This window comes from Nelumbo lutea, chromosome 1, assembly GCF_056320005.1.
Source record: "Nelumbo lutea isolate HS-2025 chromosome 1, American lotus-T2T, whole genome shotgun sequence".
Taxonomy (NCBI): domain Eukaryota; kingdom Viridiplantae; phylum Streptophyta; class Magnoliopsida; order Proteales; family Nelumbonaceae; genus Nelumbo; species Nelumbo lutea.
The window spans coordinates 135558422-135702600 of record NC_142684.1 but is presented as its reverse complement, the minus strand read 5'-3'; the positions used below and the strand labels follow the sequence as shown (position 1 = coordinate 135702600).

General features: G+C 35.5%; 3 protein-coding genes, 1 long non-coding RNA gene, 6 other non-coding genes and 2 pseudogenes across 13 annotated transcripts; 5 read left to right on the top strand and 7 right to left on the bottom strand.

The window, feature by feature from the left end:
- Window positions 1-3832: 3832 nt before the first annotated feature.
- LOC148877768 (putative hexosyltransferase MUCI70) lies at window positions 3833-22005 on the bottom strand. 2 transcript variants are annotated; one of them, XM_088943630.1, is made up of 9 exons: window positions 20823-22005; window positions 19963-20283; window positions 19489-19702; window positions 19194-19303; window positions 18906-19105; window positions 9849-9952; window positions 6007-6194; window positions 5718-5917; window positions 3833-4278 (listed from the first exon to the last, which is right to left on the bottom strand). In XM_088943630.1, the coding sequence occupies exons 1-9, from the start codon at window positions 21082-21084 to the stop codon at window positions 4042-4044; spliced, it is 1836 nt and encodes a 611-aa protein (XP_088799756.1). In that variant the 5' UTR covers window positions 21085-22005; the 3' UTR covers window positions 3833-4041. The 2 variants fall into 2 exon arrangements, with proteins under 2 accessions (XP_088799756.1, XP_088799765.1); XM_088943639.1 differs by having other exon boundaries at window positions 20862-21983.
- Window positions 22006-55619: 33614 nt separating this feature from the next.
- On the top strand, window positions 55620-70850 carry LOC148877767 (putative serine/threonine-protein kinase At1g54610). Of its 2 annotated transcripts, XM_088943617.1 has the most exons (9): window positions 55620-56042; window positions 56266-56768; window positions 57726-58010; window positions 58299-58616; window positions 60356-60583; window positions 67099-67199; window positions 68388-68502; window positions 69036-69512; window positions 70323-70850. In XM_088943617.1, the coding sequence occupies exons 2-9, from the start codon at window positions 56361-56363 to the stop codon at window positions 70518-70520; spliced, it is 2130 nt and encodes a 709-aa protein (XP_088799743.1). In that variant the 5' UTR covers window positions 55620-56042; window positions 56266-56360; the 3' UTR covers window positions 70521-70850. The 2 variants fall into 2 exon arrangements, with proteins under 2 accessions (XP_088799743.1, XP_088799732.1); XM_088943606.1 differs by having other exon boundaries at window positions 55620-56768.
- A 625-nt stretch (window positions 70851-71475) lies between these two features.
- Window positions 71476-73668, top strand: LOC148877766 (L-type lectin-domain containing receptor kinase VII.1 pseudogene; annotated as a pseudogene). Its single transcript, XR_016105651.1, has one exon. The product of XR_016105651.1 is annotated as an L-type lectin-domain containing receptor kinase VII.1 pseudogene (transcript).
- A 4700-nt stretch (window positions 73669-78368) lies between these two features.
- On the top strand, window positions 78369-80725 carry LOC148877765 (L-type lectin-domain containing receptor kinase VII.1 pseudogene; annotated as a pseudogene).
- Window positions 80726-82344: 1619 nt separating this feature from the next.
- TRNAG-GCC (transfer RNA glycine (anticodon GCC)) lies at window positions 82345-82415 on the top strand. The gene has a single exon. It is a non-coding gene; the product is annotated as a tRNA-Gly (tRNA).
- An 18-nt stretch (window positions 82416-82433) lies between these two features.
- On the top strand, window positions 82434-82506 carry TRNAF-GAA (transfer RNA phenylalanine (anticodon GAA)). The gene has a single exon. It is a non-coding gene; the product is annotated as a tRNA-Phe (tRNA).
- Window positions 82507-87616: 5110 nt separating this feature from the next.
- On the bottom strand, window positions 87617-90030 carry LOC148877762 (serine/threonine-protein phosphatase PP1-like). Its single transcript, XM_088943585.1, has 3 exons — window positions 89588-90030; window positions 88279-88838; window positions 87617-88166 (listed from the first exon to the last, which is right to left on the bottom strand). Exons 1-3 carry the CDS (start codon window positions 89760-89762, stop codon window positions 87990-87992), a joined length of 912 nt encoding a protein of 303 aa, XP_088799711.1. The 5' UTR covers window positions 89763-90030; the 3' UTR covers window positions 87617-87989.
- Window positions 90031-114584: 24554 nt separating this feature from the next.
- Window positions 114585-114657, bottom strand: TRNAF-GAA (transfer RNA phenylalanine (anticodon GAA)). The gene has a single exon. It is a non-coding gene; the product is annotated as a tRNA-Phe (tRNA).
- Window positions 114658-119117: 4460 nt separating this feature from the next.
- Window positions 119118-119190, bottom strand: TRNAF-GAA (transfer RNA phenylalanine (anticodon GAA)). Its single transcript has one exon. It is a non-coding gene; the product is annotated as a tRNA-Phe (tRNA).
- A 1356-nt stretch (window positions 119191-120546) lies between these two features.
- TRNAF-GAA (transfer RNA phenylalanine (anticodon GAA)) lies at window positions 120547-120619 on the bottom strand. Its single transcript has one exon. It is a non-coding gene; the product is annotated as a tRNA-Phe (tRNA).
- Window positions 120620-120634: 15 nt separating this feature from the next.
- TRNAG-GCC (transfer RNA glycine (anticodon GCC)) lies at window positions 120635-120705 on the bottom strand. The gene has a single exon. It is a non-coding gene; the product is annotated as a tRNA-Gly (tRNA).
- A 2106-nt stretch (window positions 120706-122811) lies between these two features.
- LOC148877757 (uncharacterized) lies at window positions 122812-123924 on the bottom strand. The gene is made up of 2 exons (XR_016105630.1): window positions 123746-123924; window positions 122812-123329 (listed from the first exon to the last, which is right to left on the bottom strand). It is a non-coding gene; the product is annotated as an uncharacterized LOC148877757 (long non-coding RNA).
- Between the last annotated feature and the right edge of the window lie 20255 nt (window positions 123925-144179).

Genomic DNA, 144179 nt, shown 5'->3' with positions numbered 1-144179 from the left:
GTTTTTAATTGGCAGTTACAGTGAATACAAGTAGGCTAGAACTTAAAAGGACTGAAGCTCACGAGTACACCAGGAAGGGCCCATTTCTCTCCAATCAAAACAATGCCAAGCGTACTGTCTAGTGATATCATATCCCATGTTCATGTGATCTTTCTCTATCAACCAGAATTTTTTATCTATATTATAATAAACGTCCCATGGAATTTGCTGTAATTCTCCCTCCATTGTACAATCCTAAAATTCAATAACAACATTAACGGTTCAACCAGAATCTCTCTCTCTGGTGTTCCATCCCGTGAAATAAAACAAGAATTCATGGAGAACAGGAAAACCATTCTCCTGCCTTTGTTGTCCTCACTGGACTTATTCTCTTCTAGTAATTCCAACTTCAGAAATAGAAGCATCGAAGCGGAGGTGTAAAACAGGTCGTGTAGGGCCAGCACAGCCCGTGGGCCGTCTTGGTTTGTGTTGCCCTCCCAGGATAATTTGGGGGGTCGGCTCGGCACAGCCCACGGCCCAAGCCTGTACAGACCCATGTCATGCTGTGCTGTGCCGTGGGCCTGGGCCAGGCGGGTTGTAAGTCATGCCGTGGGCCTGGGCCATAGGTTGGGCCTTGGGCGTGGGACAAATCAAGCCAGATTGGTCTTTTTTTATTTTTTTATTTCTAAATTAAAATATTTAACTTTCTTTTGGGAATTATTTGAAAAAAAAAAAAAAAAAAAGAAATCTAACAAAGAAATGAAAAGAAAATACTAAACCAAATAAGAAGTTAAAGAGACAAAAACTCAAAGTGAATAACAAATTGGAAGAAAAATAGGAAATTTATTTTATTTAAATTTGAATGATATAAAGCTTATAATGGTTGGATGAATAAAACATGAAAATTGGAAAATAGAATAAATTAATAAAATATAAAAAATATATAATATAGTTACAAATTGAAAATAAAAAAATTATGTTATTAAAAATATCAAATAAATTAAATAAAATTAAAACAAAATTTACAATAATTTGAAAAATGCTATACAACTATTGAGTATATAAAAAATATCGATTTCATCATTTTCTTCGATTGTTCTTGACTTTGATTATTTGCTTCAAGTGAAACATTAGGTGTAGTGTCATGCCCTCCTTTGTCTTGTAATCTATCTTTAGCTTCTAGTTAATCTTTAAAGCAGATGCACATCTCTAGGTTTTCATCATTCATACAGGTTCTCTTGTCGTCCAACACCCTAGTACTTGCACTAAAACAAGACTTTGATGGAACTGTATACACTAGAGGGGTTAGTAGATCACATGTCATGGCGACGAAAATTGGATAAATTTTTGCATGTTCACTCCACCATGCTAAAATATCAAAATTATTTGTTCCCTCCAAGGTGATGGAAGAATCACCTAAAGTGGAAAAATTTGCTTGTAAATAAAAATTAATTTTAGTAAATGAACTTGTTGTCAAGGCAATGGATTTCAAGTTCAAAAGTGGAAGATACAGTTATACAAGTTGTAGAATTTTTATTATTCCCTGTTACATCAGATTCATATAAATTATACAGTTCAAATAATATATTATTAATTTCTTCTTTTTTATTTTCAATTTCAATATTCATATTTTCACAATATGTTTCAAGTAAAATATCTAAACCATCTTTCCTAATCCTAGAATCTAATATTGTACCTAAGCAATAAATAAGAGAGAAATGTTCTTCCAATACTTTTTAAATTTATTTTTCATTACTTCAATAATACTTTTAAATTGTAGATTCTTTCAATATTTTGCAAAACAATCACTAATCATCATTAATTGATAAGTTAAATTATAACTAATTGAATAATACCCGATAATTCATTAGTTGCATCATAAAAATGTTTTAAAAAAATCTTTATACAAATTGTCATTTCCCAATCTTCTTCAAATATAATATCAATAGGCATTTTTGCATTATAAAAATCACTAAGAATTTGTTTATGAGAATACAACTTTCTAACATAGCATAGGTAGAATTCCATCTATGTTTAACATCTAATACAAAATGTTTATATTTTAAATAATAATTTTGACATCAATGTTTAAATTATTGTTTTCTTGCTCCAAAACTTTTAATATATATAATACAATTTCTAGTTTTAGAAATATGAGTAGAAATAATATTTAAAGCATCTTGTATATATAAATTTAAGATGTGACATGCATATCTGATATGAAATAATTTACCATTTAAACAAAGTTTTAATTGAGATTTTAAAATATTTATTGTTGAATCATTATTACTAACATTATCAAAATTAATAGAAAATAATTTATTGTCAATTCCATAAGCATGTAAAGTATTTAAAATACTTACAACAATACCTATGCCAGTATGTGATCATTTAAGCCTAGTAAAACTTAAAATTCTTTTATTTAAAAGCCAATTTTCATCGATAAAATGACTAGTAATACAAATATAACTAACTTCTGTTAAACTTAAAAATCCAAATATTAGAAGTAATTGCAACTTTAGAATTAATATTTGATAACATATAAATTAAATTTTGTTTATATGAATAAAAAAATTAAAAGCATTTGATCTAATAGTATTCCTAAAAACCATTTTAGATTGTGGGTTTATAGAATTACATAACCATTTTTAAGTTCACTATCTTCAGCTAACAAAAATGGTTATTCAACTTGTACAATGTGTTTTGTTAATTTTTGGCACATTTTTTCTTGAGAATATTTAAAAGTACCAACCCCCCTTCCACCTAATTTGTGTTTGTGTTGTTTCTTCCCTTTCTTCTTTTTATTTTTTATGGGTGAAAAAATGTCTACCCAAATGGCTAATACCACATTTGCTATAGTAATTAAAGTCTTTCCAACATTTTTGGCAAATAACTCTTTTTCCCTTCCCCTGAATCCCCTCTATTTTAAATATTTTCCAAACCGGGCTAATCAACTTAATGGCCTTCTTTTTTCTTTCCCTTATTTTCAATACTCGGGGTGAAAGTTTCGTCAATATCAATAGCATTCATATCAGTGCTAACACTACCATGTTGCGACTGAATATCGTTGACATTGAACATGTTAGGGAATTGGTTTCTAAAAAAATAAAAACTAATTTAATTGCACTTACATAGATTGTTAGTTCAAAATCCCAACTTGATTTCAACAGTTGAAGCCTTGTTCTTATTGAAACTTCAATAAAATTGAGAATTAGAGAATCAAAGAATGTATGAGAGATTGAGACTTGAGAATATGATAACTAGAAAAGAGATTTAAGAGAATTGTTGAATTAGTATGATGAAAATAGTGAAGGATAAGACTATTTATAAGAATTGAAAATAATTCAATTACCCAAAATACCCTAAAAACTAGTCATTTTTGAGTTGTTAAAAGGGGTATTTTGGTCATTGTAAAGTTATTTATCACTTTACCCAAAATCCCCCCCTCCCAAATTAACTATTATATAACTATTGGGGGGCATTTGTGTTATTCTTTCTCCCCTCTCAAAACTAAAATACATAAATACCCCCCTATATAGTTGTTTATAACTATTGAGGGGTATATTTTTGTAAAAAAAATCCCCCCAAAAAAGCTAAAACTATCCGTTGGGAGTCCCCAACAGCTAGTTCATGGGGCAAGCCGAGCGCAGCCACTACGGGCCCATGGTCCATGCGTATCAGCCCGTGAACTGGAAACCCAATCCCAGCACGGTTCAGATCATCATACCAGGCCTAACACGGCCCATTTGCCCACGTGTCGTGCCATGCTGCCCGATTTACACTCTATCACTGAAGCCACCATCTCATCCTTTGCTAAAAACCAATATAATATCAAAAGATGGAATAGCAGATATGAGTAAACAGCAACAATTCATGATATTTATTGCAATTTAAGTATATGTACAACGACAAAAAAATATATTGACAATTCCGGACAAAAATGATCACTTTTGTTCTCTTTAAAACCTGGCCTTGCCTACTACAAACTCATTCCTCAAATCCTCCGACCCTGTAATAAATAATTTTGAAACAGGGAAAGGAAAAAATATATTGACTAAAAAATTAAATTGAATTGTTGTCCCTAACAACTGTGGCACCTTTGGAGCGGTGACGTCTTGAACTGGGTCTTCGTTCTTTCCCACGCTTTGTGGGGATCTTCCTCACTGGAGGACTAATAGACCCATCAATAACAATCTCATGTGATGATTTTTCCAAGGCTTCATTAGTGAATGCTGGTGGAGGATGAACAACAATGGCAGCTGGAGGTGCCATATGTTCTAATATATCTCTATGGTATCCCTGCAGGTTGCGTAAACAGAAATCAAACTACATAAATGGGTTATCATTTGTTCCATTCGTTTAATTAAGACCAAACAAACAAAAAGAAAAAAAGTAACCATCGAGAAACAAATTTTGAGGCAACCAATGATAACAGGTGGTAAAACACTGGCACTTTCACAATTGTTGCTGGTTTTCTTCCAATAACAGAGAATTAGTAGAAAGTAACAAAATAAAGAAGAAATTGCATTTTTCTCGGTTTCTCCAACACTGATTCCAAGAGAAGAAAGTAGCTACAGAGAGGAAGAAATTAACTCAATTATCATCCAGTTCTATTCTGGACAGATTTGCATGTATATATAGACTAATAAAGTTGTAGTTCACTCCTAATTAGAATCCTAGAGCTCTTCAAAATTAAAACTCAAGAAAATAGAAACTTCTAACACAAACGAAAAAAATGGTAATTGCCTAACAATTTCCTAAAATAGAAAGCAAAAAATAGAAACTCTTCAAAATAGTAGTTGCCTAACAATTTCTTAAACAAGAAAATAGATGCTATAAATTTAGAAACTCTTGTCAGACTTGCTTCCTCATATTTTTTAGTAACATTGGGATTGCTCAGATCTTTCAAAAAATCGTTTTGCTGTATCCTTTATTGCTGTAGAGGGCTGTACTGCATCAGTGTAATTGGCAACCCAAGTTCCAAGTAGAATAAGAAATTGTGTGTGGGGGTGGGTGGGAGAGAGAGGTACAATCTAATGATAATGATAATAATAATGAACTAGTTTTTGTTTGGCATAATGGATGAGCACTACTACAAGTGTAAAAGAACTTGAACAAGTTCTGCACAAGGTTAACCTAGTAGTCGTTTTCACTTATGTGCCATTGAAAGCCAAACCAATATTTTAAAATGCAGAGGTGTGATGTAAGGCATTCCACTATGTGAAAGTGTGAGGTGTAGTTCAGAATGTAAGAGGCATAAACCTCCTTAAGAGGAGGGGGATGAAGAAGAAGAAGGAAGAAGAGGGGGAGGAGGAAGGAGGATCTCATCTCTTTTTTATCATTAATTAAAGATGTCTTATATTAAGATGAATGAAGATACACAACACTAACTGAGAAGGAGGATCTCATCTCTTTTTTATCATGAGGTGTACAAGGTGGCCTCTAGCACACCTCAATACCTCATGCAAAAGGTATACGAGGCATATGCCTCAGGGCGTTTTGGGGGCAGCTCGCCTGGAAGTGTTCCTCTGGGCATATGCCTCCCACACCTTTTAAAAACTGAAGCAAACCAATCCTCACCTAGACAAACCTAAATTGGAAGGTAAGTTGTATAAAGTAGACCCAGGTTGCAAACCCAAGGTTACCTCCAGATTAGGTTAGGAGTTAAACTAAACACTTTTTCTTGGGTTACCTCCTGTGATGTAAATTTATGAATCAATAACACAGTTGTAATATACCTGAACAACAAAGTTTCGCCTTTCACAGTCCAAAAACATGTTGATGCTCCAATTCACTTTTGACATTATCTTGTCCCTTACAGTGGAAAAGCTTATCTGGTCCCTTGATGTAAAATGGTCCACCTCATTGAACCACAAACAGGTAAAGAGGTTGGTAATAGGAATATGTTCCCTTATGATAACACATCCTTCAGGAACATCTGCAGAAACTCATAAATAAAGATCAACTCAATATGAGATGAAGAAACAGAGAGCATCCAAGAGCACAAAAAAATAACATGCAACTCACCACTTGTAATCGGAAGCTTAGCCTCAGAATAGGGGGTCAAACCTTCCCTCTTATAAAACTCAACCTGGTAATCAATGGAAGCATTGTCATATTTTCCAGCAGCTTTATTAGCCTCAGCTTCTTGAAACACATCAAAGCGTCTGTAGTGTCTGGAGATTGCAAAACTAGCTTTCTTCCGCCACAAGAATCTGGAAAGTAGATAAAGAGAAGTTGAGGTACCAGAAATGGTTGACAGTTTTTATAGAAAATTGGAACAGCTCCTAGCCATGTTCAGAGTTGCATGCACATACAACTTGATAAAGCACACCAGAACAAAATCTGAAATGAGATTAGACTCCAATATTTGAATTTTCAAAGACCCAAGTTTCTATTTAATTGGTTATTTGATTCTTTTCTCTTTTGTATAAAAAACATGGTTATTTGGTTCAATCCAGAGATAGATACATTTTAGATTGTATTAAGTAGTAAACACTGACCAGCAGCAGCATATCAGATTGTTCATGAACCTTCCCAATCATACTTTGGGCCAAGAATATAATCCCAAATGGTGTTACTTAGCTATAATTAGGATACTAGGCCAACAGGCACATTGCAGTAAAGCCACATAGGCGTTTTAACAAAGATAAAGAGATTGCACTTAAATGAAACCCAGAAAGGCGGCATATTTGAGCTGAACTTTCATACTGCTTATTATAGCCCATTTTACAACTAAAAGGGCACAAAGATACCATCAAAGGATCCTAGTTTAGAAAACCATATAAAAAATAGAAGGTTCTTTTATACATCAGATAACCAACTAAGCAAAACCAAATGAAATAACCAATGAAGCAATCCAGGAGATTTCTTATTTAAAAGTAGTGACAATGTTTTTATGGTATAGGAGTGCAAATTATTGGAAAGAGTTGCAAAGGAACATCCAGAGAAAATAAAAGAGAAGGTGAACAATTTTTAAAGAGGAGTGCATAAAATAACAAGCCTTCTCGCAACCAACTATATGGGGTGGGTTACAAGAACCCTATTCCACCATTTAACACTATTCAGTACCATTTCCATTTTTAATTATGAGCACTCAAATTTCACACTACTTCAACCTATGTCATTTTTGGTCAGTCTATATCTCTTCTAGACCTTTCAACTTGCAACAGATTACTTCCTATCATTGGTGCTGTAGACAGTTTTCTCAGATAGCCTAAATTGTTGAACCCCCTCAATACTAACATAACTTAATCCAACCCAACCTTCAACCCAATGAAGTCAATCAAATCCAATCTATGATTCCTCAAACTTTACCCAGCCCAAATTGGAAAACGGATTTGGCTGGGTTGAGTCAAGTTGGTCCCAGTTTCTTCACCTCTTTTTTGCTTTTGAAAATAGAGCTTTCTGTCAATTCAATTCCATCAAATCATTGAAAACTATGCATATATAATGTAAGTACCATACATAACTAGTGTGGTTATGCACAAGTGAATATAAATGCCAGGTTCTGGTTGGGTCAGTGTTTTAAAAGTGCAAGGTGAAAAAAAAGTGCAAGGCCCATTTTGCGCTCAATGTGTGAGGCACAAAGTGAGGCGTGTGCCCTTTTGAAGCAAGGCACAATAATGCAAAAAGTGGTAAAAAATAAAAAATATGCAAAATATTAAAAATATTAAACACAATTACATTACTTAATCTCATTATTTAAGATGAAACATGTAAAACATATTTAAAATGAAAATTTAAAAATAAAACCAAGCATAACATATAAAACATATTCAAGCATGTAAATTCTTTATCTCATCATCTTTTTCCCAATTGCATTACTTCAAATAGCTAGTGTGATGTTAAACATTATGCATTCCGATTCTATGAGCCGCCTTTGCATCAATCCCTTCAAGGCAAGCTCAAACAAGTCCATCAAGGTCTTAAACTCTTAATCCTTATAAAAAAGGTTTTATAACTTTTAAGTGTCTTTTGAAAACATCTTTTACTAGGATGAATGAATGACCAACATTAGCAAATAGGGGGTTCTCTCTGCTTTGGTGACCCTGATATGGACTTGTTTGGGCTTGCCTCAAGGGGCTTGGTTGGGGGTCAGGGGGTGGAGCCCACGGGGGCCTAGCTGCTAAGCATAAAAAAACAAAAAAAACAAAATTCAAAAGGCGTGCACCTGGGCTGAAGTGCAAGGCACACCAGGTGAGTGCCTTTTAAAAGTGTTGAACCTAGGACCTAGGCGAGGCACATACCCTAAAATACACCTTGCCTATGCACCTAGCATGCCTTTTGAATCACTGGAATGGGTTGAGCTGCCTAAAGAGCCCTAATGCAACCCAACTTAATTTCATGTTGGCATTTTTAAACCCTAACCAAACCCAACGTTTTGGGTTGGTTTGGGTCCAGTTATAACCATACTAGAACAAGTAGCACTCCTACTTAACCAGCCTCATTGTAATTGAAAATTTATATGATCTGAAAAGATATTTTGATATACAAGAAATCTAGGGACAACATAATCTAGTAGCTAATACATGGACAAGGCCTAGAAGTCACTTAGCAGCAAGCATTCACATCATGCAATGATGGGTAGCAACAAGTGTTATTGGATCTGAAGAGGATGTTCATGGATCAGGATCATACTGGAAGGAATGTTGTCAATTGTGGCCATGGGTCAACTAGGACCAAATTCAGACAAAAAAGCCAAAGTCCAAACACTACCAGCTAATGATAGTTGTCAGCACAAGATGAACAAAGCTAGAGAACCAGGGCTGACGGCATCCTTCCAACCAGATAATCCATAACATGATCAAGTCCATAATTCATATCAAAACCAGGCATTAAAGGAAACATTACATGGTAGAAGCTCTGGAATGATTTTCTTAACAACACCCTAATGAACATTTAGGGTCCGTTTGGTTCGCGGCCAGGATCGGAAATGGAATCACCTATTCTCGGTGTCTGTTTGGTTCATATAGAAATTGGAACCGGATTCTAATTATTATTATTATTTGGTTCAACTAGAAGCTGAAATCGAAATTGGCCAAAATTCCTAATTATGCCCCTATTCACAGTGGCAACGGTGGAGATTTGGAAGAAGAGGGGAAGAAAGAAGAGAGGCAGTTCTACGCTCTATTTGGCTGTTGTCATAGTGGTAGCGGGAGATTTGGAAGAAGAGGGTGGATTCTAGTCTTTGCTCGGCCAGGTAAAGGTTTGGAAGAAGAGGGAAAGAAAGAAGAAAGGAGAGGGGAGGAAGAAGAGGATCTGCTAATACCAACTGCTAGTGGTAATAGCAGCAGCAGCAGCAGTGATAAAGGGAAGGAAGAAGAGGGATAGAAAGAAGAGGGGACAGAATAAGAGAGAAGAGGGGAGAAAGATGGTTTTGGTGGCAGCTAACTTTAATGGAGGAAGGCCTGTGAGACGATGAGGACTTGGGATCAAATGGCAAAAAAAAAAAAAACAGGGAGGCAGAATGGGCATCACATTCCCAAGGGGGCCAGAATGGCCATACCCCCCCCCCCCTATGGGGGAATGCTACTCCACCTAGAATGGGAACGGGAATCCCATTCTGATCAACCAAACTGTTGGAATCGAAATGGGCCATTCCGGTTCCAATTCCAGGCACCTATTCATGTGAACCAAACAGACCCTTAGATTCCAAGTTCATGGAGAAATCTACAGAACCAGAAAATACATGGATTGTTACCCTCTGCACTAGGTTGTGGATGGCTTCAGTGTGAAGGTTAACATTCTATGGCACATTTTGTCTTTTGAACTCTGCCAAGTGATGTTTAAGAAGAGGAACAATAGGAACTTTAATCAGAATAGGGCTGCAACTGGTTTAACTATCAGCTAAGTTATATAGAATGTACCTCTCAAGAATTTGATATGGATCCACTACAAGCTCAAGTTTCCCATCAATCCATATAGAATAGCGGGCATTGGGGAAAATCCTGTGCAGTAGAAGCTTTGGAACCTGTCATAGGCATAAATTGGATCAAAAGATATATCAAATATAATTTAGGAAGCTTCTTATAGAAAAACTACAAAAGCCCCAACTGTGTCCAAAAAATGGAACAAAAGCCAGTCAAAAGAATAATAGAACTGTTATCATGATTGTCTCAATTCAGAAAAGCTAAAAAAGAAGACAATGTAAATAATAAATACTTCACTTCTTCCTAAAATCATTAAACTAAAGGACCAATATGCTCTACTAACAATTAATCTTTTGGTAACATTCTGTTTTATCAATATAATGAGGGAAAATTATTATCTCCATTTTATGTTTGTCAAGACATCATCAAGGCACCTATCTAGATGATAAAGCACCCTTGGTGGGGCATCTAGCCTGAATGTCACAACTTATAAAAAAAAAGGTGCTCATCTAGGTTTTCACAAGGTGTGCATCTTACAGTGGAATTATTATAGATGTAAATCAGTCCTCTAATATTAAGTTTAAACTTAGTGATTAGCAGAATAAAACAGGTCTGAAGAGAAGAAGATGGTGAAGAGAAGAGGTAAGAGAAGGAGTCCAATCATTCTCCATTCTCCTCTAACCCTATTTTATTAAGATCTAAAATTTGATGATGACAAGAATGCCCTTAAGTGGGCGGCCAGCTTGGCAGTTACATAAAGAAAATAAACAAGAATAAATAACAGGCCCATTAAGTGTGGCCCATCAACATAAAATAAAAGATATTACAAGAGAGGCTGTTAGGGCCCATTCGGCCCAGTTTCTTTACACTCCCCCTCAAGCTGAGCATAGATGTCAATCATGCCCAGCTTGCTTATATAGTGTGTCAATTTCCCCCTTGGAACTCCCTTGGTCAAGAGATCAGCCAGTTGCTCTTCTGATGTGATGAATGGTAAACAAACTTCTCCTAAAGAGACTCTTTCTCTTATGAAATGCCTATCAACCTCAATGTGCTTAGCTCTGTCATGTTGAACAGGATTATGTACAATGTCGATAGCAGCTTGGTTGTCACAATAGAGCATCATTAGTTTCTCGTAGTCCACCCCCAATTCCTCTAGAAGGGATCGTAGCCATAGTAATTTTGACACACCATGAGCCATTGCCTTGTATTCTGCTTCAACTGAGGATCTAGCTACTACTGATTGTTTCTTACTCCTCCAAGACACAATATTCCCAGCAACCAGAGCACAATAACCAGAGGTGGACCTTCTGTCATTAATACATCCTGCCCAATCTGCATCAGTAAAGGCTTCTAGCTTCATGTGACCATGCTTAGCAAACAGAATACCTTTCCCTGGAGTACCTTTCAAGTAGCACAAAACCCTTTCTACAGCAGCTAGATGAGTATCTCTAGGAGAATGCATAAACTGACTAATAACACTTACTGCATAAGAAATATCTGGCCGAGTCATGCAAAGGTATAACAACCTCCCAAGCAGTCTCTGAAACACTCCCTTATCAGGCAAAGGTTCACCATCTATGGCAGAAAGCTTATGATTAGGATCAATGGGAGTGAAGATAGGTTTAGCTCCAAGTTTACCAGTTTCAGCAAGAAGATCAAAGACATATTTGCGCTGAGATATGAAGATACCATCCTTAGATCGAGCAACTTCAATGCCCAACAAATACCGAAAATCTCCCAAGTCTTTGATTTCAAATTCAGAGTTGAGAAATCCTTTAGTTTGCTAGCCTCTTCAATGTCATTACCCGTGAACAATCAAGAAGATCACCAGAGAGTCATTTCTCTTCAAGAATAGTGTATGATCAGATTGTGTTTGAATGTAGCCAAAGGAGACAAGAGCAGCCCGAAATCTCTCAAAACCAAGCCCGAGGAGATTGTTTGAGATCATAAATAGATTTGTGTAGTTTACACACTTTGCCTTTCATTTCTTTCCCATACACTCTTGGAGGTAGAGACATATAGAACTCTTCATGCAAGTCTCCATTCAGGAAGGCATTTTTCACATCAAACTGGTGTAGGGGCCAGCCAAAAGTAGCTGCTAGAGAAAATAAAACCCTGACTGAAGTCATATTAGCAACAGGAGCAAATGTCTCAAGATAGTCAATGCAATACATTTGGGTGTAACCCTTAGCAACCAACCGAGCCTTAAAACTCTCAACAGAGTCATCAGAGTGATACTTAATGGTAAACACCCATGTACAACCAACTGGTTCCTTCCCTTCCGACAAGTCCATAATATCCCAGGTATGGTTCTTATGCAATGCATCAAGTTCAGTCATCATAGCATCCCTCCATTCAGCTTGAGATAATGCTTCCGGTACAGACCTGGGTATCACATGGGAAGACACAGAGGCAAGAAAGGAGTAGTAGGAAGGGGAGAGAAGGTTGTAAGATAAGTGTTTGGAGATACAATGGGTTGTACACTTCCGCTTGCCCTTGCGAAGAGCAATAGGAAGGTCAAGGTCTGGGACAGTCAGAGATGGGTCAGTAGAGGGCTGACCTGTTTCCTCAGGAATGATGGGAGTAGCAATATGCTCTTCTGAAGGAGTGGAAACAACCTGCACATGTCTGAATCTCTGCCTTTGGTACCACCTTTGGAGAGCAGGAGCAGAAGGAGGAGGAGCAGGGATATCAGAGGTAGGTCCAGTGGAAGAGGTGGACACCCCATGATCAGACTCACAAGGGATGGGAAGAGGAACGGCTGGAGACACAGCAAATGGCTCATCAGATTTCTCCCCCTCAGGAGGAATACTAAAGAAGGGAGTCAACTCGGCAAAGGTGACATCCCAAGATACAAAGTGGGTGCCACGAACTAGATCAAAACAGCAATACCCCTTCTGTGTGGAAGCATATCCCAGAAACACACACTTATGAGCCTTAGGTTCAAACTTGATTAGAAAAGAGATCCTCATTCAGGAAGAGAAGACTAAAAGGAGTTTTAAAGCCAAGGACCCGGGAGGGCATATGGTTGATTAGAAAGGTAGTAGTAAGAACAGCATCTCCCCAAAACTTTACGGGAACATGGGATGCAAACAAGAGGGATCTGGCAACCTCAACCACATGCCTATTCTTTCTTTCCGCCACCCCGTTTTGTTGTGGAATGGAGGAACAAGAACTTTGATGAATAACCCCAAAAGTTTCAAGATAAGTGGAGAGGGTTCTCTCAAAATACTCCTTAGCATTGTCAGAGCGGAATATTTTGATACGAGTATTAAACTGGGTGAGGATGAGTTCATGAAAATTTTCCACAATAGCTGGTACTTCATAGGAGAAAGTGATCTTTTATTGCTAATTGAATAGGAATGTCTACAATGCTTTGCCAGCTCACATGATTCACAATGAAGACTCGATAAAGACACTCCTTTAAACATATCTGGGAATAGATGACTCAAAGCAGAAAAAGACAAGTGACCAAACCGAAAATGACATAACAAAATTTTGTTAACAGACTTTGGCACGACTGACTCTAAGGCAACTCCATGAGGTGGTCCCAAAGCTTGATCCAGTGTGTCCAGCAAGTATATTCCGTTCGCCTCATGGCCACTCCCAATCATCCTTTGAGACTGCAGGTCCTAAAAAACACAATGAGTGGGAAAGAAAGTTATGCTGCAATTCATGGACTTTGTTAAGCTACTAACAGATAAGAGGTTTGTGTTAAGCTTAGGGACATGAAGAACAGAAGATAAGAACAGGGTGTCAGAGGTCTTTATATCACCTTTACTAGAGATGGGGGCAAGGGACCCATCGGCAAGGGATATTTTCTCTTTCCCAGAGAGAAGGTGATATGAGCAAAAAAGGTTAGATAGACTGGTCATATGGTCTGATGCACTGGAATCAATAATCCAAGGGATTTTATGATTACCTGAAACTGAAGCATGATTTGCAGAAGCACGAGTACCTGAGTGAGCAAAAACCGATGAAGATGATGTATTGTTGGAAGGGTGAGCTGAAGAAACTGTAGCTTCCAAGTGATTTAGGAGCTTCCCATACTTCTCAAAATTCAGCTTCATTGCAGCCAACTGTTCAATGGTTGATTTCTCTTCACTCTCCTTACTTCCCCCTTCAATTACTGTAGCAGCATTAGCAGTCTTGGGTTTTCCCACCTGACTGCCCTTCTTAGGGTTATTATTGTTCTTAAACCTATCAGGGAAAAGTCCAGGATGAAGCTTCCAGCAGGTGTCCTTCGTATGTCGTGGTTTCTTGCAATATTCACACACCTGCTCTCTCTTCTCAGTAGGGCCCTTTGGTTTCATTCCTGCATGTGCAAAACGTTTTGTAGGTAGACTCTGCAACTGAACCTGCCGCTTACTCTCCTCACTACTTATCATAGCATATGCCTGTGAAAGAGTAACCTCATCCCTGGCCAAAATAATTTGTCTGATAATATCAAACTCAGGGTTCAGTCCAGTGAGAAACTCAAACACCTATTTCTCTCCACCAACTTTCTATACATTTCAGCATCCTTTTTACTCTCCCATACCATTGTCTTCATAACATCAATTTCTTGCCATAGGGATTTTAGTATAGAGTAGTAGATTGCTACACTCTTCTCCCCCTGTCTCAGGTTTTTCACATCACTTTTCAATTTGTGCTCGGGCTACATTCAATTTCTGTGAGCAGGTCTCAGTTACACTGTCCCATATCTCCTTAGCCGAAGACATCCAGAGATAGTGTTGGGTCATATGGGGTTTCATAGAGTTAACTAACCATTCTATAACAGTGTAGTTCTCTTTCATCTATTTTTCAAATTCAGGGTCTGTCTCTTCTGGTTTCACCTTACTGCCTGTGAGATACCCGAGTTTTCCTCTACTACAAACATAGATTTTTTAAAGATTGTGCCCAAGCAAGATAGTTCGTCCCATCTAGCTTAATTGTGGTAACACCAGTCAAAACAAGACCAATTGAGGCAGGTCCAGAAATCGGCACCTGCTTGAACTCACTTCCGTATGTTTCCATTAATCAAATGGAAAACAAAGAACAAAAATTTTGACTATGTAAACTTACTTGAAGCCAATCCAGAACTTGGATGCTTGAAAAACTAGGGTTTTACTCCGTCCATCAGATGGAAGGAAGAGAGAAAATGATGCCGCACCTAACAGACAAACCCGAACTCTTCCAAACCTGAACCGCCCTCCTTTAGCAGTCACAAGACACCTTCCAAGCATAGAGCGCCACACCTGAGCTTCACCTTTCCTGGTAACCTCGAAAATCTCTAGTCAACTAGGGTTTTGGGCAGTAGCAGAACAGCAATACTTCTTGGCAAAATCTAGCCAGAACTAAACTTTCCAAACCCTTCTACCAACTAGGCAAGTGATTCTCTATACTATAGAGAACCTATCTCTCCATACACTCTCTTGATTTTAGAGTGTACAGGAACGAAGAAAAAAGAGGAAGAGGAACTAAACCTGCTCTGATACCAAGATGTAGATCAGTCCTCTAATATTAAGTTTAAACTTAGTGAGCAGCAAAATAAAACAGGTCTGAATAACTGTATAAGAGAAGAAGATGGCGAAGAAAAGAGGTAAGAGAAGAAGGAGTCCAATCATTCTCCATTCTCCTCTAACCCTATTTTATTAAGATCTAAAATTTAATGATGACAAGAATGCCCTTAAGTGGGTGGCCAGCTTGGCAGTTACATAAAGAAAATAAACAAGAATAAATAACAGGCCCATTAAGTGTGGCCCATCAACATAAAATAAAAGATATTACGAGAGAGGCTGTTAGGGCCCATTCGGCCCAGTCTCTTTACAATTATTATTATGACTGCATCTTATTAATATGTGTTTTGATACATCCTATCATATACTATATATAATACTTATGCTTTGTTTTAGGGTTTTACTATTGGAGCATAAAAAATACAAGGGTTTTGAGAAGAGAAAAAGAAAGAAAGATAAAAGAAGTTACTTATTTTTTAAATTTACTCCTCTTACTTTTAATAGAACACTTTTTTATAACATTGCATCTTTACCGATAGATTAATAAAGAATTATGTGTACAAAATACATACAGCTGGCCCATGCCACCCTTACCTCTTAAATTCATACTTACATCTGAAACCCGAGGACTGATCAGTCATGTTGCCAACTTGTTACATTATATCTCCCCAAATTGACCCCCACAAAGATCAGGTCTATTTACCCCTTATCCAGCTCATGCATCTTCTATTGCATTAGCCATCCTTGGGAATTGAATTCCAGTTAACTCTACAATTCATTCCTGAACTCAGATATCTAATTCTAATCTCCCTCATAAATTTTGCCAACTCTACAAAATATGAAATTTTAGCTCCTCTCACTGGCTTATGTATTGCTAGAGACTTGGGTATTTTGCATCTAATCATTAGAGGAGATTCTGCAAATAACTATCAAGTAGCTAGCAGCTTAGCATAAAAGGAGGGTGGTCCTTGGAGACTAGCTCACTACCTGATTAAACCCAGACATTCTGAACTCTGTGGTTGCAAACCTGTATTGGATACCTTGGGAACAAAACACACTTGCAGATGGTCTAGCTAAATCTGGTGCTCATCTGGAGTGTTTATACTTTATACAGTGACAGCTCTCTGCCTGTGTATCTTTTAGTGGCTGTTTTGTTTTGGTTTCCCTTATGTACACCATCTCATGTACCTTTCCCTTTTTAATGGAGAAAAAAAACTCTAATGTCCCTCATAGAGGTCTGTTGTTTCCATTGGGTCAAGCTGTCATTCCTTAAACAACCTGTCACAACTTTGGAATCTCCCTCCACAATCAGGTTGGTGAGGCCTGGATTTCTTTCCAGTCTCATACCTTGGGAGAAGTGCCATCAACTCTGCTGTTATGGAGTTCCCAATACTAGTGAGGCCTGAGTAAAGGGCTAGGCCCCACTGGTTCTATGACACTTGCTCTTTTTCCCTTCTCAGCACCCTCTCTTACATTTTTTAGTACAAAACTATTGCCTTTTTTAGTTGATATAATTTTTTGATGAACAGTGAGGTATTGTATTGACCAAAAGGAGAAAATAAAAGAGCCCACGTACATCGAGAGACTGTACATTAGGAATTTACAACTTATAATGCATATAACGCCAGAATTGTGAACATAAACCCCACCCAAACAGAACTAAGAAGATAAAATAAACAGATTGCCATGCTCAAAAAAAGAGCTTTAATTTCTGTCACTGAAAAGCTAGTGATTGGCCAGCCAAGAGAGAAGCGTTCCTATAATCTAGTTGACCATCATCTCCTCTGAGCATGTCTTGTTTTCAAATACCCTTGCATTTTTTCCCAGTTCACCCCAAAACTCATAAGGCAGCAGCAAGTACTGCATTATGCTACTTCCCCCCTTTTACTCAAACCCTTCAAAAGCCTAATCCTCAAAAGTTCCATTACAGATGAAGGAAGCAGCCACTAACTCCAAGAAGGCCTAGTATCCTCATCCAAATCTGGAAAGTGAAAGCACAGTGCAATAGGTGGTTTACATCCTCCAAACAGTTGCCACACAGAACACAACTACTACTTCCCACCACCATGCCCCTCTTCAGTAAATTGTCCTTCAATTCCAAGCTTAAGTCCACACAGAGAAGGCCAACTTCAATGGAACCATAGCATACCAGATTTTGAAGCTAGATGTCATTGATCATTGACAGATTATTGTCGAGAGACCTTACAAGAAAATACCTTTAAGTTCTCCCAAAACCAGACCCTCCTGTTATCTCTAGTTCTGTTTTATCTCATCCTTGTACAGTTTTTGTAACAGTTACAGTGTTACACCAATAGCTCACCTCCCTCAGGCACTCAAAAATAGTAAGAGCAATAAGTTGAAAAGAGATGTAATCTTTATTCATGAGATGTGTAAGCCTCATGAAAATGGAATTTGAAGTGTACGCCTCATGCATCTAAAGTGTATGCCTCAAGGGCATCCATGCTTCTAGCAGACACCTCAGTGCATTTTGAGTGTGCCTCTCCTGGAGGTGTGCCTCCAGGCATATGTCTCAAATGCCTTTTATAACATTTTTTATTGGTAAACAATTTTAAAACATTGCTTCCTAAAACCCTAGATTCCAAGATTTTTGGGTTTCTTTTCATGAAAGTCAACATTCATCCTTTGTGCAGAGCATACCCAAAACCTTACCAAATCCAGTCACCCCTTATGATCCATGCTAAATATGCAAATAAAATTTCATAGAAAACTTCCATCTCTAAACCCATTTTCTTGAAATTGGCCATCATCCACTAGTCCAATTAGAAATTGGCAAATTGTTGATTATGTTGCACATCCCAAATAGCTCTAATAAACCTTCACAAAAGGAGTAATAAGAACCTGTTATGGGGGCACCAGGTCTGGTCTAGCTTTTTTCCTTTTTTTTCTTTCTTTTCTTAAGACGGTGAGGTGTTGATTTTTATATGATTGACAAAAGTATAGAAGGCATGGCAGAACCCACATACAAAAAAGTTCTGGATAAAAGGTTAGAATGATGCACTTGATATATTTTGGCTTTTGATGAGATGGGATGTCAGCATTTGGCTGTTGTATCTGTTCCTTCACTTTTGATTTCTCCAAAGTGAGGTCAGGGTTTTTCCTTATAAACAAATAAAATGATGATTGCTTTTGATTTGATGAATCAAAAAATATAATTAACAAACTATCCTACATCTGCAAGTCATCTTTCTTGAATCAATTGCCTAGGTTCTAAGACTGCATAACTCCTATAAGACCTAATCATCCTACATCATTGTATTATCACTTTTAAGGATTCTGAGTTATAAAAGGAGTGTAACAGATATGAGAGTGTTGAAATGGTTAATAGCATCAGAAGAAAAGGGTAAAGTTAGAAACAAGTGCATCCTACATGGCTACATGGGTATAGTGGAATATCCCAATAAATAGATATTACAATATCATTGCAAGCATGTCCATTACCCAATACCTATAGTAGAATGATTGCACCTTGATTGACCCTGAGACACAATCTAAGATAGATTGGTTCAACAAAACTGACTCAAATAAGCAAACTTACTTTCCCATTGCGTCTTGCATCAATGTAAGGAAGGTTATGGACAACAACAATCCTCCATAATCCAACCTTGTTGCTGCTATCTAACACACTTGAATTTCTCATGTATGCTTCTGTCCCTTCATCAACAAACATATAAAAACAAATGTTTTTCTTTGCAGCATCACTGATACTTTTCGGTTGCTGTAGGATATCATAGTTTCCTGCTCAAGAAACATCAGTTAGAAAAGGTAAACTACTAGCATGAACCCATGGATGAAATTAAATAAGGGAACTTAAGTTTGGAAGTACCAAAGATGGCTGATGCAACAACTATCCCCTGACACTGCTCCATCTCAAAAAAGTCAACATCATCAATGTCAAAGCCAGTCCCACGACCAGGTTTCTTTCCTCGAACAAATCTGATCAATAATTTGCATCAATGAGAATGAGCAAAACTAGTTGACTTTATTAAAACAGTTCCTTGTTCTTCATTACAATCCAGGTACATGTGGTACTCTGGAAGAATTTTTTTCAGTAAAGAGAAGATAAATGTGGAATAGATATCTATGCAAATGTTGAAGTCTTGAAGGAGAATGAAACATACCCACAGTGCACAACCATTGATTCTTTTATATTGAAAGAATCATTCCTCTGCTTCAGAGAAGGATATCCACCAAATTCAGAGCCTCCAAATGGCTCAGTTCTAATTGGATTTTCTTCATATACATAACTTAAATTTCTAAGTACAGGAGATGTGGATGGAGATTTCGGCATAAAGGCTATTGCTTGCTCAACCGGAAGGTAACATACTGGGCATGCTGAAGGAGCAACCAAGCAATAAAACTCAGCACTAGAATTGATGATGATGATGATAGATAAGTGAAGGACAACAATAAAATTAATAAACTGGTTAATTTTACAATATCACATATATGCATATATGTCATGTAAATACATTTCACATGTGATGATGTGAGTAGTAGCATTATCTGAACATCGCATTAAATATGTAATGATGTCAATAAAAATATTTATGATCTAAGCATCTAAAAAAATAATAATAGCAATTCAAACTTACGTCTTGGTCCAGTCCGTTTTTTATCAGCTGGCGGAGGTGGAAGAGTGAACTTTTCACATGGATGACCTGGGGGAAGAGCAGTCCCTCCAACTATCAAAGGAGGGGGAGGAGGAGGTGGTGGTGGTGGTGGTGGTGGTGGCTGCATTTTATTTTGGCCACTTATTGAAATGGCATTTTGTAAAATGGAGTTCTTGTCCTTCTTGCTCTCTTGTTCTCCATGAACCAAGGAAGGTCTGGGATATTTTATTGCCATGCTATCGTTTTGTTTAATGTTTTGCGACATTCGAGTATGGTGAGATACACCTTCTGTAGTGTCTTCATCTGAAGTCAAGCCACAAATGCACAGAGGTTAGTTTATCAAATAAATCAAATGAGAAAAAAGGATGAGTAAATGACAACAATCAGTATATGAGATGCCACAGCTGAAACTTTCTAGAAAGCACAACAATTGAGCATGATTTGTGCATGTCCAAATCAACTTGGTCTAAACAGATATCAAGGAGTCAGTACCACTGAGACCCAATATTCAGGGATCTCTCCTTAATATCTGGTATACCAGAAGTATCTTAATTGGGTTATCCTAACCATGTAGTCTGTGACAAGCTGGGACCAGAAAAGAAATACAGTAAACTGCCTAGATAAATGTCCATATAAGAATGGTGAAGATCATCATATCAGACCAATTCTTAGTCTATAAGATCCCACTGGTTGAACCGTAAAGTGGTGGGTCACAACCCTCTAACTGTACAATCTTCATGGATCAAAAGAGCAAAATCAGCTAAGATACAAAAATGCATCGTGAATGGCCAGATAAGGACAACAATGTAAATACAAGGAAAAAATGGTTACAAGAATCAAACCTTTGCTGACCACAGATAAAACAGACATAAAAAACACACCAGAAATGACCACCAGAAGCAGCATTCCAACCCTCCTTCTGCCAGCAAATTTGCAGATCCGATGAAGAAACTTTTCCTTCTCTCTTGACCCAGACAGGAGCATCTTCGGGGGCTTGCGAACAAGGTTGGGTGTAGTCTGAACCGACAGCACAACACTGTTCTGAAGTTGTTGTTGCAATGATCCATAACTCCCTGTACGTAGACCCAATGACCCTCCAGTCATTGTCCCTCCCAAGCCACAGGTTTATCTTTCATTTCCCTTCTCTTCCAGAATCCTCTCTCATTCAAAATTTCAATCCTTTTCTACACAGAACAGAATCAACTCCCGAATCACCACCAAATAAAGATCTGACTTAACAAACTTCCACCAAAGTCCCGATGCGGACCAATTTATTGATTCCAATAAATCTCAGAATCTATCTATACTTCAGAATACAATTACAAAGCACTCCTATAAATCCAAATCATCCTTGAAATCTCTTCTAACATTGTACATGCACCCACCTCCGCTAGAATTCCAAAGCTTCCTCGGACAAAATTCAAATATAGTATGAATGTTACTAAAAAATATAAAGTTCCTCACTTTCTTCTCCAAGCCTACCAAGACCAACTTTCCCGTAACAGCATTGTAGAAAATAAATCGATACAAGCATACCAAGAACAAAACTAATCCTCCACTCGAGAAAACTAATCCGAATTCCTATTAAATCAAGCTATAACAACCAATTAACACTCCATCTCACTAGAAGCAGGATGCTTCATCAAAATTAATTTTGCAAAGCACCACTACAAATTCAAATCTGCCCAGAACTCCCAAGCCGACCCAAAAGAATTAAGTCAACTCTTATGGATCGATCCTAGCCAACAAAACAATCTTCAGTCTCACTCTAAAAAACAAAGGAGAAAAAAATTAAAGATTATCTATCTCCGCCACCGATATGTAGCAACAGCAGAAATCGAGATGAACCGTTGTTACCTCTCGGTCTTCCGTTACAATCCCAGATCAAATCGTAGGGCCGCAAATCAAGGGCTCCCGAAGGAAAACGATTCGCGCTCGATTATCTCTGCCCTGCTTTCAGCTCTGTGTGGTGTCTCGCCAAATCTGAGATCATGGAGAATTCTTTGCTCACAGTGTGAGAAATTCATATATATTTATCGTTTTAACCTTAATTATAATTATTAAGAATTAAGTGATTTGAGCACTTGCCATTTTTTTAATTAATAGTCAACTGTCAATGAATCACAGCGGCACACGCACAGGAAAAACATGTCTGAAAAGACAAAAATACCTCCATGTTTTGTGTGTATTGACAATGGTTCTTTTGACTTTTCACATGGATTTTCCTTGTTTATCAAACTTTGGACGTGCCCAAATCAGTCTCCTAATAATGATTGTCGTTTTATTGCTATTTTTGTTTTTTTATTTATAACTTATAACAATAGAAATTGATAACAAAAAGAAAATATACAGATGGTTTCATAATGGAATGCCGCTAAAATGCGCCGGGTGCACGTTTAAGTTAGTAGGTGGGACAAGAGTCACAAGAGTCAAGAGAGTAATGCTAGGCTGTTTGAGTGTTTGTTATGTTTTTTCTACTAAAAAATAATAAAGGGCTGGTTGTTATGTTATTGTTAGCAAAAGCGTGTAATCAGATTGGGTGAATGAATGCCATCATAACGGTTTGATCGTGTTTGATATCCACAGCTAACGGCTAGTATCGCTTTGACCACTCGTTTTGATAAAAAAAAAACATTCTATCTTTGCATTAAGAAGTTATGCAGCTCTGGGATTCAACGCGCCACAGACAAGACAAGGTGGGATCAGAGCTGATTTTTGTCTTTGTAGTTTGCTTTCCATTGGCCCCACTGTGATGTAAGAGTTGCACAATCTCGTTGCTTGCCAGCGTTCCTCCCTAGCTATACCAAAAGGGGATATCTCTGTTCGCCACTTAATAGATTGCATCTGTTTCTTTGAAAATTTTTCTGGCCAGACGAACCAATCAGAACAAGACTAAAGGTAAAGGAGACCACAGCCCACAGGCACACAAGAGAACAATAACCAAGAAAATTAGAGACCGGATCTGCTCCTCACACCCGGTGCCTCACAGGCGCCTCACATGTACATCCTACGATCCATTGATTGGAAACATCTTCGGTACTTATTCACGAGACATGTTCCCCATGCACGGTGGATATGCATGGGAGACGCCCATTGTGAGAGCAGATCCCGTCTCAGAAAATCAAACCCATTTCTCAAATGCACTGTAAAACTTCTCCCGTACTTATTCCTAAAAGCTGCAATTGGCATGGTTGTTATCTGTGAATTTGGTTCTGTTTTGGCATCCAAAGGGTTCAGCTTGAGAAGAGAGGCTGAATGCTGGGCTGTTATAATGTAGATTGAGCTGAGTAGTTAGAATCCCCAGAACAAGAAACTGGAATACAAATGCACTGGGTAAATAGTGTGCGACTGAAACAGAACAGCCCATTTATTTGCCACTACATTAACTCTTTGAAGAGTGAATTAACTCCCATTTATGTGCACTACATTTTCAGTATTAATTTATCATTAACTCTTTGAATAGTGAATTAACTCCCTGGTCTCCCCGCTCCCAAAAAAAAAAAACTATCTGAGGACTTGAACAGAATCAAACAATCCCTAACCCAGATGGAGTTAGGACTAAGTTAGCTAGCCTCACCATCAATGCTATCTAAAAGAATATCTTGCAAGACAAAATATTTTCATTTAATTACATAATAACAAACAAAAATTAATATAAATTTGTGAAAACATTTGTGTTGGAACTTGTAGATTTTCCAATGTGGCCTTGGTGCCAATATGACATATACAATGTACCATTCATTAGAAATCAAATATTCCACACACATATATTATACATTTTAAATTTTATATACATTACAAAATGCCACTACCCAATCTCAGACCGGCAAGCATGAGAACATGGGTTCAAGTCTGAGGGTGATCACTTTGTGCGAAAAAATGCCAAAGGTTAGGACCATATACATGACTTGTTCAAAAATCTAGCCTACGTTTGGATAAGCATATGTGTTTGTAGTAAACAAAAATGTGACAAACACAATTCCTGACGTTTGGCAAAAACACTTTTAAGCCCGCAAAAGACATGGTCTAAAATTAGGGCTTTGTGCTTTAAGCTTATCCATATTATAATCTTCTATCAATCATTATCTCCCCTCCATATGGTCAAAAGAGGTGGTTCATGCATGAATACAGAAAGGTCATTCTTTCTACTCTCTTTTCCACTACCAATCATAACCACCATTCCACCCCTTGAAGAAGGATGAAGGTCATAGACCAATATTGTCAATAAATAGTGCAAAAACATTGCAATGTATTATTATATCATGAAAACATAGATGATTGAAACAGTCCTGGCATGGGATTTCATGAAGCTTCATTTCTTTCTTTGTAAGAGGACTGAAAACTTTTTCAATATTTGGAATTTTAGTTGTAGTTGATGGCCCTTTAAAAAATGGTCAAAACTTTATTTTGTACTTGTTTTACACGGAAGCAAAGACAAACTGAAGAGGAAAAAGATAGGAAGATGAGGTACTAACCACGTTAACACTCAAACGTGCATTAACACGGTCTACTCCGGTTCGTGGGGAAACGAACTGGTTGAGTGTTCAATCAAAACCCCTTTTTTTTCTTTCCAGTTCTTTCGTCCCTTTTTCTCCACCGAACCCTATGCCATATAATAGAGAAACCCCTGTCCATCGGCAGCGAACCAACGGCGACGTATCACTCTTTGCTTCTTCTTTGGCTCTTTCTTCTTCTTCTTCGGTGTAACTCGGAGATGAAGGACGAACAGGTAAAACCGGACCCAACAATCCTTATTATCTCATAAATCAAATCTTCTCCAGCAATACTAACATTATAAATGAATCTGCATTGACATGTACGTAATTCCGATTAAATTGCTGCAACACACTTCTTAGACAAGACATCATTAGTAACGACAACACCACTCCAACAGGTCAATGGAGATAGGAATATAAGATAGATAGATAAAGGTAAGAAAAAGAGTTGTAGTTACAGTTAAAGATTGAAGATGAAGGGGTGGCTGTTGTTCCCGCCAATGGTTGTCCAAGTAGGTGGTTGCTGTGGTCGCCGATGGCTGTCAGGTGGGTTATTCTTGTTGAAAACATAACATAATAACCACTTGTAAGAAGAAGAAGAGGAGTATTGGAGGAAGATTCAAATTTACAAGAATCTACTTTCTTGTTTTTTGTCATTTTCTCCCTTGAATGATTCATTGTCTCGTATTGTTTGGGAAATGAGTGGAAGTGGAGTATATTTGTAGTTTTTCTCACTCCACCCATAGGAGGAGATGACTATAGATATTCCATGATTTTCACTAAATCATTTTGTTTTATCCGAATTACACATTTTCGATTTTAAAATGGGTTTTTCAAATTCAAATTTAATTTTAAAATAAATTATTTTCTTTTTCTGTGTTTCTTCTTCTTCCTTGTGCCTCTTCAAACAGGTCCACTATTCTGAAGAGGCTCCTGAAGAAGAAGAAGAAGAGTGTTGGAGGGAGATCCAAATTTACAAGAATCTCTCTCCTCTCTTGTTTTTTGTCATTTACTCCCTTAAATGACTCATTGCCCCACATTGCTCGGGAAAGGAGTGGAAGTGGAGTATATTTGTAGTTTGCTCCCTCTATGGGTAGGGACCCATAGGAGGAGAGAACTATAGATATTCCATGCATGTGGGTGGGGGGGGCTCACAGTCACCGAGATAGTTTTGCTCTCTCTCTCTCTCTCTCTCTCTCTCTCTCTCTCTCTCTCTCTCTCTCTTTCTCTCTCTCTCTCTCTCTCTCTCTCTCTCTCATACGCGAACTGACACACTTTTCACTGTTAAAATCGCAGCTCATAGTCGCCGCAAACACAATCACCGTTGAGCTTCGGACTTCGGGCTTTTTATCAGGGTCAGGCTCGGGCCCAAGTTGTAGGCCCGTTGGTCGGGTCGAGCTCTAGCTCGGGCCTAACAAAATTCTATTTATGAAGAGTAAAAGCCCAGCCCAAGCCTGGTCCATGAACGGGTCTATATGAAAGGACACATCTGTGTCCGTTCGGGTTTGAGACCAATCTATAAAAGGGTGATGGTCGACCCAATCTACACACACACACACCCCATTTTTCGACATTCTTGTTTTCTCTAAGAAATCTAAGCATCAATCTTTTGTAGTTCACGAAGGTCTGGTAAGCAAGTGCGCGCCTACTAGTGGCCTGTGGGTTGCTTTATCTTGGTGACCGGTTTGCGATCACTCGGTTGCATCATAGAGGGCAAATACGGTTTCAAGGAGAGTGACCAAGTGGCATGACCCAGCCCTCCATCTTCTTGCAATTCCCAGTTTCGAGTTCCTGCAACAACTTTACATCACTACAACTTTGATTTAGAAAGCAATTACCGATAAGTTTCATCTGCTCTTTTTACTACTGTTTTTACAACATTCTTAAAACCGTATTTATGGAATGCTAACCCCGTCATGAGGAACCGGATATTGTCAACAGTTCTCGATTTCTCTAAAATTGAACCCTTCAATGGAACCGACTACAAGCATTGGAGACAATGCCTATTGTTTGCCTTAAAATAGTTAGGGGTAGCTTTCGCTTTGACTGAACCGAACCCATTAAACACGGAGGAACCAGCCAATTCTGTTGTTGCAAAACATTGGACTACAACCGACCACCTCTACACCAACCATATCCTAAACTACTTGTCCAATGAACTATACAATGTTTATTCTTCCTACAATTATGCCTATAAAATCTGGAATGCATTGGACACTAAGTATGTTCTAGAAAATGCTAGAAATAATATGTAATCACCAACTTCCTACACTTCACCATGAAAGAAGACATGGGCATGTCTGCACAAATAAATGAGTTACAGGTTCTTGTGGGGGAACTAGAAAAAGAAGGCATGGTATTGCCAGATGAATTCATTGTCGGTTCTCTCATAGAGAAACTGCCACATACATAGAATGATTTCAAGACCAGTATGAAGCACAAGAGGAATGACACAACTTTGGATCAAGTAGTGGTCTGAATTAAGACTAAAGAATAGAGCATAAAGAAAGATGATGGCCAGTTTTCCAAAACCAATCTGGTGGAGAAAAAAACTACAAAATTCAAAAAAAAAAACTTTAATGTGAACAATGATAAAAAATTCAAAAAACAACAAAAGAAATGAAGCTGCTATGTATGTGGCAAACCCGGGCATTACAAGAAGGACTACACGAACTGAAAGAAGAATGACTCTGGGAAACCGAAAGTCAATTTGACTGAGGATGTTATTGCAGCAGTGGTGACTGAGGTAAACTTAGATGATAAGCCGAAGGAGTGGGTACTGGACACTGGTGCTACCAAACACATATATGGGGACCGCAATTCCTTCTATAAGTATACAACTCTGTCCGAAAGAAAGCAAGTCTTCATGGGAAACTCACAAACTTCGAAGGTCATCGGCAAAGGAAATGTGCTACTGAAACTGACTTCAGGAAAAATCCTAATGTTGAATGATGTACTGTATGTGCTGGAGATCCGATGGAACTTGGTATTGGGAGCACTCCTCAACAAAGTAGGACTGAAACTCACATTTGAAGTAGACAAGGCCGTATTGACTAAAAATAATGTATTTATTGGAAAAGGATACAATGTAGGAGGATTATTTGTACTAAACCTTTCTGATATTATTATAAATAAAACTGCTTCTTCTTCTGCTTATATTTTGAGTCCTTTTATATTTGGCATGCTAGACTATGACATCGTAGTGCTCCTTATTTAAAGTGTTTATGTAAATTAAGAATTTCGAATGTTCCTATTAATTTTACAAATGAAAAATGACAAGTATGTGTATAAGCAAAATTGACTAAGAAACCTCATAAAAGTATACAAAGAGAAACTTGATTGTTACAACTTATACACAGTGATTTAGGAGACCTTAAATGTCATGAAACTAGAAGAGGAAAAAGATACTATATAACATTTATAAATGACTTCTCTAGATATGCAAAATTAGTTCTACTTAGATCAAAGGATGAGGTTGATCAAGTTTTCATAAACTACAAAGCTGAAGTAGAAAATCAATTAAGAAAAAAAAAGACTTAGAATAGATAGAGGAACTGAGTATAATGGACAAACCATTAGAAAATTCTTTAAAGAAAATAGAATCATACATGAAATCACAGCTCCCTATTAACCTGAATCTAATGGAGTTGCAAAAAGACTTGACAAAACACTAAAGGAAATAATGAATGCAATGCTAATTAGTCCAGGTGTACCTCTGAATTTGTGGGGGGAAGCAATCCTAACGGCTTATCACTTATATAATAGAACCTAAGAAGAAAAGATAAATTCCCTTTGAACTTTGGCATAATAGAAAACCTAGTTTGAACTATCTAAAAGTTTAGGGTTGTCTAGCAAATGTTGGAATACTTGAACCTAAAAGAAAGAAATTATGACTGAAAACTTGTGAATGTGTGTTCATTGGCTATGCACAAAACAGTGCGGCTTATCGGTTTCTTGTAATTAAAATAATTGAAAATATTGTCAAAAATAACACAATAATAGAATCCCGAGATGTAGAGTTCTTTGAACACATCTTCCCTTAAAGAAAAGAAACATTCCCAAAACCAAGTTAGAAACCAAGTGAGTACTCAAGGAATTAATACTTCACTTAGGCAAGACGCAGACTTAAGAAGAAGTAAAAGACAAAGAAGATAAACAAACTTGGGTGATGAAATGTTCACATTTTTTGTGGACAATGACCCAGTAACCTATCATAAAGCAGTAACTTCACCTGATGCAATATTTTGGAAAGAAACCATAAAAAGTGAAATAGAATCTTTAGTCACTAATCACACTTGGGAACTTGTAGATCTCCCACCTAGAACTAAGGCACTAGAATATAAATGGATTTTTAAGAAAAAACTAAAACTATATGGGACAATAGATAAATTCAAAGCCAGTTTAGTTGCTAAGGGTTCAGACAAAAAAAAGATGTAGACTTCTTTGAAACCTACTCCCCAGTTGCAAGATTAACAACAATTAGGGTTTAGTTTACTATAGCATCCATTTACAAACTAGTAGTTCATCAAATGGATGTGAAAACAATTTCTTAAATGGGGAATTAGAGGAAGAGATTTACATTAAGCAACATGAAGGCTTCATAATGCCAAGACAATAAAATAAATTATGTAAATTAATTAAGTCTTTATATGGCTTAAAACAAGATCCCAAACAATGGCATGAAAATTTTGATAATGTGTTAGTAACTAATGGATATAGCAGAAATGATTCTGATAGATGTGTCTATATCAAATTTGAAAATAATATAGGAGTCATGATCTGTCTATATGTTGATGATATATTAATAATGGGAACTAGTTTAGAGGTAGTAAAAGAAACAAAACAATTTCTAATATCCAAATTTGATACCAAGGACTTAGGTGTGGATGATGTAATATTGGGGATTAAAATCCATAAAGAACAAGGAAACCTCATTTTCTCCCAATCACATCATGTAAAGAGTATTCTTAGGAAATTTGGACACTATGATTGTAAACCGGTTAAAATGCCTCTTGACTGTAATATTCACTTAAAGAAACATGTAAGAGAACATATTTCACAAAGGAGTATATAAGTATAATTGGATTTGTATCTTATTTAAAGAATTGTATAAGACCAGACATAGCTATACCTGTGGGAAAATTAAGTTAGCATACTCATAATCCCAAAAATGAACATTGGGAAGCTTTAATAAGATTATTAAAATATTTAAAATGAACCATAAACTTTGGTTTATAGTATTTCCACCAGTGGATATATGTTTATTCTAGGTGGAGCAATATTGTGGAAATCGGTAAAGCAGTCATGCAATACAAGTTCAATAATAGAGGTCGAGTTCATTGCACTAGAATTGGCGGGGTCTAAAGCGGAGTGGCTAAGGAACTTGCTGACACATATACCACTTTGGTCGCGGCCGATTCCATCAATATATCTCCATTGTGATAGCCAAGCAGTAATAACCAGAGCTAAGAACTGAACATACAACGGTAAAAGAAGGCACATTCGATTAAAGCATAACCTGGTATGCACATCCGCTACACACGGTGTGCATAGAAGATCATTTATGACACCCATTAAAAAAAGGGAGGGTCTCTTTCCCAATTTTTCAAGTCTAACCATCTGGTTTGATCCAAATTTGAAAAACTGTCCCTATCAACCCAATATTCAATTTCATGATAGAAATGATCAAAAAGATATATCGAGTATCAACCACATGGTAAATTTCTAAAAGTACACTAAATTGTCTTTAATATTCAAAATGTAATTTTATGAAAATTTTAGAAAATTTATTCAAATTTATTTAAATTTTTATTAAATAATTTATTTTCATTTTAAATGGTTTACTTACAGAATTATACCAATTTATCTTATAAGTTCTCATATAAACTAACTACTAATTTCTTTTTTCCAATATTATATTAATTTATCTTAATAATTTGTAATTATTTGTTCAAATTATAGTATTCCATTTCCCATAGTCATTTATCTTTAATAATTTTCAATAATTTACAATGAAAATTACATAATTTTTCAATGGTTTTCCAAAATCTATCAAATGTAATAAGTTTTTCTAAAATTTCCAAAATATTCTAATAATTTTCAATAATTATTTAATGCATTTTATATAAACTTTCAAATACTTTATGTCCTTTAATTTCAAAAATGTTATTTTACGAAAATGTAGTTTTATGAAAATTTAAAAAAAAATATTACATTTGTGTAACTATGGGGATTTATTGAATTTTTTTAATTTGTTATTAAATATATATTTTTATTTGGTAGTTTACTAACAAAATTACACTAATTTATCTTTTATTTTTCAATATAAATTAATTAATAATTGTATACTTTTTAATAATTGTTAAATATAATTCTCAATTTTATAGAAATTAGTAAAAGAGTTTTCAATTTCTATAAATTATTGTTAATGAATTAATTAATAACAATATTTATTAATTTTTGAAAATTTACTAACTGTATTTCTTAACTTTTGGTAATAACACTATTTAATACTCATTGAATATGGTGAGATTAAATAGTAACCGTATTTAACTATTTATTAATTAATATAAATATTTTAAATGAGGGAGAATGGATATAGATTGGGAGGATGCATTTTAGGAATTCATTAGGGAGTGGGGCAACATGATACTTTCCTATTGATTTAAATGAGATACCTTAGGAGAGAGATTATTAGAATATTTTTAGGTAGTTGGGTGACATGGCTTAATGGGAGTGGTGGGAAGGGGAGAGGAGAGAAACTCAAAGAAAATGCAGGGTCGGGATAATGGAGCAAGGACAGGCATGGTGACGGCGGGACACGTGCGATGCAAGGGCTTTGTTAAGCGAAAGTTAAATAATAGAAATACATAAGAGTATATAATTGTTTTATATTTTAACGTTTTAATAAATAATCCGATCAAACTCAACTCGAGTTGGTCGGTTTTCTAGTATTTATGATCGATTTTGGTTTAATAAATATATATTAATATTTTATATTTAAATTTTAATTTTTAATACGGGAAAATAGGAAAATTCCCATATTTCTTAGTCTAAAATATTTTATATCATAGATTTAATTTTTGTAATTTATTTTTTTAATAATATCATTATAATTTATGAAATTTAAAGTTAATTAGTAAGTTTAAATATTTTGAACAAACAAACTAAACCGAAATGAACCCAAACCGGTACAACCCGAGTTGGTGGGTTTTCACTAATGGTCAATTGGTTTTGAGTGACAAACTGCGAACTTGACCAAATCAATTTGGTTGGTGAAACAGCCTGCAACTGAACTGAACCAGTCATTGAACACTCCTAATTTCAACAAAATTTATAGTCTAATATCTAATAAATAACAATAGTTTAATCTCCAAAAATTATTGAAAATTTATAGCAAACGTACACAATCATTGAAAATATAATAGATATAATAAATACAATAATTACATAAATATAATAAATACTGAAAATATACTAAATTAGTCAATAAATAGTGTAATCTCAAATAATAGTTTAATCTCTAATAAGTATTAATCTATAAATTATAAAAAATATATAATTACTAAAAGTAAATTTATAACAAAAATACACTAAATATGATAAATTAAATTTCAAAAGTTAAATAATAGTTGTTTAATCTCTAATAATCATTGTTAATTTTCTATTAAATAACAAAAACAAAAATACATTTATAAATAATTATTGATAGCATATTTATAAAAAACAATAAATAATTATTGAAAATAAAATAAATATTAATTATATATATAAATATATAATGAATATACACTATTATTGTAAAATTATTACTAATAAATATAAATTTTCTGATATTTATTTTCTATAATTATTAATTGATATAACTGAAATTAGTTATTTACAATGTTATTTAGTTATTGAAATAATATTGTTATTTAAGTTCTTAAAATATTAACTATTTATTGAATTCAATAATCCATAAAATTATAGTTGTACTATTATTACATAATTCATTATTAATTTTGTAAAATATTAAATTATTATTAATATGAATATTTTGAATTATATTGTAATTATTTTTCTACTTTTAATATTTTTTTAAATTTATTACATAATTTCGTTGTTTTAACAATTTAAAATTTTGTCATGTTAAATATTAAATAATATGTAAAATATTTAAAATTTTTCATTATTTGAACTTTATTTATTTTATTGTTATTACGTAATATTAAGTATTTTGTCATATTATTTAGCTACTTTTAATGTTTTTATTTAAGATTTTTAGTTATTGAAATATTTAACATTTAAATTGAATAATTCATAAAACTATAATTTATATTGTTACTACATAATTTCATAATGAATTTTGTAAAAATATTGAATTATTAATAATTTGAATATTATTAAATCTATTAATTTTTTGTGTTTTGAATAAATATTTTAAATTTAGTATATAATTTTATTATAACATTTAAATAGTTCTGAATTTTTTTAATTGAAACTTTCTTTAGATAGATATAGATAAAAAGTGGGGGAGAGAATAAATAGGAATTAGAGATAGTTTAGGAGAGAACCTCTCTACTAATTTAGAGATAATTTAAGAGATAAATAAGAGTTAGAGATAATTTAGGAAATAAATAGGAATTATAGACAATTTAGGAGGAAGTGGGGGAAAGTAGTGTCACTTGGCTAAACATTAGAAAAGCAAATCCCTCATTCTTTATGGTTGTTAGAAATAGTTAAGCATACGTGATTTCTTTATTGGTTTAATGGGTAATTATGTGGAATTAAAAAAATAATTCAAAAATATAGAAAAATTAGAATGAGGGGTTTACTGCAAGGAGAGGGCTGCTGACATGGCAATACCAATTTTAATATAGATAGATAGATAGATTGATATAGATATAGATAATATTTAAATAATTCTAAAACTTTTAATCGAACCTTTATTTAGATAAATATAGATAAAAAGTGGGGAAGAGGATAAATAGGAATTAGAGATAGGTTATGAGAGAATCTATCTCATAAATTAGAGATAATTTAAGAGAAAAATAGGAGTCAGAGATAATTTAGGAGATAAATAGGAATTAGAGACAATTTAGAAAAATCAAACCCCTCTTTCTTTATTTTTGTTAGAAATAGTTAGGGTAAAATATAAAAACATCCCTTATAGTTTCACTTTAACAAAAACTTCCCCTAGATTTTTAAGAAACTTGACAAAAACCTCTCTGTCAATTATCAAGACTGGAAACGCTAAATCAATGAATTGGAGTGAATTTTGATGAAGCCAACAATGAGTTATAGAGAAATAAAAACCAATGGAAGTTTAAAACAACGAAAATGGAAAAAAAACAAAGCAAAGAAAACCTATAAACTACGATAAACCCCACTTGAATCCAATAAAAATCCATTCAAAACTTCCTAATTTCTTGTTTTTTTTATTTTTTTATTTTTAGTTCCACATAATTACCTATTAAACCAATAAGAAAATATTATACACTTAACTATTTCTAACAACCATAAGGAAGGGATTTGTTTTTCTAATGTTTAGTTAAATGACACCATTTTCCCCCACTTTCTCCTAAATTGTTTCTAATTTAAGAGATTCTCTCATAAACTATCTCTAATTCCTATTTATCCTCTCCTCCACTTTTTATCTACATCTATCTAAAGACAGTTTCAATTAAAAAAAATTTATAATTATTTAAATATTATAACGAAATTATATACTAACTTTAAAATATTTATTCAAAACACAAAAATTAGTTATAATATATTTAATAATATTCATATAATATATATATATATTTAATATATTTAATAATATTCATATACATACATACACACACACACACACACATATATATATATATATATATATATATATATATATATAACTCTCAGCCCCTCTCATTTTACCCTTCCTTGCTCCCTCCTCTCCCTCTCTCATAATGACACCTCATCATGCATGGCACACCCCTCTTTCCTCTATGTTTATCCCTTTGGATATCTCTTCTTAAAACTATTCCTAAAATCTCTCTACCAAAATATAATATAATCTAGCCAAGTGTCATCACTATCCCCCACTTTCTCCTAAATTATCTATAATTTCTATATATATCTAAAATTAAATATAATTCCTAATTATCCCCTAAACTCTCTCTAAGTTAGTAGAGAGTTTCTCTCCTAATTTTTCTCTAATTCCTATTTATCATATCCTCCACTTTTCATCTATATCTAACAAAAGAAAGTTTGAATTACAAAATTTAAGAATTATTTAAATGTTATAATGAAATTATGTAATAAATTTAAAAAATATATTAAACATACATAAAATTATCATAGATTTAATAATATTCATATTATTAATAATTTTATACTTTTATGAAATTCATAACGAAATAATGTACTAGAAATATAAATTATAATTTTATGAATTGTTCAATTTAAATATTATTCAAATGATAAAAACTTAAAATTAAAAAAGTTAATAAATAATTATTATAAATAACAAAATATTAAAAATAGACAAATATTATATAACAAAATATTTAATATATGTAATAACTCTAAAATAAATAAAATTTAAATACTGACAGTTTTGAATATTTTACATTTTATTTAAATATTTAAATACCTAAATACTTTAAATAATGAAAATATTTAAACAACTAAATTTTAAATAGTTAAAATAACAAAAATATGTAAGAAATTTAGTAATTTTATTAAAAGAAGAAAATAATTATAATAGATTTCATAATATTTGAATTAATAATAATTTTATATTTTTTCAAAAATTAATAACAAAAATATGTAATAATAGTATAACTTATAATTTTATGGATTATGAAATTCAACAAATAAGTAATATTGAAATAAATAAATAACGATCTTACTTAAATAGATAAATAATATTGTAAATAACTAATTTTAAATATTAAATAATTAATAACTAAAACATATTTTAAATATTTTTTAAAAACAAAAAAATAGATTAAATAAATAAACTACGTAATAACCTTAAAATTTTTATCAAAAACACAAAATAATTATAATATATTTAATAATATATGATAATAAGAATATAAAATATAAATAATTTAATTTTTTTTGAATATGATTGAAATAATAAAAAAATATATTAAATACTTTTGAGGTATTGAAGCCTTCAACTAACAAAAATAGGTTATTACTTTCAAAAAAATGTTTTTAATAGATATTAAAAATATAATAATAATTGTAATTATTAATGTACTAATAACCAAAACATTATTTCACTTATATCAATTAATAATTCTAGAAAATAACTTTCAGAAAATTGTTATTTATTAATAATAATTTTAAAATCTTAATATATATTTGTATATATTAAAATTTATATTTTATTTTATTTTTAGTAATTATTTATTGTATTTTTGTGATAAATTTATTTTCAATAATTATGTATAAACCTATTTTTTTATGTAATAGAAAATTTTCCATAATTATTGGAGATTAAACTATTAGTTTAGCTAAAATTAGGAGTGTTCATGGTTTGGTTCGATTCAGTTGTATGTTGTTTGACCAATCAAATTGACTTGGCCGGGTTGGAGAGTTGGTCACCTGAAAGCAACCAACCATTAGTGAAAACCAACCAACTTGGGTTATATTGGTTTGTGTCAATGATTGGTTCAAAAGATTTAAACTTAATAAATTAAAATTAAAAATTATAGTGATATTATTGAAAAAAATTTAATTTACAATATAAAACATTTTAGACTAAGGAATATGGAAAACTTTCTAATTTTTCATATTTAAAATATATATATGGTTAGTTTGGCTTTTGTCGATTTACAAGTGGCCAAACTAAAATTGACTTGACATGGTTAGGTTGGGAAATTGCTGAATCGAATCCACGAGAAATACTAAAAAACCGACTAACTTGAGTCAAGTTGGGCCGTGTTGGTTGGTTTCACCAGTTTGATGAACAACCTAGCTGAAATTAATTATTGTTATTTTTTGTATTGTAAAAAAATATTGAAAGTAGTATATAAAATATAACTAATTATTAATTTTTTAAATGATTGAAATATAAAAATTGTTTACTTTTATGCATTTTTTATTATTTAGTTTAGTTTTCTCTTCCCAAAGCCCGTGCATCGCACGGGGGTCCCTATTAGGTGCAACTTGAGTGGGTTGGGTCGTGTTGAGGGTCAATCCAATCCTAAGCCTCAAACCTTAAGCTCAAGCTTGGCCCAAATCAAGGTTAAACCTAAGTTTACCAGCCTAGGCCCAACTAAACCTTAACAGTCGTGTTGAGGGTCAATCCAATCCTAAGCCTCAAACCTCAAGCTCAAGCTTGGCGCAATTCAAGGTTAAACCTGAGTTTACCAGCCTAGGCCCAACTAAACCTTAACAAAGCATCTTGGGTTTAGGGATAGAAATTTCTACCTTACCCAATGGGTATTCACCCATACCCACCTTGACGGGGTGGGTTTCTTTCTTTTTATTTGAAGGATGGGTTTTGGGGCAAGTCAGGTTTCGGGATTCTATAACCCGTATGCTATGGGTAGGGTATGGTATTAGGCTAAACCCGACCCCCTCAACATGCATTAGGATAATTGATAGCTTATGTGTTCTTTCACATCTTAATCAATTAATTGGAAATCTTGTGGTTTATTTTTGTTATTTTACTTATTTATTGCTTTTATATAACAAGAAATGATAGGACATTAGATGCGGGTTTTAAACCCAACCCACCCCTACCCTTGAATATGAGGAGGGTTTGGATTCTCGAAATCCAATCCACTGGGCAGGTAGATTTTAGAATTTACAAAACCCTCCTGAACCCACTCAGTTGCCATCCCTACTCAGGCTAGGCTTGGGCTTGGGCATATATTGCCTTGAATACGAGAAGGGTTTGGATTCTCAAAATCCAACCTGCTAAGTGGGTAGAGTCTAGAATTTACATAACCCACCTCGATCACACTCTGTTGCCATTCCTACTTGGGCTAGGCTTTGGGCTTGGGCTTGGGCATGTTGGTTAAATAATTGCATCAGATCAGTACCTAAGGCCTCAACCTAAAGCCCAATGTAGTTTAATTTAGGCTCGAGGTTTTTTGGCTCAAGCCCATCTTAAAGTTCAAAAACTCAAACCCGACCTATGCAAAAGCTTTGGTTGAATTGGGTCGGGCTTGAATTGGGTACACCCAACTTGCACCCCTAGCTCTATTGCTTGAAATTGTTTTAACAAAGCTTGTGCATTGTATAGGTCCCTACTAGTTATTAATAATTCTATTTTTTTAAATTCATCATGAAATTATGTAGTAACAATATAAATTATAATTTTACAAATTATTCAAATTAAACGTTATTCAAACAATAAAAATTAACATTAAAATAAAACATTATTTTAATATATCAAAAACTAATATCTTTAATAACATAACATTAAAAATAGCTAAATAATTATATAAAAAATAATTAATATTATGTAATGAATTTTAAAATAAATAATATTCTAATAATGAAATTTTTTATATATTTTAGATATTATTTAAATATTTAAATAACAAAATATTTAACACAAATAATTTTTAAATAGTTAAAATAATGAAATTGTGTAATTATTTTAAAATTTTGTATAAAAGTAGAAAAGCAATTGTAATAGATTTCATATTATTCATATTAATAATAGTTTAACATTTTACAAAATTAATAACGAATTATATAATAATAGTACTAATTATAATTGTATGGGTCATTAAATTCAATAAATAATTAGTATCTTAAAATTTTAAATAAAATATTATTTAAATAATTAAATAATATTGTAAATAACTAATTTCATTTATATCAATTAATAATTATAGAAAATAACTAAAAATTAATATTTATTAGTAATAATTTTTCAATAATAGTGTATATTCATTATATATTTATATATACTAAAATTAATATTTATTGTATTTTTAGTAATTATATAATATGCTTTCATTAACTATTTATAAATACATTTTTATTTTGTTATTTAACAGAAAAGTGTCAATCATTATTGGACATTAAACAACTATTATTTAACTTGTAAAGTTTAATTTATTGTATTTTTGTTATAAATTTATTTTTAGTAACTATGTATTTTTATAATTTATTGATTAATATTTTTATTAGATATCTATTGTATTTCCATTATAATTTTATTTTCAATAATTGTGTATTTTTGCTATAAAATTTCAATAACTATTGGAGATTAAACTATTATTATTCATTAGAGATTAGACTATTAATGTAGTTGAAATTAGGAGTGTTAAAGGATCTATTCAATTCTGTTTGTAGGTTGTTTCACCAACCAAATTGACCTGGTCAAGTCACGAGTTTGTTGCTCAAAATCGATTGACCATTAATGAAAACCCACCAACTCAGGTTGTATCGGTTTGGGTTTATTTTCAATTTGGTTTGTTTGTTCAAAAGATTTAAAATTAAAAACTAAATTTAAATTTAATAAATTATAGTGGTATTATTTAAAATAAATTAACAAAATTAAATTTCTGATATAAAATATTTTAGATTAGGAGATATAGGAATTTTTTCACTTTTCCATAAAAATTATATATATATATATATATGATTGGGTCGGTTCAATTTTGGTCAATTTTCAAATGGCCAAAATAAAACTGACCTAACCTCATCGGGTTAGAAAATTGTTGAACCAAAGCCAATTAGAAATACTAGAAAACTAACCAAATTGGATCATGTCAAGTTTGATTAAATTGGTTATTAAAAAGTTAAAATATAAAATAATTATATACTCTTATGTATTTCTATTGTTTAGCTTTTTCTTAACAAAACTCTGCATCACACAGGTCCCCGCTAGTATATATATACTAGCGGGGGGCCAAGACGATCCATGTCACCTTGCTTCTCCTTGCTCCATTACCTCAGCCCTAAATTCTCCTTGACTCTCTCCTCTCCCCCTTCCCATCACTCCCACTTTACCATCTCAACGCCATCTATCTTCATTCCTCTCCCTAAGGTTCTAAATATTGACATGGGCTTATACGCCCTACCAGCATATCGACCTGTGTCGGTGCTTTGTTTTATGTTTTACTTTGTTTTTTCAAAATCAGTTCAAAAGGGCTAGTTTAAGGCCTAATTACCCTCTGAACCAGTGGCTGACCCGATACAACCCCTGTAGAGGCGTATCGGGAAGCCACCGGCACAATATGTATCAACCGGTATGGGCCGATACGTGTCAATACTTTGAACCTTGCCTCTCCCTTCCCATTGGGTTCTCTCTGTCCCCCCACACAAGTCGCATCTCTCACTTTCTATAACAATCTAACTTCTCTCCTTAATCATCTCAATATTTGTTTTGTCTTCTCCTTCACTTCTATCTCTAATTCCCCTCTATTCTCTTCACTTTCCTTTAAAAATAGGGTCATAATTTATTAAGATTTGGCTTTCCAAATCAAACAATATTTATATCTATAAACGTGATTTCAAGCAAAGAGAGTGGAATAAGGGGAATTCTTTGTTTTCTATATATTCATGGCATCTTCCATTATTATTAAATAATATATATAAATAATATATTGTTAAGTAATCCATTAGTTATGAAAATTAATAAAAATTTTTGGAAAATATTTTACCAAAAATTATGAAATAATTATTTAAGAAATAATCCATTATTTGACAAATATTAAATAATTTAATAATCTACCAAAACTTAATGAGCAATCCATTATTTGATAATTTTGGGTTATCAATAAATGTTCAAAATTTCAATGTTTAGCGTAATTTACATTAATTATTTTAATTTAATAAATTTTTACAATAATTATTTATTGATAAAAGATATTACAAATTAGTGTAATTTACTAACTTCTATAAAATCAACAATTATAGTTAACAATTATCAAATAATTTAGGGAAACTCTTTATGTAATAGTCCATAATTAGTTTTTAAATATGTAATTAAAAAATTAAGAAATTAATCTATGAAAAAATATTCTCCAAAACTATTTAAATAATAATATATTATTATTATTATTCAACTAAATAATTATTAAAAAATTTAGGAAAATTAAATTAGGAAATTAATCTATCAAAAATTGTTTCTTAATTATTTAAGTAACAATCCATTATTATTATTTCAATAAATATGTATTAAATAATTTAGGAAAATTATTAAATCTTTCCACACCAATCTAGACTACTTGTTCACTTCGACCATACCTGGTTTTACATTAATTAACAACAAATGGTTTACTTTTAATTAAAATTAATGTAATTTACCATAGTTACATTAATTTGCTATAATTACATTTACTTTGATTAATAATAAATAATTTAGGTTTAAAATGTGAATAATTTCCATTAATTTTTTATATTGTAAATAATTAATTTACTACACATTACTACTAACCAATAGCAATTTCAATAATTTTTTGGGAATTATCATAAAATATTACAATATTTTATTATTATTTAATTTATTGTTAATAAATTAGTTATAGGAAATTATTAGAATTGTAGGGATGACAATTTTCCTATAAAATCGGGGCCCTACCTTGTCCCTCCTCGAATGGGGTGAGTTTTTTCAAATCTTAAACATTGGACAAGGCAAAGACGGGGTGGGGACAAGGAAAATATTTTTGCCACAAATTAGGGATGGGGTTCGCATATAATTCCTCGAACCCAATGGTAAATTAGTATAATATCTAATGATTTAATATTTATTTTTAAAATATCTATAAAATTTTTTCATTATTCTTATAATTCTAGGATCCCATAATTTCATTTATAAAATATCTCCAAATTATCATAATCTAATTCCTAAAATACCCCCAAATTCCCATAATCCTACTTATAAAATATCCATAAATTAGATTTTTTTAGGTGGTTGCCTCAAGGTGGGGAAGATTTGGAGATTCCCCATCCTTGACAAGGAACGGGTGCCTCGCCTGAACCCACCCCACCACTGGGGTCGAGGCGGGGATGGAATAGTGTCTTGACTTATGGGGGCAAGAGATAAGGAGGAGTGCCCCATCCCATGCATTGCATGGGCTCCGGCTAGTGTGTGTGTGTGTGTGTGTGTGTGTGTATACACAATTTAAGAAACCATTAAACATAATTTATGAAAATGTCAAATCGAACCAAACCATTTTTTAATAGAAACCAAATCAAACCACAAATTTGATTTGGTTTGGTTTAATTTTATTATTTGAACCATACAATGAACATCCTTATTGAAAAGGACATAGACTAAAGTAGTAAGTTCAATTAATATTCATTAAATTCTAATCTTAACTAGAACGCCCTATTTTTGGATTTGGTACATCTTTAATTGGAGGACACAAAATGTGAATTGAATTACTACATTTCTCCTCATTTGATTCCTTCTCGTTAGGTCTTATATTTAGGGTTTCTCGTTCTTTCAATGATTTCTATATTATTTAACATGTTAAAAAATAAGTGTGATAAAGAATAATTGTTGTTATTGGTGATAAAAATAAAATATAAATTTAAAACCAACCAAAAAATGGAATTGTTTTCATATTTGGTGGAGATCAATAGTTCAACATTTTTTACTAAAATGTGTCAACCCTTGATGCCATAGTTAAATAATAATAAAAATAAAAATAAAACAAACAAAAGTATAAAAAGTACAAAAAATACATTTAGGCACATCTCTAATATTATAATATTCATCATATTAAATAAAAATAAGTGTGACGAATAAGAATACTTTCTATAGACATATAAATATAAAAAAAATTAAAAATATATTATTTACTATCATCATCACCACCATAAAAAATGCTCAAATACAAAGCACATATATACTTACCACTATTATTGCATATTTGCTTTTAATGCCTTTGAATCTCCATAAACCCATTATTTGAAATGGTTAAAGCTTTAGTTGTGTTGCTTTTGTTGAGCTACTTTGGAAAAGGTTTGGTGCGAAACCATTTTATTGGTGGGTGGGACCCACCTCTAGGACCTTTCGGGTTTTTTCATCAAGCATCACTTTTAGGCTGATGGGTGGGACCCACCTCACAAAACCAAATGCTGCCACATGAAATCTCTTGTGTTGTTGCTTCGGCTTTGTGAAATGGGCTCAATCTGGAAGAGACCAGATCTGCTCCTCACACAGGGCGCCTTACATCGACCTAACACGCACATCCTACAAAGCGGTCAAGAAATTTTCTCTTTTATTTTGAATTTTTTATTTTTTTATTCCATGTCATTTTTGAAACATCCAAGAGATGCACTTTCCCAATAACCTAAATAATCTCTTCTCCTAAAATTTCTCCTAAACTACCTCCCGCACTATCCCCCACTTTCTCCAAAATTATCTCTAATTCCTATTTATCTTCTAAATTATCTCTAATTCCTATTTATCTTTAAATTATCTCTAATTCTTATTTATCTAAAAAAATATCTCTAATTTAGTAGAGAGTTTCTCTCCTAAATTATATCTAATTCCTATCTATGCTCTCCCCAACTTTTTATCTATCTAAAGAAAGTTTGGATTAAATAATTTAAGGATTATTTAAATATTCTAACAAAATTATATAATAACTTTAAAATATTTATTAAAAACACAAATAATTTTATATTTTTACAAAATATATCACGAAATTATGTACTAACAATTTAAATTCTGTTTTTCCAGATTATCAATTTAAATGTTATTCAAAAAATTAAAAATTAACATTAAAAATTAAAATCTTATTTAAATATTTCAATAAATAAGTATCATAAATAAAAATATTATAAAAATATAAATAAATATATTACAAAATATTTAGTAATATGTAATGGTTTTAAATAAATAAAATTCAAATAACAAAAAAAATTAAATATCTTACATATTATTTAAATATTTAAATAAATATTTGACATTACTAGATTTTAAATAGTTAAAATAATGAAAATATGTACTAAATTTAAAAATTTTTATAAAAGTAGAAAAATAATTATAACATAATATTGAAAATAATAATAATTGAATATCTTACAAAATTAACAATGAAATTATGTATTAATAGTATAAATTATAATTTAATGGATTGTTAAATTTAGTAAATAACAAAAATTTTAAATATTTTACATATTATTTAAATATTTAAATAAATAAATATTTAACATAACTAGATTTTAAATAGTTAAATAACGAAATTATGTGATAAATTTAAAAATTTTCTTAAAAGTAGAAAAATAATTATAGCATAATATTGAAATTAATAATAATTCAATATCTTAAAAAATTAATAATAAAATTATGTAATAATAGTATAAATTATTATTTTATGGATTATTAAATTCAATAAATAATTAATATTTTAAAAATTAAATAATTTACATATTATTTAAGTAGTTAAGTAACTAAATATTTTAAATAACAAATATTTAACCTAACTAGATTCTAAATTAGTTAAAATAAAGAAGTTATGTAATAAATTTAAAATAAAATGAAAAGTAGAAGAATAATTATAACATAATATTTAAATTAATGATAATTTAATATTTTAAAAAAGTAATAATTAAATAACTTTAATAATAATTTAATGTTTTTACATAATATTGTAAGTAACTAATTTCACTTATATCAATTAATAATTTGAGAAAATAACTTTCATAAAAATTAATATTTATTAATAATAATTTTAGACTCTTAATACTTATTTATTATATAATTATATATTCTATTATTAACATTTATTGTATTTCAGTAATTATTTATTGTTTTTTGTGATAAATGTATTTTCAATAATTATGCATATATTTATTTTTGTTTTGTTATTTATCAAAAACTTTCAATAATTATTGGAGATCAAACTACTATTATTGAATTTTTTTAATTTTGTTTATTGTTCTTATTGTATTTGTTGTATTTTTTATATAACTTATTGCTTAATATTTATTAGAGATTATACTATTATTTGAGATTATACTATTTATTGACTAATTTAATATATTTTAAGTACTTATTGTATTTTTGCAATTATTGTATTTTTTTCATTACCAATATGTTTTTCAATAATTGTGTATTTTCGCTATAAACTTTCAACAATTATTGGAGATTAAAATATTGTTATTTATCAAATATGAGTATTAATTATATGAAATTATGAGTGTTCATGAATTGGTTTGGTTCGGTTGTAAGTTGTTTTGCCTACCAAATTGACCTGGTCAGTTGAAACCGACTGACCATTTGTGAGAACCGACCCACTCCAGTTTTATCAATTTGGGTCGATTTTTTGGTTTGGTCAATTGGTTCAAAAGATTTAAACTTTAAAATTAAATTTATATTTTAAAAATTACAATGTAATTGTTAAAAAATAAATTTAAGAATTAAATTTATGATATAAAACATTTTAGACTAAGAAATATGGGAAATTTCCCACTTTTTCATATTAAAATTTATATTTAAAATATAAATATTAATATATATCATTGGTCAAGTCATCCGATCTTGGTTGATTTACAAATGGCCAAAGTGAAACTGATCTATATGGTTAGGTCAAATTGATCAGGTTGGTCGGTTTCATCAATTTAATTAATAAACCTAACTAAAATTAATTATTGTTATTTTTGTATTATAAAAAAATTATTAAAAGGTAGTATGTAAAATATGAATAATTATTAATTATTTAAAATTTTAAAAATATAAAATAGTTGTATACTCTTATGTGTTTCTATTAGGGTCATTTAGTAGAACACACCTTGGAGCTTTACATATTTACTTAAACCTACCTTATAATTTTCATTTTAATAAAATATCTCATATATTTTATAACTTATTTACTTAATCAACCTTTCACTAAAGAGTGGTTGTTTTGTCATTAGGGCCATAATTTTTTATTCCAAAAATATCCTTATCACTTTTTTGTACAGAAAACAAAATTGATCAAATATAGCCAATAGAGTGGTTATCCGTGTCTTATTAGGGGCAAAAATTGTATTTTTATTTTTATTTTCTTTTGATAAAATTTATTTAAATGAACATTAGGATCGATACTATTATTTCCACTGTCATCTAATGGAAGATTGATTAAATGTATAGCAAATTATAAGTGGTGTTTTAGTAAAATACAAAGTATAAGGTAAATTTTAATAAATTCATAAAACTATAAGGGGTGTTTTAATAAATAACCATTTATATTATTTAGCTTTCACTTAACAAATCCCTTCATCACAAGAGTCCACACTAATTATTCATAAAAAGACTACAAGCAAAGTTTAATATAAAATCTGGAGCGCTTAGACTCAGAGTAACTGTTTATTATTTTCTTACATGACTTTTTGTTGAACGAAGGTGGACCTTGGCGTAACCCTTGGGTTGCTCCATTGTCACCTGGGTGATCAGGTCCCAAAACCCCACATTGGTGGGATCACTTTTTCTCTTCTTTTTCTTTTCTTTCTATAGCTTTCCAACACCAAAATTTTGGCTTTATATCTGTTTTATGGTTATCATATTCTTCCCTAAACCTAATAGAATAATTGGTTGGTCAACTCGGAATGCCCAAGTCGCAAAGCTATCTTCACGGGCCTTATCCTATGTGATTGAAGAGCTCCTTCAGGCCTGTGGTGCTGGCATTCTTTATACCCCAAATGTAGAGCGTCATGCCTTCAATGGATTGGTTTTGGGTTGGACCCTTCAAATCAAAATCAATTTATCAGATGGATCAAGACATATTGAATTGGATCAATTCGGGCTTAATGGGCTTAATGGTCCAAAATGTTTAATTAATTGGATTGGACCTGGTCCATCCATAATGAATTTATATTGCATCATATAAGATTGTACCGTACCCATATTTGATCCATTGGTTGAAGATATAAATATGGGTGTCAATGGACCAGGTCTGGGTTGGAACCAATTTAAATAAAAATCAATTTGAACAGATTGAACAGTCCAAGCATTGAATTGTACTGGTCCAAAGTATTCATTGTATTAGATTGGACCTCATCCATCTGTAATGGACTCAAATTGGGCTGGATCAGATTGGACCAAATCTGGTCTGATTGACATCTCTACCCAAGTAAAGGTGTCAATGGATCAGTTTTTGGGCTGGACCCTGTCCAGTCCAAAATCAATTTAGATGGATTGGACGGGCAACAAGGCATATTGGATTGGACCAATCTGGTCCAAAATATTTATTAGATTGGACTGGACCTGGTTCATCCATAATAAATTTATATTGGACTCAGATGGATTAAGCCAATATCTAGTCCATTGAAATAAGATAAAAACATAGGTGTCAATGGACCGGGTTTGGGTTGCAACCAATCTAAATTAAAACGAATTTGAACAGATTGAATGGTCCGGACATTGAATTGAACCCATCCAAAATGGTCCAAAACATTCATCGAACTGGATTGGACCTGGTCCATTTGCAATGGACTCACATTGGACTAGATCGGATTGGACCAAATCCAGTCCAATTGACACTCGTACACCCAAGTGGACCTGAATAGTGCAAGGCTTTTCCAGCTGATATAGGAATTAGTGGCCGGACAAATTTGGGCCAAGGATTGCCACACCTTTTGCCAGCACTGCTCACAGCCGATGCCCAATGGTCGCGTTGATCATTTTTGAGCTTCAAACTTGAGAATGGTTGAATTTCCCCTTGGTAGACAACAGAAGAGGTGAATAGAGCTGCAGCTCACATGGCCAACTTTGTTGGCATCTTGGCACTACATGGAATGACTAGACGCCTCAAAAGAGATCCACAGTTTGAGTTTCTGTTCTGAGGGACATGCTGGGGACATATTGTCCCTTCTTCACGTTGTTTTCTTGCCCCCAAATCTCTTGAATACTATTAGTTGATCCAAAAAAATGCTTAATGATTCCTTAATCTTCATTGTAAATTGGCATCACATGACATTGGTGCTAGTTCATTAGATCTTCAGTTATGACTTGATTTTCTTGTCGGGAGTTTTAAAAATCAAGATCTCTAGATTTGACGCAAGGTGGGCTATGTTTTCTTGGATCCCCTGTAATTTTCTTTTCTTTTTTTTTTGATAATGGTTAATAAAATTTTAAGGCCATCAAATTTAAGGGTCTTAAAAAATAGTTAATAAAATTTTAAGATGGTCGTCCCTCTCTTTTTGGAGTAAAAGATGGGGTGTTAGAAAAAATTGTAAAACTGAAACCAGAAGCTTTCTCTTCAACTTCTGATTTAAAATATGTTTTAAGTTCCTCTGGCAATTGATTGGGTATCATATTTCATGAAGCATATAATATTCACATGTTAGTTTTATTGAATACGTAATAGCTCGTCTTCTCTTATTTTTCTTTTTTCATGTGACCCCAATAAGGCTTTAAAGTAGAACTTGTAAGAGGGTTAATTTGTAGGATATTTTTGATAGATTTATCACATAACAATAACCCATATCAGCTATGTGGAAGTGAAGACATGGTTTTGTGTTTGGAAGTATCTTTTGGTTGGTTTAGAAAACTGGGTTACTTTGCTTAATCAAATTGAAAATGCCTTCAATTGGGTTTGATTGAAAATACATAGACATTTTTTGCTTGATGTGTCATTTCTTAAAAATGAGAAAAACAAAAACATCCATTTTTAGGTTGCATTTGGATAAACTTAAAGATTGTACTTCCAAAATCCCAAAAGCACAAATCCCCAATTTTAAGCTTTGCGCTTATGAGGCTTAAATGTGCCTTAACTTGGGATTATAATGTTTTTCAAACAAATTCTTAAATTCTTACATTACGCTTAAAATCATGGTTTTTAAAATTGACCTGGTGACTGAATCGGTCAGAGGTCCAGTTATCGGGTCAAACGGTCCAACTGTTTGAACTGAACGCTCGGCCCAATTTAATTTGTCACAGCCCGAACTGTTCTCTTATATATGTTATTACTTTTTAGTGAACTCTTGTTCTATTAGACAGGGTAGCCCACTTGTGAGTTAATGGTTACTGGTTAGAACTGACACCTGCAGGCCGTATTGGCTCTACAAATTTGTAGTGCTTATCTTGGATTTACCCAAAAGAATTGGGCCTACCACCAAACGAGTACCGCATAAGAAATCAGGTTATAAGAACTCGCTTCAGTCAGTGCAAGGCTATATAAAGGCTGTTCGAACGGGCCTACCGGTCGTGCACTGACTGAAGCCGATCTCTTTAAATACTTGGACGATCTATGACTGAATTTTATTGGATGAGTCAATGATAGAACTGTTGCTTTAATGAAAACAAAAGAACGACTAAGCTTAAAAAAGTGCTACACAGATTAACTATCAAATTCACCCAATCTGTACTTGGAGACGATGGGCAAATTGAATTCTAAGAAACTTCAAACAAACTCCTTCATAATTCTTATAATTGCTCGTGCTTTTTGCAGTTCTGTCTATCATCCTTGGTTGGAGAGAAATCAGAGAAAATACAGAGCTTTAGTAAGCTTCGGTGTTGATCACTTGATTTTATATCCACCATTAAACTTAACTAGCGGTGACCCGTACGGGATGTATTTATAAAAAATATATATTTTAAGGGAAAAAAATAAAGTAACAGTAATTTATTAAAAATTTTATATATTTTTAGTTTTTTACATATAAAATAGTAGAAACAATAGTTTTTTTTTCCTTTTTAGTTATTGAGCTTCAAATATATTTATTTTTATATAACAAAAAATGTGCTTGAGGTGAGATCAATAACCAAATTAAAAAAACAATTTCAAAATTATTAAATTGACGAAGAATCCATGAAGCAAATTTACATCAAATTAATAAAAGAATAGAAAAAAAAACTAATAACCCATGGAAAGGAGAAATAGTTTCTTTAGGCTTTTATATAAGAAGAAAATTGTGTATTGGTGGGCAAATTTGGGTTTTGGGTCAAACCTAGGGTTCATATTTAGGTTGGCCTTTAACCTAACCCAATCCATCTTATTAACATCTCTACTTTATTAGATAGAACCAAAAGGGACTAAAAGCTATTTAAGAAAAAAGAAGAATTAAATGGAGCAGATGTTACAAACATTGGCTATTAAAGTGTAATGGAGAGAATACAATGGTGTTATTAAAAAGTAAATATGGATTATATGAGAGACAATAAAAACCCATGAGAGTTTTAATTGTGACTTGTTATATTTTTAATGATTTCATTTAAAAAAAATACTTATGTGCGAAAAAGGAAAGGAAAAGAAGGCACATGTGATTTTTGTGGTGAGAGAACCTCTCACACACACACACACACACACAGAGAGAGAGAGAGAGAGAGAGAGAGAGAGAGAGAGAGAGAGATTTAAGGCTTGAAGTTAGGAATGGCATCGGGGCGGAACGGGGATCCCCACTCCCCATGATTTTTCATAATGTCAATCATATTTTGCTTTTATTTTTTATTTTATTTAAAAAATAAAAAATAAAATAATTAAAAATTACAATCATATTAGAAAATATTCAAACATATTCAACCATATTTTTTTAAAATATTAATATATAGACACATGTATAGATATATACATATATAAATGTATGCACACATATATACATAGATTTGTGGGAATCCCACGGGATAGGGGTCAAGGTCCCCATGGGGCGGGGAGTGCTCTCCTCATCCCCACTAGCAAGGATGAAAATTTTCCCATTTGCAGTAGATCCCCACAGGAATAAGGGAAATGGAGAAAATTGCCATCCCTACTTAAAAAGGGATAACAATTCTTTGTCAAAATTCTTTGTATTAAGAGTTTTATTTTTCACCCCTTCTAATTTATTTTGATATAACTCTCTCTCAAAATGTTTTGATCAAGCTGAGTTTAGGCATGGACAATATGTTGTAAGACCCGATCAGTTGTTGCTCTCACTACCCATTTTCTGTTCATACTTTTTAGAAGCGTAATTTGACACTGTTGCAGCCTGGAAGTCTGAAACCGCCTTATTGCTGGCATCTCAGAGAAATCCAAATTGGCATTGAAATAACAGGTTGGACTTCGTTTAAGCCCTTTACCCATTAAGTCATGTCATGTTGCGAGTCGGATGGAACAAGCCCCATCACACAAATTGACGTGACTAACCATACAAAACATGCAAGAAGAAAGAAAATTATAAAACCGAATGAGTCATCAGCATACTTCAGTTGGATTTTGACTACAATTAGCCCATTATGTTGAGCATCTTGTACCAAAATCTATCCACTTAGCCAAACAAAATTAAATTAATAAAAACAAAAGTTGAGGATCATCTGAAGATTTCTATTGTTGAGTCTGAGAGACACTAGAGATGTCCTAATCAAGATGAAAAACAAAGAGATTCCTCCAACAAGCTGAGTCAAGAGGCTCCAAAAGGGGACACCAAGCAACATTCATGCCCCCCAAACAAGACAAACTAGAACTAATGACTTCTATTAATCCGTGACCTTTAGGAGGGCTGAACCGCAATGGCTTATGGTTTTTTAAAGTGGGTTTCATGGTGAAAAATCTAAAGAGCCCAGATCTACTGTCAGTCAGTTATTTGAAAGGCTTGGCTTCACTTTAAAAGGTAGCTGAACCAACTTAATTGAATCTTTAACTCAACCTTTCCAAATGGGCCCTTAATCCAATCTTTCTTTTATTGTGTAACTTTCAATAATGAAAGCAACCCCAAGTATGAATTGGTCACGACAAGCTAAGTAGCTAACTAATGGTATCTAAATTAAAATCTAATATGCCATCAATACATGGAAGCTTTTGAAGTAATGGTGATGAAATGAGTCGATTAGGGGTGGGACTCATCATAGCTTGTTAATGGGTCCCCATCATTTCCATCAGATGTCTCATTTAGGGGTGACATGCTACAAATTTTACATATCCATGATTTCATGATATCGGCTTATAATTATACTAGTAAATATGTACATGCATTCTTTGTACGTGGCAATTATAAATGATGATAATGATAATAATAATATATTCAAAATTTTCTATAAATTTTATGTTATTTTTTTTTATTTTTCATTTTATATTTTATATTTTTATTATTAATCAAATGTAGATTGCAAAATCCAAATATAATTACATAAACACCTCATCTAAATACGTGATAATCGGATCAAGTTGTAAAGTTTCAAGTATCATTGACAAGCCTACCTGCTTTGCTAGACACTTCTTTTCGTAGTGTTTTTTTCTTTCTTTTTGGTGTATCTTTGTTCATTTACCAAAAAATTGTAAGATTTAAATAGTGGGAATAGAATGATGTGAAAAATAATAGTTCAATTTACAATTTAAACCTTATAATTAATAGAATTATAGGTGTGTTCAAATTTTCTACAATTTTTTTTATTTTTCTGTGTTAAAATAATTCTAATATATCACATTTACTTTTTATTTAATATGATAAATATATGATATTATACATGTGCTTGAATGTTTATTTTGCAAAATTTATGTATTTCATTTTCATTATCAATAAAAATAATTCTTGTTTATTATACTTATTTTTGAATTTAATTAATAAAAACATCATAAATGTGTCTACTTTTTTTGTAATTTTCTATAATTATTTATATTTTAAAAAAATTATAGTAATAATATAAAGGGTTTGCACGTGGAAATTCTAGATGATGATAATTATAGTAATAATATATCCAAAATTTTATATAAATTGTATGTACTTTTATTTTTTAATCTTATTTTTTTTTTGTTTTTATTATTAATCAGATGCAAATTACAAAATTCAAATTTGATTCATAAACACCTCATCCAAATATGTGATAATCAAATCAAATTGTGAAGTTTCAAATATCATTAACAAGCCTATCTACTCGACTAAATTCTTTTTTTTTTTGTAGTGTTTTATCTTTTTGGTGTATCTTTTTTCTTTTGTTCATTTATCACATAAGTGTAAGATTTAAATAGAGGGAATTGAATGAGGTGAAAAGTATTTCAATTTACAATTTAAACCTTACAATTAAATAGGAATTAAATTAAAAAATGAGTATTTTAATTACTTTTTAAAAAATTGGATCGGATTGGATGATCAAACCGTTTGGACTAGGAACTAGTCAAGTCACCAATTCCATTTTGGCCCTAAACTGTTATTTTACAAAAAAATGTTGAAATGATCAAAGAATTGTTAACCCGAATGGTTTAACCGTTAAAATGTTCGATCCGATTAACATTCTTGGGTTGCTTTCAAACCATTTCCAAAATTTGTATTTATTTTAAAATAAAAATTAGAAAATAAAAAAATGAAAAATGAAACTTTCATATCTCATAAACTTGTTCGATTATTCTTGATAGCAAAAACTAGTTATGGTTTTTAGTTTTTTCATTTTGATTTTGAGTTTTCTCATTTATGTTAATCTTTTTAAGTTGTAACATTAAAAAAAAATCAACTTCAATAAAAAATCAAAAAATTCGATGCATGAGATGGAAGATTAAACACCGATCTTATATTAAAATCTAAGGTACATCAATGAAGCAAACGATCTAGTATCTGAGAAAGATCTTGAAAGATGAGAAAGATGTAAGAAAAGGGCAAATGGTATTGTAACGGTGGTGATAATGAACATGGAGATAGCTGCCAGTGACAGTTCTTTTACCTTTTTTTTTTTTTTTTTTCTTTCTTTCTTTCTTTCTTCTTCTTCTTCTTCTTCTTCTTCTTTAGGCAAAACAATTATGCAATAACGATTGGTGAACATGGTGGCAATCACCTCCAGTGATGCTCCCTTTTCTTCTTCTTATTCTTCTTCTCTTTCTTTTTTTTATCACTTCTCTGTTTTAACCAGTCACCTCTTTCTCAAACTCACACTCCTCTCTCATAATAATGTATATATACGATAGAATTTTAACCCAATCTTAATATAACAGTCAAAATAAAAAGTTGCATTATATTTTACATCTTATTGATTGACTTGCTCAAACTAGACAGTTGAACCATTGACCTGGAAACTAGAAGCCAAAGCGGTTCCATTTCTGAATTGGTTGTTAAAACCTTGATTTTATTCAAAAGAAAGTTTCACAATATTATTCATATTTTTACTAGTAGTGTAAAATAAAATTATAGATGTGTTCAATTTTTTTATATATTTGTGTGTGTAAAAATAATTATGATATATCACACTTACTTTTTGTTTGATATGATAAATACATGATATTATACATGTGCCTAAAAGCTTTTTTTTTTTGCAAAATTTATGTATTTTTTTTGTTTTTTTGTTTTATATTTTATTAATTTTTATTATATATTTATGACATTAAAGGTTAACACATTTAATGCAAAAGTTGAACTATTTATTATTAATTTTTATACTTCATTTTTGGTTAGTTCTAAATTATGCATTTCATTTTCATTAACAATAAAAATAATTATTGTTTATTATACTTATTTTTTAATTTGGTTAATAAAAATATCATAAATGTAACTTTTTTTTTACATTTCTTTTGTAAATTTCTATATTTATTTATACTTAAATTTTTTTTACCTAACTATGACTTCATAGGTTGATCAATTTGATTTGGATGGTTGAATTGCTTAGCCACCACTTGGATAAATAATGATTTTGTTTTTTGGTGAGTTTTAAAATACATGAATTTATATTGTTAAAAACATTTACATGGATCTAATTAGTAACATTTATTAGTGAAAATAACTTAAAAATATAGGATTTAATAAGAGAAAATAAAATTTAATACCTTAGCATACGACTCAATGAAAGGGGGATTAAATGATGTGGAAAGTAATAATTGAAGTTACACTTTCAACCTTCACAATAATTAGAGATGGATTAAACACATGAGAGCAAATCAGCCCCCCACAAAATTGCCCCTCACAACGTCCCACAACAGATCCCCATCATGTATTGTGAACATCTCCCAATGATGACATCATCATTGGGGGGCTGATTTGAACTCTAAATACACAAATATGACCATTATAGTAGCCATTAAAACTACAATAAAATGACATTTATAACCTTTTTCAAACAAAGAAATAAATGATAATTTTAATCCAAAAAAATTTTACATTATATTTACACTTTTATATATAGTATACATAAATGGGACTTGACAACTATTTAAGTGAAACTGATTTATAATATAAATGCAGAGCATTCTATTGTACGTTATCCTTAAGATTGTTTCCCCACAATATCTGTGGCTTGCAAAACCTTCAGATTGATGCAATGGTGGGACTCTTTACTGCATCTCCTTCCAAACACTGTTTAAAGCAACCAAATCTGTGGCAGATGATTTGACCATCTCATTGGATGCTGTGATGATCCATGGGCAAAAGGTTAAAAAAACTGTACTGTTCAGATCCTCTAATGAGCTCAGCTCAGTCCCGTGAGAGTCTTCTGTAAAATTATAAGTAATGAATTCCTTTCTTCTTCATAACAAAAGATAGGAAAAAAAAAGATAAATAAAAAGGGCAATTGGAGCATCTAAAAACCAGTAAATTGTAAAGTAGGGCAACAATTTCAACATTGAAATGGAACCAATTAGTGGGGGTGGGGCTGCTAGTATGAGGCTCAATTTGATCAAGTGATGTTATCCGTCTGATCAACTTAATTGATGCATGATCAATCAATCAACGCCTATAAAATCTTGACCGGGAGACATCTTGTCAATGAATCCGTATTGATGAGATAATCCTCATCATCCACATCAGAAAATGTATCTAATCACTGATCGGTCCCACCTAGAGTATTCGTTCTAATCTACTCAAAATTTGAATGATATCTTCTATATATCCCATGATCCCTTTATAAATAATTTAGATAAGATAAAATACAACTGTCCAGAGTAATTAAATCAAGTTGGTTCCCAGGTGGGTCCCTCATTATAAAGGGGACAGAAGATCCCGCGTTTCCCAATAACGCAAGAATCAAGAAAACAGAATCGAACAAAATAGGAGGAATGATTTTGATTCAAGGGGTTACATTACATTCCTACCTTGTCTTGGTTGACACGTTCGTAGTTCAGCTCCGAAGCTTATGGTCTGGTAAGTATCTTTAATATGCCAGCTGGCAAGTTGGTAGATTTGAGCTATCATAATTTTTAAGGTGGCAAGTTGCAGTGATGAATAGGACCAACCCCACCCAATTCACTACTTGCTTGGCTGAACAGACAGACCGTACAGATAAAAGGTGTAGATCTGGACGGCCCGTCCAGAACATTTTTTACTTGGGAATATTCTCTTACCTAACCGTATTTATGAATGGATAGTTGGAGACTCGGGAGTCTCAGGGAGACGGGGGGAGAGAGAGAGAGAGAGAGAGAAGAGGAGAGAGAATCCAAAATGAGAAAAATGGAAATCCAATAATGCCAACTTATTGAACTCAACGGCCTCCTTCGAGCGACAGAAAGTCCAATTCTAGTTCTAGAGAGAGAGAGAGAGAGAGGGAAAGAGCTAGTTTTTTCTCTTCTAATTGAAATGAAAGCTGTTTGTGCTTGGCCAGAAGCCTTCTTATTCTAAGGCATAAATAAGCAGGTTGGGGAAGAGAGAGGAATTCTTTTCTTCATTTTGTAAAATGTGTTGCTTAATCTATCCGTGCCCTAGATCCACGTCTTCAGCAAGCTTCATCATCATCAACGAAACCTAGCCCTAGATCAGTGTCTAGGGTTTCATTTCTCCTCATTTGTTGCGTAATGCTTCAAGGTAGTTTGTATTTGATGCCTCTTGAGTTCTGTTTAAAGTTTCAAGGTTTTTTGGTGCGGGAATGTCTGAGGCAAGACATTGAATTTCCGACGAAGTTACTGTTATTGGTATAATTTTTTTCTCTAATTGATCGGTTCTCAATGAGAAGGATCTTTTGGAAGGAGTTGAATCTTGTATTTTAGGTGGATTCTTTTATGTACTCTCTTAGGTTGGATGTTGACAGATGTTGAAGAAAACGAGTTCACAGAAAGCCAATCTCGCGGCTGTGGTGATCTGCTTTAGTGAAGAGAGCTTTCTTTGGAGTTGCTTTGGCTAACAATGAGCTGCATTTGTTGTAAGGCGTCTGCCATTGAAGATAGTAGGGAGAGCCCGCGAGAGAGGTTATCGAATAAAGCGTCGTCGGATTTGCGGGTGCCTCGGGCGGTTTCTTCTAGGAGAGAGGAAGCATTTCGAGGGAAGGATAGACCGGATGGTAGAGAGGGGAAGGCTACGTTGGCTGAAAAGCAAGGGAATGGTTCGATTCGGTTGCATGGGGGTAATTTTGAGAGGAAGAGGGAGAAGGCTGAATATGCATTTGTTCATCATCCGGTTATGGGCAGCATTCCGAAGGCCACGGAAGGGGAGCAGATTGCAGCAGGTTGGCCTCCTTGGCTTGCCGCGGTGGCTGGAGAAGCTATCAGAGGCTGGGTACCACGGCGTGCAGATTCATTCGAGAAACTAGATAAAGTATGACTTTTAGTTGCATCTTTTTGGTCATACTGGATTCTTTCTATTGCATGATTAATTTTTCTCACCTTCTTGAGTTTTTGTAATAACTAGAGTGTTCAGCATTTTATTGTTGAAGAACATAGTTATGGTCAAGAAAAAACCTTGCCTTTTTCTCTTTCTTTGCTTTTCTGATCAAACTCTTATACTGCAGTACTTCCTTTGCTTTATGTTGATCTTCAAAGTGGGTAAACGTGGACTTAAAACTCCCCTAAGCCACTGGGAGTGTAAGAATATTGGAAGTGGGGGAAGGGTGAAGGGATTGTAGACAATATGACATTGGCGGTTTAATAAAAAAGGGCCTTGTTTTGACATTCGTTTTAACATTCTACAGGTCCATATCCTAGATAAATTTGTTTAACTGGGCCTCTACTTTTTTATTCATTAGTCAAAAATGGGAAAATGTTATCATTTGAAATGTTTTTTTTTTTTTTGCCTCAGACAATAAATTTATATTAGATAGGATGTTAGTTGATAGAAGTTCTCCTTAATGTTCCAGCAAATAGGTCAGTGCCACATGGTTATTTGTGCTTTTCCATTCTTCATTTACTCTTAAGTGGTTTGGAGTAATAGCTGTCTAATTTCTCGCTCAGAAGTAGAAAACATGAATCTATCCCAATATGGCACTGAATAGAATGGAATTGTGTAACAGAATTCATGTACCAACCCAATATAGTTGGGATGAGGCATAGAGGATGATGATGATGATGATGATACATCTAGTTCTTGCTATCTGCTACTTCTGTGGCAATAGATATGGTTGACAAAGCATTTTCATTTATTCTTTTTCTTTTTAATCAGTGTTTTTTTTAACTTATTCTTCCCTAGCATTTTTATCCCGAATTTAGATGGACCACTTTGGGTAGGTTTTCATTCTTGTCATAGTGGCTTCTTATTATTTATTTATTTATGTTGCAGATTGGCCAAGGAACTTACAGTAATGTTTACAGAGCCCGGGATCTTGATCAAGGGAAAATTGTTGCATTAAAGAAAGTACGGTTTGATAACCTGGAACCTGAAAGTGTTCGCTTTATGGCTAGGGAAATCCACATTTTGCGTAGGCTTGATCACCCAAACATAATAAAATTGGAAGGCTTGGTAACTTCACGGATGTCTTGCAGCTTATACCTTGTCTTTGAGTATATGGAGCATGATCTTGCTGGCCTTGCTTCATTTCCTGGTCTCAAGTTCACGGAACCACAGGTATTTAGTTGTTAGAAGTTTCATGTTTATCAGTGGTGCTGCAGCTAAGCATTCCTCCCCCCTCTCCCCCCCCTTCCTCTATGAAAATAGCTTTTTAAAGTTTATTGGATCAATACAAGATCAATTAGTTACATTAATTATCTCTATCTCAATAGCTTTTTAAGGTTGTTATTAGTTTGTCTTTTTTGTCCTCTTTATCTTCAACTACCCTTACACTCCTACAGACTAAAGTCCCAAACCTATACATCATGAAGCACAATTTCTGAGGTTTTTATTTCTCCACGGCAGGTTAAGTGTTACATGCAACAACTCCTACTTGGACTTGATCATTGTCATAGTCGTAGCATTTTGCATCGGGACATAAAGGGTTCAAATCTTCTGATTGACAATAATGGCACCCTGAAGATTGCAGACTTTGGCTTGGCAAGTTTTTTTGATCCTCATCAAAATCATCCATTGACCAGCCGAGTTGTCACTCTTTGGTATCGACCACCAGAGCTTTTGCTTGGAGCTACTCATTATGGAATTGCAGTGGACTTATGGAGTACTGGATGCATACTTGCAGAATTATATGCAGGCAAGCCTATCATGCCCGGAAGAACAGAGGTACCTTCTTTCCAAATACCTAGAATTTGATGTGTCTTAATACATTTTATTCTATATGGAACTTCTCCCTCTAGATTTCTGGTGTACTGGACACTTAACGCAAAATTGTGTCAAGACAACTTTTGGTTGGGCACATGTGGGCTCGTGTAACGTGTATCTTTGTTTATTCTAAAATAAAATGTTGATAAGGGTGTGCCATTTGCAGTTTAATTACAACCTTCTAAATTTATTTTCTTAAAATTGATCAAATATGGTGTGCAAAATATACATCTATTTGAGCTGTTTATTCACTTAGGTTTCTTGGTTTGCCAGTAGCAGTGCGGATTCTCTTGCTAGGGCATGAGTACACAGGTGATTTAGTTTGGGGAATGCCAGATCCTGGTTGGAAGATAATGAATGCAATATCTGTTCATTGTATTTGAATTTAGCTTACACGATCAGCTTCTGCTGTTGTATTAGCCTTCATTCTAGCTTATGGATGGAATACTTTTTCTCTCTTCATTTAATGAAAGTTCTTGATTGCTGATAGAAAATAACAGAAATAAGATAAAATTAGAGGTATAGGAATTACTACTGCCAACAGCTGAGTCTGACATAAATCACGTGGCAAAAACAGAATAAGAGGCTTAAACCCAACCCTGGCATCTCTCGCACCTACTCATTCCTACCTACCCTAGTTGGCCAGACCATTGATTGGTCTAGGATTTCTTCTGAATGAACAGTTAAGGCCGGATGTAAATGTATTTGATTTCCTTTGTCAAGTATCATAGTATTCATTCATTCATTGGTATTCTGTTTCAGCAAGTAACCAGGTGGACCTGAGTCTCTTTCAACTCTGAGACCAGATTAACATGCTAATTTTACCAATAAGTAGTGCAAGGAGTTCAGCCTTCAATTAGGTCCCTACTCCAGCTGGACCTGAGTCTCTTTCTTGCTCTCTCTCTCTCTCTCTCACACACACACACATACACACACCCCTCTCCCTTTCTTTTCTTTTTATGTTTTACATTGTGATCGGCCCTTTGTTTGAAAGCATTGTACTTATGATTGCAGATATATAATCCCAGTTAGCTATATTATCTATAAAAAAAATTGAAAGAGATATAATTTTTAGCAACATATGGGCAAACATAGAAGTTGAAAAAATACTTCCATTGAGTGAGTTAACTAATGCTATGGCAAATATAGAATCACATTTAAATTCATGAAAAAAAAGAATTGCATTTAACTTTTATGTGATGTCTTTATTGTGAAGAAATACTACTTGTGGTAACTTCCATCCTTTTACTAATTTATAGAGTGACTTGGTTTTGGAGCCTTCTAATAATTATACGGCATTTTGAATCATGGCTTGGGTACTTGCAGTCACTGAAAGACAAATCTGTGCCATTATTGTTCAGAAACATTTTTTTTTCTTTTCACTCTCGACAGGTCCTATTTAGATATTATCTCACAAATTGAATACATTGCACCTCTTCCCCTTGTTTTTTTTATCATCACTCTTTTGCTTGTATTTGTGTACTGGTTATCTTTTTTCCACTTCTATTTTGACATTTAGATTCATATTACTAGTAATGAAAATAGCTGTTGACTTAACAAAAAAAGAAAATAGTGTTGTAATGATTTTTTTTCCTATTTCTTCAATTTTAGATTTCATGATACTGGTGTGCTATAACTTTGTTATTTAATTTTTGTTTGAAAAAATTGTGTGATTTAAAGTTTGTTGTTTTCCATTATAGGTTGAGCAGTTGCACAAAATTTTCAAGCTTTGTGGTTCACCATCTGAGGAATATTGGAGGAAGTCAAAATTGCCACATGCAACCATTTTCAAACCACAACAACCTTATAGACGATGTATCGCAGAAGTATTTAAAGACTTCCCTCCTGCAGCTTTAGAGCTTATGGCAATGTTGCTTTCTATAGATCCTGCAGATCGTGGAACTGCAGCTTCTGCTCTTAAGAGTGAGGTATGAAGTTCTATAAAATCTGGACCTATGAAATGGAAGTCTGTAAATGTGAATAATAAGTTGTGTTTCTTCATTTTTGTTTTCTGGTTTTGATTGGAATACTTTGTTTTATCCACCATATTTATGCATAACATTCTTTTTTAACTTGCGCAACTATCAGATCATTTTTTTATCAATACCAAATTACCAACTAGTATTATCATTCAATTTATTGAGATGATCATGACAACAGTTAGAAGTCCCATGCCATTTGTTTACATTTTACTGTTGTTCTTGAGTATCTGACTTTTCATATATATATTTTTTTCTTTCTTTCCTCTTTGCTTATTTTATTTTCTTGTATGATGATAGGGAGGACATGAAATTGTAACATATTAATTTATTGATCCGTTCTGCATGTCTATGACTTTGTAGGTTTTCCATTCACTTCATATTTTCCCCTTGATCTATTATTTTCTTTGTTTAGAACAAGATTGTAACTGGGGTAACTGTTAACCTTCGAGGAGTAGGGTAGTTTTTGTTTGTTAATATTAAAGGTTTTTTTTTTGGGAGGGTGGGGGGACGTAATTGTACTCTTAGTAAAAGGAAGGAGAAGGGATTTAATTTTTTGGGAATGGATAGTGTGGTGAGTAATTCTCACACCCTGGAGTGATTATAAGCATCATTTTGAGTGGTTCTGGATTTTTTTATGATAAACGAAAATTTATTAAAACTAATAAAGTAGAGTACAAATCAAGGTGATAAGGAACCACCATAGGAAGAAGGTAGCAAAATCTAACTCCCAACCTTCTTTCTCTTGCTCTCTCTCTGTAAAAGAAAAATTTTATTAAAGAAAAAAACTGACCTGATTACAGCCACTTAAAACTTAAAAGGTGCCAAGGTAACATTTTCCATCCAATCTGGCAACAAGATTCAAACAAAACAAAGCCAAAACACTACATTCACTTCTAGGGATACAAACCACACTCCTAATGCCCCCAGGCTCAAACAGAGCTAATCAAACTAACAGGAGACCCCTTCTTCAAAACACTAAATGCCAAACCCCAACAAACTCCATCAAAAGCCCAAATTTAGTCCTCCTGATCAAAAAATTCTTCTTGTCCACTACCTTCTTTTTTCCATGACTCTCCCCCTTCCTCTATTATATTCTTCTTCAGATTCTCTTCCTTCTCCTTTGAAATTCTTCAAAGTCTCTCCTAACGAAAGCCTCTCTGCTCAAGAACAACAAACCCAAAGCCTTGCCAACCTCCACTTCGCTATCAACGATTTCCTTAAATCCAAACTTCCTTTCTTCACTTCCACCCTTCCTTTCCTTCTCTTCTGGCAAAACTTGATTACCAAGCATGAACATCAAGAGTTGGCACTCTAAACTTAACCCCCTTTTCTTGAACAACCTCTTGCATTTGTTTGTAGGACCTACCTCAACCAAATCCTCCTTCAACCACGGAAAAACCTTTGTAAGATGCACAATATGGATTCTGTTTGAACCTGTCTTTCTTTAAGGGTGCTGCAATATTAGTAGAATCAACCTTGTCAGTCTCCTTCCTCTTTTGGCCCAAGTCAACACCTAACTACCACTTCGGTCATCTAATGGTGGTTGCAGGTTTCAAAGCACGTAACACTTTCCTTCTTAGAATCAACATAATCAAAAACTCGGTTGCAATTAATTATAGGCTTTACATCAACACCCCCTTCTGTAACACCTCCCAACTTCTAACGTCCTCTCAGAAACACACATCCAACAACACCCAATACAAAAACAAAACAACATGGGTTCTCTACTATCAAGGCCGTTCTATTTCTTCTGAAAGGGAAAAAAACCCTTGCCACCTCACTTTCTGAAAAAAACCCACCCATCATGTGATTCTGGTTTCTCTCTCTCTCTAGCTATATAGCCATTGTAGCTGTTTACCATTAACAGCCATAAGTTCTTTATTAAATCTATTCATTCAATATTTCCAATTTTCTTTATTGATTTATTGAAGTCCAAAAACTATCTATTTCAGTTGTTTTCATCATTTTGTACGAAACCACCTCTGATTTTTGGTCCTTTTGGTGCAAGATGTACTCTAAACCCCTACCAAAGTTGATTCCTTTCTACGTCCATTCAAGCCCTACATAAAATTTGACTGAAACATTCCAATCTTAGACTTGTTTTCTTTATTTTGAAGATTTTCATCATTTTTAGACAAATATGCAATTCTTGCAATTTAGCTCTGTCACCTTTCCTAACTCAATTGATCTCCTTTTTAGTCCTAAAATTCTTAAATCCTGTATAGCCTATCCTTATCATCCATACTCATGCTTCAATCATATTGGACCAGGAGGGTTTGTTTGAACTTTGAAGCACTTTAAAACTCCATTTTGATTGGGAGCTCTCAAGTCAGCTCTCATGATGCTACTGGAGCAGCTGTTGTGTATTTTTTATTTTTTTGATCCTAGAGGCAACTCATAGGTGTATAGTTGATCCATTAGAGATGCTGAATTATAAAAGGCAGAGGTTACGACATTACTTAGGGGATTTAGGGTATCCACGTAGCAGTGGTTCTACTTCATTGCAATAGAAGATCATGCATCAAGCAGAATATAGTAGAGCACGGTAGATGGCATCTGACCTTAGAGACTTGCTTATTTTCTTACCAGTTGCAATATTTTATGGACTTGCTAAACTAGAGATTCAGTGGGCTTTTTTATATGCTGACAGCCCACTCCTTACTCCCTACTTAAAAGTTGAGGATTTCATAGTTTCAAGGCGCCAAGGCGAGGCTAGGTGACAGGGGGGGGGCACCTTGTTGCTTGCCTAGTCACCTAGGTTTTGGATTTTTTTTTTTCTTTCTTTAAAGTAAAAATCACATATCCTAGGGTAGTTCCCTAGGTTCCATAACCAACTTTCTTTAATACCTATCCATAATTTTCTTATAACTTCATGTTTAAGTCTAGAAAATCAACATATTTATGAAAAGAAAAAGAAGAAAGGAAAGAAAATTCAAAAAATATAGGGGATGAACCCCTATTTTTGTTATAGAAAAAGAATAAAAGAAAAGGTGGGAGAAGAAGAAGAAGAAGAAGATGTGGAAGAAGAAATATGTTGATACTTATCAAACAAAAAAAGAAGAAAAATGTTGATTAGACAAAATCCAAAGTTCTTCCCTTACTTGCTGGTTCAGATTTTGAAGTCATTGAGGGTTCAATACAGCAGTTAGCAATGTTTGTGTTGATTAAACCCTAACAAATAAGAAAATGATAAAAAGAAATTAGTTTATAAACACAAAAAATGAATATTTTTCTTTAATAATGTCTATTTTATAATTATTATATAAAAAAATAACAATATAAAAGTATTTTATTACACAGTATGAAAAACTGCTTGGTGACTGGGCAAGGCGAGCCTCCAAGGGTGCCTTGTTGCCTAGGCATCATCTTGACGACTATGGAGGATTGCTGTCTTCCGTAGGCAAGGCTTCTACTGGCTGTAATGTAAATTAATGTTGGGTTGAGAAATGGGTTCAGTCATGATCATGTAAAAAATTTAGTTAGCACTAACATTTGATGGTCTTCTACTTTATGTTCTCATTCTTAGCTTTTAATGTCTAAAAAAGTGTTTTTTCCCACTAACAATCATAAAAAATGTAAATTGATGTGACTAGTGGTTAATTTTATTTTCTCATTCTTAGCCTTTTTGGTAATAAATAAAGAAGAAAAATTTTATTAATGCTAAAAAGAATGTACAAGAAGAAATACATAGAAGAGGTGATGAGGAATCACACATGAAAGGAAAAAAAAAACAAAAAAACACTATTACATCATTACTCCCCCCTTCTTCCAATGTGAAAAACATACCAAAACCCAGTACCGAAGGATTCCTTGCTGTCATCTAAAAAGTTTGGTAGAATTAGGTGGCGTTTGATAAATCTGAAAATATGAAAAGTTGAAAAGATATTATTTGGGTCTGAAATCTGAAAAGAAGTAGAAATGATTTTCTACTTTTTATAGGTTCTGAAAAGATAAGATCATTTGAGTTGAAGCAATTATCCAACATCTGAAATTGTGAAGTTTACTATTTCACCCTTAGAAATAGACTGTTTGAGAATATTATAAATAATAAAAATAATATTAAATATAAATAGTATTCTATTAATAAACAAATATGGGATGACTGCTTCTGTGCCGTAGGTGAGGTTGAAGGGGGTTTCTCCTGTGGCAGTCTTCACTATAGTTCAATAAGCCCATAGAACGCTGGGTAGCTCATCTGCCCATAGTCCTTTCGCTCGATCTAATCATGCCTTTAGTCCACGGAGGATGGCTCTATTCGTGACTTTTGCTTGACCGTTTTCTTGAGGGTCTTGGCACCAGTTCTAGAATTTAATGTCCTCGAACTGCTTACCATCATCAAAAATTCATACCTGAGGTAACCCAAAACGGCACACTATATTTTTCCAAAAGAAGTTTTGTACGTTTCGAGCTGTGATTGTCACGAGGGGTTCAACTTCTACCACTATGATCATTTATTATTTAATTAAAGATAATATTTATTTATTATTATTAACTAATAATAAGTAAAAATATTTTAATTATTACTAGTAAATATATTACAAAATATTTTTATTACTATAAATAATATTATTAAATAAATATTATTACTATTATTATTATTTATTAATATAGAAATAATATTTATTAATAATAAATATTTATAACAATATTGATTTATTATTATTAGTAAATAATATTAAATAAATTATTATTATCATTTTTAATAAACATATTATTATTTAAATAATAATAACTATAATTATTATATTTTAATAATTATTAATATTTATTAAGTAATAATAAATTATTGATAAATATATTATTATTTAAATAAATAATATTAATTATTGTTGTTGTAGTAATAGTTGTTATTAAATAGATGACAATAATGGGGGCATTAATGTCATTTTATCACGTCTGAAATGTGGCTGATTTGTAAGACATGAAATCAGGTCTTGCCAATTCAGATCTGAATTTGTGTTTCAGATCCTCTAATCAGATCTAAACCCAAACGCCAGTGGCATCTGAAAAGCAAAGTTTTCAGACATTAGATGTCTGAAAAGTGTTATATCAAACGCCACCTTAGAAGGAATGGGATCTGGTCCTCACACGGGGGCGCCTCACATGCACATCCACTGTGCATTGGGAACATCTCCCGTGAATAATAACTTATAAATACGGGAGATGTTCCCAATGCATGGTACGATGTGCATGTGAGGTGCAAGTGAGGCACCCTGTGTGAGGAGCAGATCCGGTCTCACCTTAGAACCCATTCCATGATCCTTTTACCAATAGCTGAGGTCAGATGATCATAACCTCTGAATGTATCTTCAAATATTCTTTTGTTTCTTTGTTTTTGATAGGTAAAAACAAAAATTTCATTAAAATAAAAGACAAATTACAAGATGGTGGTGATAAGACATCACCCAATTACAACCAATAATAAAAGGATCCAGACTCGGAGAAAAGTTTCGCATATTACATATCTTAATTCCCAACACTTCCCCTGAAAATTCCCCCACCTTCTCTTATCAAGATGTCTGAAATCTGGATGAACCATAACCCAAACAGCAACCAGCCTGCCTACTATCCTGTCCATGTTGTAGTATTTGGCACCAAAACTCTTCTGTTCCTCTCCTTCCAGAAGATCATGTCAACGACTTGCAGTTTAGATTCTTGTAACAGCGCTGCATCACGAATTTTGAATTCTCAAAAGGTTTTTCGACCTTCTTTCTCTCAGCCCTCTCACATTCCACGTGATCAGCTTCATTTTCTAACACAGCCTCCATCCCTTCACACTCTGTCGTCACTCTGTCAACTGTTACTCTTCATCAACCATGCCCCCTTCCTTTCCTTCCTCTTCCTCCTCTTATCCCGTTTCTTCATTAACAGATTTTTTTAGATGTTCTCTTCTCTTCCTCTCAAATTGTTTTATGGCTTTTCTAACTACCCCTTCTCCAAGAAAAAAACAAACCCAACTCTCTACCTACCTCAACCTGTCTCTCTGTTTCTTTCCTTCCACAGCTTCCAACATATTGCAAAGGGCATACAACTCCAGATTATCTTTGCTTTTCTGCTTCCTCTTGAGGCTGGGTAGTGAGCAAAAATTTCACTTGAAAAGCTTGGGTTCTAGATTATCTTTGTGAATGGCAGACAACACTTTTAATGTATAAGAGTTCTTTTTTGTTTTTTCCATTAGCAATCTTAAAAAAATGTAAATTGATATTTGAGGCATAAGCATCACGAGATATTTGAGCAACTTAAAGGATTTGTTGGGGTATTGTCTTATACATTTGAAGAACATCTACATAATGGTCCTTTATTCAAATCTCAACAATTTCATTTTTCATCTTTTTATTAAAATGATCATGATTATCATCTATTTTCATTTGTTACCATGATGAAACTTTTTGACTATTCTATGTCGAGGCTGTGATTTTCTTTTATTCTTCTAATATATTTGTATATTTATTTTTATCCAGTTCTTTACAACGAAGCCATTTCCATGTGATCCTTCAAGCTTGCCCAAGTATCCTCCCAGCAAGGAGTTTGATGCAAAAGTACGGGATGAAGAAGCTAGAAGGTCCATATCACAACTTCTTTGCTTACATTATCTATAAAAGAACTCAAAAATATCTTGCTTTTTTTTATTTATTTTTCAATGAATAATAAAACAAATTATTAGAAACCCCAAATAACTTTACAGTGTATGACCCTCTCTCTATACTCAAATTCCAAAACAGTTGGCTAGTCTAAAATAAAATTTTTATTTTTGGAGGATTTGAAATCTGTAATAGTCTTTGCTGAGCCAATTAAGAGGTTGCAAGCATTTGCACAAATACAACTAATGTGCCTCTCAAATCTGAAGAATGGATTGTAAGGAACTTTGGTGAATCCAACCCACACCAAATGCGAAAGAGGAAAAGTCCCACAAAACTGAAGTAATTGGTCAGTCAATAGAATGGTGATTGACTTACCTGCACTTATTGGTGATGGGGATATTTATATTATTTAAATGATTAGTATGGGGAGGGCTTTGTGAAGAATCAAGATAAATAACCCACATAAAACCCTCCACTGTTGGAGGCATGGTACAACCCCATGCAAGAGCAGCCTAAACCACTGTTGAAGCCTCTTTGACATAGGAGACTGTTAGACAGTTATATATTGGATGGAAGATAGGGAGAATATGGAGATTTGGGCCTTTAATCTGACAGGCTCAATGGCTCATATCATCCATTGCCTTTTTTTTTTGATCATATCATCCATTACCTTATCGGCTTATCCCAACTATATGGGGTCGGGCTACATGAATCCTGTTTCGCCAATCCGTTCTATTTAAAGCCATATCCACTGTTAAATAATTGGTGCTTAAATCATTTCTTACTACTTCTATCCATGTCCTTTTTGGTCTACCCCTAGCTCTTCTAGCCCCTTCAACTTGTAACAAATCACTTATTTTTTATTCCTTGGTCTTTTTTGTTTTCTCTAATTTTCCTCTTATCCTATTTATCATTTCCCATTTTCAGTTCTATTTTATAATCCTCTAAATTATCTTTTATTTTCTTTCTAATATGGGCCGAAGCTACAGATTTATATAATTCTCCATAGATTTTTTCTGTGTTATCCTCAAAATTAGAATGAAATGTTGGATGAAATTTTAGCTGTTGTTAGTGCATAATAGCATTCCTTTCATATAGGAGTGCCAACTGGTGGTTTCATTTTCTCTGAGAGTTACATGCTGATGTTTTTCTATTCTTGATACTTGCAGGCAAGGAGCAACAGGTGCTAAGGGACAAAGGTCTGACCTTGAAAGGAAAGGGCCAAGAGAATCTAGGGCGATTCCAGCACCTGATGCCAATGCTGAGTTGGTTTTGTCAATGCAGGTAAAGCTATAATGTCAAAATTTCTTTGTAGGAAAAGTTCCATGTGCAAGGGTTTCTTTATTTTTGTTTTTTTCAAGCATATTTGTGGGGATTAATAGCTACATTTTTGTCCTTGGGGTTGGCTTAGCTTCATTCTTGCTTCTCTGTTGGAGTTAGACAAAATTTGTCAATAAACTGATTTTTTGTTTCCTAGTCTCTTCCTAATCGGGATTTCAAAACTTGTTCAATTTGGTCTAAAGATTGTTGAGATTTCTTCGAAGGATCATGATCCACATTGTTGATTCAATTGATCCATTACCTGGAAGGAAGAATATCTGATATATTTTCCAGGTATATGTATACATGAATAGACCTGTATGGTTACTTGTATGTGGCATGGCATATAAGAAGAGGCATGGACTATATTGATTTGCTTAATGGCTCTCATGTGACAATTTTTTTTTTATTCAAGATTGTTTCATATTAGTTAACAATCTTTGTTTTAATTTTTTTGTTGTCTCTCTATTTGTATTATATACTCTTTATTTTTTCAGAAACGGCAAGGCCAGTCCAATTCCAAGAGTCAGAGTGAGATGTTCAATCCTCATCAAGAAGAAGTTGCGTCTGGTTTTCCAATTGACCCACCTAGACGATCACAGGACATAGAAGAAGTGAGCAAAGATACCCAGGGGCATTTTCATAAAAGAGCTTCACATTCAGGGCCATTGGTTCACAGGTCTGCTTGGTCCAAGACAGGGAAGAACCTGGATGATGCTCCAAAGGTTTCAAATGGGTCTGACCTATCAGCACTGTCTAGATTAGTAGCGGCAAGAAATTTGTTGTCTGATGATCGCAGGGAAAAATCTGGTCCTTCACAACCGGATGTAACAAACCTAATTAGCAAGCTTCCTGGATCATTTAATGAAGCCTCTGAATCTAGTACAAAGGAGGATCGGAAGCTTCATACCCAAGTTTTTGTGGGTTCTCATCAGAAAGAAGATGGAAGGGCCAGCAACAAGGAGCAACTTCTGGTTAGTAGAACTACATTTAATTGTTATTGAGGGCTTTTTCTATAATTTTTTTGGAAATCATAAGTATCTAATATTTGGTCATGGAAAAGTTAGCCAAGAAATAAATGTGATGCACAAAGAAACATGTTGGTTCTGGGCCCTGGGGATGTTGGAATTTTAAACCAGTAGGGACCCTTCATACAACAGATCATTTTCAGAGTACTGTTCTATTCTAAGAGATTAACTGGACAATACTTATTGTAACTTTTTGTTCTCACTGTGTCTTCAACAGTGTTGTGAAGAATCAGAAGGTCCATGTATTCCAACTGTACGGTTGGCTGTCTAAACCCTTTACCCATTTCAGAGGCTATATTACAGGCTTGAGTAGGGGCTTGGCCAGGCTCGTGCCTAGGATAATACATGGATTAGTCATTCTTATTTTTGGACTCATGTAGTGGTGGGTGCTTGACGGTGTTTGGACTCGTGTAGTTTGGGGTGCTTGATGGTGGGAGAGGAAGTGAATTAGATCTGTCAGATCTGGGTTCTGTAGTCCCTGTCCGACTTGGTATGAATATCATAAAGCAAAGAAATACTTTTGCAGTTTATCAAAAAAAAAAAAAAAACGAAATACTTTTGCAGCATCTTGAATCAAAGTTATATAATGGTAGATGACTTGAAATTCATAATTTGCTTTATATTAGCAAACTCTTTTTTCCTTGTTTCCATGATCTGATCAAGATCCTTTGCTTTGCTTTGAAGTCTTGTGTATTGTGTATTTGTGGTAGAGTTTATAATCATCAGGTACTGATCAATTTTCTTTTTCTTCATCAGGGTTATGGATCTAAGGGCAACAAGATTCACTATTCTGGTCCACTACTAGTTCCTTCAGGCAATGTAGACCAGATGCTCAAGGATCATGATCGCCAGATACAAGAAGCCGTTCGACGAGCACGTCTCGACAAGGCAAAATATAGGAAACTTCGGGCCGAGGGTAACCCAATATTTGCCTCTGGCCGTGGAGCTGTATAAGATGATAATGTACCAAGTAGAAGATTTTTCCTGTCGAGGGAGAGAGGGAGAGAGATCACATAGAGAAGTAAGAGTGGTGGTCAGCTCCCATGGTCGGGTAATATATAATCAGGTGTAGCCGTGGGGGGATTTATGTATAGGGGGGTGTTGTAAGGAAGCCAAGCCTGGAGTGGAAATGTTGAATCAATACCGGCCTTTGGTGCCAAGTTCATATCCCGTCAACGTAATCACTTCTGTACCCATCCTGATCTGCAGCCCTGTTTAAAGCATTTCTTTCTCAGTTAGCCACACGCTCAGCTCAGTTAACAACAGTGGAGTGTTCCTTTTTTACTGGTTCCTATAGCAAGACTGGGTTAATTTCTCAATGATCAACTAGAGTAAGGGTGTCAATGGACCGGTTTTGGGTTGGACCCTGGACAAATTGAAATCAATTTAGACGGATTGGATGGGCCAATAACTATAAGACACCGAATTGGACCAGTCCAGACTCCAGACTTAATGGTCAAAGTATTTATTGAATTGGATTGGACCTGTAAAGGATTTATATTAATCAGGTCGGTTTGAACCAATATTTGGTCTATTGATAGAAGATAAGAATAGAAGTGTCAATTGACTAGGTTTGAGTTGGAACCAATTTAAATTAAAATCAATTTGAACAGATTGGATGGTCTAGACATTGAATTGAATTGATTCAAAATAGTTCAAAGTATTCATTGGATTTGATTGTCCATCTATAATTGATTCATACTGGACCGGATTGGATTGGACCAAATCCAGTTCAATTAACAATCATAGCGGTAGTGAACTAATTTTAGTTGGTTAACGGGTTTCATATTAAAATAATTTTGGTAGGCGACATCTTACGCTAGAGCCGTTGCAGATAATACGCTGTTGGTTTGCTCTATAATCTTCTCTCATTTCATATTAAAAGAATGTTAACGGTAGGTGATGAAAGATGGCAAACTATAATCTTCTCCATCTTCTACTTCTACTGTTAGCGAATGGTTTGCTCTTCCGGTCGACGACATACGCTGTTGGTTTCGTCTTCAACGGCTTCAACTTTTCCAATCTCTTACTCTACGGCAACGCAACGCTCGTATCCGGTGTTCTCACCCTCACCAACGTCTCTCATTTCCACACTGGCCGGGCCCTTTACACCTCGAAGATCCCCACAAGAATTCCCAACTCTTCTTTAGTCCTTCCCTTCTATACCTCTTTCATCTTCTCGATTGAACCCAACAAGGACCAACTCTCCGGCCACGGCTTTGTGTTCATCTTTGCTCCCCACATCGGCATCGATGGCACCAGTTCGTCTCAAAATCTTGGCCTCTTTAACCAGACGGACAACGGCGACCCCAACAACCACGTGCTCGGTGTTGAATTCGACGTGTTCAGAAATCAAGAGTTCAGTGACGTCGATGACAACCACGTTGGTATTGACGTGAATTCCCTCACGTCGGTAACAGCCGCAACGGCAGGTTACTGGGGTGACAAGAAGAGCAGTCAAGAGGAGACCTTTCATGAATTGAAGCTAAAGAGTGGTGTCAATTATCAAGTCTGGATTGATTACTCGAATTCTCTGCTAAATGTTACCATGGTGCGGGCTGGACTGAGAAGGCCTCAGCGACCTTTAATTAGTATTCCTCTCAATCTTTCTGATGTTCTTCTGGATGAAATGTATGTTGGTTTCACTGCGGCGACAGGACAGTTAGTTGAGTATCATAGAATTCTTTCTTGGAGCTTTAGTAATTCAAAGTTTTCCATTGGAGATTCGTTGGTTACTTCAAACTTACCGTCCTTTGTTCATTCTACGGATTCTATTCTTCAGTCCAACAAATTCATTGCTGGAATAATAATAGTCACAGTTGTGTTGGCCGGCGCCTGTTGCGCCATGACATCTCTGTTAATAATTAAAAGGAGGAGGAGGAAGATGAAGCAAAGAAGGGAGGTGGAAGAATGGGAGTTGGAGTATTGGCCCCATCGAGTTGATTATCAGGAGATTCATGCAGCAACCAAGGGGTTCTCTGAAGAAAATGTAATTGGGTTTTCAGGGAACGGAAAAGTCTATAAAGGGGTTTTGACAGGCGGAGAGGAGGTAGCTGCGAAGCGAATTTTGAACCAGACTGGTGAAGGAATGAAGGAATTCTTGGCGGAGCTGTCGAGCCTCGGCCGCTTGAGGCATAGAAACTTGGTAAGATTAAGAGGTTGGTGCAAAAGAGAGAGAATGAAAGCTTGATCTTGCTTTATGATTATATGGAGAATGGTAGCTTGGATAAGAGGGTGTTTGACGAATGTGATGAGAGTTTGATGTTGGGTTGGGAAGAAAGGCTGAGAGTGTTGAAGGATGTGGCTGCTGGGGTCTTGTATTTGCATGAAGGCTGGGAAGCCAGAGTCCTGCACAGAGACATCAAGGCTAGTAATGTGTTGCTGGACAGAGAAATGAACGGGAGGTTGGGAGATTTTGGGCTGGCTTACATTCATGGGCGCAACCAGGTAGCCGCCACAACACGCGTGGTTGGAACTGTGGGCTATATGGCGCCCGAGTTGGTGCGGAGTGGGCGGGCATCCACGGAGACTGATGTGTTCTGCTTCGGTGTCTTGATTCTTGAAATTGTGTGTGGACGGAGGCCTATACAGGAGGGGAAACCACCTTTGGTTGATTGGGTGGGGGGACTAGTGGAGCGGGGTGAGTTGCCGTTGGCACTAGACAAGCGGTTGATGGCTAAGGAAAGGCACGACGTTGAGGAGATAGAGAGGGTGCTTTGTTTGGGGTTGTTGTGTGCAAGCCCCGACCCACATGCTCGGCCGAAGATGAGACAGGTTGTGAAGGTGTTGGAGGGAAGAGATGAGGCGGAGGAGTCTGATCAAGGACAAGGAATGGAGATACATCTGCTTGGCAACATGAATTCAACCCCAGAATTGCCAGAGTTTCGTAGCTTGGATCAAAGAATGCACTACCCTTTTCGACAGTCGCTCTCATCGTCAATCTCTGTCACAACTATCTCAGGATCCATTCTGGAGGGTGATGAGCGTGTGCCAGAGGGAACTACGTAGTACGTACAACCAAAGCTACATTTTTCTTCTGAGCCCCATTTAGGTGTTCATGGTTGCTGGGTGAATGGGTAAGAGTCAATTAGTTTCTATTGAGGCGGCTTCCATTTAGTCTCTTTTAATTTCTCCAATTTGAAGCAGTGATTAAGAAAGAAGAAAGGAATGTAATTTGTCAAACTTGAGCATCGATTCAAACCCATTAAAAAAAGAGAAAATCAAAGTCAAAGAAAAGGAATTAGATCTGTCGCGATTCATGCACTGAATGAAAGAATGTACTTGCATGGGAGTAGCACCAAATTGTCCTTGTTGTTGTCGTCATATGGAGTCATGACCAGATCATCAAAAGGCATTAAAAAATACGTGAAAATTTCCTATTATCCATCAAATAGTTCTAAAACAAATGATTTTATCCGAAAACAAAGAGTTTTTTAGCTTCTTTTTGTGCACTAGCAAAGATATCACTATGGCAATACTTTGAAAGTTTCTGCTTTGTTAATAATAGCTAATCGATCGGTTCAAAACAATGGTGCCAGACTCAGACGGACATGGTTGAACCTGTCATATGGTGATGACCCGAAGATAGGAAAAGTGATCTGTTATAAGTTGAATAGAGATTATAAAAGGTAATAATTTTAAGTACCGATAATAATGTGAATATGGCATTAAAGCGAAAGAAATATTGAAACAGGACTCGATAGCCAACCCTAGGGTGCAACTTAGGCAGGTTTGGGTTAGAATTTTGTTAAAATTTGAATGAGGGTCCCATAAAGTGTAAAATTTTCAAATTGGGTACCCAACTTACGCCTATAGCCTGGGGGTGCTCATGGTTCGGTTAACTGAACCGTGGGCTTATTTCGAAACAGAACATGTATTATCAGTTTCTGGAAAACTGGTAATCAAAATTAAACTGAAGTTGATCGGTTAACCAGTTGACTATTTTAGTTAATCATTGGTTTCGTTTATTGGGTTTTCAGTTTTTTATATTTATAATATATATTATAAAAAATATATAAATATATAATAAAAACTAGAAATATATATAATATAATATTTTAAATAATAAATAGTATATTATATATTATAAAAATATATATATTAATATATAATGCATATTTATTAATTTATAATATATAGGAAATATAAAATACATAAATACATATAATATATAGAAATATATGTTTACAAGTTAGTTTGGCTAACTGCTGGTTTTTCATATTGGTTTTAATCGAAACTGAACCAGTACCTTCGATTTTTTAAAAATACTGAACTGATTGGTTTGGTTAACCAGATTTTTGGTTTTTCTTGCTCACCCCTACCATAGCCAACTCCATATACCTGGGACAAGGCCTAGATGGTGATGATGACTCAGATTCGATTTGTTCATATTTGAATTCGAATATCTAAGATTTAACAACATTAATAAATTAAACTAGAAGTGAAGAAAATATTATAGTATTATTAATAAATGAAATTTCGAAATTGCATATTATGAACTGAAATACCGAATGAATTTAAAATAACTTGTACAAGACTTGAATTCATGACTATTTAGTAAAAACACAACATTGTACAAAGGATGGAATGTTGTTTATTTATCCCCATATGTGTCTTTCTTTTCTTCTCTATTTTTTGTATTTATAGCAAGGTTTTATAAACTGACCTGAAATTTAAATGAAACTCCTTTAACCATTGATTTTTGGGTGAGCCATTCAACCATCTGGGTTGAAAGGTTCCATCCATTGCACTAATTAAGTATAATATATATATATATATATATATATTATATCATGGCCTTTAGATTAGAGTATTAGGGTTAGATGGGGTGATTATATATGTATATTATTAGAGGAGACAAGAGAGTGGGATTGTGAAAGGGTGACTGAGAAAGAAGGAAAGAAGAAGAAGAAAAGAAGAGGAGACAAGAGAGTGAGATTGTGGCCTTCTTCCTCCTCTCTCTCTCTCTCTCACCACCACCAACAAAAAATCAATTGCTTTTTCTTTTCCCTAGTAACCAGTCAACCCTCCTATTGGGTCAACAGTTCATTTATAGTTGTTATATGGCCATTTGAGGGGGTTTAAATGTTGAAAATACCAAAAAATCCCCTAATAGCTATAAATAGCTACATTGAGGGATTTATGTATTTTTTCTGAATACACAAAATGACTTAAATGCCCCCAACAACTATAAACAACTAAGGGAGCATCTTAAGTAAAGTGGTAAATAAATTTTACAAATGAACAAAATACTCTTCTACCAACATCTATAAACAACTAGTTTAGTTTAGGGGGCATTTTGGTTAATTCAATTATTTTCAACCCTTATAAATACCTTAACCCTTACCTATTTTCATTACAACAATAATAAACCTCTTTTGTACTCTCATATTCCATTTTTTTTTTGTATATTTTTTAATTTTAACAAGAGGGGGGCTTGTAACTTGCTCAAGTGTTCACTTTAGGAGGTTTAAAGGCTTGCATTCAAGTTGAAATACCGAATCAACAAGCCCGAGGCATGCTATTACCAGGTTAGTTGGATTTTTATAAGGCATTAAAGAAAAAAACAACAGCAATTGCTAGGAATATTTTACACTTAAAGAATTGCCAGGAAAAGGATTGAAAGCAGTTTGCATTAAATGTAAAGCTGATTTTAATTATCAAAGTAGTAGTAACAGTGACATATGGAAAAACATATTTAACAAGATCAAAATGAATCAACCCAAACCTAAATTGGTTTTGGGTCTGAATCATTTTCTAATTTTCATTATTCCCAAGATAAAATGAGACAAACATTAACTAGATATATAGTTCATGCTGAACAACCATTTATATTTATAAAAGATCCTAAATTTGAAAAATTTGTACAAACATCAATTAACCCTGCATATAGAAAAGTTTCGAGGAACATAACTACATTAGATGCTATCAAAATTATATATATATATAAACAAAATTTGATTTCTACTTTGACAGTTTTTCATTCTAAAATTGCTCTTAGTTTAGATGCTTGGTTTTCTTAGTATAATATTAGTAATATTTGTGCAAGTGCTCATTCTATTGATGACACATTGGTTTTGCATAAAAGAAGTATATGTTTTACAAGATTACAATGGCTACATACAAACCTAGCTACTAGCTAGTATTTTAAATACTATATATAATTATGGTATAGAAGATATTTCAATTACTTTTGGTAATACTAGTAATAATGGTGTAGCTATAAGTATTTTAAAAAATCTCAAATAAGACCTATTTCACAACATGTTCAAAAAATTAGAAGTTGTATTTTATATATTAAATCTTCAAGTAAGAAAAAAAAGATTTAAAAAATTTATGTTATCAATATGGAAAATGTTATAAAAATTTTCCGTTAGGTGTCCAACATAGGTGGAATTCCACCTATGCTATGTTAGAAAGTAGTATATCATATAAAGATGTATTAACAATTTTTTTATATAGAAAGGATACCAAATAATGTAATAATTGATTTTGATTGGGACATGGGAATTTGCATAAAAGAATTTTACATATATTTGATGATTGTATAGAAAAAATTTTGGTATTTATTATCCATTTTTATTTATTTTAATTAATAACTTGTATTTAATTAGGGAGTGTTTTGCAAACCATAGAAGTGAAGAATATTTTGAAAATATTTTTGAACAAATGGAAATTAAATTTAAAAAATATTAGAAATATATTTCTCCTTATTATTGCTTAATTAGCTACAATATTAGATCTTAGGATCAAACTAGGAGGTGTAGAAATAATACTTAATTCATACAATGAAAATATGTAAACAAATATTAACATAGGTAAACAAAATAAAGAAATTAAAAATATTAATTGATATGTAAACAATATATGAATGTAAAATTAGAAAAGCTAGTCCAATGCCACATATTGAACCTAATAGTAGTGGTAATTCCATATCAGGAAGAACTAAGATGTACTCTTTAATAAACAGAGACATTGTTAATTTTTTCATCTTATTCTTCTTCAAGTTTGTCTTTGAATGAAATTGATTTTATTTACAATATATATATATATATATATATATATATATATATATATATATATATATATATATATATATATACACATATATATAAGTTTCTTTACATATAAGGAAATACATAACTTTGATATTTTAGCCTGATGGAAATCTTGTTTTAGTGCAAAAAATAGAGTGTTGAACGAGAAAAGAAACCAGATGATAGATGTAAAAAATTGTTTAGATGGAGAAGATAGACTGCAAGGTAAATGAGGATATTACACATCATCCAGTGTATCACTAGATGAAGAAGAAAGTATATTTTGTAATTTTGTAAGTTGTGAGTTATTTGAAAATTTTCTGATCAATTTTATTATGACATTTTGGCGCATATGGTTTATTTTTAGGATCATGTAAGAATTGCTTGGTTTCAAAGGAAAAGTAAATAAGTTATGACTTACGAGTGACGTACCCTCCCAATCCCAAACGAGCTATTGATACACGCAGCTATGAACCTGTAAAAACTTCATTCCATTTCCAACGTAAGAAGATTGAAGAAATCCTCCAGGCACCGCTGTTTCTTCTCGAAAGTTGAAAGTCGAAAGCCGTCAGCCCACCAAACAAATTGGTGTCAACCCCACATCGAACCGCATAACTTTTGGGCCATCCATTCATAATTATTTGATAGATTTGAACGTCCAACCTTGTCTTTATACCCGGCTTTCATTCCCAACAGCCTGAACTCTATATAAGCACCAATTCCATGTTCGATCATAATTCCTTTCAAGACTCGAAAATGCTAGGAAATGGCAAATCATCTTCTCCATCTATCTCTATCTCTGCTACTGATCAGAATCCTACTTCTCCGATCAACTTCAGCTGTTGATTTCGTCTACAACGGCTTCGATTCCTCTGATATCCTACTATTTGGTAATGCATCACTTGAATCTCGGATTCTCGTTCTCACAGATACCTCGGCTTTCTCCATTGGCCGTGCCCTTTACAGTACGCGTATCCCCACGAGATCTCCCAACTCCTCAGCACTCCTCCCCTTCTACACCTCCTTCATCCTCTCCATCGCTCCAGATGACAACCAGCTCTCCGGCCACGGACTCGTCTTCATCTTTGCTCCCACCACTGGCATCAACGGAACAAACTCGGCTCAGCATCTCGGTCTCTTCAACCGCACCAATGACAACAACCCCAGCAACCATGTCCTCGGTATAGAATTCGATGTGTTCAGCAATCAAGAATTCAACGATATTAATGACAACCACGTTGGCGTTGACGTGAATTCTCTCGCGTCGGTGACTGCCGAACCTGCCGGTTATTGGGGTGATGAGACGGCGATGAAGAATAATCAAGATGACACCTTTCATGAATTGAAGCTCCACAGTGGCGTCAATTATCAAGTCTGGGTTGATTACTCGAGTTCTCTGCTCAATGTCACCATGGTGCCTGCTGGATCGAGAAAGCCTCAACGACCTTTGATTAGCATTCCCGTCAATCTCTCCGAGGTTTTTCTGGATGAAATGTATGTTGGGTTCACTGCGGCTACGGGACAATTAGTGCAATATCATAGAATTCTGGCATGGAGTTTTAGTAATTCAAATATTTCCTTTGGAGATACGTTGGCTACTTTCAACTTGCCGTCCTTTGTTCCTTCTGAGGTCTCCGCTTTTCCATCCAAAGGATTTATTGCAGGAATTACGGTGGCTGTAGTCTTGTTTATCGGTGCCTGTTGTGCTATGGTTTTCCTATTTCTAGTTAAGAGGAAGAAGAAGAAGGTGGGGGAGGGAGAGGAGGTAGAAGAATGGGAGTTGGAGTATTGGCCTCACCGAATTGATTATCAAGAGATCAGCGCAGCAACCAGAGGATTCTCTGAAGAAAATGTAATTGGGTTTGGAGGAAATGGGAAGGTCTATAAAGGGGTTTTGGCAGGAGGAGTACAAGTTGCTGTAAAGCTCATTTCACACGAAAAAGATGAAGGAATGAAAGAATTCGTGGCCGAGGTGTCGAGCCTCGGGCGACTGAAGCACAGGAACCTGGTAGGATTAAGAGGTTGGTGCAAAAGGGAGAAGAGGAACTTAGCTTTGGTTTATGATTATACGGAGAATGGAAGCTTGGATAAGAGGGTGTTTGAATGTGAGGAGAGTGTAATGTTGGGGTTGGAGGATAGGATGAGAGTTCTGAAGGATGTGGCTTCTGGGGTGTTATACTTGCATGAGGGTTGGGAAGCCAGAGTCCTGCACAGGGACATAAAGGCTAGTAATGTGTTACTTGACAGCGATATGAATGCGAGGTTAGGAGATTTTGGGCTGTCTCGCATCCATGGCCGTGGCCAGGTGGCTACCATCACGACACAGGTAGTTGGAACTGTGGGATATATGGCGCCTGAAGTGGTGCTGAGCGACCGGGTGTCAGCACAAACCGATGTGTTCAGTTTTGGGGTATTGATTCTTGAAGTTCTGTGCGGGCGGAGACCCATAGAGGATGGGAAGACGGCTCTGGTTGATTGGGCATGGAGCCTAATGGAGCGTGGGGAGTTGTTGTTAGCTCTGGACGAGCGTTTGATCAGGGCTGCTGATGAGGGCGGTTTTGAGGCTGAGGAGGTAGAGAAGGTGCTTAACTTGGGCTTGCTGTGTACAAACCCTGATCCGCATGCTCGGCCGACGATGAGACAAGTGATGAACATGTTTGAGGGAACAAGCGAGGTCGAGTCTAAATGTTTAGACATAGAGAAGCTTCAGCCAGCAGTTGGGGAGCTCAGCCTCAGCTTCCGAGGTCTATTGGACGATTCTTTCTCCCTTACCAATAATGGCTCCATGACTTCTTCAAGTGACCTCTACCCCTAAGGCTCGCTCATCAGAAGAGGTCCATCCCAAGATGCATGCAACAAGATTCAGTGCTACCACAACCAGTTTGTTCAGGTGATGTTTGCGGGGGCTCATATTGATTCAGTTCCACCTCCAAATAGACCAATAATCTAGCTATGAGCTAGCTAGCCCAAGCGAAATTTGACCAAGAGCAACCAAATTAAATCAAAGCCAGCCTATATACATACAGTAGTGGGATGCAGTTGAAATTGTGACTAGGAAGGAGTCTGATTTTAAATTGTTCGACGGCTGGCTGCAGGCTACTTGATAATTAATTTAACCTCCAATTTGGACCATATATAATTAAAGAACTTGGTGTGATTTTCTGTACGTACGGAGATTTAACAATTTCTTTTATTAATTTGTTGTGTGTAATCTACGGAGACAAAAATAGTCAAATTAAGAAGATGAATGGGGACGGGGAGATGCCTCTAGATCTGTACGAACAAAATCAATATTTGTTTGTTTCTGCACGAAAATTCTAAGAATTGCTCTATAATTTTTCTTTCAGAATTGAAATGATTTTTCCAAGCTAGCTAGCTTAATTGAAAGCAATCATTTTCAACGATAAAAAGAGCAGGGATAACATTTTGGTACGTGGATGTGTAAGCATCGCTCAGGCCGAGACAAACCATTTCAAACTCGCCTACGCCTACAGCTAGCATTCATTCATTCAACTAAAACGAAATGTTATTCATGCTGAGGTGAGAATGAAGCAGACATAACTATATATATATATATATATATATATATTTGATGGTTCGGTCTACCTGGTCTAATGAATATTTTGGATCATTTTCGACCAGTTTAGTTCAGAAATTGTTCGATCTGTTCAAATTTTTATTAATTTAAATTGATTTCAATTCAAACATGGTCCATTAACGTCTATGTTTTTATTCTTTATCAATGGATCAGATATTGATTCAATTCAATCCAATATGTCATATTGGTCTATCCAATTCGTCCAAATTCAACATATCTTATTGGTCCATCTAATCCGTCCAAATGGATTTTGAGTTGAACTCCGTCCAATCCAAAACTGGTCCATTGACACCCCTACTTCCAAAGAAAAAAATGGGTCATGTTTTGCTTCTTTGAAAGCATCAGATTGAAACACAATTAATTGTGAGAAATTAATTAATCTGTAATGATCCATATGAAAACAAAGAAAAGAAATAATCTAACATTTTTCAACATGTTGCATGTAGATCAAAAGAAAAGTTTGTCATGTTAAATGGAGCCCTTCAAATGAAAGAAAATAAAAACAAATATATATAAACTTTGATGCATCAATCCATCGGGACGGGACGACCACAATTGCATGGATAGCAAGAGACCACTTTGGCAGAATTGAGGGCTTAGGAACTGACAAACCAAGGTTTTCGAAACTCCATTGATCTTAATGGTTTGGCCGTTTGGCTTGGGAATCATTTAAGTAATCGGTTTTATTTTATCTCAAACCCGATTTTTGGTCAAAAACATTGAAAAAGTCAATAACCCGTTGATCTAGGTAGTTGAACCATTAATTTATTCAACAGTTTTGATCGTTTTCTATTTTTACTTCTTTTTTATTTTTCTAATTTATTTTTCAGAATGGACCGTCTATTCGAAACGGATGATCGGACTGTCGACCTAGAAAGTCTATTGGAATGGCTTTGGACTTCGAACATATGAAGTACTAAGATGATTGTCCAAACGCAAGAAAGCTATTTGAAAGCATTAGAGTTAATCATGCTAATCATGGCTTTGGACTTTCGGATTTGTTGGCAGTTCTATCCCTCTCTTTTGTTAGAGTCTTTCTTCTTCTTATATTGATGGTTACATTACTCCAGCCGGTGGAATTGTCTGTCCTTAAGACTTATCTACTATTTATTTGTTAGAATCGAGAAAAAATTAATAGCAACAAGCACCAGTGGTCTAGTGGTAGAATAGTACCCTGCCACGGTACAGACCCGGGTTCGATTCCCGGCTGGTGCAATCTATGTGATAAAATAAGCGGGGATAGCTCAGTTGGGAGAGCGTCAGACTGAAGATCTGAAGGTCGCGTGTTCGATCCACGCTCACCGCAATTTCTTTTCTTCTTTTCTAATTTTTTTTTATTATTGATCTGTTCCTATGCCCTGTTTTGAAATTAACCTCCACCCATCTCCGATCCTTGATGCAGATGGGTTCTCCATTAAAATTTTACATTATAAATAATGTTTTAAACATGTTTTGATATATATAATTGAGGTTAGGGTGGGGCATAGACCTCAATCCCCAACCTTGACTCCATCTGGTTGGGAAAGTCGGGTCCCTGTCGGGGATGGAGAAAATTGCCATCCCTAGCCTGGAATTGGAATTTGAATGATCCATAACCGTTTGGTTAAAATGGAATTCTTGTTCTCATTAATGTGATTCTCTCATATAGGCGGGGAACACCCATTTTAGTCTCCCCCTTGAAAACAGAATTTCCATTCAAGAGTCTATCAAGAAGTAAAGAACTCATGACAAATTCCAAAATCCTAATATTAATAAATTAATAATATATTATTAAAGTAATAATAAAATATTAATAGATTAATAACAACAAACAAGGATATTAATTATTAAATATAATAAGAATACATATAAGTAAAATATTAATACATTGTAATTAATGTAATAATAAAATAATAATACATTAATAATTAAAAACTATTAATAATCTAACTCCATCAATCAACATGACATCCAAACTGATCTTGAGGATATATTCAATGAATACGTAAAGAACAATTTTAGAGAGACAGATTTTTCTTAAGCATTTAACTTGCCAGAATAATGAAAATGTCATCCAAATACACCCAAACAACGGCAAAGCCAAAATCCATGGTGCTTGCTTATATTTTGGTGATGAGATTCACCTTGATGTAAATATGTCTTTTTCTTGTTGGCCCATTTTACATTTTGTACTAAGCTCTTATTTTTTGGGTTAAATCTGTATATTGTATGAGTTAGGGGTGCTTTCCAAACCGAACCGGTATTATTGGTTTTTGGAAAACCAGTAATCAAAACCAAATTGAAGCCAATCGATTAACCTGTTGGTCTGTTGGTTTGTTGGTTTTTTGATATTTAAAATAAATATCATAAATAAATATTAAATATATAATATAAATAATAGAAATACATATAAAAAATTATATTATAAATAATAAATAATATATTATATTATATTATATTATAAATATATATTAATATATATATTATAATATATAGATAATATAAAATATATATGAAAAAATGTAATATACATAAATATATTATAATCTATATTACCTATAAAAGTGTGAATAAGGTATTGGCTTCTAGAATTTTTCTTTACTAAAATACCCCTTCTCTTGAATTTAGTTCACCTTCGTTGTAAGGGTAGAAAATGTAATTAAAATAATACTATTAAATGCATTCAATTACCTTTCATTAAGTTTCACATTTAAGTCATTAAATAAATCACATATGAGGAAGGGTGATTTGGCACGACCTAGCAAGAAGGGGACACGTGGACACGACCTGACTAAGGGATGACAGCTCAGCCTAGCAAGACTAGTTCACAACATTTGAGCTCGTGTGTTTAGTCACCTCGGACAGGGTCACCTCGGTATTGAGGCACTTCGGCGTTCAATCCAGCTCAGTGCTAAAAGAACCGAAGTATCAGCTCGGGGCTACGGACCCAAACCACCACGTACCAACTCCAGAAGTTCCTCTAATAGATCTCGAACCTCACGGGATCATGCCATGTAACAATAGGCCTAGTCTTCTCCCCGCCCGGATCGGGCGGAATTGATAATCTTTATTAATTGATACGTTACTCCCCAATTAGAGCAAAAATGGATCCTCTTAGGACGAAGATCCCGGAACCGATCTGCAAAACCCACGAGAGCTCAACTTATAAAGGCACCAACCCCGATGACACAAGGTATGTGTGATTTTTCTACTCTCTAGCTCTCTAGCTTTCAAAGTTTTCAGCTCGCACCATAGTATACTAACTTAAGCATTGGAGCGACCTCGCCGGGTTAACCAGCCCGGGTTCTCTGATCTGTTGTCTTGCAGATTCACCTAGTTCGCTGTTCGATTGGAAGCCAGATCATCCTCCAGTAGAGAGTAGTCAGATCGCGCTACATCAACATCCTTCTCATTGAATCCAACATTAATACTTTTGTTTCTCACTATTAAATTCTACTAATAAATCCATACTCAATAATTATTAATACAATGAAATTTGATATTTTTAAAATAAAGCTAGAAATAAAATCATATTTTTCCATCTAGGTGGTGGGTAAGTAGTTCAACCATTTGGTCAAATGGATAATTCCATGATGTCATAAGTAAATAATAAAAATTTAGAAATGCAAAAAATAAAAAATATAAAAAAATGGACACAATTTTATTGATATATATTTGTCATATTAAAAAAAAGTATGATAGGATAAACATAATTTTATTAATGATTGACACTAAATGTACAACTTAAAACCGATGGGAAATGAAACAATTTTCCCATCTAGGGGTTGGTTAGTGGTTCAATAGGTTAAATGGGTTAACTCATGATGTATAATTAAAAATAATTTTTTTAAAATAGAATAATACAAAAAATACAAAACAATTTTGGGCACATCTATTATAGGGGTGAGCATAATTTGATTAGAACCGAATAGAAAATTTTGACTTTTCTATATACATTATTAAAATCTGGTTTTAATCGAAATAACTAAAAGCCAAATAAAAAATGTTGGTTTTTCTATTATTCAGTTTCAATTTGATTTTTATTTTTAATTTGGTTTTAAAAATTTCCTATTTGTTCGGTTCAGTTCGGTTTTTAACCGAATAAACCGAATGTTCACCTCTACATCTATAGTATTATATCTTAATCATATAAACAAAAAATAAGTATGATGAATAATAATTATTTTATTAGTGATATAAATTAAATGCAAATTTTAAAATCAGCATGAAAATGAATCTATTTTCATATCTAGATGGTAGGTCAATGATCTAATCTTCCAGGTAAAATGCATCAATCTATGATGTCATAACTAAGTAATAAGTATTAAAAAATATATATAGAATCTCAAAGAAAAATATAAGCTGTGTATAAAGCATTTTGATACAATTCTAATGTTATGTATTCATGATATTAAATATGAAAGTAATAATTACTTTTATTAATGATGAAAATGGAATACAAGATTTAAGTAGAAAATGCAATTAAAATAATACTATTAAGTGCATTTAATTATTACCTCTAATCAAGTCTCACATTTAAGTCATTAAATAAATCACATTCTCTCTCTCTCTCTCTCTCTCTCTCTCTCTCATTCAATCCAACATTTATACTTTTGTTTCTCATCATTAAATTCCACTAATAAATCAATACATAATAGTTATTAATATAATGAACTTTTATATTTTTAAAATAAACCTAGGAATTAATGAAATCATATTTTTCCATCTAGGTGGTGAGTAAGTAGTTCAACCATTTCGGTCAAATGGATAATTCCATGATGTCATAAATAAATAATAAAAAATTAGAAATATAAAAAATATAGAAAATAAAGAAATTTTGAAAAATTTGGACACATTTATATTATTATATATTTGTCATATTAAAAAATAAGTATGATAAAATAGACATTATTTTATTAATGATGGACATGGAATATAAAACTTAAAACCGATGGGAAATGAAACATTTTTCCTATCTAGGGGGCGGATTAGTGGTTCAACCTTTCAAATGAAATGGGTTAACTCATGATGTATAATTAAAAATATATTTTTTTAGAATAGAATAATACAAAATAATTATGATGAATAATAATTATTTTATTAGTGATACAAATTAAATGCAAAATTTAAAACCAACCTGAAAATGAAACCAACTTCATATCTAGATGGTAGGTTAATGATCTAATCTTCTAGGTCAAATGGGCCAATCTATGATGTCATAACTAAGAAATAAATATTAAAAAAATATATGGAAACTCAAAGAAAAATATAAGCTTTGTATAAAGCATTTTGATATAGTTCTAATGTTACATATTCACAATATTAAAAAAAATAAATCTGAAAATAAGAATTATTTTTATTAATAATGAAAATGGAATGCAAGATTTAAAATCAACGAAAAAGCAAAATGGTTTTTTCCATCCAAGTGGTGGATTAGTGGTTCAATTGTCCATGTCAAATGGATCAACACATGATGTTATAATTAAATAATAAAATACACAAAATTATAGAAAAATGTAGATAAACTTGTGTACATTCTATGATATTATATATTCATCATATAAAAAAAGTGTGATAAATGAGAATTATTTTCATTAATGATGGAAATGGGATAAAAATTAGAAAAAAAATAAAAACATTAATGTCTAACACATTACCCCACTAACCATGCTGAGTGGTTCCATAATTTAATTAGCTAGTCCACAGTAGGTAAGTGGTTTGGTGGTAAATGAACCTACAATCTTGAATTGGGTGGCTATGGCTAATCAATCTAATAAATTGATTTGATCCCAATATTAAAAACCAATATCAAACAATATATTGGAATTTTATATTAAAAACCAATATCAAACAATATATTGGAATTTTATATTAAAAACCAATATCAAACAATATATTGGAATTTTATGAAAAAATTCAAACATGTATTAATATTATATATTCTTCATATTAAACAAAAATATATTTGAAAAAATGAGAGTTATTATTAGTAAAAATAGAAATAACTAAAATACAAAAAAAAAAAATTAATGTATCAACCATAGCCCATTTCAGTGGTTCTACGGTAAGGACTAATTTGGTTCTTGACCCAGTCAATGTTTTTTATTTTTTTCGCAATAAATAGTGTATATCTATATCTATATATATATATATATATATATATATATATCAGTCAATTTGATTAACTGCCGGTTTTTTTTTTTTTTTTTTTTTTTTTTTTTTTTTTATATTGGTTAACTGAAACGGAACCGATACTTTTGGTAATCGGTTCAATTAATCGGAAATTTTCATATGGTCTCATCGGTTCAGTTGGGTTTTTCAGTTTTCGATGATCACCCATTCTCCCCTGGTATGAGTTAATATGTAAATTTTCTGCTAATTTTAACTTCGTAAACTAAAAAATGCTAGAAGCAGATGCTTATAGAACTTGAAACATCTAAGAGAAATTAAAACACTAGCTTCACAGACCATTCACATCTTATTTGTTCTGGTACAAGGCAACCGATTGAGGCACTATTTCTTCAAAGTTTAGATATTTAAGCTTCATTTAACTGTGGGGGATTATATACAGAGCTTGCTGATGTTGTATGTTACTACATGGATGATCTGCAACAAAGAACACGTGTAGGGCGTTCATTGGTGGTTGACATGTCTGTCTGTCTGTCTGTCTGTCTGTCTGTCTGTGTCTCTAACTCCTAACTGCAACTACCATAATAAAAATGGATATAATGCATATGTCTTGGTATCATGTCTGCCTCCTCTTATTGAATTCCATCTTTTCACTGCTTCCCTTGGTTGGAATCTCAATCTCTATTCCAGCTGAACATCCTTTCCCCTTCCAGGTTTGAGAATCTGAAAAGAGCAGAGTAGACTTGGATCCACATTCATTAGTGCACCTGCGTTGTTGAATTCTCCACAGTAGTTTGGAGCCGAGAATATGGTAACCAGCTGCCTGTCGGCAAAGAATTCATACCCATCTTCAACGACCTGCAGCTCATCATCGGTTTTGATCAGAAATCCCAACTTGTTAATCGCGTATTTCAGGCAAAACGAAACGAAAAACTTGAGATATCGATTGATGCGTGTTTGGTTTAGGTACCTGGTGAGCGCGACATATGAGATCAAGATCATTCTTCTTCAAGAACTCAGCCACCTTGTCTGATCCAAACGTATATGAAACTCCCCTGTCGTTCTCTCCCCATCCTTTGATGTCTCTGTCGGGATCAGCCCAAAGAAGATCACACAAGAGACCTTGATCAGGCACATCAGTTGGCCTCTCTATCGCTCTTACTTGATCCATGCTCTCCATTTCTGGAGAAAGCCCACCATGCATGCATAAGATCTTGTCATCAACGACTGCCGCCACGGGCAAACAGTTGAAGCAATCGGTGAAAATCTTCCAGAGTCGGACGCTGAACCTGCGCTTGCATTCATCGTAGAACCCATATATTCTGTTGATGGAGGCACACTCATGGTTTCCTCGGAGAAGGAAGAAGTTATCTGGGAACTTGATCTTATAAGCTAGGAGAAGGCATATGGTTTCAATGCTTTGCTTTCCTCTGTCTACGTAGTCTCCCAGGAATAAGTAGTTGGCTTCTGGCGGAAAACCACCGTACTCAAATAGTCGTAGGAGGTCGGAGAACTGACCATGTATGTCACCTGCTAACCAGCTGAACCATTAATTCTTTACTTCAACTTCCTCTTTTATTTTATACAGCAAGCTAGCTAGACTCGCCTATAGAGGAGGGGAGAAAGCATTTCAAAATTCAGATTTAACTTGCTATATATGACCCAATTACATTACATTACTTGTTATGAGCCAGGACTAGTTTTGAATTTTGATTGCTGAAGCTTCAGCAGATAGAATTAGAAAATCAGCAATCCACCAATTGTCAAAAATTTGGTAAATTGGGAGCTTGTAGTTGTGTTGTTGATACATCAAAGAGAAATCATGCAATCTTAGTTATGGAAAAATAAAAATAAATGAATACATGTTCTGTTGCAGCACAGAGAATCAAAAGAACATTCATCAAGTTTAAAGGAGATATCAGTATTGCCTTCTTCTTTTATCTTATTACCCAGAACCAGAATATATATAAGAGAGAGCGAGAGCGAGAGCGAGAGAGAGCGAGAGAGAGAGAGAGAGAGAGAGAGATCGGTGTCCATGCATGTTATATTCTCACTCCTATCAGGATTAGGGACTGGCTTTGTTGGAAGGCTAGCTTGCAACTGATTGTAATAACATGAAAATTAAGATGAATTACCATGGAAGCCAGCCAAATTCAAGGCGTTAATATGGATATTGATGTTTGTGAAAAGAATGCAGTGGCACAGGAACATGCAGGATATATATAAAGAAGAAAAGAGAAGGAATATATATATATATATGCTACGCAAAGCATATTTACCACAAATGTTCATGGGGGCTTCTAATTCCAAGAAAATGGGTTGGCTGAGAAAGACACCCTTGGCCACAGTGCAGAGTTGACGGATCTCAGAGTCGGAGAGCTGAATACGTTTGCCTTTGCTCTTCCTACCTTCCAATAACCTCTCTATTAGATCATCTAATACCCCCACTTCCATGGCCTCGGCCTGATCGATCGATGTAAGCAGCTTTATTTATGTTTGTAATTGTGTATTGCCAATGAACTTTAATTTTGTTGTTGTTGTTGTATTTGTTTTTTTTTTTTTTCACTTAACCAATGACAGGACAAAAGCAAACCAGAAGAATAAAACAGAATAGGAGACAGAGAGCGCTAAAGATCCGTGGGTGAACAACTAAAGATATGATATGGGGAAATAATTGAATGGCTAGGTGTGGGTTTCGCTTGCCGATTAATGGGAAGGAACCAAGGGAGACTTGTATGCCCTTCGTTCCCTATTTATTCGGGTTTTCCATGTTTTGGTTTTGATTAAATATCCCTTCTCCAAAATTTGCGGTTGAGACTTGAGAGTCAGAGGAAAGGAGAGATGGCATATCATCATGGCAAATTGAAGAAGAGGAAGAGGGTATCTCTCCCTAGCTAGTAGCTACAATACAATATTTTGAGAGTTGAGAGTTGGAGACATATAAATAACGAGCCCGCCTTCTTTTACAGAGTTCGGTAACATGGTTTAATTTGTACAGCTTGTTCTATTGTTCCCCGGCCCCCAAGTCCATCATTAACAAAGTTTGGATAATCTGGAAACACTTCACAAATCAAAATTGGGCCATTGTTTTATATATGCTTGCACATGAAAATTGGGGGAGAACCAAAGGACTAAGGAGTTCGTGGATGGTTGGGGAGAGAGGGTGAAGTAGGGTTAATCATGGGTTGGGCTGGGCTTAGCACTTGTGATAACAGCTATAGCCCTAGGTCCAATGGTCCATGGATGACTGGGCCAATCTTGATTTTGGGCATATGACTTTTATGTATAAAGTATTAATATATATGCTATTTATATTATATACCATATAATATGTCTTTAAAACATATTTTATTAATTATATAAATACAAAAATATTATATACAATTTGTATTATAGGTTTCATATTAAAATATTTATATATAAAATAAAAATAATATATATTTATGTATAAATAATAGGCCTTTTTTACAGTCCACTCCACCTTAGAATTCATGAATTAATTCCCTAAGGCTATGTTTAGTTTGAAGGAAAGTGCATGGAAAAGAAGGCAGAGAGATCTTTACAAACCTTGTATAGATTTTCCGGTCTTTCCCTTCCTTTCCTTACCTTTCCCTTCCTTTTCCTTCAAACTAAACATAGCCTAAATGTATTTATCCACGAATCCCCCTCCTCTTGACACTGACCCAAACTGTATAATCACATTAAGAATTCTAAGGTGGACTGAACTCAAAATACCCCTAAATAATATATACATGAATATGTATCTGTTAGGCCTAAAGTATTGGGCCCAAGCTTAACTTAGAAATTTCTAGGGCTATGCTTTTTCTAGGTTGGATTGAAAATTATCACCCATAAGATGAAGGAGATAAGCATTTTGTTAAAGCAAATAAGAGAACCTGGAGCCTAAGAGAATGTTTCAAAATGGCAGTTAATCGTGCTTCAATTTCTTCACTCTTTTTGCCAACTAAAATTATTATAGTTTTATAATTTAAATTTTCTTGGTGGGTGATTGACCGTGGGAGAGAGTAGATTAGACCCATGAGATCTGAGTCATGTACTAATTGACTAACTTGGTATATAAGAAATACTTTTTTTGCAGCATCTAGAACCAATGTTATATAATTGTAGATCACTTAATCACTTGTTAATTATTATTGTTATTCCCATGCTTTATGTGCAATTAGTGATAGTGCGCAATCTAGATGCTCCTAGCTGTAGGGTAGTTCAGACGCCTGTCGTCAAGTAGGTCGTGCGAACTGCAAAGAAAGGGAGGTATTAGAGACCCGGGGTGATTAATCTGACGAGGTCGTTTCGATGCTTAAGTCAGTAATAGTATATGCGAGGTAAGAGTTTGAGAATAAGGAGAGCTAGAATGCACTAAATCGCGTGTACCTGGGTCCTGGGGGGTTGATGCCCTTATATAGTTGAATTGCCGTGGGTCTCACGAAATGACTTAAGAATCCTTGGCCCGTGTAGATGAGATTCGTTTCTACTTTAAAAGGAGAGTAACATACCGGTCAACAAAGTCTATTGTTACCGTTCGAACACCTAGGAAATTTGAAGTTCACTGAGAAACTTTTGGAGGTGATTACATGTCACTTTGATACTTGGGTGTTGAATTGGCCTTAGTGTCGAGGTGCCCAAACACCCAGGCTCCCGAATTGCTGATTGGGCTCTCCTTGCCAAGTTGTCATCCTGTTGGCAGGTCATGACCATGTGACCTTATTAGGTCGGGCCAAATCACCCCTCATCACCCACCACCTTGTGTATCATATAGATGCACATGAAAATCCTGTTTCATGTGTAAGTTTGACGCATAACTAATCCTTTGCTGGAGTCCATGATCAAAGCTCCTTTTCTTTTCTTTGGAAGTCTTTTTGTGTATAGTTTATTTCTGGTAGAGTTTATAATCATCAGGTAATGATCGTTTTTCTTTTTCTTCATCAGGGTTATGGATCCCAAGGCTACAAAGATTAACTGTTCTGGCCCACTACTTGTTCGTGCTTCAGTTTATGTATAACAGATGCTCAAGAATCAGCTTCCATTTCAAAAGAAGATTGATGAAGCAAATTTTCACAAAAAAAGATTTCCTTCCAGAAGTGTGCTTCTGCTCCGCTACCAACGAGGATGAAGCTATTAAGCTACTTGTTTTGGGAGGGTTATTGAAAAACAATAGCTTTTGGAAGTTCACATCTGCACCCCACTAGGGGGCGCCCCACAACATCCCATAGAACATCCCCCCTGCCATGTATTGGAAATATCTCTTGGTGATAGTACCAGAAATGATGATGTCATCAACAGGAGATGTTCTTAATACATGGTGGCGATGTGTTGTGGAACATTGTGGGGCGCATTTATGAAGTTCTGAACATAGCTTTTGGCTTTCTGAGGGGTGGTCCTCACTCAGACAGCTTATAAGTTTTGTTTGGGCTCAGTTTGAAAGGAGTATAAATATAAATATGTAGAGTGTGAAACCTTATATTTTGTATTATTTGATATGTATTTACATTGTATATATTTGTATTTACTCTTTTCAAATTGAGGCTTGGGTTCAATTTGGAAGGAGTATAAATATAAATATGTAGAGTGTAAATACATGCAAAATAATACAAAATATAAAGTTTTGCATTCTACATATTTGCATTTGTACTCCTTCCAAACTGAGCCTTGGTGAAAAATCTGGAGAGCCCAAATCAGCTGTCTGATATTTTTCCAAACTATACTGCTTGTGATTTCTCCCCTGCATCCAAGCCCTTTGCTTCCACCACAGGCCACTATAAGGTGGAACGGGATCTGCTCCTCACAAATGGGCGCCTCACAAGCACATCAACTGTGCATTAGGAACATCTCCCATGAATAATAACTAATAAGCATGGGAGATGTTCCCATTATATGGTAGGATGTTCATGTGAGGTCGGTGTGAGACGCCCTATGTAAGGAGCAGATCCGGCCTCATATAAGGCCCCATTTGGTTCACAGCAATAGGGGTTTATATTCAAAATCGGAGTGGGCTATTCCAATTCCAACTGTTTGGTTGGATGGAATTAGAATGCCATTTTCATTCTTGCTTTCTTGGTGGAATGGCATTCCCCCATTTGAGGGAATGATCATTCCCTCTCCTCTCCTCCCTTAAGAATAAAATCTCATTCTTTTTTATTCCAATTGCCATTCTCATTCCCATCTAACCAAATAGATAGTGGGAGTAGACCATTCTAATTCTTATTCCAACTATGAACCAAACATACCCTAAATTTGTACTAGCAGATTTTTTTTCTCAACTTCTTTGGGATCGGGTCATGGAATCGATCACAACTAGAACTCAATGCACCTAACACTTATAAATAGATTCATTAAACTACAAATCTTGTTCATGTTTCTTGAGGTGAAATGATACATAAATAACTCATGTTGGTCCCACTTCCAAAGAAAGAAATGGATCGTGTTTTGCTTCTTCAAAAAATCTGTACTAGTGTGTTCCATAATTCCAGTCACAAGGATCACTAGAAAACTGCAAAACAATTAGTAAAATGTGCACCAGTGGTCTAGTGGTAGAATAATACCCTGCAAAATATAGTTTAAAATCAATTTAAACTTCAAAAAATCTGTACTAGTGTGTTCAATTTAAGTTCCATTTAAATATAGTTTAAAATCAATTTAAACTTTCTTGTTTTTTTTTTATTTTAATGAAATCCCTCCCTATTGTTTTGAAAAAACGAGCAAATACCTTCCTTTCGTTAGCATTCCAAATAAGAAATGCTGATATAATGCATTAATCTTTTTAAAATATCAAAATTTCCCTTAACCAACTTTCATTCAAATGTAAATTTACTAAAATACCTTAAAATATTTGCTTCCTTTTACTTCAACCATTTTACTTACTTCGTCTAGAAAGAATAGAGAGAATTATTCTTTGAATGCTGACAAGCAAAATAAATTAGTGGAGGATAAAGTTGAAACTTTAAATTATGTATGATAATGCCTTAATGATAAGGGTATTTTGGTAATTTCAATGACTTTGTTAGGGAAAATCTAACAAAAAGGAGGTATTTGCAGTTTTTTTTTTCAAAGCTATAGGGGAGGCTTTTGTTAGGTTCAAAATACAAGGGTCGTTTATAGAATTGTTATAAGAGAGGGTTTTTTTTTTTTTTACCTAAAAAACATTATAAACATAACAATAAACCAATAAAACTTAAAAATTAATAACAAAAATAGCATTAAGATACACAAGTGTAAAGCAAATTTACCTAGAGCATTAGGAAATTGCCCACTCTCACTAAAGTGCAACTTAGACTGTGATTGGATAAACTAGACATAACCCAAAAAATAATGCTTGAATTGGATTCAAGGTTTTAAAAGGCTGAAGGCAGGGGAGAGACGATTAGGTCTCATAGGGGTGAGGTGTACGCCTTGAGCCAAAATAAAAACTGATATAATTCATAAACAAAAAAAAGGCATGAAAAATATAAAATTATGATCTTATTTGACTTGTTTGATATATTAGATATGAGTTCATTGTTCACATTATTGATGACCCCAATATGATGTAAGGGTTGTATCGAGTATCACACTTTGAGCCATGGACATCTTTTCTTTTAGTTTTTTTTTTTCCAAAATTTCATAGCAAGGTTAGGTTTATGTTATTTAATTATTAATTTTTTTTAAAACACCTTTAAAAGGGGTAGCAATACCCAAAAGATACAACACGCTTGACACGAGGCCTATAGTATCATATGAGTTAAATTTTACAATTTAGGGATAGGAACCAACATTGTTTTAAGAGCAGTGCATTCCTATTTCATTTCTTGCACTTGTATGCATTAGTGAGTAATTTGACCATCTATGGTGCATGTGCTTTAGAGGAAATAACTTTTCAAGTATGGGATAAATGTGCAAATGGGTGAGAATAAAGTATAAACAATAAAACAAGCTATTTTCTTGCACATTTATATGCATTTATTTGTTATTTCTATATTTATTATTTGTTCAATATGCCAATATATACAAAACAAGGCATTCGTCTTTTTTTTTTTGTCTTAAATTTTTCTTTCGCCCCTATTTAAGCATTCATATTCAAGATTAACATGCAAATAATTGAGGTCCAAGCCAAAGGCCCAACGGCATAAGCCTCAAACAATTCAAGGCCTAAGCCGGCTCCATTCAATGCTACGGTTGTGTTGATCGGTAGAATAGTACCCTGCCACGGTACAGACCCCGGTTCGATTCTAAGCTGGTGCAATCGATTTGTTGATAAGTGGGGATAGTTCAGTTGGGAGAAAGTCAGACTAAAGGTCGCGTGTTTTTATTAAGCTTTCCAAGGCAAAAAGTTATCTCTTTCCCAACTAGAGGTGGCGACTAGGTGGGATGGGTAAGGGTTCTCGGTTAAATATTAACTCACCCATATTGATCTATCAACCCACTATGACCCATCATGAATCATTGTTGTCATAACCCATTGAGTTTCGAGTCAATTTCAAGCCCAATTCACAAGTTCGATTAAGAAATGAGTCAAACTCTAACCTATTAGAGCTCGGCTCGTGAGATTCGTGAGCCGGATCAAATATATATATTATAATTCTTAATTTTTAAATGGAAAAATCTATGATACAGAAAAGATATGGTATGGAAAGGGTTTTCACCAATCAAAACCACCCATGTATTTTGATAAATAACACCTGATTGGCTACCACATTTATGATTCTAATTGATTGGTTAGAAGTTTTTCAGATATTATATATTTTCTATATCATAGTTGAACCCTTTTTAAATATCAAATAAAAAATATTTTTATAAACCATTTTTTCTCAAAATCGAGCTCGAGCCTTGTACTATTCGACTCGGCTTGGCTTGAATCCACCCCTAACCCACCCTGACCCACTTGATCTTTCATATTGACCCTTAACCACGTTTACCCATATTAACCCACCTATCCCCACTTATGAATACAAAAATGGGTCACGATGGCCCGTACACCCAAAATAATAAATTTTGAGAAAATAATCTCTCTCAAGTCTACCATGTGACAAAAATGAGTCAGGTCAACTTGTACACTCGAAAATGCAAAAATGTAGATAAGTGAAGAAAATGCAAAAAAAAAAAAAACCAAAAAAATGTAGAAAAATACAAAAAAAAACCAGAAAATTGTAGAAAATGCATGAAAAACACAAAAAAAAATGCAAAAAGTATGCAGAAAATAACAAAAATTGTAAAAAATGCAAGAAATACCAAAAATTTTAGAAAATGTAGAAAATACCAAAGTTTGCGAAAAACGTAGAAAATACCAAAAATATACAGAAAATGCAAAAAAATAACAAAAAATTGCAAAAATTTTATAAAACTGCTTTTGCAAAAGTACTTTTATGAAAGTACTTCTATAAAAGGGATTTCATAAAAGTACTTTTGTAAAAGCGCTTTCGTAAAAGTACATTTATAAAAGTGCTTTTATGCTTTCATAAAAGTGTTTTTGGAAAAGTACTTTCATAAAGTGTTTGTTGTGTGAAAGTGCTTTCATAAAAGTACTTTTATAAAAGTGCTTTTGTGTAAAAGTATTGTTATAAAAATGCATTTGTGTAATGGTACTTTCGTAAAAGTCATTTTCATAAAATTGCTTTTGTATAAAATTGCATGTGAACATGAAAGTTAATAAAATCTATTTTATTTCACTTTTAATCCCAAAATGAAATATATGACATGGTGGTTTGGAATTCTAATGAGATGTGGCTATAGTAGGAGGCATGCATTTGAATCACCCAACCCAACTTGACCTGCACAACCCAACCCATCCTAACCCTAATTGGGTGGATTTGGATACGTAGGTTCCAAAGTGGATGGGTTGGATTGATCAAATGGGTTAGGGTTAAGATTGCCAGCCCTATTCCCAACCCGAATTGGCTTCAACAACTCGGATTTACCAAAAAGAAAGGGTACAACAACTCGGCAAGCTGAGCATTGCAGGGCCCAATTGCAGTGTGGATCTTAGCCATCTAGGGTTCTATTGGTCTTGGCTGAAAGCCTGAAACAGCCGATATGTTTTATTGCACCCGAGCTACATGGGCCAAGATTACTGGTTTCTTCTAGGTGGATGGTTGTTCAGGGCTAATTTATCTAGAATCCCAAAAATGTGAGGTAGAGTTTCAAATAGAAACCATATTTGAAATGTATGGTATCCTATCAATGTTTTAAAATCTAGGTTAAAATTTTCAACACAATAGGTCTCGTAACGGGTGTAATATTGGCAAAACTTAGATCCTTAGGAGTAATTCAAATCCCATTTTATGTAGGCAGACCCTAAACCAACCTCCTTGAACAGATTTTGAATTTTTTTCGTAAATTAGAAAGACCTCCCTTGCAATATGGGTCAGTGATAAATTCCCCCTATACATTTTTTTACCATAAAAACCCCCTTGAACTTTAGCCGTTAGACAAAAACTCCCTTAACCGTTAAGACAGATGACGAAAAACATTAAATTATCAAAATACCCTATTAAATATTTTCTATTTTCTTTTTCTTACCCTTTTTATCTTAAAACCCATTTTGACCTCTGTTTTTTTTCCTGTGGATTTCTTTTTAATGGTTGTAATTTAGATTTTGCGTTTTGAACAGAGAGAAAAACGACTCCGGCCAACATAGTGAGGGAGTCGAGAAAGCTTACGATCAAATGATCAATCCCACGGCCACGAGAGTTTACTTTCGTGATGACATTTCCAATTGTCAAGACTAATAAATTTTTTCGCTATGTTTCGTTGAGGTTTTTTCTGTTATGATCTGGCTTAATCTTAAACTGCGCATAGGTCTTCTGGTTCATCATCATGATGATGGAACAACATTTACATTTGTATCAGCAAGAATAGTAGCTTCAACGCACTATAGAAGCTTGATCTACCCATCTCTACACACCCTTAATTACACCTCTACTCCTTGAATATGCATCTGTCACCAAACAATACGCCATAAATACTTTTGAAACAACACACTCTTTCTCTGCTCACTGCTGAACTCTTCTCTGTGGGTTTCTTTTATTTATTTTTTAACTTCTTTCTGAAATCTATATTTGGTACTTCCTTCAAGCATGGCGAAGCATGTTTCCCACCCATTAGGACTTGCTTTAACTATCAGGACACTCTCTGCTCACCATCAATCCATCCATATCAGGGCCTCTCAGTTCATTCCCAGAGAACATCAGATTGGTTGCACAGGTCTTTGCCAGAATGGAACTGTCGAAGACTGTTATGTTCTTTGGGAGTGAACTGAGAGGCCCGGAATGGCACAGGTCTTGCCACCACTAGCAGGCGATGGTTGGGTTTGGGACGGTGTGAGAGTGCTTGGGCTTAGTTTTGAGGTTCAATGGAGAAAACAATGAACAGTCTAAAAGGGTAATTTGGACATTTAAAAAACTTAAAACAGTCGGATGAAAATTTTTCGAAACTAACTCACAGAACGTTAAAGGAAGGGGGTCTTTGTCTAACGGCTAAAGTTCAGGGAGGTCTTTGTTGCAAAAAAAATATATATATAGGGGGGACTTTGTCACTGACCCTATAGTATAAGCGGGGTTTCTCTAATTTACCTTTTTTTTTTCAAGTCAAGTATGAGGTTCCGCTGCACCGAGGTATTTCGATACTTTAAATCTTGTTTAAAACCTGATTCAGAGGCTAAACCACTTTTCCCTTAGAGTGAATGGTCATTGATTCATCTGTCAAGGATAAGAGTTCAGCTTCGGTTAGCTTAAAGCTCATTCGAGCAATCTTTACCACCTTGCATTGAGAATATCTCCACATTCATGAACTTTATTTCATCGAGAGATATTTCCAATGCAAGGTTGCAAAAGGCTGTTGAAATGGTGTGGGCATGGGTTTGCCTTGATGGAAGCCGCTCTCCCAGTATAATGGGTCAATAAAAAAAATATTATGATAAAACAAAATTTCAAAAAATAAAAAATAAAACCTGATAATTCAGCCTATCAATTGAATGGATCATCGGTTCAACCATACAATTATCTACATGTCCAATATTCCACAATGATTTAGGATGTGTTTGGCTTATTGGAAAATAATAGAAAAACAGAAAATTGAGGGAAGAAGTTCTTTAAAGAATTTTGTAGAAGTTATTTTCACCAATTTTGGGTTAACTATGATAGAGAAGAAATTTGTAACCAATCAACTGGGATCATATAAAAGTGGCTACCAATCAGGTGGTCAAAGCTCTTTCGGTCTTTCGGGCAGCATAGATTTCTCCTTTTTGAAACATACCTCAAAAAATTTTCTTCTTTTTTTTTTAATGAAATTTATCAACGAAATTTATCTTTGTAAAACTCTTTTGTTTTGTTTTATTTATTTTTTTTTCATACGAGTAAAGCTGCAACTTGGACAGGTTCATGTTGAAATATATTTTTATATTCTATAATATATATGTATGTATATATATATTAACTAAATCATAAATCAAGTTCACAAGCTTTCGAATCAAATTTTTTATTGGTCTAACTCAAACTTGAATAACTATTCGAATTTACCCTAAGGTTTGAACTTCAATCAAACCTAATCGAATTCGAACCCAAACTATTCGATTAGAGCTCAGTTCGATTACAACCTTAATAATACTGTGTAAATTCTTTGAATTGGATACGTTGCAAGCATAAATACCACCATAAGGTTGACTACTTGATGAGTCAGGTAAAGAATTTTCCCACACAAACCCATCTATTTCTGTCACATGGAAGGATCTTGTGGTTGATTATCCAATCAAACAGGGAACTTACAATATTGACCACATAATCAATCTGACAATCCATGTTATCATCTATATTTCTTCTACGATGTTAAACACAATATTACTGTCCTTTATCATTTTATTAAATTAGAATATCCTATTTACCCTTTTATGTCAACGAGGAAAACTCTCTTTCATGTTGATTTTATTAATTGAACCTCTCAATCTAAATTTGACATTAAATTTTCTCTAGTAAGCATTTTATTACTCTATAAGCAATTTCTCATGTTTCCCCATATCTACACAAAATATGCAAATATTGTTTTTTTGTTGAAGTCCTTGGATCTTAGTTAAGGACCATTACAGGGAATGATAATAAAATCTCAAGCTGACATGCATGAGAAAACGGATTCAAGTTAAATTCTGTGATCACATTTAAGGTGGTTTCTATTCATGGTTATGAAAAAAGGGTGGTATGGTTTCAAAATCATACCAATCTTTTTTTTTTTTTTTTTGAGCTACGACATTTGATTGTATGATTCAATCAATATGTACTCTTTTACAATCTACTTATAATGGCACACTCTAGATTTCCTGCCCACAACTCTACCCACATACTTTGAATTGATGTCACACATCGTCATCTTGTATTGTGACATGTGCGGTGTAGTGTACATGTGAGCAAGGCATGGATAGAAAAAGTGAGGAAATCTAGGCTCAGTCACACATTGCCATCTGTATTTGCTGACATGGTTTTATTTTTTAAAACAAAAACAAGTGCCATGTAAGCAAATAAAACATATTTTTTGCTGACATGGCGGTTGTTTTTGTTAAATCAACCATATCGTCCTGCACTACCAAATATAGGATCATAGGGGCCACCAATTTGTAATGTTACTGGGGTGACAGGAAAGGTGTTAACCAATGTTTTCGAATCACTGTTGATTCAGACGGTCGGACTGTTTGGCCTGGGAACCGTTCAGGTAATTGGTTCCGTCTTACCCTAAACCTGATTCCTGGCCAAAAACTGTTGAATTGGTCAATGATTCATTGACTCGAACAATTAAACCATCAACCCATTCAATGAATTTTGACATTTTTTATTTTAATTATTATTATTTTTTAAATTTTCTTTAAAGTGGGCCATTCATTTGTACCGTCAACCAAGAAATGATGGTTAGAACGGTTTTGATTCTGGACCATTTTTTAAAACATTGGTGTTAACATTAGATATAATATGTGTTATAGGTGAATAAGCCTTGTATAATTGGGTCATAATCAGCTGCTTTCCTTGTCACCTCTGCTAGCTGAGGAGAGATATTGTCAAAAATTAATGTTTCCTGGCTGAGGAGTAGAGCTGCACTAGTTTGTTGTGGTAGACACTTTATGGTCCAATTTGGAATTACTTGGGGGGGGGGGGGGGGTTTCAACAACATGGTTTGTTTAATTTGATTTTTGAAAACAAAAGCAATTGTCGGGTAAGCAAAATTGACATAACTTTGCTAATGTAGCAGTTGCTTTTGTTTTCAAAAATTAAAACTGTTCAACTATTCTTATTTATTAAGGTCCACCCATTGATAGCATCAATAAATAAATGAAGGGAAATTGTTTAAAGCTTACCATGAGTTTTCATCATTTCTCTTAAGTTTACCACAACTTTTCAAAATGTCTAAGACTCACCATGTCACTAATTTGATGTTAAACAAACTAACGGGTGTTAATATATTACCATTTTAACCTTCATAGAAAAAATAAAATATATACAAAATAAATTAACAGGTGTTAATATAACACCATTTTAATAAGTAAACATGAAAAAAGGAAAAAAGTTCAAAAAAATATTTTCAAATATAAAATATATAAAAACATAGAAATTACAAAAAACATAAAAAATCGTAAAAATTGCAAACAAAATAAAAAATTATTTTCAAATTATAGAAACTATAGAAAATGAAAAACAAAGTCAGAAAATAAAAAATTGTACAAAAAGCACAAAAAATTATAGAAAAACACAGAAATTGCAAAGAAATAACAAAAAATACAGAAAATTTTATAGATTATAGAAAATAAAAAAATATAAAAAACATTGGAAATTATAACAAAACACTAAAAAAAGCAAAAAAAACAAGAAAATAAAAAACTGAAACAAACCATTTTTCTTCTAACTCACCATTCAAGGGTAATTTGGTCATAAAAATTATTATTTATGCTGACATGGACACTTCTGTTAAGAAGCATTAATGGTGCACTAACGGAAGGTAAGTTTTGGAAAATAAAAACTTACTAACATGGTGAGTTTTAGACATTTTGGAAAGTTGTTGTGAGTTTAAGAGAAACAGTGAAAACTCATGGTGAGTTTTAGACAATTTCCCATAAATGAAAGGAAAAAAAAAATCTTTTGCAATAAAACAAATTACATATGAGACAGAAGAGTTTAAACATGTTAGTAATTCTGTTCTAAATCCTTTTATTTTGAGTACCAATGATACATAGTGATATTTTGAAGTTCGCTCCAACCTTAAGAAGACCATTACAAGGGGCCTAACAAAGTACCTTATACCTAAAACAAGTCTCTATAAACCTCCATGCCAATATCGCCTTTAGTTTCTTGATTGGATTCAAATTTCACCATTGAGAAAAATATATACTATTGGGCCCTTCATTAAGGTTCGGTTTGGAAGGAGTACAAATACAAATTTGTAGAGTGCAAAATCTTGTATTTTGTATTATTTTATATGTATTTGCACTGTACATATTTGTATTTGTGCTTCTTCCAAATTGAGCTAAAGGACTAAAATACCATTACATTTTGGTTTTAAACAAAATTTATTATATGAGAATTGACAATCAAGGGTGAGTTTTTGGAAATAGTCAAACTATGAATCCAAAGCTCACTGGTTCACAGTTTTATGGATTAATCGACCAATTAGATCATTTAGGTCATATTTGGAAGTGCTTATATTAAAAACAAGTGCCTATTAAATAAGTGCTTAAAAACAAGTGCTTATTCAAATAAGCACTTAATTGCATTTGGCACCCAACTTTTTCAAGTGCTTAGTTTAAAAAATCAGGTGTTTGATAGTTTTTTTCTCTGATAAGCACTTAAAATAAGTATTCGTCATTATTTTGTCCTTCATTTTCTTTCAAATCTTATGAAAGCACTTTTACGAAAATAAGTTTATGAAAGCACATTTATAAAAGTAGCTTGGGCCCGGGCTGGGCTCGGGTTGGTCAATGAATCCACTCTAAAATTATACATATATAAATGTATTTATGCATACATGTAAATATGTATGCAAAATATCTATACAAATGTTTATATATATATATATATATATATATATATGGACTGGGCTTAGGCCAGGTTCAGGTTACCTAAGGGTAAGGCCCAAGCCCAGGCCAAAAAAATAAAAAAGCCCAACTTCTTGGGTCTGAGTTCAGCCTGAGGACTGAAAATCCAAGCCCAACCTGTGTAAAATTCTGGATTGGACTGGTTCAGGCTCGAGTTGGGTCCGCCCAAATTACAACCCTAGTGGGGCCTACATGGCTACATGTATTGTGTTCGAAGAAACAAAAATGAAAATTATATCCCTCTTCTTGCACCCTCCATCAACCTTGGGTTGTTTCCTATTTGGCGTTATGGTACGTATTGCAATGTTTTAAAAGCTGACCCATAACCAGAATCGATTTGGTCATTGGTTCAACCATCAGTTCTAAATAGATCAACTTGTGATGTTTTAAAAATTAAAATGAAAAAAGCAATTATATAAACATTTGGCCTAGAAACCATTATCTCCCTCAAATAGGCTAATATTTTGACCACTTGGCTTAACAGGTTGCTTATCAATTCAATTATTTTTGGGAAAATAGCAGTTTGGGGTTGAAACAAAATCGGTACTCTAACTAGTCTTCAGGCCAAGTTCAAATCAGTCCCCCACAAGATTATCCCTCAAAATGTCCCACCACAGCATATTATTAGTGTGCATTGAAACATCTCTTGATGATAATACCAAGAATGATGATATCATTCTCCGGAAATATTTTCAATATACAGTGGACGTGCTGTAGGATGTTGTGGGGGGCAGTCTTCTTGAGGGCTGATTCAGTCTCCTCCAGGCCAAGCAGTGCGACTGTTCAAGTCAACAATGGTTTGAAAATCTTGATCTGTTTAATTCAGAAATTAAGTTACATGGAGATGGTATTGTGCTTTTTAGTTCAGTTTTCCAGTGGCATTTTGACATACCGTTTGTCCAGTGTATATTTGGGTAAAGCTGGAGCTATGATCCAAGTTATTTATTGAATAAGGAAAAAAATAAAGAAAAAAAAAAAAACCGGCCCAAGCCATTTAAAACATGTTAGAAATAGAGCAAAGCCGGCTTAGATCTCTTGATGGTGTTTTACCCTAATTCAATGGTTATGAGAGCCATTGTATGCCATTCCGTGTTGGTTAGTTTAATTTAGACCTGTTTGAGAATTAAAATAAAATAATATTAATTATTGATTAATAATAATAATAATAATAATAATAATAATAATATGATTAGATATAAAATTAAATTAAAGTATTTAATTAATGTAAAAAACAAAATAGGTTATTACTTAATTAATTTAAACTTAGGAAAATTATATGTATAATTAATTATTATAAATGTATTAATATATCTACATATAATTTAGTTAGGGATGGTGCGTAATCTGGCCGGTCCTAGCTGTCAACGATCTTGCCTTTGGCTAGAGCAGAAGGTGCCTGAAATGGGGAAGAAAGCGTTTATCTCCGGGGAGGGACCCGGTGAGAGTGCTCTGAAGCTCAAATTAGCATCTTCTCAAAGGCAAGATAATAAACCAGATGGCACAAAGTTCACATACCTCCTTCTTGGGGGGAAGAGATCCTTTTATAACCACTTCGCGCACTCACTCCCAAGCTCTTGTCAGGTCGGGTATCATTACCTTTGCACTTCTGCCAGTTCGGGTGTCATCACATCTGCTGGGGCAGACAACCGCCACTGCTCTCTTTGTCGGAGCTGTCTCTGTGACTAGAGGTAGCGGTGGCAGTGGCAGGTGGCCGTTGAAGTGCGGTTGTCAAGCGTCAGATCCTAAGTCAATCAGGTACGCCGCCTCAGGATACGGACTCCTTTGGTGTCAGGTATGATTGTTCAGTTCAACGGCCTGGAGCCGAAGTACTGGAGTGGTGTGGAGGTGAAGTCTTGAGTTCGGGTAGAGGTGTGGCCCAAATTGCCCTGGGGCGGGCTAGTTCAAGTTTTTGCCCCTTGTGCTCCTCATAAGGCTTGGGGTCAAAGGGGGAGTTTGGGCTCCTTTTGGGGAGCTCAAACTACTAGTTCCTCCTCTCGGAGCTCGTGCCTTGAGCGTACTGTCGTGCCAAGCTGTTGCTTTTGCCACGTGTTGGGTGGTCAAGAGGTCAGGCCAAATCTTCCTTCATCAATTGCCCCCCACTCCTCGCGCTAAAGGGCTTGCCCTGGCGTGGGGAGTTTGCGAGGTGGCGGGTGGATTTGACCCGTACTTCGAACCAGTTTACTGATAGGCGTTCGTCAGGAGATCTTCGGGTTTCTCGAGCGCCAAAAAAGTCAGGGGACGCGCTAGTCCATCTTTAAATGTTGAGAGACGTGACAACGTGCGTTATTTCAAAATTTAAAAAATGCGCGGTTGGAAGATGTGACAACGGGCATTATTTCAAATTTGAAAAATGTGTCATTGCTGCCTTTAATGTGGGGAGACGTGTGCCGGTGCTGCTTCAGTTTCAAAAGACGTGCGACCAGTCACGCCTTGGTCTTAGGAGGCGTGCGGTTAGCTTGATCGTGGGCCGTTGGATTTGCCTCGATCAGAATCGTCGGTTTTCGATCACCGTGGGTATAAATGGTGGGGGACTCCCAGTCGCTTTCCATTGCCATTCTCATGCATTTGCTTCTTGAGCTCACGTCCAAGTTCCAGCTCGTGTCCAAGTCTTTTAGCTCGCGTCAACCTTCCGTAGTCCATTTGTTTTTTTCGGGTGAGTTGGTGCTTTCTTCCTGGTATTCTTTTCTTCTCGATGTCTAGCTCAGATAGGTCAGACAGTTCTTCGAGGGGGTTAGATGTAGGTTCCACGATCCGAGCTGCAACCCTCGATAGCCTTAGTGAACTCGAGGTAGAGCTCGAGGAGGAGCTCGAGGAAGAGTTCGAACCCGTAGGCCGAGTCGCCTCAGGTAGTTTGGGCCCTCAACCATGATTCCTGAGGGGCTTTACTCCCTTATCACCCAGTTTAACCTGCCTAGGGAGTATACCTACTTTATACCCTCGGGCGACTTCCCTTGGGAACACGGTCTTGACGAGATCGTGATATTCTAGGAGCAGCTCACCGCTGGGTTGCACCTACCTTTCCACCCCCTCATCGTCGAGATTATGAACCACTTCGGTGTTACCGTTGGTCAGCTCCACCCGAATTCTATCCGAAATTTGGTTAGGACTATTTCCCTCTTCTACGAACAAATTTTGCCTTTAGACCTTGAGATCTTTTCCTCCACTCTAATGCTTAAGAAGCAAGCGGGTCCCCTTCCTGGGCATAGGCGGGCGTACTACATTTCTCCTCACCCGGGTTTCAAGCTTTTACACGATCTTCCCAACAAGTTCCCAGCGTGGAAACGGTACTACTTCGGGGTGCAAAGTACAATGGGGTGGTCGTTCCAAACCAGGTGGGGGATGACTGCCCCCGATGTTGGTGTTACATTAGATAGGGAGACGGCGAAGGGCCTCCGGGAATGAGCCTGGCTAGGGCTAAAATGCCACCATTATCTGACGAAGGCCAAGCTCATCCAGGCCGGCCTGAGTTTGGGTAGGTTCCTTGCTCAGAGGCTTGCCTTTTGTTTTGCTTTCCGTTCTTTTGTTATTTTGATGTCGAGCTCTTTGTGCAGGTGTGATGGACGTAGAGAAGACTCGTGGTGGGAACCTGTTTCATGCCATGAAGAGGAGGAAGCGAGTTGCCAAACGGACTCGTGTCGAATTGCCCCAAGATGCGGAGCCCGAGGTGTCAGGCTACCCACCAGCGGATCCGCCCAGGGAGCCCGAGATGGCCCCTCTTGTACAAGAAGCAACAGGGGCCCCTTACGCCGAGGCTGCTTATATGGAGGCCAAGGCGAGTTCAGGAGTGTGTTGTCGTCGAACCATACTCTTCAAAAAAGTAGGGAGGCCATTTACCCCAAGGATGTCGCGGCTTGGACCAAGCTTCCTCTGAACCATATAGTCGGGTGTGCTGCCTCTCATGCCATGGTTGTAAGTCAGCGACTTCTTATTGGACTCCTTATCATTACCTTTCTCATTGTTGCTCATTCTCGTTATTTTTCCTTTTGGTAGGTGAACTCCTCCATCCATGCCTTAGCGGCCCAAGCGGAGAGGAGCTCGAGGCGGGCACGAGTTGCTGAAGAGGCTTTCCGCGCTGCCGAAGCGGCTTCTCACGCTACCGAAGTGGCTTCTCGTGCTGCACAGGTCAGGCTGGCGAGGTCTCAGGAAGACACCGAGGCCATGGGAGTGGTGGTGAAGCATATGGCGGACCTGAGGCTGGACTTGCAGCATCAGGTTGAATACCTTCAAGAGGATATTAGGGAGAAGACAGATCTTTTCTCAGGGCATCGAGGATGCCAAGAAGAAGGCCGTTGAAGACTATATCGCCTTGCCGCGCTTTGACGACCTGATGGTGGGCTCATACAGAAGGAGTTTTAAACTCAGCCGGTGGATGATCAGGAATACGCACCCCGAGCTCGACATCAGTGCCATAACTACTTCGTGCATTACTCAGGAGATGGCCAACGCGGCTGATGGTGAACCGGATTCCGAGGATGAGGCAGGACCCTCGGGTATCGTCGACGTGCCTTCCGAGGGTGAGGACTGAGATTGTCGGACTGTTTGGAATATAAACAGAGTATTATTTTTTTATTTTTTTATTTTTTTTATTTTTGAAATGTAAACAGAGTATTTTGTAATGAAATGTTCTTTTGACCAAGTTGTTGTCACCCTCTTTTTCCCGAGCTGACTATATTGCCGAACTGGCCATATGCTTCTGATAATGAGATGCCGAGGTCCTTGTTAGCTCGTCATTCTAACCCTTAGGCTCTAATAGCGACTCTTAGTCCACTTCGCTTGGTAATTTATAGGTAGTATCGTCTTAAGTTAACGACGTTTCATGCTCGGGGTACTTGTTTGCCCTCTAATGTTTCGAGCTCGTATGCTCCCCTGAGCGCCCTCTTTACTCGGTAGCGCCCTTCCCGGTTCGGTCCAAGTTTGCCCATGCTGGGCTCGGGTGCCATTATCTTACGGAGAACCAAGTCACCGACGCGGAAGTTCTGCTTTTTTACTCTGGCATTGTAGTACTGAGCTACTCTTTGATGGTAAACTGCGATTTGGATGTACACGAGGTCTCTTACCTCGTCCAATAGGTCGAGGTTGGTGCGTAGCTCATCTCCATTTTTCTGATCACCATATGTTTCTAGTCGTAGTGTAGGTACTTCGATCTCAGCCGGGATTACCGCTTCAGTGCCGTAGGTGAGGTTAAAGGGGGTTTCTCCCATAGCAGTTTTTCCCATAGTTCGGTGAACCCATAGAACACTTGGTAGCTCGTCTGCTTACAACCCTTTAGCTCGGTTTAGTCACGCTTTCAGTCCGCGGAGGATAGCTATGTTCATTACTTCTGTTTGACCGTTTGCCTGCGGGTGCGCGACCGATGTGAAGTTCTGCCAAATCCCCATATCTTGGCACCATTCCTGAAACTTGATGTCCTCAAACTGCTTGCCATTGTCGGAGATCAGTACCTGAGGTAACTCGAAGCGATATACTATGTTCTTCCAAAAGAAGTTCTGTACGTTTCGAGCTGTGACTGTTGCGAGAGGTTCAGCTTCTACCCACTTTGTGAGGTAATCTACTGCCACTACTAGGAACTTCCTCCCACCTATTTTGCTGGCGGGAATGGCCCCAGGAGGTTGATGCCCCATTGTGCGAAGGGCAATGGACTAGTGAGATACTTGAGATTGGTGGTGGGTTGATGGTGGATATTGGCATGCTTCTGACCCTTGCCACATTTGTTAACGAGCTCATTGGCCTCTGCCTTCATCGTTGGTCAGTAGTACCCTTGTCGAAGTGCCTTTTGGGTGAGGGCCCTACCTCCCAATTATCCGCCGCACAGACCTTCATGAATGTCGCGGAGTACGAGCTCGGCTTCGGCAGGTCGCAAGCAACGTAGGTAGGGGAGCGTGTAGGACTGTCGGTACAGCCGTTCGTCTATTATGACATATTTGGCTGCCTGACGCTGCACCATTCTGGCTGCATTACGGTCCGTAGGGAGGGTCCCATCTAGCAAGAAGCTCGTGAGTGGGTCGATCCAGCTCGGCTCTGCTTCAAGGACAGGAGCGACCTCCTCTACCCCACTGAGAATGCTAGGCCGAGGTAAGTCCTCTATGTACACGGTTCTCATGGCGTTGTGACTGATGTTGGCTAACCAGGACAGGGCGTCGGCCTCAGTGTTCTCTGACCTCGGGATTTGCTTGATGAAGTGTTATTGGAAGTTGAGCAGAGCCTCCTTTACCTTTTCCAAGTAGGTGATCATAGTTAGTTCGCGTGCTTCGTATTTGTCCGTAACCTGGTTGACCACAAGCTGGGAATCACTGTAGATAACTATGTGTTTTGCTCTTACCTTTTGCACTAGGGCCGCGAACTCTGCCTCATTGTTGGATGCCGCGAACTCAAAGCGTAGCGTGTATTCCAATTTTGTGCCACCCGGGCCGCGCAGGGCTATTCCAGCCCCGCTGCCCTGTTGGTTCGAGGAGCCATCTATGTGAAGGATCCAGGGCTCCTCATCCCAGCTCGTGTTTGGCCTAACTAGGAGAGATGCCACCCTGGCTGCTATTTCACGGGGTTCAGACTCTATTGGCCTAGGAGCTCCGGGCTCACCCGAACTAGGGATCTTGGGCTAAACCGGCCTAGGGACTTTGAGGTTGAACGTGCACTCGGCGATGAAATCTGCCAAGGCTTGGGCCTTAATAGCAGTTCGTGGCTTATACTGGAGGTCGTACTCGCTGAGTTCAATGGCCCACTTCATCAGCCGACCGGAAACCTCGGGCTTGAGTAAGACTTGTCTCAGAGGTTTGTCAGTCATGACGATGACAGTGTGAGCCTGGAAATATGGTGGAGTTTCCGAGCTGCAATTATCAATGCGTATGTCAGTTTTTCTATCTATGGGTATCTCGCCTCTGCTCCCTACAAAATTTTACTAACATAATAGATGGGTCGTTGGGCCCGATCTACTTCTTTTATTAGTACCAAATTGACCACCTTGTCGCTTGCCGAGATGTACAGTTCCAAGACCTCGCCCTCCTCGGGCCTGGTTAAGACCGGCACACTAGCGAGGTAGTTCTTTAGCTCGTCGAACGCGAGCTGGCAGTCTCGGGTTCATTCGAACCCTTTGCCTTTAATTGCTTTAAAGAAAGGTAGGCAGTGCTCTGCCAATTTGGACATGAAGCGGCTCAGAGCGGCTATGCGGCCATTTAGCCTCTGAACCTCTTTTACTTTTTGGGGTGGTCTCATATCTAGGACAGCCTTTATCTTGTCCGGGTTGGCCTCAATACCGCGCCGGTTGACGATGTACCCTAGGAACTTACCCGAGGTGACTCCGAAGGCACACTTGTTTGGCTTTAGTTTCATGCTAAATTGACGCAGAATTTGGAAGACAGAATCTAGGTCTTGTATTAATTCATGCGAAAACTATCTTGACGACCATGTCGTCTACATAACATTCTATCTTCATGCCAATTAAGGGCTGAAACAGCTTATTCACGAGTCTTTGGAAGGTCGGCCCAGCATTCTTCAGTCTGAAGGGCATGACCTTGTAGCAGTACAGGCCGAACTTGATTATGAAGTTGGTTTTTTCCTCATCAGACTGGTCCATCCTGATTTGGTTGTAGCCCGAGTATGCGTCCAAGAAGCTTAGCAACTCATGTCCTGTGGTCGCGTCCAATAGGCGGTCAATTCTGGGGAGGGGGAAGCAATCTTTCGGGCAGGTTCGGTTCAGGTTAGTGTAGTCGACGCACATGCGCCACTTGCCGTTTGCCTTTTTTACTAGCACTGGGTTGGCTACCCAGCTCGGGTAGTGAACTTCCCTTATAAAGTCTGCGGTGAGGAGCTTTTCGACCTCCTCGTTGACCGCCCTCCAGCGTTCTGGGGCTAAGTTGTGTTTCTTCTGTCTAATGGGTCTGGCTACAGGGTCAGTATTAAGTTTGTGAGTTATAAGGTTGGGGTTAATACCGGGCATATCGGCCACAGACCATGCAAAAATATCTAAATTGTGTGTTATAAGGCTGGGGTTAATACCGGGCACGCGCCTTACTTCGAAGTCATTGATCTTTAGTTTGATGACAAGTGCATCATCGTGGGGGTAGTGGACCCCTCGCGCATCGCCTTCCATGAAGAAAATCAGTTCCTCCGTCTTTGGCCTTTTTGGAGGGTTCTGTTCTTCTTGAGCAGCTTCGCGAACTGACGCTCGGGCTGCTGCTGAAGTGCAACCCGTGACTACCGAACCTCCCACTATCACGTGGATGGTTCCCCGAACTGGTCTCTCCTTCGGAGGTTGTCTTTGTGGCGGTTCGGCCGGCCTGCCGCTAGACTCGGGGGCATCCTTACCGTGCTCCCCTTGCCGACCTGTCTTATTATTATTATTATTATTATTATTATTATTATTATTATTATTATTATTATTATTATTATTGCTATGCTGTATAAAATTTCTCAAGTACCCACGATGGATGAGTCCCTCTATCTCGTCCCGGAGATTATTACAATGCTCGGTATTATGATTGTGATCTCTATGGAAATTGTAGTATAAGTTTTTGTTCCTCTCATTGGGGTTCCCTTTTAGGCGAGGTGGCCACTTTACACATGGGGCGTCTTTGATCGTCATCAAGATCTCAGCCCGCTTCGTGTTTAAGGGTGTGTAGTCCGTTCGAGCTACTAAGGGAGCTCGGAACGGCTAGTTCGGCTTCGTCTCCTGAGCTGGGTCTTTCCTCCTCCTGTCATCTGGGTTGGAGGGCTCGCCTTCCCTCTTCCTTTTCTCGATCCCGTTCTCGGTTCTCTGGTTGATCTCTTCCTCTATTCTCATGAATTTATCCGCGAGTTTGAGGAATTCATCTACAGTCGCGGGCTGGCTAACTACCATGTTTCACTTGAACTCCTTGTGTGTCACTCCTCTCTTGGCTGCCGCAAGATGCACCGCGGGGTCGAGTCGCGGTATCTGCAAGCACACATCATTGAACCGCTTGATGTAGTCTCGGATGGACTCTCCTTCTCTCTGGACTACTCCGAAGATGCTCTCCTCGGTTCTGGGGCACCGCTTGCTGGTAACGAAGTGTACGATGAAGACCTGCATGAACTGGGTCCAACTTCTTATTGACCCGAGGGCCAAGTTCCTGTACCAGGTGCGGGCCACCCCCTTGAAGGTGGTAGTGAAGGCCACGCACATGCATGATTCACTGGCCCTTGCCAAGTGCATTTGGGACTGGAAGGCATCGACGTGGTTGTTGGGGTCGAAGGACCCATCATACTTGTCCGAAGGGGGGAGTTTGAAATCTCTGGGCATGGGGACTGCAATGAGTTCTGATGAGAGGGGGGGGAAGGAACTGAGAGAATAGGGGCAACTTTTACCTCATCTGAGCTTGTCTCTTCTTTACCTCGGAGTTTGGTCAGGACGCGGGTGGTAGTTCGGCGACTCTGCCGGCGTCTTCGTTGCTGAGTGGGCCTGGTACTGGCATTGCTGGCTTTGGTGTTGCCGAGCTCGATGGGCCCGAACTGTTGGTGGTTTGCCGCTAGGATGCTGAATCGGTTCTCCGTGGGCGGGAGCTCAGACTTGGAGTGCCGAGGTGCTGACTTGGCAGGCGAGGTTCCCGACCCGCCAGCGAGCTGCGAGGCGGGGGTGATTTTTCTTTCCCTCCGGCCCGGGGATGAGTTATGGCTCTTGGAGGGGTTCTGAAGTTGGGAGGCTTCTCCTCGGTGAAGGTGTCCGCCCTGAGGGGAGGGCTTAACCGGCTTTGGAGCAGGGTGCCGAGGTGGAAGCTGTGGTTGGTTCAGAGGCAGTTGGGGGAACTACTATTGATAGTGATACCGAGAGATGTGGTGCAATACTTGGTGTTGTTGGAGCTGATGCTGCTGGAACTGCTGCATTTGGGCTTGCATTGCCCGCATGCACTGCATCGTCATCAAACTGGTTTTGGCTAGTCGCCAGGGGGACAACAGTTGGTTCGGTAACGGTTGTCTCGACAGGGAGAGGAAAGGGGACGTTCATTGCGGGAAGTTCATGGGCGCCACTGTTCGTGGCGCATTCATGCTGGGGATTCCATCCACCGGAAGGGGGATGGTGAACTGTTCGATGCACACCATGGGGACTTGAAGTTGTTCCCCGGTGAAATTCATCTCCGTGCTATGTCTGGCATTGCTGGAAGAAGCCATGGGTGTTGGGGTTTTTGGAAAAAATGGGGTTATGAGAGTTTTAGAGGGAGGCTTTTAGAAGCGTTTCCCACTGACGGCGCCAATTGATGGTGCACAATCCGGCCGGTCCTATCTGTCAACGATCTTGCCTCTGGCTGGAGCAGAAGGTGCCTGAAATGGGGAAGATAGCGAGTATCTCTGGGGAGGGACTTGGTGAGAGTGCTCCGAAGCTCAAGTTAGTATCTTCTCAAAGGCAAGATAAAAAACCAGATGGTGCAAATTTCACATACCTCCTTCTTGGGGGGAAGAGATCCTTTTATAACCACTTCGCGCACTCATTCCCAAGCTCCTGTCAGGTTGGGTATCACTACCTTTGCACTTCTGCTAGTTCGGGTGTCATCACCTCTGTTGGGGCAGACAACCGCCACTGCTCTCTTTGTTGGAGCCATCTCTGTGACTGGAGGTAGCGGTGGCAGGTGGCCGTTTAAGTGCGGTTGTCAAGCGTCAGATCCTAAGTCAGTCAGGTGTGCCGCCTCAAGATACGAACTCCTTTGGTGTCAGGTACGGTTGTTCAGTTCGGCCGCCTGGAGCCGAAGTGCTGGAGTGGTGTGCGAGGTAAAGTCTTGAGTTCGGGTAGAGGTGTGGCCCGAACTGCCCTAGGGCGGGGCAGTTCGGGTTTTTGCCCCTTGCGCTCCTCGTAAGGCTAAGGGTCAAAGTGGGAGTTCGAGTTCCTTTTGGGGAGCTCGGACTACTGGTTCCTCCTCTCGGAGCTCGCGCCTCGAGCATACTGCCGTATCAAGCTGTTAGTTTTGCCACGTGCTCAATAATAAAAGAGAATATACAAGAAGACAGATTTATGCAATTAATCTTTTGCCAATGCATACAAGAAAACTAAATATATTCTTTAGCATGAGCTTCATGGTATAACAAAATCATTGCATAAATCCTTTCACATTTATTATTGAAGTTATATATAGAGTTGAGATTAAAGCCAATTAATTTCCCAAGAATTAGTATTAAAGCAAATAGATAGGCATTGATGTTTGTGCCTGAAATGTTTTAGGCTTATCAATACAAATTGGTCAAAGGTATTTAGTGTCAAAAAGAAGAAAAAACATAAAGAATGCGGTGAGCGTGGATCGAACACGCGCCCTTCAGATCTTCAGTCTGACGCTCTCCCAACTGAGCTATCCCCGCATATTATCACATTGATTTGCACCAGCCAGGAATCGAACCGGGTCTGTACCGTGGCAGGGTTCTACCACTAGACCACTGATGCCTTTTTATACAAACAATTTTTGCAATGTTATATTAATTTGTTTACCGATTGATTGAATTCAACCGCCAACCACCGGCTCTTTATCAAATGCTTTCGGAGAACTAAAGCAAAACCCGGCCGAAACTCACGGAATCGAAATAGACAAAAACAGTTATTATAAGTTATTACACTTCAAATCTAATTAATCAATTCTGTAGCGGTCTAAAATATAGGTATCATGTGGGCTGTGCATGGCCAGCATGACACGGTTTTGTTATGCCACATTGCCACTCGCACTGTAATGGGCCTTCTACGACCTTGGCTGTTTGTGTGAATCATAGAGATGCTTTGGATCATGAGATTAGGGGTGGATTCGAGCCAAGCAATGCTGAATATTTGGCTCGTTGAAATAGTATTAGGTTTGAGTTTGACTCAAATTAGAGATTTAAGCTTGAGCTTGGTTTGGTTTAAAAGCTCACAAGCTTGAGTTCAGCTTGGCTTAAAATCGACTACAAGTCAAATTTTTTCTAAAAAGTAAAAATTATACATAATTTTTTTTTTATTTTACACACAAAATTAAGAGTTATTAAGATTATTTATTATTATTATTATTATTATTATTATTATTATATAATAAAAATATACATATAAAAATAAATATTTATTTTACATAAAAAATAAGAATTATAAAGATTATTTACTATTATACAAAAAAAATAAAAATAGTATATATAAAATATGATTATTATATTTATTTATATGCATATGTATATATATGATTAAAATTATTTATTTACTATAATAGGCTCGATTAAGCTCGCAAGCCTAATGAATCGAGCTGAGCTCGAATAGCTTGTGAAAAGCTCGATTGTGGCCACCCCTACATATAACCTATCTCTATACGATGATTTCATATATGATTTTGCTTATTATGGTGGAGAGAATGGAGTGGTTGCAAAGTAAAACATATTATTAGTTATCTATTTTTGTTTTGTTTTTGATTTTATTATATAGTATTTGGATTTAACTTTCATAGTTCGTATGGAACCCAAGGGATGTATCCGTTTTATATAAGATAGATAGATGACTGTTTGAAGTTTATTTTGTTTTGGGCTTGGATTGGGGTTTTGATTTGTGGACAAAGTATAAAAGCAAAAGTTATTGAGCTTCTTTGATATGGATGTGTCTCAACTCTCAAATAAAACTTGCAAGTATGTCTAATATAAACAAGGGCAAGTTTCTTAAACTACCATTATGGTTTAACTAATTGACTAACTTTATTCTTACCGTTTAACTATTGTCTTGCACCACCCCTATTATTGACAATTGTCTAAAACCTCCCTTATCGTTAACGCTCCATCATAAACCGTTTACAGTTTACATGTGACATCACATTACTATTAATGTTTTTCAAAAATCTCTAACTTAACACTTGGTTCCAAAGGGCTTCTCCCATCGCCAAGGGTTCGTTTTTCATTTCAAACATATTGCTGGGAAGAAAGATAGACCCGTGTAACACTAGCACTTTCAATGAAGGTAGGAAACAGGACGGTTGAAGGAAAATATTAACCAGATGTGTTGACATTGCAGATGATCACAGACCTGGAACTGAGCATTCCGGGTTTGATTCCAAGCTGTAGAAGTCACCAGTATCCTCAAGGACTTGAGCATTCCGGTCTCGCTGTGATTTTAATGTTGCGGGAATCAATCTGTCCAGCTTTCTCAACACACTTACAACTGCATTCTCAAACCTGCAAGACAATGATCATCCATTCTCACTCGCCTCAAGACCTTAAGCTATATCTCTCGTGGAACTTTATATATCTGAGTTCGATCACCTTCCCAATGCCATATCAACGACATAAGATTCTGTAAGCATCCCAAAGAATTTGGCCTGTGAACAAGAGGATGTAGACACTTCCAAATTTAGGTTTTTAGATAGTTTAGAGTCTGCATCCTCAAGTTGCTGGAGTTTCAAAAGGCCTCTCCTCTACATGCAAAAATCTGTAAAATCCATTTGAAATCAATTTCAGACCATATAAATTTTCTTATTTGCAACAATAGTTTCTATTGAGATCACTACAACAGAGACGATGATTGAGGAGTGTGGGGAAAGAAGGGATTCTGCTTCGAGGTGGAAACTAAAGACGAAGACAGAGGCAGAGATGGAGATGGAAATAGAGACAGAAAAACGTTGCCTGAAACGGAAATGGAGAGGGAGACGGGGTAGTGGTCTGCTTATCATCTTCCTGAATCTTTTTTATTAATTGGGTTTTCTTTTGAAATTTTGATGAATAATAAAGATAAAATTTATCATTTCATTTTTTAGGGTAGCATTTAATGACCAAGTGTCATAAACAATAAGGGTAATTTAAGACAATATAGATAGAGTTAGTGGGTTGACTAAACCATAAGGATAGTTTAAGAAATTATCCCTAATAGTGATAAAATATGTGTATCGTCGCCCATCGTTATGAAATAAATTAGACTGACCTATTCCTCCTCTTATCAATCTATCTGGTGGAGGCCACTTTATTATTGGATTCGATCATTTTGTCATGATCAATGTATAAGTGTTGCAAGACTTAGATCCGATTTGATGGTCAGACCTTCAAAATTGGAACTGATGATCTTTCAGCATCCTAATTATGTATTCGTTTAATGACTGCCTTTTATGAGTCAAATGGGCCAACAACCTAATCAATATATAACATAAAAGCAAAAGTTGTATGGTCGATTGTTGTGCATTGACCAAATAGAATCTTTTTTATATACCTAAATGAAATTTTATAATCTTTTTCCTTTTAAAGTTTTAAGTAACTAGAATGATGCCACTAAATTTATATATTTTTCATATTTGTTAAAAATTATCTTTATCTCTCATTTTATTTACAATCGGGTTATATTGGGTCGTGTCATGCTTCCCTCCTCTAGGATACTTTAAGGGGTCAGCCTAACACAGCCCTCAACCCGAGCCCATACAGGCTTGTGTCATGCCAAGTCTTAGGCTAGGTCAAGCCATGGATCGAGCTAATCCGTGTTTTTTAAAAATTTTGAAAAAAAAAACAATGAAAAAGACAAGTTAAAAAATGTATAAAAATTAAAATGATCTTAAAATTTTATGTTATATGAATTTTGATGTATACAATAGAAAATTAAATTATATATATATATATATTATACAATTATTATCCGGCCACAAACTAGGCTAAGCCATGCTTTTATAAATTAAAAAATATATATCTTAAAATTTTATTTTATATGAACTTTGATGTGTACAATTGTTTATATATGCAATAATAAAATGAAACAGTATAATAAAATTGAAAATAAGATTATATATATTAATATATTATATAATTATTGTATATAATATGTGGCCCATGCCCCCATGGGGCGGGCTGGTCTACGGGCCAAGTCTTAGGCTAGGTTGGGCCATGAATTAGGCTAAGTCATGTTTTTTAAAAATTAAAAAACATAATGAATTAAAACAAGACAAAAAAATTAAGAAAAAATCTTAAAATTTTATTTTAGCCCAAGCCCTCACGGGTCCATGCTTTGTCATGGGCCAGGCTGGTCTACAGACCAAGTCTTAGGCTAGGCGAGGCCACAAACCAAGTTAAGCCTATTCATAGGCTCAATAGTCCAGTAGTTCAGCCCAACCCATTAATAGCACTAAATTAATTAATTAAATGATTTGAGATAACATTTACTAATCTTGTGTTGATAATACATAAAATTTTATTTATTTATTTACTTATTTTACTAAATTATTTAATTAGTTAGTTATTTAATAATCTAACAAATGAAATTTTATTTATTATTTATTTAAATTAGTTAATTATTAATTAAACTATCTTATTAGTCTATTTATCTCAATTATTTTATAAATTTATTAAATTAAATTAAAAATTATTCAACTATTTACAATTCTTCCACTATATAAAACAAAAATACAATGACAAAAGTCATCTCTCCCTTTTTTCGGATGGTTGTGATTTTAATTTATTTATTATTTTATTTTATTGAACTAAATATATTATTATTCATATATTTTATTTAATTTAAATAGATATTTTTTCCAATAAAAATTTAATTAAAAATTTACCTTTCGCATTTTTTTCTGCAAATATTTGGGTTGCTTTCCGTACAATTGATATTTCAACCTAAACCTTTCAGGCTGATCAATACAAATTAGTCAGCAATGCCAAACATGGTTTTTTAGGTATTTCAGCTTATAATAACAATTGTATACATGTCAATTTCTATTGATAAATCTAAATCATTTGGCTGGACAATAGTGGTAATAGTGCGATTTGGGGAAACAAATCCCAAACAATTGGCTGGACAACCTAGAGTGAGGATAAACCTAATTGAAAAATAATAAAAGAGAAGAAAATGCGGTGAGCGTGGATCGAACACGCGACCTTCAGATCTTCAGTCTGACGCTCTCCCAACTGAGCTATCCACGCTTATTATCACATGGATTGCACCAGCCGGGAACCGAACCCGGGTCTGTACCGTGGCAGGGTATTATTCTACTACTAGACCACTGGATTGCTTACATTTATGTATATTACATATTTTTCATATATATTTTATATTATCTATATATTATAATATATACATTAATATATTATTTATTATTTATAATTAAATTTTTTATATGTATTTCTACTATTTATATTATATATTTAATATTTATTTATGATATATATTTTAAATATCAACAAACCAAGCTGACCAACAGGTTAACCGATTGGCTTCAATTTGGTTTTGATTACTGGTTTTCCAAAAACCAATAATACCGGTTCGCTTTGGAAAGCACCCCTAACTCATACAATATGGAGATTTAACCTAAAAAATAAGAGCTTAGTACAAAATATAAAATGGGCCAACAAGAAAAAGACATATTTACATCAAGGTGAATCTCATCACCAAAATATAAGCAAGCACCATGGATTTTGGCTTTGCCGTTGTTTGGGTGTATTTGGATGACATTTTCATTATTCTGGCAAGTTAAATGCTTAAGAAAAATCTGTCACTCTAAAATTGTTCTTTACGTATTCATTGAATATATCCTCAAGATCGGTTTGGATGTCATGTTGATTGATGGAGTTAGATTATTAATAGTTTTTAATTATTAATGTATTATTCTTTTATTATTACATTAATTATAATGTATTAATATTTTACTTATATGTATTCTTATTATATTTAATAATTAATATCATTGTTTGTTGTTATTAATATATTAATATTTTATTATTACTTTAATAATATATTAATTTATTAATATTAGGATTTTAGAATTTGTCATGAGTTCTTTACTTCTTGATAGACTCTTGAATGGAAATTCTGTTCTCAAGGGGGAGAATAAAATGGGCGTTCCCCCCCTATATGAGTGAATCGCATAAATGAGAACAAGAATCCCATTCCAACCAAACAGTTAGAAATGGAATGGATCATTCAAATTCCAATTCCAGGCTACGGATGACAATTTTTCCCATCCCCAACGGAGACCCGACTTCCCCAACCAGATGCAGTCAGGGGTGGGGATTGAGATCTCTGCCCCACCCTAACCTCAATTATATATATATTATTTATATTAAATGTATATTATTTATATATATTAAAACATGTTTAAAACATAAAATTTTAATGGAGAACCCATCAGCATCAGGGATCGGAGACGGGTGGAGGTTAATTTCAGAATTGGGCATAGGAACAGGGAATATGACCCCCACCCCATTGTTATTCCTTTTCCAGGCACCTATTATAGGAAACCAATCAGACCCTTCCAAAAATTAGAAAAGAAGAAAAGAGATTGCGGTGAGCGTGGATCGAACACGCGACCTTCAGATCTTCAGTCTGACGCTCTCCCAACTGAGCTATCCCCGCTTATTTCACATGGATTGCACCAGCCGGGAATCGAACCCGGGTCTGTACCGTGGCAGGGTACTATTCTACCACTAGACCACTGGTGCCCGTTGAAAGGTAACTTTTTAAATTATCATACGTATTTAACGGAACACTGCACCAACTGCACCTTCTTTATCAAATGCCTTTAATATAATTTAATTGTGCAAAAATTATATGGTATTGGGTTCCAAGTTTAATAAATTTCTCTCTTTCATTCAAATAATAACTCAAAAGTTAAATTTGGATGATATAATTTTAATAATAATAATAATAATAATAATAAAGTAAATTATTTATATATTAATAAGGCAAACATTTCCAACTCATACTATCTTACTTATTATCCATCAAATAAGATAAAAGAAAAATAGAATCATCAAATGAAGAGTAACTAGAGGTTTGTTGGTGGTGGTTTGTCTTCCAAACCATCAAATTAGTACAAGGGCATGATGTACATGACCACCAACACAAAAGACACCTTGGACTACAACTGATCGCACATCTGGTAATATCCGTTGGACTACAACTGATCCATCACAGAAGGCAGTGAAGGAGAAATATGTTGTCACACCTGCGCAACGAAAAGCACCACTTGCACCACTGCCACTATTATCAATAATCAAACACTGCAACACAAATGGGAGTAAAGAAAAAAATCAACAAAAAATTATTACGAAAGAATCGAAAATGGCATAGGTGGCAAATAAAAAACTGAAAGATAACAGTAGCCAAGCTTGATTGCATAAATTAGGGAAAGGGAGCTTGAGATAAAAGCAAATCTTAACAGGGTGTTATAAAAAAACTAAAAGAAGTAAACATTCAAACTCAAACAAAACATTCGAATAGTCAAATACTTTAATAAGAAAGATATTTTAATAAGAATATGAAGAAGAAGACGAAAGAAAGATATGAGGGGCAAATGAGGAAAATAGAATGAAAGAGCCAAGAGTCTGAAAAAAAAAATCTTACAAGGAAACTGATTACGGGCCAAGATTAATTACCAAATACAAAAGACAAATAAAGTAAGCTCAAGTAGCACATAAATGAGTAAAGATACATCAAATGAAGTTAAAACCACAAGAAAAATATCAAAAGGAAATGTATACATCATTGCTCCCATAAGTATTAAGTATAAAGCAAAGCATGCATATCAGGTTGCAAAGAGCATCAATGAAAAATTGAACAGGCCAACTAGTACGGATAATAAGAGAATAGAAAACTTAATATCCCTAATTCAACAAAAAAATTTAAGGAAAGCAACAGAAAATAGCATAGGTGCCAAATCAATGGTAACAGCAACCAAGCTTGATGAATAAACAGGGAAGGGAGTCCGGACAAAACCAAATTAATAGACCCTTCCTGTCCAAACCAACTATGCAAGTATGTCCATGAGGTTCCAACAACCACCACCTATAAAATATGAAGATAATAAATAGTAATAATAGAATTCACCACATTTGATCACGAAGTCAACATCTAACTCTACACTACTATCATCCCTAAATATCCCTTGATGTATGCAATGTATTAATTTTTTTGGCTAATTACCTTTTCACTAGGTCTACTCCAAGTGGCATTATTTGACACGCGTTTCACACACTATATCTGAAACTGCGGAATTGGTGCATCTTTACATAAACATTGTTTGATACGTGCTTCACACACTATATCTGAATCTGCGAAGTCATATAGATGGTCATGAAGTCATCTACATGGTCGCTTAAGTAGATTGCCAACTAAAAATCATAAAATATAAAATTAAAATATACTTAATTTTTCTCTCTCTCTTTAACTTTTGGGATTGGTGTGCCTTTATTGTTTGGCATGTACCTCACGCACTACAAGATCATATAAGTGATTCAAAATTCTTAGAACTAACCGTCATACACGTTTTCCACCCTCCGGATCAATTTTCAAAGACCATACATGCCGAATTTGTCAGCGCTATCCCGACCATTCCCCACGCATAATCCTCATCCTACTCGAGGGCTTGGGTCTAGTCAATTAAAGGGACTAAAAAAGCATTACAAAGTCTTACCCAGGCCCCGGAAATTCTTGGATCTCCAAAAAGAAGACTTTGCATACAAGTTTCATTAAGAGTAATGATCATTAAGAGCAATGATATGGGCTAGGCCACGCCACCAGGTGTGACACCATATGAGAAGTTCTTCTAATATCATGTGTCACAATATCATTGGAGTGTCAAATCCTCCCTTACCGGTCCTAAAATCAAATAAATTAAAAATTATCTTAAATAATTATAAAAAAAGCTGCTAATCAAAAGTAGGATAACTGCTGCCAACACTTCCTCGGAATCCTTGTTTTGCTTCCTTTTCTTATAACCCAACTGGCTCAACCTTGATAACCAAAGAATTTCACTCTTAAGACGACGAATTTCGTTCTCCAACCGTTCACACCTTGTGTACTAATACCTGTACCTGAATACAATTCTAAGTGTGGAAATATCCTTCTTGGCAGCAGATTGAACGGTTTCTTCAACAGTCTGTCGAACGCCCCCATCAAAAGTAGTCTCTTCACCACATATGACTATAGTGACAGACGCCTTATAAAGAGCACCATCTCTTATGATGACCTATTGAGGAGAGCCAAGCTTCAAGTAATCAGCCATTTTGTCCACCAAATCTCGCAATAAAACAGAGAAGGCTACGCCATTATCATAATCCATGTCCTTGGGGAAAAAAACACAGCAAACTACATCACAATCAATTGTAAATCGAAATAACGTAAAAATACATACTAGAAGAAGCAAGTGCATCAGCGGAAGTTACAAAAACGACAACAAAGAGGCAAAAGTAAGAAACCCCATAATAATCAATAAAAATAATAAGATAATTGTAAACAAAAGTGTTTTAGGAACCACGAAAGGAATCTGAAAGAAAATCCAAAACAAATACTTGGCATAAACAAGTTAACATTCACCAAATAATTTAATGACAAGAAGTAGATCAGAGAAAAACGTGCCAAGGAAACAGATTTAGGCTAAGAATAACTACTAAACAAGAAAGAGAGAAATGAACCGAACTTAAACAAAATAAAACTAACATAAAAATTGTAAGATAACAGTAACAAAATCAGTTTAAGAACCTGGAAATGAAACTGAAAGTTGAATCTAAATTTCAAAGGACAGGACAGCAAAGGTTTATTAAGGCGTGCCTTTCGTTCAGCAGAAGAAAATGGGAAAAGATAGAGAGCAGTAAAGGTTAGAACTAAAAAGTGGCTCCCTCACCACTATATATTAGACTAAGAATAAGGTAGATGAAAGATGTCGAACAGTCGCAACGGTCAAATAAAAGATTGTCTAGAGACTCAAATGTTTTCACAGGAATCAAAGAGTCTTGGGCCACCTCGAAATCTGCATTCCAGACTGATGAAAATCAATCGGAAAGATACAACTGGCAACCCTACTGTGTTTCCCAATTTGACTGGAAGAGTCTCGATAATTCAGGTATGCATCGGCCACCGTTGAAACTTACACGTGTTAAGCGCTATGATAACATTTAATATGGATTAAATATAGACAGGGTTGGTGGGCCGGGACACGCCGCCCAATTCCGCACACAAGCACAGGAAGGTAAGCCGGTTTTCCGTATATCGACCAAGTGGGCTGCATCTGGGCTCGGGCTGAACTCTATCCATTCTAGTTCGGAAGATCGGCAAAATCGGGCTCAATCCAGCGGGCACAAAACCGGGTATGGGAACTGACCCAGCTCGACCTGGCTCGGGCCACAGCCTCAGGAAGGCAAGCCGGCATTCATAGATCGGGCAACAAAGTCTCCACCTGGGGCCCGATGGGGCGGGCGCGGCCCAACCCACACTCAGGTTGGGATTCTATCCAACGGGTGTGGTCGAATGGGTCCGACAAGGACAACCGGGTTCTAGTTTTCTGCACAGAAAGGCAATCCGGTATACGGTAGATCGGCCAAGTGGGGCTCGGACTCAGGCTCTGTCCAACAACTGGGTCCGGGTGGGTCGGGACTTGTCAAACGGGCTCTGTCCAACGGCATTGTGTCAAACTGTCTCAGTCAACAGTTGTGTCTTGCCGCCTATAGTGGCGTAAGTCAATCAGTCCCTAGGGAAAGATACAACTGGCAACCCCACTGTGTTTCCCAATTTGACTGGAAGAGTCTCGATACTATCGAGATTCAGGTAAGAATCGACCACCGTTGAAACTTACACGTGTCAGTGGATTTGATGACAACAAAATTTCAATTTAGAATTTTATTTATATAAATTTCAATATAATACAAATATAAACTAAATTATATTTACTCAAATATAATTTAAACCGGGTCGGATTATATAAGATTATAATATATAACATAATATGAAATTTGTATTTAGAGTTTTATTTATATATTTAAATTATATGAATACGAATTAAAGATGAATCATATATAAATTTATATAACATAATAATATTATAAATAATTATTAAATATAGACAGGGTTGGTGGGCCGGCCCAGTTCGCCCCAGTTTGGGACACAAGCATAGGAAGGCAAGCTGGGTTTCCGTATATCGACCACGTGGGAAACCACCTGGGGCCGGGATCTGCTCAACGGGCTGCATCTGGGCTCGGGTCTGAAGTCTGTCCACCCCAGTGCGGTAGATCGGCCAAATCGGGCGGTCCATCTGACCCAATACCGGGTATGCGAACCGACCCAATTCGACCTGGCTCGGGCCACAGCCACAGGAAGGCAAGCCGGCATTCGTTAGATCAGGCAACAAAGTCTCCACCTGGGGCCCGATGGGGCGGACGCGTCCCACATGAAACCCAGACTCACGCTCTGTCCAACAAGTGGGACCGGGTGGGTCGGGACTTGTCAAACGGGCTCTGTCCAACAGTTTGTGTCAAATGGTCTCAGTCCAAACGTGCGAGCTTAGAGAAGCTCGCATGCAAAGATTCCATTTAGCGAGCTTTGGCGAAGCGTAAGATTCCATTTCGGGGCCTCATGGACTCGTCCGTCCAAGTTCTTGCTTTTAGGCCTAAGAACTCCTGGAGATTGTTACAGTAAAATCATGGCCGTTGTTTGTTTTTTCCCTTGACCCGCAAGCGATCGCCTAGACCGAGAGGCAAACTATATTCTCGACATATAGGATGCTGGAGAACAAACCAAAAGCCATAACCTCAAAACAAATCAAATACTGAATACATACAAAAAAAGCACAATATCAGACATTGAATACAAAGATAGCAAAGAACCTAAAGGCAGGTTGCATGTGTGGATGGACAAGCACAACTCATTGCACAAAGGCAGCATGCCTCACCAGATGCAAAACAAAGTAAATACTGGAACTGGAAAAATTAAATACCAATTGAGACATGAGGGGAAATCTGGAAGCGTAAAAGAAAACTTCAAATTAAGTGGGCACTTGGTCATCATAGCCCCATAGTAAACCATTCAATACAACCAAACGAATATCAAAAGCATAAACAGATTAATGCAAGACAACCATACAACATAATAAATTCATCAATAAACAATACAAGGAAAGGTAGGAAAAATTGGTTATAGGCAAGAACTTCTGGAACACAAATTATCTATACCAGCTTAGGTTCGGGGCTTGGACCTAGGTTTGGTGTTCAGGTCTGGCCTGGGCCCGGGGCCATACCAGGCCCATAAAATTTAGGGCCGGGATTGGACTTAATAGTTTAAGTCCGGCTTGGGCCTGGACCTGACCTGCATGTATTTAAATTTATAAATTTTATGTATAAATGTATACATATGTATAGATGTTAATTTACATTAGGTTATATATTTTATATATAAATATTATAACATTATATATATAATTTATATTATATATAATAAGAGCGTGATGAGGAGAACATGACTGAATTTGTTAGGTATACTCCATCTGAGTTCAGATAATATTATATCCAAATGCAAGCAGCCAAGAGAAGCCAAGCTCCTCTTCCCTCATAAGGATAAAATGATCTAGAAAGTCTTATTTGACACTCCACTTCTCATGCATTAGCATGAAAAAAGTTTACATAATTGTCGGAGGTTGAGGATAATTAAGCTCCTTTGTTCCTCTGATGAACATTTGACACACATTGTAGGGGTTTTCCCCAACACCCAACACAGAAGAACACACCACTTCCAAAATTCAAACCAATCAAACCCTCCCAACATTTCCCAAGATATCAAACAAAGATCCATAATACAAAATTAACTTTAAACAATACAATAAAATAAACCAACCCCAAAACAGACACCACCTCTACTCAAATCTTTTTCAGCAGAACTTCCACCCATTTCCATAAAAAATGAACACCAACACCCCTTCAACCTAAACATCACACACCTCCTTTCAACCTGGCAAACACTCTTGAATCAGGAATATCTTGTTTTTTGTTTACGCCTTTTAAAACGTTTCACTGCATTAAGATTCTTCTTATGATCTTGCACTTCTTCTCTAGGGCTTTTGTTAATCCTTTCCAACTCCAACACCACATTCTTTTGCAATTCTTAAACTCAACTCCCCTCCTCTCCCAAAACACTCCCACATTTTAAGCAACCCTCAATCCATCTTAGACTCCTCTTCCCTTGCATTGAGATCACCCTCATTGTGTACCAATTTCTCTCTCTCTCTCTCTCTCTCTCTCTCTCTCTCTCTCTCTCTCTTTCTCTCTCTCTCTCTCTCTATCCCTATCCTCCCTACTCTTTAAATGTACTCTTTGCAAGTTCTTCACCCTGTAGAAAACCAACATCTTGCTCATCTCTATCTCCTCATCCTGATCTTGTTATTCCTCTGCTCCCTCTTCCTGAGCACCAAAATCCTCCAACTGTCTTGTTCTATACTATCTTTTCCTTTTATATTCCTAAATATGTTGCTTCGTCCTTTCTCCTTTCACTCCCGTCTCCTGCAACACTACCTTCTCCCTCCCTCTCCTTTTCATCTTGTTCTCCATGCTGCCCTTCCCTTTCTTCTACACTAATTGGATTTCTATCAACATTTTTTTATTGGAAACTGTAAATCCATTCATTAAATTATAAGGGTAAACAATTACAAGCATCTCAACAAGGAAGTGCTAGAGTCCACAATTAAGATGCTGTCCAAAACAACTCAGCCATGGTTCACCCTTGTTTAGCTAGGCTGTCAGCCAGGCCATTAGCAGGTATTCTAACACAATTAAAATCGACTTTCTACCAGCACTTGCTACCTCTCCTTCCTCCAAATTCCCGTTAACCACTGACACCTCTTGGACCTCCTCTTCTATCTCTCAGTCTTCGCTTCCTCTCCTGCACCTTTGTAACCAACCAACCTCTCATACACCTTTCCGATATCTTCCTTCTCCTCTTGTTCCCCTCCACAATGGTTCCCCCTTTCTCTTTCTCTCAAGAAATCAAGGCTGCTTAACTGTTTGTGATTGCTGACATCTGTTATGTTTATATTTACATCATCACTTCTTCCCATTGTAACCCTTGAAACACAAGCTTTTCCCCGTTCTTGTGCATCAGCAGATGAAATAGACTTCTTGGCCCGACTACCAATCTCATTTTCTTTGAGCGTTGTCTGCTGTCATTCTTTGAAGTTTTTCTCCTCTCTTTTGATTTCTCATGCTGATCTCTTCTTCTTGGATTGGTGTTATAACTCCATTTCCACTCTTCTCCATCATCCATCTCCTGTAACTGTTTCTCTTCCTTCATAAAGGAAATTCTAGTTTGATAGTCAAGTGTTCTTGAATTCTAGATGTTGATTTACAATTTTGGTCTTTAATTTTTAAACAATATAGGATCCATAGTTCCATACAGAAAATGGATGGCATTTGAGGTATTGCCCAAATGCGAGACTAAGTACTGAATATTAGGTAGAAACGGATAACAGGAAAAAAAACTAAATACTGAATAGGTACCTTTCAAAACCAATAAGATAAAGAGAGTAGATTACGTAGGAAGGAATAACAATAAAACAAACTGAATACTGAATACATATAAAAAAACATAATACCAAAGATTGAATACAAAGATAGGAAAGTAACTAAAGAATCGGAAGTGATAAAAATCACAATATCAGACACTGAATTTTGTGTATAATGTATACATATGTATAGATGTTATTTTACATTAGATTACATATTTTATATATAAATATTATAATATGACATGTATAATTTATATTATATAAAGTACAAAATAACTTTATATGAATGTTATGTCATTTAACATAAAGTATTATAGACATGTAATGTTTTATACATGAAAGACGTCAGCCCAAGAATAGGCCCAGCCTAGCATGGACCGTGTAGACCTGGGCTACGACTTATATTTTAGGCCCGGAACCCAAGGCCAGGCCAGGCCAGGCCTAGACCGGGCTTTGCACTCACCCCTATTCCGCTGCCCCCTCTTATTTCCTCAAAGATTTAGCAATCTAGTTAACTAAAAGGAAGGGGAGGATACCAAGGTGCTATCACTGAGCCACAAACTTAGCCTAGATCGGGCTTTGCACTCACCCCTATTCCTTTGCCGCATCTTATTTCCCCAAAGAGTCAGGAATCTAGTTAACTAAAAGGAAGGGGAGGATACCAAGGTGCTAGACATAAGTATGAGTTGAAATTGATGCTTAGGAGGATTCTCTCCCAGCGGAGGATCCTCTCCCCCCTCTTATTTCTCCAGACTGCTAATTGAAATCTTCAAAGGAATAACACATCAATATCATAAAAAAAAAAAAAAAAAAACTTGATAAAACTATAGCATAGAAAATAAAAGCATATGATCAGTGGTGTGAAATAGTTGCTTTGAAATGAACAAGTTTCACATAACTATATAACAGAAATGAAGAGCCCATATTTATGAATAAATACACATGTATTAGTAGTAATAATCATAATTACACAGGCTCTAGCCCAATCCGCATATATTTAAACTTACACATTTTGTGTATAATGTATACATATGTGCAGATATTATTTTACATTACATTATATATTTTATATATAAACATTACTACATGACATGTACAAATTATATTATATGTAATACTCTATATTATATAATGTATAAAATAAGTTTATATGCATGTTATGTCATTTAACATAAATTATTATAGACATGTATTGTTTTATCTGGTTTATTGCTTGGATCAGATATCCATAGGAGTAGTTGGAGTACAAGATTCTACCACCTCCTATTTACCTAAGGTAGTTCCTAACCTTCTCAGCAAATACTGGTGGGAGTCTAGAGATAATCTATTCTTTCCAGAAATCTTGTCTGGAGTTGGTCAATCTATGTACTTTAGACAAGAATACATCTTTGTACCATCTAAAATCAGATAAGGTTTTGCATCTGATGTTTATTAGTTGTTCTCTTAGTCTTTCCCACATGTCTGATGAATTTCCTATGAACTGACTTAGGATGTTAAGCACTAAAGCCATTACTGCATCAGATATTGGTTGTCCTTGACTAAGAATCCTTTTACCGTCTTCATCCATTTTTACAGCATTAAGGATATAGCCCCTTTCTCCTGTAAGGTAATTGTTCCACCAACCTTTTAATTATCTTGTAGAAGATTCAGTGATAACGATGGCTATCACCTTTTCATCATTACCAGCAAAATTGCTGGCACAAGCATACATAGTCATATGGGTTATCATGTCATGAATCTAATATTCAAATTTTCTATCTAAATTTCGTTCATAGAATGTATTCCAATTACATCCGACTTGGGGTTTCATTGGTTCTTCAGATAGAAGATCAACTGGGGTATTAAAGCTTTCTACTTTGGTATGAGAGTTTATTTATCTCCAGATTTTTAATGGATTCATTCCATGGAATTCACTGATCGGGAGTCTGATAAATCATCTTCCATTTTGGTTTTAATAGATTTGGAAGTTTCTCACTTTTCCTAAATTGAAGGGGATATCAATTTGGCCGATAATTATTGATAGCTTATTTTTGACAGGTCTACTGGGTTTGTTTTGATTTTCATATTTTCGGGGAAGCTCGACATAATGGCCATTGGTCTTTATTTTTTTATTATTGCTCTGGATTTAGAGATTTCTAGTGAGCTTAATAAAGATTCTACCCTATTGGTTTGTTTTCCTAAGACATTTAGGCATATGTTTGTATAATTGTTTTGTTCTATTATTTGAGAACAATGTTCTGGCAAGACCTTCTCAGACTCTTTTATTATCGTTGAGTTTTTTATTAGATTAGCTATAAGCTCATCATTTCCTACACAATTTTCTTAGTTGTTGCTGTCTTCCAAGCTTTAGACAGCTTTTCTGTAACACACAACTCTAATTCTTCAAAGGGAGGTTGTATAAACTGGTTCTATTTCGCAAACCAGTCCCCAAAAGGGATATCTTCTTTGGTTTTCATCATGTCATCGTACCACACTTCTCTAATACGATCTCTTTCTTCCTTGGTGAATTTTTTAAAGAACCATGTTTTCTTTAAGGGTTATGAATTAAAATTTAACATAATAAGGTCTTTATCTATTTGGAATTCATCTTCTATTTCCAACATGTTAATTTCAAAGTCTGCCTCTATAGGATCATAAGACTTTACAGATGGATTTTCTCTTCGGGCTGTATGGTATTCTGATGGTGAATTATTTGTTATTGGCATTTCATAGGTAGCATAACCTGGGGGAGGACATGTCAAGTTTATCGATTTTCTGGGTCTTGTGTCCATCAAATCGGCGTCCCCTGATCTCCTAGACCTTGTGTCCATTGATTCAGCATACGAAGGCCGCGAGGATGTCGAGGCTCTTCTAAACCTGAGTTTTATAGACCCATCTTGTCCACTGAATATGGATGCTAATTCAGTGGATTCGATAGGACTAAGGGGCTCTACTTTAGAGAGTGGCCAATTTTCTGACATCTTCACTTCTTTGCAAGTGATCTTCCTACGAATCATAACATTATTCCTAGCGTTGGTCAGGAATAGGGTAGTCATTCCCCTACTCCTTGTGATCTTGGTATTAGGACAGATAGTATACTTGGTCTCGAAGTAGACTCTATATACTAACACTATATTTTTTTATCCTAGCTTCATGTCGAAACCTTAGGTTTGAATCATAAGAGTTAAGGCTTCATAGATTCCCAGATCTGTTAATGACATAAAAATTTGGAAAGGCATTGAAATAAATTGGCCCTTGATGAAGGCTTCCCTCTATTACTCCTAATAAGGAGTCACTAAATCTGTTATGTCTATAATCGGTCAGACAAGCTAGAGCAACTGTTTGTAACCCGGTTCTACTTAATGGTTTGATGGCGACTTGTATTAAGCCAAAATGTATAAAATTACAGTCAAACCTTTTCTTATAAGTTTCTATTATCTTCTTATCCACAAGAGAGAAGCTTTCTGCTTTGTTTCCTAGGGTGATCATTCTTTCTACAGTCCTAATATTTAGGCATGTTTTTAAGTTGAATATTCCCTTTTCGTATATTTCAGGTGGTGCAATATTTGGGATAGTCCAGTTGTGTAAAGATTTTTTTATACTATCATAGTTTACTTCTTCCATATTTTTTTATAGACATAGGTTTGGCTAAAGATGTCATGCTACTACTTTTTGTAGAGTCTTCGGGGGAACTAGAAGCGATCCTAAATAGCTTATTTATCTTATCCTTTTACTTCACCAAATACAGTCTGTCAACTTTCACAGCTTTCACTCTCTTCGGCCTACAATGTGACTACGACCTTGGCTCAAGGGTTATAGCCTTGGTAAAACCGACAAGTGTCTAGGCTGTCTGACTAGGGTTCTAGCCCAGTGATATCTCCGAAAAAGCTACGGTCTTTGGGTTCTAGCCAAAGGTTCTAGGATACCTCCTAGTAGAGATCTGAGTAAGGTAGAAACAGGTTCAGATATTGAAGGGCGTATGGTCAATATAGAAAATAGAACATAAAGGGTTCACGAGCTGAGGTATGGGAGATTTAGGGATCAAGGGCTCTGATGCCAATATGGGGAAAGAACAGTGATGAATGATGAAATGAACAGTAAAGATATGAACTAGGAAGATGAACAATAATGAATAGTAATGATATGCGAAGAGATGCTATGTAGGGAGATAAACAATACTCAGAAAATACTATTCAGAAAGCATATAATGATTGAAAAACTTCTTAACAGAAATCTTAATAATAGTACTTAAAGAGATATAGCACACACAGGTACAACAGCAGACACTCTTAAAAGATTACAAGAAATCTCTCAAAAAGAAAGCACTCAAAACTTCTTAGAAAAAAATCAAACTGGAATTAATACTCTTATAGACTTCTTTCTCAAATCTTACACCCAAAATTTTTGCACACCTTCTACTTAAGAGAAGAGATATTTATATAGAGGTGGTTGAGGTTTTCAGAGCGAGACAGCTTGAAGCCACTTTATTCAATCTTATCTCTAAGGCTTCTATAATTAAGATGGCTCTTGACCTTTTCTTATTGTGCATCTGAATTATTGAGATGCTCCCTTATCACCTTCTTATTCTATTAGGAACAACTGTTAAAACTTTTACTGTTTCGGATGAGATGGAATCCTCAAGTAGTGTCACAACCTTGGTGCGGGCTGAGAGAGTGAACACTTTCCGTCTCGAGGTCCTTCGAGATGCCTTTACTTTTCTCTTTCATCTTTTCGTCCATATGTAGGGACATTTCTTCATGCTCTAATGGGTCCAAGTTTGGGAAGTTACTCCGAAGCTTGTCCATGTAGGATTCAAAGATGGATTGGAAAATGTTGTTTTCTTTCAATGTAGGCTTGAGGACATCTGTGAGATTAAATTTATCCTACCATTTTATTTCAAATATTCTCTCAATAGCTAGAGGCATCCAAGAAGTATCCAGGTTATAACTCCATTTTAGAATCCAGGGAATACGAAATGTTTTGAAGAACTCGAATTGTTTTACATGCTCGAATTCCAGATAAGCTCTCCCTTTACCAAAGGCTCTATATTTGTCAATGAGCTCTTGGTGAGGGAAGATATCATCGGAAGCTCCCCAAGAGGTCCGCCAAACATATGCCCAGTCAGGGTATGGGCCTTAAAAATCTTCGGAGAAACAAATGAACCATGAATGTCTAAAAATGGAACTCTGCAACAGAAAGACTCTGTACCAGGCGTCTTGATAATCCTTGTAATTGAATATTTTGGGTCTTCTATCAATAGGCTTGGTAATGAATTTCGTCTTGCTTGCATCACCCCAGGCAGACAGAGAGATGAACTTGACTATTATTTGCTTGGAATAAGCTAGTTCAGTTTTATTTGGATATCTGAAATAGTGCTGAATTCGTGTAGATCCTGTAAGAAGAAGAATTTCTTCATAATACTTATGGTCCTTATTTTGACCACAGACAATGAAATGATGCCCATTTAGGATGGAGAGGGCAAGGTGATGAAGAGCTCCTTTTGGGTTAACATGAGTGGAGATGGTAAGGGCTTCTTTTCATGAGATAGTTACCACGAAATCTGAGGAATTAGGCATGTATTGGTTGGAATTAGCCTCTTCCATTGCTGGAGATGGATCCCTAATTAAGGAAGACATTAATGGGGACTGATTAGTCATTGAACTTGCTCCAATCTCATAATTAGATCTTGTATTGGACTGATTAGTCCTTTTACACAATGAATTGTGCATGTCGTAAATAGAAATAATAGTAACAATGAATTGAATGAGAAAATGGGGGACAAAAGGTTGATATGGCAGAATGTGATTTATGGGGGGCTACTAATAGACTATAAGGGATATAATTTCAAATTTCTATGGTGGAGTATAGTGTACTTCACTGTATATTTTCTGTCGTAATAATTTATATATGTTTTTATATAATTAAAACAATGTTTTATTTCAAAATTAGAATAATGTCTTGTGGCTAAATGTTGTGTGTTATTACCAACACTAATATGGCAGCTAGACAATGAGACAATCCCTCACTTTAAATTTCTTTAAAAAAAATGAAAAGAACTTTTTTGTTTCTTTCTGATAATAAATACATGTTCGTCGACTTAGAAAAAAATCACCCCAAAAATATAGATAAATTAATTAAATATGACATGAGATATCATCATTTAGGTAATGTTTGGCATCCATGTTGATTCTTTCTTACTTTTTTTATTGGCAATTTAAAAAAAATCAATTTTTACTTATTTAAAAAATTAATAAAATATCAGTTTTAAACATAGTTTAATTACTTTAAAATGAATTTATATTTCATTTAAAAATAAGGGAAATTATAAAAACCTCATTGTGTTTTCTAACAATCCTATGAAATTCACAGTGTTTTGACCTTAACAAAAACCTTCCCTATTGTGTTGAAAAAAGGTGCAAATACCTTCATTTAGTTATCATTCCAAATAAAAAATGTTGATGCAATGCATTAATTTTACTTCACTAGCCTTTTTACATTTGTCAAAGAAGAGTAAGGAGAATTAGTCATTGAAAGTTGTCTAGCAAGATAGATTAGAAGAGAGTAAAGTTGAAACTTTAAAATATGTATGATAATGGAGAAGACGTACAAAACTTTACATTTGAGCTATGCTTGACATATAAAATGGAGAAGACGAACCCTCTCTAGCAACCCTCCCCCCTCGAATATACCTAGGAATGGCAATAGGGCAAGGGTCATATTCTCTGTCCCTGAACCCAAATATGAAATTAACCCCCGTCCCTATCCCTGATCCCCGCCGGGGAAAATTTTGTCCTCCATCCCTGATCCTTGATGGGGACTCGAATTCCCAAAATTATTTTAGATAATATTATTTATTTGAAAAATAAATTTACTTAAATAAATAAAAATTTTAAATTATAAATAATTTTTTAATATATTTTGATATATATAATATAAATAATATAATAATATATATTTAATATATATATAATAAATAATACAATATATATACATAATCGGGGTCAGGGCGGGGACCTCAATCCCCATCCCCAACCCCATTGGGTCGAGGAAGTCGGATCCCCATCGGGGATGGGGAAAATTGCTATCCCTAGATATACCTTCCCTCAATTTTCCTATTTTCTTCCAAAAATGCCAAACCAAAATATTTTTGTTACAAGTCAATGTCATTAGGCACTAAAGAATAAAGAAATCTTCCACTACTGTTTATGAGGCTTTTTTGGAAGAAAATAGGAAACCTTGGACCAAATTAGAGGTGTCTGTGTGATCGAGTCATACCTCTTGGACCTCCTCCACCTTGGTCGGTCGGGGTCACAGCCACTGTAAGGCAACCCAGTCTCTTGGGTCAGGTCATAGGTGGACCGGTTACAAAGTAGGATGGCATGACAGACGGGTCAGTTAAACCGATTAAGAATGCCCAACGGATTATGTCCAATGGGCTCTGCCCACATGGGGTTGGGTGGGTTAGGCTTTGTCCAACGGGTTCCACCTAGGCACGAACCCTGTACATCGGGTACTATCCAACAGTCTTAATCCACACGTGCAAGCTTAAAGAAGCTCACCGCGAAGATTCCATTTAGCGAGCCCTGGAGAAGAGAAAGATTCTATTTCACGACTCTAGGGAGCTCGTCCGTACAGGTTTTCATTGTTAGTATATGTATAAGATAAGATTAGTTAGGACCCATTGGATGCAGTCTTTATTAAGTAAAATTGAGAAAAAAAAGCTTTATGTCATTTACAATTAAATAATGTCCATTTAAGTCCAATTCAAACATTGTTGTTTGAGTTATGTGTAGTTTATTCAATTACAATCTAAGTTGCACTAGTGAGAGTGCCCAATTTCCTAATGCTCTAGGTATATTGACTTTATTCTTTTGTTTCTTAATGCTATTTTTAAAATTTATTGGTTTGTTGTTATGTTTATATTGTTTTTTAGGTAAAATATATAAAAAAAAATGTCTTTTATAACAATTCCATAAACCACCCTTATGTTTTGACCCTAACAAAAGCCTCCCCTAAATTGCAAATACCTCCTTTTTGTTAGTTTTTAGTAACAAAGTCATTAAAGTTATCAAAATTTCCCTTATATTGTTAACGCGTTATTGTACACAATTTAAAGTTTCAACTTTACCCTCCATTAATTTATTTCGCTTGACAACTTTCAAAGAATAATTCTCTCTATTCTTTTTGGACAAAATATGGTACAAAAGGTTGAACTGAATTTAAAGGAAACAAATATTTTCAAGGTATTTTAGTAAATATACATTTGAATGAAGTTGGCTAAGGGAAATTTTGATATTTTAAAAAGATGAATGCATTATGACAGCATTTCCTATTTTGAATGCTAAGGAAAGGAAGGTATTTGCACATTTTCTCAAAATAAGAGGGAGATAGCCGGTCCACCTAACCGACCACGGTACTTGGAAAGTCTTACCCTGATGGACAAAGTGAGGTTCCTGGTAAGGTGGACAGCTGTCCATCAATGTCAGCCCTCCTCACCACTGTTTTCAAAATCGGACCGGACTGGATGGTCAGATCAGAAAAATCGAGAACTGATCACCTAACCGGTTTCGTTTTCCTCCAAAACCGATTTTTCCCCCAAAACCGTTGATTTTGGTTAGCAAACTGCTGAACTGGTCGGTTAATCGTTCGAACTGTTCAAACGGTATTGACTGTTTTCCATTTTTTTATTTTTTATTTTTATTTTTTGTCAGAACGGGTCGGTCGTTCGGGTCAAACAGTCAGACCGTTCGAACGGGTAACTAGACCCCTGACCGATTCGGTCACCATTTCGTTTTTAAAAACCATTCTCCTCACTCAGTTTGCCTCTCATATCTCTCGTTCTCTCTGTCTCTCGTATCTCGCCCTCTCTCTCTCATATCGCTCGTTCTCCCCCTAGTTGTCTCTCTCTCATCAATGCTCGGTATCTCTCTCTACCTGCCTCCTGCTGCATCTCCTCGCTCAGTTTGTTATAACTCTCTCCCTCTCTCTCATATCTCTCACTCTCCCTCTCTCTCATATCTCTCACTCTCCCTCTCGCTGACTCTCTCTACTTGCCTCCTGTTGCGTTTGTTCGCCTCTCTCTCTTCTCTCTCGCTCCCCCTCTCGTTGTCTCTCTCTACCTGCCTCCCCCTCCGTCTGTTCGTCTCTCTCATCCTTGTTTGTCTTTGTCTTCCTCTCGCTTTCTATCTCTTGAAAAAACAATAACAGAATAAGTGACAAAAGAAAATGCAAATAAGATTCTGCAAACCAAGAGTAACTCCACTTTTCTTGATGGATCCAGCAACACTTGAACACAACCTTGGACTTCACAAAGCTGATAATACTCCGAATTGGGCAAGATTTCTTGGAGGTTTTGACAGCCTTCCAATAAAGAGGATATTCAGTTGGTGTTCTTGTGACTTCTACACATTCCCTTTTATAGGTAATTGCCACAACGTCTCTCCTATGAAAGAGGAAATAAGAGCCGTTACCAAGGATAAACTCACCAGCATTAATCTAATTCTACCCCTTCGGATTGAGACAAGTGTCTCAATGATCATGGTTTTAAACCACATGATCACTCAGCCCATTCTAAGCCAAAACATCCTCTTGCTGACTTAGTCAAAGGCTGAAATGAGTCCAATTTAGACCCAATAACCACCCTGTGAACAAGTCAAAAACAGTTTATAGAAAACAAATTTATTTTTACTAGAAAATAAATAATAATAAATAACAAAAACTGCAATTGGTGTGTATTATAGTGTGTTCACAGGGATGATATTATTAAGCTACTCCATCAACGTGTGGCTTTTCACATGTTCAGTGGATACTCCTACAAGTTGAGGATTCCAAATCGAGGACCTATGGCCACCCGTTCCAACAACTCTCACCCCGCGTCTGTGTCTCTCTCTACCTGCCTCGCCCTCCGTATCTCCGTCTTGTCTCGGTCTTCCTCTCGCTCTCTCTCTCTAACCCTGCGCCTGTGTCTCTCTCTACCTGCCTTGCCCTTCCTCTCACTCTCTCTCACCCTGCGTCTGTCTCTCTTTACCTTCCTCGCCCTCCGTATGTTCGTCTCTCTCATCTCCTTATGTTCGTCCGTGTCTCTCTCATACCTCTCGCTCTCTGTCTTTCTCTCTCCCTCTGTGTTTGTGCGTCTCTCATGTCGGTGTCACACCTGTCGCTCTTCCTCTTTCCCTCTCGCTCTCTCTCTTTCTCACTATCGCTTTGCACTTGCCTCTCTCTCCCTCTGTGCGTCTCTCTAATTTGGTGTAAGGTTTCTCTCATACCTCTCGCTCTTCATCTTTCCCTCTCCCTCTCTCTGTGTTTGTGCGTCTCTCTCATGCCAGTGTGGTCTCTTTCCCTCTCGTTCTCCCTCTCTCTCTTTCTCTCTCTCACTATTTATTTTTTTTCCCGTTACTTTTCTACTGTGGGTGGTACGCTCATTTTTCCTGAGCTGCAAGCTGTTGTGGCATTTGTCATTGGTCATATTCCTTATCATTATTGCTACTAAGAACTTACCCGAAAAGGATATGAATAAGAATTCCTGAGTTTCCTTATTATCCAATCCTTTCGTGAGCCGTGTGTTCGCGCCATAGCTCGGGGGAGAAATAAGCCCTCATCTTGAGGAGGAGAGGGAATTGATATCACTCCCCCTCACTTTTTTTTGAGATTCTCTTAAATTTACCATAGCTTTTTGATGCCTCTAGCCTCCAAAGACCCATTGCCAAGCACTTTCATTTATCTATTTACTATGTAAAAAGAGAGAGTTTCACTTCTCTTTGTTTCTTCCATGTTGTAGTTAAAACAAGATGTTGTAATTTTTACATTTCAATAATGCCCTACTTTTTGTTTTATACTACGACTGTTAATGGGTTAGGTTACTTGACCAAATTGATTATATCAATTCTGATTCTATGGTTTTGTCTCGATTAATAATTAGAGCGGGACTGGTTCTTTCTTTTTTGAATTGAGTATAGAGTTAATAATATATTATAAGTTGCCTGGTTTTGTTGCATTTTCTATTATATTTTGTATTAATGGGTAAATTTGATTGCTATGGTTAAAAGCCATGATCGAGATGTCTAAAATGAATTAATTGTTCATGGGTGTTGAAGCAAACATAATTAGTACCATGCACCATGCACCATGCTTAGCCACTACTTGCATAAAGAATGGTTTTGTTTTTGTCAGTTTTAAAATATATGGATTTATATTGTTAAAAATATTGACATATATTTAATTGGTAGCATTTATCAGCGAAAAATAACTTAAATATAGGGTTTACTAAAAGAATATTGGAGTTAATACCTTAAGTATAAGACTTAATGAGAGGAGATTAAATGAGGTGGAAAGTAATAATTGAAATTACATTTTCAACCCTTACAACTTGAGATGGACTAAATACACAAATATAAACATTTTAGTAGCCATTAAAGTTGTAATAATATGACTTTTATACCCTTTCTCAAACAAAGAAATAGAGGGTAATTTTAGTCCAAAAAAATTTTCACTCTATGGCTTATAGCAACTTGCCCAACCCATTAACTTTATTATAACAACTTGGTCATGGCTTGGTGGCAATAGTGATTGTTGTTTAGACAATTGGTGAAAGTTCAAATCACATTATGTGCATATTAGTTTTAGAAGGAGAACTTTTTGGGTTTGGCCAAACCACTTAGGTTTAAATCGGTTTGACCAACTTGAACCATCTAACCAGATTCATATTTAGAATCACATCAAGAGTGGTTGAACCATTTGGATTTGGACAAGACCAGTTGGTCTAGACTAGATTGATTTGGTCATGGGATAGTTTGGTCCAAGTCGGTCCAAATCCGGGTCAGGCACAGGTTCCAAGGATAATAAATCGCAACATATTGGCCTATATAGATCGATATGTACCATATCGAGGGCTCCCCGATATGCCCCTACAAGGGGAGTTTTTGGTCAGACCCTGGTTCACGGGGTAGAGGTGCCTTAAATCGACCCCTCTAAACCAGATTGAAAAAAAAAAAACTAAAAAAAGGGGGAAACGATCCATGATATAGGACGATATGCCCCAACAGGCATATTGACCGGTATCAAAATTTTGAACCTTGACGAGTTCATATTTGGGACCAAGCTAACCAACCTGAACTAGATTGAGATGGACCGACCATGTCATCCATGCTTAGGTCAGGTTGGTTTGTACCAGGGTGACCTAAATCGGGTTGGATCCCAATCATTTGGATTTGGGTCAGACCATTTGGTTCAAATAGATCAACTGAGTCGATTGTGTCCATTCAAAATCAGGTCGAGTTATGCCTAGATCATTCGAATTCAGATCAGCCAGTCGATCCAAACGGGGTCAGTTTTGCGACTCGGAACAGGTTGGTTTGTCCAAAATGGGCCGGGTCCATTCAGGATGCCCTAAATAATTTGATCTAGAGTTGGATCTTGTTGACCAAAATCGGGTCAGTTTAGATTTCTGGGTTGTTTGGGTTAGTTCAGGTTGGGTATAGTTCAGTTATTCACATCAAAATCAATTTGGAACAAATTGGATTATTGAACAAATTGATTGGGCCATTTGACTGAATTTGGATTCTTGTCGATTTGGATGATCTATGTTGACTCGAACCAAAACTAATTTAAGTCAATAATTAATAGAAAAATAATGCATTAATTATAAATTGTTTCACTCAAATGAAGAAAATTAAAGAAAATGACTAAGGAATTCACACTTGTACCATTAGTGGTTAACCCAATGGATATCCACAACCTTACTTAACCCAACCCATTTAAATTGATCCAATGGATGATTCAACCATTTCCAACCCATTAATTAAATGAGCAGGTTGGCGGGTTAGATACTAAGTTGGTTGGGTGAGAAATTGCAACCCTAACCATGGTACTATACACCAATGTATGTTGAAGCTTGTGCTATCCGTGATGGGTTACATTTGTGTTGATCTTAATCAATACAATGCGATATATAGTGGAGTGTGACAATAAAACTCTAGAACTCTTAAATAACCGTAGTTCTAGGTCTTGGAATGTCTTCTATTAGATCCATGAAATACTCAATGTAGTCTTTGACATAACTGTTTCTTTTTAAGTATGTTTACAAGGATGCAAAATGGTCCTACTGATTCTTTGGCGAACTAGGACATTGACATAGCTTCATCAAATCTTAGTCGACTCTTTCTCACCAAACAAAAATGTTTGCTTCATAAAAAAAAACTATTTAGGCTTATGAGCTCCGAGGTTCAATGGATTTTGGGCAAGGCAGGCTATGTACTTCCCTGGGAATGGCAATAGGGTGGGGCTGGGATGGGGAGCCCCATGGATGGTCCCTATCCCCATCCCCTCTGGTGGACACAAGGTTATCCCCATCCCTATAGGGATCCTTGTTCTCTTTGATTTTTTATGATGTCAATTATTTTATTTATATTTTTTATTTCACTTAAAAATTAAAAATAAAATAATTAAAATTACAATGTTATTAACAAGATTCAAATAGATTTAAGCATATTCAACCATATTTTTTAAAATATTAGTATACATACATACATACATATTTATTTATTTATAAGTAGGGATCCCCACATGGTGGAGAGTATCGTCCCCGCCAATAGGGATGAGAATTTCCCCATCCCATCCTCGTGAGGGAAATCATCCCCATCCCTGCTCCATTCAAGGTGGATCCCTACAGGGATCAGAGTAATAGGAAAATTTCCATCCATAGCCCTCCCCTCTAATGTTTAATTTAGTATTTGACAATGATTAATCAAATGCTTAGCTAATTGCCCCTCTACTTGGAGTAAAGTTTGAATTAGAAAAAATACCATTTTTATTGGTGTTGAAACGATGGATTGTTGATTCTAGAACTAAGAATAGCATATACAATGCTGATTGTGTTCATCAACCAGATGATACATAGATACAATCATGAACAAAAAATGCATTGTCACTTTAGATACAATCCTGATGATGTCTCCCGTATATGTTATCAATGCAAGGTGAAGATGTGGTGTGGGGCATTGTGGAGCACATATGTGAATTCTTAATCTGATGTTGGTAGGAAGGTTTTAGGTTCAACGACAATACAAATCTATTCCTCACAAATGGGCACCTTGATGCGCATGTGAGGCGTCGGTGAGGCGCCAGGTGTAAAGAGCAGATCCGATCTCGCGCTTGGGGACAAGTGGATAAACATGAAACAGCGGACAGAAGGTTGCAGGTTCGGATTTCGGAGCAAGGTACTAGAAATTAAAGAGGTTTTAGTAAGTTGACCCTGGCCGGGTTAGTTTTCTCCGATTAACTTATATTTGACACGTGTTACTTTGTCAGCTACGTGGCAGAGTGGGAGACCTAAACAGTGCACAACATAATGAGCCAAAATAATCGCAGCAAACCTGGTACTAGACTAATTAATTAATTAAATACTCTACTACACCCTCCGTGGACCGAACTATAAAAACCCCGTAACAAATTCTTGCTTGCATCGAGCGCCTGGACATTGAAGCGATGGACAATAATAGTAAGACTGTAAGAGGGCGCCTGCGGTTTCATTTGTTGTTCGATTCTGGTTGGTTGTTCGCTTGTTTGAATGCGGCCCAATGTTAGGGATAGTCACTAGTCGAGTTATTAGAGTTCGATTCGTGAAAAACTGAGTTTGAGTTAATTTATAAGCTTGATTAATAAAGGAGTCGAATAAAAAATATTTTATATATATATATTTTTTATTTTTATAAAATATTTTTTTCCCAAATCAAGCTCGAATTTATGAGTTTTTGATTCGAGTCGAGTTCAAGCTCAATGTTCTAACTTGAACCGAACTCGAGCCTTATACAATCTTGGCAAACTGAGCTCGAATCTCGTACTATTCAGCTCGGTTCAGCTTGAATCCACTCCTACTCAATGCCATCAAAAAAATCCTCCAATCAATTCCAGCGAATTACTATCTGTGATTTGACTATTTGAACTGTTACCACTGTTATAGAATCATTTTCAGTTTCAATTCAATATATTGAAGGACATTTAGCATGGTGCTGAGAATAGATTGTTTTCTAGAAACAGTATTGATTTTGTTGGATACCACTGTATATTAGTCATATTATCCAACCCTCAAGATATTGTTATATCATTGCACTTTGCACGGCTGATAGTAATGAGCTGTTTTTTGAAAATCATCAAATTTGGTATTATTTCGGACCATATTTTTCAGATATTCAAGACATGGTCTGAAGCAATGTTTTTTTTATTATTTTTTTTTCTGAAAAAATGGTAATAAACAAGAGGCTATTTTTTAAAGCACCTATTTTTCTAATATGACACCTATGTGGTATCGTTTTCTTAAAAAACGACATCTATGCCAAATACTCGCTTAATCTTTTGATGAATTTTTAGGGCTTTCACGAAAAAATTGAAGTTTTAGGTCCTTGATTGATTGGAAAAGCTAAACAAATATGCAGATTAATTTTCAGTAAATTTTCTATTTTAATGGCTTTCTACAATTTCTAATGTTGATTAATAGACGTCTTTCAAGAGAGATTAATGGAGGTCGTGAACAGTGACCACTGGCCACACAGTTCAGTTTACAGTTTGAACTTTGAAGTTAATAAATTTACTGTTTGAAAAACAATATTATAATTAATAAACTATGTGTTTGGACTTGGTGGTAGATCTTGGGATTATACAAGAAGAAAAAGGGAAGAG

Bases quoted from the DNA above. Each gene is read 5' to 3' on its own strand.
- LOC148877768 (XM_088943630.1), bottom strand. From the start codon at position 21,084: ATGACTGGAGGGTCATTGGGTCTACGTACAGGGAGTTATGGATCATTG. The intron at 19,703-19,962 runs GTAAGTTTGAAT...TTGCTCCTTCAG, and splicing joins AAAACGGACTGGACCAAGAC to CATGCCCAGTATGTTACCTT. The intron at 5,918-6,006 runs GTGAGTTGCATG...GAGTTTCTGCAG, and splicing joins TAAGCTTCCGATTACAAGTG to ATGTTCCTGAAGGATGTGTT.
- LOC148877762 (XM_088943585.1), bottom strand. From the start codon at position 89,762: ATGGAAGTGGGGGTATTAGATGATCTAATAGAGAGGTTATTGGAAGGT. The intron at 88,839-89,587 runs GTAAATATGCTT...GCTGGTTAGCAG, and splicing joins AGCCCCCATGAACATTTGTG to GTGACATACATGGTCAGTTC. The intron at 88,167-88,278 runs GTACCTAAACCA...GATGAGCTGCAG, and splicing joins TCATATGTCGCGCTCACCAG to GTCGTTGAAGATGGGTATGA.
- LOC148877767 (XM_088943617.1), top strand. From the start codon at position 56,361: ATGAGCTGCATTTGTTGTAAGGCGTCTGCCATTGAAGATAGTAGGGAG. The intron at 60,584-67,098 runs GTATGAAGTTCT...ATTTTTATCCAG, and splicing joins CTTCTGCTCTTAAGAGTGAG to TTCTTTACAACGAAGCCATT. The intron at 69,513-70,322 runs GTTAGTAGAACT...TTTCTTCATCAG, and splicing joins GCAACAAGGAGCAACTTCTG to GGTTATGGATCTAAGGGCAA.